This window comes from Gymnogyps californianus, chromosome 1 (genome assembly GCF_018139145.2).
Source record: "Gymnogyps californianus isolate 813 chromosome 1, ASM1813914v2, whole genome shotgun sequence".
In the NCBI taxonomy this organism is placed as follows: domain Eukaryota; kingdom Metazoa; phylum Chordata; class Aves; order Accipitriformes; family Cathartidae; genus Gymnogyps; species Gymnogyps californianus.
In genome coordinates this window covers 214,387,466-214,531,644 of record NC_059471.1, presented here as the reverse complement: position 1 = coordinate 214,531,644, position 144,179 = coordinate 214,387,466, and the positions used below count along the sequence as shown (strand labels likewise).

The following is a 144,179-nucleotide window of genomic DNA, read 5'->3' as shown; positions in this document are numbered from 1 at the left end:
GTATCCTCAGGCCTCTCAACTGACACGACATACCTATATGCAGGCAACAGACTTGAGACCTTAAGGGAAACCATGCAGGTCTTCCTGCAAACACCTGCATCATTCCCCAAAGTCAAATACCTCCATAATAATTTATCCTCTTCGCTTCTGCCATCCCCACCTCTTGTCTCCAGCTCCTCTTTCTGGACAAAGTGTTGCTTGGGCCCTGCAGTCATGTTTCACTCTGAAGACATAACTTGTCCTGACTAAAACCTTCAACAAGATCATGAGTTAGGAAGGAAAGGACTTCTTTTTAGGTCAGTTTGCTTGCATTCAACCCAGTAGAGTTGATCCATCGTTTCCATTTTGTGTAAGGGCGAACTGAGTAAAAAAGGTCAAGAAACACATGTTCTGTGGATTATCTCAGATTAAGAGACACTCTGATTAAGCTTGTGTAACTTTGATGATATTAGTGCAATTACCCTGATATACACAATCAAAATCAGATGAGCAGATAATTACTGGCAGAAAATTGAATTACATGGATGTATTTGAGCTGTGGTCATAATGAACATTACTATGTGATATGATTTAGGAAAAAAACATAACCTTGACAAGATGAATTGGGATGGGCTACAGATGCCTACAGACAAAATAGGTTGGAATGATCTTCTGCCCAGATCTCACCCTGCAGAGTACCTGCAGCTTCTTTGTGGAGCCCTCAAAGTCACTATAAATGTCATGAGCTCTTGAAGTTTCTTGGCAAGCAAAAGAACATCTTTGAGCGACATAAAAAACCATGTTGGGTTATACTGTATTTACCTAAGTCCTACCCAGCTCCCAACACTCTCCCCAAGCTGTAAAGAGCACACGAGTTACTGTCCCAGCAATCACATTTGCCCTGTGAGATGCAGGGGCAGGATGAAGACACCGTAATGCAGTTAATGTCATGTGAGCTGAGTATATAAATTCTCATTACACTCAGCGGAGTCAGTAGATGAGCAGCAGCAGCAAGGCTAACACTTTTGTTTGGTGAAATAGATAAGTAATTTTTAGGACTCCATGGACTGTAATGGTGGGGTCCTCTCTGGTTATGACAGGACCACAGATACTCAGCCCACATGTAGAGACTATCATCATTGCTACTTCAAGTTAGGAACTCAACCCAGTTGTCTAAGCAGAGGTAGCAAGTGCCACTTGAGCCCAATCAGAATGTCCTGCCAAGTCTCTGGTTGCTGCTTTAAAAGGGAACAGGTCCCTTCTAATCTCAGGTCCTGTCTGGCATGCCCGTGCTTACGTTCTACGGCATCTCAGCCAGTACCCAACAGCAATGCTTAAACAGATGAATCAAGCCTTATGTGTAGGAATTCAAAGCTGACCCCAACCCATTTCCTTCGAGGCATCCAACTTCTACACCTTGCTGCTAAAGCAACTGAACTGGACTGACCCTTTCTCTCTTTATTTTTACCAGAAGAACATGGGAGTTAAACCACAGATTTAGGTTTTTGTCTTATCTAATCACTTTTCCTTGAAAATGGTCAGTGTCAGGCATTCCTGAAATCCTGACTAGATTAATTTCCACTGAGAGAACAATAATGGAGGTATCTCCATCTGGACTAGTCACCTATCCTCTTTTCTGAGTCAGTGGAGGCAAACAGATGTTATGTACACCTCATTTCATCCTAAACTGACCATTCAAAATAGCTCGTACCTGAGAAGTATTTGTTTCCTTCCATTGACTACAATGGCAAGCTCAGAGGTAGGTGCCATTTCATCTGCATGTTCTTGTTCTATTTCAGCACATGGCAGGACTATAATATAATCCATTTCTAGCACCATCAGGTGAATTGAGCAGGGTTACCAGCTCCAAACAACTCTTCTCAAACCAGTTCCTCTGTTCTGCAAAGTCTTCATGCAACAGGGCCTCCAGCCAAGCCTTTCCTTCTTTTGCCTCATAACAAGTTGTTAAATAACTTGTTTAGGGAGTCTGTTTGTCAAAATTGTGCTTTGATCTGCCTGCGTTTTCCTCTGCGGTGTTTGTATGTAATCAATTTGTAAGAAGGTAATCATGCTGCTTTTGTTCTTTTCCTAAGCCTACAGTATATCAATGTACTAACACTTTGTGATAGCAATCTTGGAACTGCTTCTAATCCAGTATTAACTCTCCCACTGACCTCTTAGTAGTATTATTCATAGTTTTCAAAGGAGGATATTGAAGCCCAAATTACTATTACTTTCAGAAATGGCTGCCTAAATCCGGACAGACACATCACTGAGAAGACCATGAGATGGTCAGTGGAGTTGGTCACAGGATGAGAAGGAACAGTGGGATGAACACAATGAAAGATGACCCTCACACGCACAAAAACTAATCAACCAAAAAAACCCAACCCTGTACACATCCAATAGACGTGCATTTTTAGATGCTCTCAGAACAAGCGGTAGAAAGGAAAGGAGGCCTCCTGAACAGATGTCCAGCTCACAAAAATTGATAGAGCCATCCTGAAGCCAGCTTACATCATCTGAAAAGTTGTCCCTATGCATTCATTTGGATGTAAAGCCAGAAGAAAACTTTCTATTTACAAATAATAGCTTTTGTAAACACATTTTTCTAGTGATGGCTATTTTATTGTCTGACTGATGCACTGTAGGGAACACAATTCTAAGTTTTCCTGTAGGCTACATTTTTATTTTGCAGCCAGATGTCACAATAAAATTGTATAAGAAGAAACGATACAAATAAGATGCCAAAGTGAGAAAAAATAATCAGCTCAGGGAGGAGGAAAACACATTTTAGTCTCCAAAACATCGGCAGAAACTCTTATATTTCCATTATGAAAATAGATCACATTCTTAATGTAAAGGCCTCTCTGATATGCTCTGTAATATTATATTGTCCTGCATATAGTTATTTTGTGAGAAAGCTCTATTATAAACATTCTCTTGCTAAATCTTTCCTACTATAACCCTATAAATACCTGAAATCGTTTTGCAACTCAGTATATCTTTGGTTAGCACTTTGATGTATTTTGGGGAAAAGTACCATAACAGTTTTTCATTCTCCATCGTATTTGAGGGGTGACTTTTAAGTGTTCACCACGTATTTTGATAAAGGGGACCCCAGAGGCAGCCAAATTACTGAAATTCAACAGAACTACCAAAGTCACAGCATTAGGAAAGTGGAGTGCTTTTGGCTTACCATGTGATATTTAAACCACTTAAGTCCTAACAATGAGACTATAGCGCTATCAAATGATTAGTCTTACCTTTTTTACTTAGATTTCCAAGTATTCTGTGAAGACATTAACATTACAGCTCTTGAAAAGTGGGAAAAGTGTACATGCAAATATGAAATGATTTGCCCTAAACTGGACAGCGGTAGAAGGAGGTTAACAGGTCTCCTGAAGTCCAGTGTTCATTTCACCAGGAGAGAAGCACTACCCACAGGAGCCGCCAAGAGCTACAGGAGGAACACAGCGAGGTATGAGCTGCAAACTGAATACGGCTTGTGACAACAGAAATTGCTGAACCATTTCAGCTGAAATGTGCTTTCACCCTAGAGTCCTTTGCAAAGCCAACATGATGGCACCTATTTTCTTGCAATCCAGCAGTGAGGTGGTAGACCGGGATTCAATTTCCTTGACCTGCAGGGATTTGAAATCACGTTCATCCTCTCTTAACGGAAAGGCTGACAAGTAACACAGGGAAGGGTGTTGCTCTCTCCTCTTGGAGCCACACCATGCATGTGAACTGCTTCACTTTAAATTTGCTCAGGGGAAGCAAGTGTAAAAATTACACAGGTTGCTAAGTAGTTTTCTGGAGCCATGGACCTTGGGCTACCATGCAAAGCAAGTCTTGTGCTTCAGCAGTACTTGTATGCCCCTACCAGGCAAAGCCAGATGGTGGAAAAACCTGTGAGAGGGAGCTAGTGGGGAACGTACTGTCCCTTGGTGCTCAGGAGTCACTGCCCTCAAGGCCGTGTCTCCAGCCCCTCTCCAATGCATGTTTGAACATTTTATACAAAGCAGAGAGATTCAAGCAGGAGAGATTGAAAAAAGCAGATGCAGAATATTACCAAGCATTTACATCCTCCCAGGCAGAGAGAGGCAGTGAACAACACCTGAGCCTTTGTAGTCTCCAAGACCTGAGCACTTTTACACTGAGCTGCTCCCTTCCTCAGTGCATGAAGGACACCTCAGTCTAGCTTTCCTATTGTTACAAATTACCAAATTATAAATAAAACACTTTGAATAAAGCATTTCTGACAATTCATAGGAATGTTATGTTAGGTGCCCCCCAGCCCTCTTTTTGGTTTTTTTGGCTAAGAAAGAAATAAATCATTTCCATCTTGAGTCAAGCTGAACTGGATGTTTGCACTATCTTTAATTTTGAGGGCGGACAAGGGGTCAGCCCCCAAACAGTTACTCATTCTTCGCAGCCAACTGTAACAGGCACCTGGCATGAGTTTATAAACCAAAACAGTGGAGGTAGGTTAGAGTGAGCTCTGCATGAAAACCTGCTCTGAAAGAGAAAGCACACATTCCACTCAATAAAAGAATAATAAAGTGTCAGGTAGGAAATAAATATTGAAACTAATTTTCCACAAGGGAAATCTCTTTGCAGTAACTAATTTACATGGAGAATAAAACAAAAAGGCCCTATATCTCAACCTTTGCAATAACCTGTCACCGAGCACCACTCACCTCTTGTCTCTGCTCAGACCTGATGCCTGCATGGGAAGAAGAGGTGAAAACTGCCTTTCTGTGTCCCTTTATAAATCAAATCAAATAAACCATGCATGAAAGGAGTTTCTTGCAAAATAATAACGGTGCATTAGGGTCCCTTGGACATTCTTGAGCAGCAAGGACAAGAAGAAGTTAACACAAGGTTTTTCCTCTCAATGCTCTCAGTAGTTACATGAGATACTGCAGGTGAAGAGATTGCTTTGGTATTCCATCAACAAATTAAAATGCTCTCATGGTGAAGGCAGAGCCTTTCGGTTGCTGGTGGTGGTTTTCTTTTGTTTAAACTTCTCTGAAGATTAAAACCAGGGCTGGATGAACAAAACAGAAGGGATGGCAAAATGTTAACTTGTTGAGTGCCTGTGGCAGCATGGGCTGGAGACCACAACAAGACAAGTGAGGTTTGACTTCCCTGGAGGTAGAAGGAACAAAGTGGTGGCCAGGACCCACACAGGCTGTCCCTGCTGCAGTGAACGTGACACTTGTCCGTTCTGGTTTCACCTTGTGCTCCCTCGCAGAGGGAAGTTCACACTGTGTCACTGTCTCTTCCCTGCACAACCGCTCATGGTGACCTTGGGTATCCGACTAGCACAAGCTTCTGTTGGGATATACATACACTGAGGGTGCCTGTGAGAAGGTACATCCCCCACCTGTAGGCTGGTATTGCAACCTTTCCCTGGAAAACCAGATATTGCCCCTGTGTGAACTGCTTGCAGAGCCCTGTATGCAAGCACCATGGGAAGGTCACATCTCCCTTTTTTTGCTTCCATTCCCCTGGAAGCAAAAACGGGGAGAGCAGCACAGTGCCTTCTAGCAAACAAAAGGAAAACACTAAAAGAAAAAAGAAGTAGAAAAAAAAAAAAGCCGCCTAGGATCACTGTTCCTGCCTGCTGAAAGCCCATGTCTGAGTTGTCCCCACTGGAACATATTTGCCTCCATCCCTGACTACATGGAGTAAAGAATCAAGACCTTGTCACAGTCCTTCCCTGACATCGTCCATCAATGTGCAGCATCCAGCAGATTAGAGTAACTGTTTCCTAAAGGCTCAAAGAGCATTTCCTTTTAAACACCAATGTCTACTCTCCCAGGTGCTTCATAACCTCTGGCTAAGCTCTTCCTCTACCAACCCTCTCGGTTAACATCTCCCAACTCCTTACCTACCTTCAGTGCTTGTTTCTCTTTGCTGTGAGCCACAACTCAGTCTAGGCACAATGCTGTTGCTCACACATAGACCTCTAGTATTGTATGAGCCCTCCTAGGATACCTGAGATGACCCCCATGGTGCTGATGTGGCACAGGACAGATGGGAGAGGTTCGCTTTTGGAGCAACAGTCAGAGGCTAGGCAGGATACAGTGGGGCATCACTGACAGTGATTGGCACATGCTTACATGCTTGAATATTCTTCTTTCTATATTTTCCTTAAGATATTAATAAAAATATTCATATACCAATAAAATATTAACATATTCCTATCTTAATAAAAATATTAATATGCTTATAAAATAGCTTCTTGCAGATGATGCATGCCTGAGTTTCCACAGACAAAGAGCAAAGCATATCCATCCAATTTGAGATAACTTACATCTCTACAGCCTGAAAAACAATGACAGAAAGTCAGGGTGCTCTGGAAGGGAAGGAAAGTATGGAGGAAAGCATGGAGGAAAGCAATTCTATTACACAGGTTGCAGCAGCCCAGAAATGTCTACGACTGTAGGTGGAAACACCTACACTGGAGCTAGTCATCCAGGGTGCAACTCCACCACCTTAGTGTCCTGTGCACCAGTGGACAGTCCTTGAAATACCTGAGCAAGCCACACATGGTTGATAGATACGCCATCGGCTACTATGGGAAACAGGGAGTTGGAAATAGAGCATTATTAATGTCACTGATTTTAAACATCTGAACTAGAGCCGGATAAATCATTCTGTTGGAAAGGCTGCATCTCTCCAGTGGTGTTAAAGGAGTCCAAATATCCCTATCAAGAAAGAAATGTCCTGTCCACTCCCAACTTCTTGAAGTCTAAGAGGTAATGTATGGCAAAAACAGTTCCCACCACCCTCACCTACACCTGCAGTGTGAGATTGCTTCATCTCATGTTTGTCTTCCTCTAGCATCTCATCAATATCTTAACTTACAGGTCCCTGGGATAAGGAAATTCATCTTCCTGCTATGTCTGTAAAGCATCATGTAATTTTAGGTGAATGATGCATTAAAATAAATAACTGTATGTTTCTGTGTCTAAGGGTCTCAAGCCCAGAAAATAAATCGCCCATCTCACTTTACAGCTTTACCATTGGCACCTTGAAGAAGTAGCTCATTAGCGAGTGAAGGAGGATGCAGAAGAGGGGGGAAATCCAATTTCTAGCTTGCAGTACTTTGCTAAAAACGTTGATAACAATTTCTGCTATTAGTCTCTGTCAGAAATGCCAGAGTCATTACTGAAATGGTGTGGCCAGAGGGCACCCTGCATCACAGCTCACTGCGGAGTCTGAAACCCTTGAATCAACATTATAAAGCACAGCAAAACTGTTTGTAGTTGAAAGTTTTCAAGTAATTAAAGTAGTACTCAGCTCTGTTGGTAGCAGACAGTCAAGCTGAAAGGAAATCTCACCTTCTGCTTACCATCTCCTAGCTACATCAGTGTGTTGTGGTTGTTGTCCCAGCCTGCATCTATGCAGCCTTTGGTAGGGTTGGCTGAGCACGCATTTGAGTATCTGACCCAAGCATCAAATTGCATCCACATAGGGTTCCCTTGGAGCACACTGCTAGGATCCATACTTTGCATTGGGGTGGGAATTCAACAAGCATTTGCTCCCTTTCCGCAATTCCTTTCCTTACGTCAGCTGCACATCATGCGGGAGAGCTGAGCTCAGCTGTACACCACCGTGTCCATCATCAGGAGCTCAGGACTCAGATATGAAGACAGAAGAGTGCTTGGATGGCAAGAAGAGAGGCATCCACAGAGCTGTCAATCAAGATAAAAAATCTTGTTGCCCCAAAGCATAGTAACTGTAACTTGTCAGTGGCCGCCTGTGTGCCTCCATCAGGACCACGTTCCTGAGACGAAAAGGCTCATAACATCTTTGAATGTGTTCCCAATATTTACAAGCCAATGGCGATTTCTGCTTTTTGTGTGCTTTAAATCCTAGAGCTCACATTCCCCAGGGATTTCCACAGGAGTTGGGTACTGAAGGGACATTGTGAATCTGGGTTTACCACTGGCCTTCCTGAGCACAAAGGTACCCATCAGCTGCAACATCCAAGGAGCTTAGGACCTACTGTCTTTACTACTGACTCTCTTCTGTATAAGCGAAGTAATGATTCACTTTTGGGGCATACTGCAAAAATTAGTTAATGTTTGGGGAGCGTTTTAATGATATAAAGTGTGGTAAAAATGCTAAGTATTATTATTGTTCCACTTTGTCTTCCACTTAAATATAAAGGGGGATTGTACAGCTACTTCCCAAGTGTCTCCCAAGGGTGTTTCTAAAGCAATTATGTTGGCTGACACTGTCGAGCTTCAGAAAATGGAAACGATTCAGAGGCTGACCAATCAGCCCCTTTACCAGCAGATGAATCTAACGACTTCAAAGCTATTCATTAAGCAGTACCATGAATTGATTACATAAATTAGCATGCCGCTGACAAGGCAGGGAAGGGAGGAGAAGACGGGAGGGGAGGCCGACATAACACATCCCTCATTTGGCAAAGACAGTGGTTATTAGGAGCCCAGAGCTAATGAAAGAGACAGATCCATTAGGCACGTGCCGCTGTAAGGGATTGATTGCTCCCCCCGAAAAAGGGCTTCTTGTTGATCCAGCGGTAGTTCTGTCACATTTAACAAGAAAGTATATCTTGTAGAGAGAGGGAAGGAAGATGATAAATTTGCTTAAAAACCGTTATTGAAATCTGTTAAGCCCAAGCAGTGCAAGGCAGGTTGGTTTCGCTGTTAAAAGGGAAGATGTGTGAGGAGGATTTTCTATCATCTGAAGCACTTGTATTTGGGAGAATTACAGCCAGAACTATTGGAAACAGGAAGTTTTTCAATGGAAACTTTGAATGACAAAATCTGACAGGCGCGCTTGAACCCTGCCTCCAATGAAAACTACCTGTCCAGGACTAGCACGATTCTAAGTCTCATTGCAGGCTCCCTTGAGCTTAGCAAACCTGGACCAGAGCTAAGAGGATCAGATCCTCTCATGGAAAACCTCATCAGAGCTCAGCTAGCTGCAGTCAGATCCCATCTGTCCATGCTGTTGTTTGGAGCTTGCTTTCCCCTCTGCAATAACTGATATGTTGTCCTTACTTCGAGTCCCAGCACACTATAAAGTCCTTCACTCACGTTTGGAGCCACTTAATTTCAGGTGGGCCAGCCTTGAGTTGTCATCATCATCTCTCCAGGCAATGCAAGCATCATTTCATAGTGCAGCTTCCTTCCATGCTAACCAGAGAGGGATTGAATGAAATGGTCTGATTTCAACGTTGTCTGTATGCAGCATTACTTCTTCACTCAGGGCTCTCTGGACAGTCCTGCCAGTGCCTCCCTGTCTAGTTTAGCCCAGAATATGCCTGTGTAACTCTAAGTATAGCCAAATCCCTTGTCTTTTTGTTAGAAGTAGGTTTTCCACCCATTGGAGTTGCTTCTGGCCCTGCATTAGGGGAAGATGGGTTGAGTCATCTTCTGTTGCTGGTCTGTATCGCAGCATGATTTGAGTAATCTCTAATTAGAGGGGCATAACTGTGTTGTTCAGCCCTTCAGACCCTTAAGTATATGCTTAAATTAAGCACATACTGAAGTGCTCTTCTGAATCAGGAGCCCAAGCAAGCTCGGGCTGAGTTTTCTGCTGTATTTTGAAATTGCTGCAATCCATTATTCCAAGTGCAGCTCGGGCACTGAAACTAAACAAAACCTCTTGGAAAAAGAAGCTCTTAAGCAAAAGGCACACCTCATTTGGTCACATTTTACAGACAGCTGTCTGCTTGGTGAGTTTGATGCTGCTGTTTGTCTAGCAAAGCTTTGCACGCTGCGGAAACATAACACCGTTGTCGTTTTGTGACTGACGTTAGTTAACGAAATATTTTGCACTCTTTAAAGAAGGAATTGATCTTTTACTGTGCAGTTTTATTACTAACGAGGGAGGAATCCTGAATCTGATACCCGTTCAGATTTCTTCCAAATTCGCAAGAAAAATGTTTTGATTTAAAAAGGAAACCAGTCACAAGCTGGTGAGTGTGGTTCAGGGAACAGACCTCCCCACTGTTTCAGATGGCTTGCTGGTTTCTGCTGGAGAAAAAGCTGGGTTTGATGGATCACCAAGAAAATCCATTATGGCAAATGAATGCTGGTGGCAGCTGCACGAATTTAGACCAACTGACTTTTCATGTTGCAGTAAGAATTCAGCAAGATCAGAATCTACCAGAGCATCATTAAATTTGGATATTTGATGGAGCAGCTTTGTGCAACAATTGAACTTCAGAGAGGATTTTTCTGTCCTTCACCATTGAAGTAATTTGGTGGATTTGTTATTAACCAAGAAAAAAACGACCGGGATAGAGTATCTTGCTAATTCTAGCTACCTAGGGATTACACAGAGCTTGCTGTATTATGCAGTTTTTCCTTTGCACATTTCATTGACTCGGGGGAAACATTAAAATTTGTAATTTCCATATTGCCAGATTATCGTACACTCTCCAATGATTGTTCTCTCTATTTTTTATGATCTGTCAATTTCCACACTATTTAAAAAGATAATTTGACTGCCTTAATGCCAGAAAAATCTCACAGGGTATTTTCTTTTTTTTTTTTTTCTTTCCTCAGCATAGGAAAGGCTATTTTTATGACTAGAAACCTATCATTACCATTCATTGAGCACCTTCCCTTGCCATTGCAGATAAACACTGAGCTTAACAGTTTTTAGCCTTGAAAAAAAATAAATAAGATTTCAAATCTGCTCCCAGGAAGTCTTTGGTAAATATCATGTCACCGTGGAGTGCCACATTAATAGAGAGTGTGAAATACAAGTGTGAAGTCTATGATATATCTATACCCTGTGCTTTTATATGTCATAATATTTAGTTATCCACAACTAAGGAACTCACAAGATTTTTGAAGTGCAGTAAGCAGTACTTTGCATATTTTACAGACAGGGAGATGGAAAGATACACAAAATAGATGCAGTGGCTGGCAGAAGGTAAGGCAGCTCCTCAAGTACAGCTCTCGGTACTGATCCGCCATCTTCCTATCCCACATACAGCCCAGTGCCTCTAGATTTGATTAAAATAAGAAAGAACTAATAAGGCTGGATGAGGTAAAAGGCTTGATAAGAGGAGATGCAAAGCTTGTCAACAGAGAGACACATGTGAACATTTTTCCACAATAACTAACGGTGGGAATTAAAAGTAGATTTCTCAGTTCCTTTTTTAAACCTCACTGTTAATACTTGCTCCAGATGAAGTGCCCTTAGATTTATTTACACAAGGACCTGCTATTGCAGGGACAGAACAACAGCAATGGGTGTCCCTAAGCACCTGTTACGGTGGCTTCTGCCCATTGGCCATCACCCTCCAGTTCTCTACAAACCTGAGATTGATCTGAGCAAGCGTCCTCAGTGCGGGATAACAAAAGCAATCACTTTCCTTATCTACTGTGCAAGGTGCAGAGGCTTTCTGCAGATCAGATGATCCCCAGGTAACCTGACAAAGCCACTCTCCTGGGAGCAGGGGCTTTCTAGGAGGGCCGTAGCAGAAATGGGTCTTGAGACACATTTCCTGAGTCGTGCTCTAGTGCCAAAAGACTTTTCATCGAAGAAACCCACGAAGTATGCACTCCTAGAGGACAAGTATCCCTCTCGTGAGATAAGCAGTGTGGATAAGAGACAAAATAAGAGCAAAATACTCGTCATGTTATGGAAGCCGTTAAACTCTTCACAGTGATGTGCTCCTCTGGCATAGTTGAAATGACGTGGCAGGGCTAGAGGCTGTGAGCATCCTTCTAAACAAATGTCAGTGGAAAACTTACCCCTTTTCTGCTATAGAGGAAAAAAGTTGTAAAGCCAGAGAACAATATACCCATCCAAGCTCTTTTAAGTTTTCATTAGTTCCTAATGAAAGCTTTGCAGATGGAGGAGGCAGCAATTAACAATTAACAGCAATTAACAATTATTCCTTCTGCTTGCTTCCTGCTGGAAAAGGGAGACAATTAAAGTCTCTTATCCTGTCCCTGCTCTCCTCCCTCTTTACCTTGGGAATTACATTATCAGGGAATCATTTTATTTAGCAAAGTACCTGCTTTGGCTTGTAGTAAATAGTTACTGCCTTAGGGCTAGGTTTTTAGAGATGCCTGAAGATACAGCTGAGTACTTCCTTCTGTAAACTCACAAGGTGCTTTTCTGTGTATATAAATGTGTAAATAGTTGGTCTTGATGTATGAGATAAGAAAGAACAGAGAAACCAGGGCACAGTAGTGGATTAAGGCATGCCATAGGGAAAAGAAGATGGCAAGTGCCAAAGAAAGAGGAAAGGAATGGATTTAATTTGTGAACTATACCCAAAAAAACAGGTTTTACTGTCAAGCATAAGTCCATCCAGTCTTTTACAGTTGGAGCTCCCAGGTATGTGTCTGGGATGTGGCTCTGTTCTTCAAGTTATCAGGGTTAGAGCAGCGTGCTACCCTGGGAGATGAACCCCACCTTGCAGCAAGGCTTCTGAGGTTGGTTGAGCACTCCTCTGAAACAACTCTTCTCTGTTCAGCTCCTGCTGAAGATCTAGGACATATCTGCCTGTGAATCTTGATCATATAGACATAAGCTAAGAAAACAAATTGTAAAGTTTAACATAAGGAGTCTAAGGAACCGAATGGGTAAAAAAGAGCAACAGATCCCTGACGGGACAATAAAGGAAATCTGTTTCTGCTAGGCATAAATCTGTGATGCAGACAGAGAAGTTAACAGCTGTCCAAGAATGAATTGAATGGAGAAAAGAGAGTTACATGCTTAGGATATAAGGAGAAGAATTAAGATAATGTAGCATGACTGGCAGAGAACCAACTTGAACTGAAGTCCTTTTGGACTGGATGGTAGGACAAGTTCTCTAGAGATGGTGCTGAGACTTTCATGAATCACCATGTCTGGACGTGCATGTGGGCAGAAGCTCTTGTTAAAGGAAAAAATATCCCTGAGGATGGCATTAACATGGGAGACTTCAACATCCTCAGTGCAGACTGGGAGACGAAATGCTACTTTCAAGAGTTGGTCCCAAGTGTCTTTGACGTGATGGTCACCTGGGCAGAAAGTGGTGAGGCTGTCTATGAAGGAAGAGCACATTTTAGAAGAGCTTGTGGTAAAAACAAGTCTGCATTAAGTTGATTCAGTTTCTGTTAAGCAGAAGGGTACATCAGAACTGGTCTGCAATGAAGATTCTTGATTTCAAAGGGCCTGGGGTTTCTTTATGTCAGTTATGTAAAAACTACCTGGAATGGAAGTGGGGAAAAATATTAGGACTCCAAAGTCAACTAAATCAATTTTTATCCCCAAAGCAACTTTGTGGTGAGATTTCTCTGACTTCAGGTTTCCAAAATTTAGATACATTGACCAAGTTAGTTGTCCTCTGGAGACATCTGTCTCCCTTTGCTACAAAAGACAATTCATCCTGTCCTAGTTAATGGTCTTAAATAGATGAGATAAACTGCCCTCTGGAGGTGCTTGTCTCCTTCCTTGGCTACAGAAGGAATTTAGATGTGGTGCATATGCCTGAAAAGCTAAAATTAAGTGATGTTGATAGACCACGGTGGGAGGAAATGAGAAACCTACAAGGTGGGGGGGTGAGGAAGTAAAGCATTAATTAGCAGAGAAAACAACATCTCAAGGTTATGAAAATTTAGAACAGAGTAAGAATGGCTATATTTCAAGTGGTAATTTTGGAAACATTTGTAAAATACATATATCACCAGAAACAGCAGCCACTAATAAAACAACTTTTTAACACAATTGGTAATATCAGATACATCTGAAGGCATCTCCTACCACCCTGCAGAAAACACCTCAAAACTCCTTCCAAAACTTCAGAGTTCAGAACTATTTGGGTGCTTAAATTTAACTATGTGTTTATGTGATTGCATGGTTACAGAGTTGTGCTGGTGAACCTCCTCAGGTTTTTGGGGAGGGGGAAAGGGAAATGGCATTTAAAAATTATAATGAATTTTTTTAATGGAGCAAAAATATAGTAAGTCAAGCTTTCATCCAACTGAAAAGTGTGGATAACTGGTGACAAAACTAAAGTCAGGTCAGTAGAGAAAGACTGGTTAGCTTTTACGGAGGAAATATGGGCATGTCAGCAGAATGCCTCAGATTGGAGAGATCTAAATCAACCTGGTCAACCATAGAGTTACTTGTTTAGGTCTCAGAAACATCTTTGCCTGTCTCTGCACGCAAATTCATTAGCTCAACTTTTCAGTTCATCATCACCTCCATGTTGTTTCTTTGCATTACTTCTGTATGTCTTTGAGGCATGGCTTTCAAATATGCAGTGAAAGAGTTTATCTAGGATTGAGATCTTCTAGGTTTGGTCTGGTGGCACTTAGCTCGGCTTATGGATGCTTGAGTGCAAGGTGAGCTGTGTGAGACACAACAATTCTCCTGCTCTGCACGTGGTATGAAGAAGTGTCTGTCCTTGTTTCTAGGACTATGGCAACTCCTGTACCTGATTTCAGTCTAAATCCACATGCAACTGAAAAAGATGATCCTTTCCTCCTTTCCCTCCCAAGTGCTTGTTCCTACACATCCCAAAATACTGACGGAAGAGCTCATGCATCCAGGCAGATAGATAGATTGGGAAAGAGCCAGCTGAGAGATAAGATGGCTTTTTAATGTGGGTTAGTCTTTAGCCAGGTAAATTTCCCAACTACCAAAAAAATGATGCCAGCACAAGTGAGAAAGCAGAAATGACACAGGGAGGGGATGGGACCACTCACTGAGGCAGAAAGAGGGCTAACACTAAGGTGACAGTGTAACCTTGGTTTGTGAGTTGTGTGTTAAATTGCTCCATGTTTACTATGGACCACAAACCTATACGTAGGCAGTTATGACAAGTAGATAAAGCACAAAAGTTCATACTAACTCTTTCTTTCCTATAACTTCTTCACACCTCTATGCTCAGAAACTACCAACCTGTTTACATCCAGAACAGACTGGGTGACTCAGGAAGAGATATTGTTGAATAATACTGCGTGTCTCACTAACACTGATCTGTGAATGTAAGAGATATTCTGTAATTAATCTTTTAGAAACAGGCAATTAATACTCCAAAGACTATAATTTATGTAGCTTCTGTCAACTTTGTCATCCAGATCAGAGGATAAAACATAGGGGTTGCAAGGATCTGAGAAGGAAGCAGCCCACAAATCTTCACTGCAAGCTCAGCAGTGAGAAAGCTAGCATTAAACTGCTCATCAGTCTTAAAGGAACTGCCTGGACCAGCATTCTTATCACCCCATGCACTTCTCCAGAGACAGAAACAACAAAAGAGGTGTGGACCTTGGTTGTCCCACTAAGGCTAATGGAAGCCTACATGTGGGTTCTGCAAGCATGTCGGTGTCTATGATTGCATCTGGTACAGTCAGTGGAGCCGTATAAGCAGATATCCAGGTGGGACTTGAACGAGTTAACTCAACATAGTTGTCTACCACTACCTGAGAGACCCCAAAATGCCACTTCTAGCTGCTGCTGCAAGAGGGTGTGACTTTTCCTTGGATTTGCCATCCCATTCACATCTTGGATGCCCTGGGGTGATCACTAGCTCCAGCCTTGGCTGGAGTCAGGTGAGATGCTCTCTGCCCAGGCACCTGAAAATGAAATAACACTTATCCTAGTGCAGCCCTGCTCCGTCCTTAGTGGCTGCAAGCCTCAGCCCGCAGGTTGCCTGATTGACCCAGACTTCCCTGTTCTCAGCTTATATAAGACAAGCCTGATCTGACTCGTCTGGAGTCAGAAGGGATGGGTTTTCTCAAGAAAATGCATGATGCTGGATCCTTAAGCCTTTTTCTCTACAGACCCATCAGCCAGAGTTCCCTTCACCTGCTCTTTCCTGCTTCTAGTCACATCTTAAAACCAGGGTGGTCATCACGTAGTGCAATAACGAAGGGAGGTATAACCAATAACTAAGGGAGGTACTACCGAGCTGCAGGCTGAGATGTCCGCTTTGCAAACTAAGATTTCCATCACTATTGAGTCTGCAGTGTAAGATGGTGTCTAGGAAATGTTTTATGACCGTTTCTTTCCAGGTTTGTATTCTCTGAAATGTCACCAAATTTCATCATTAGTTCAAAATTTAAAGTGAATTAAATTTCCACTTCTAAAATTTCCTTCCCTTCTTTCCACTTCTACAAATTCAGCAAAGTATCCACTGGATTATCTGAACCAAACCTGTCTTCACACGCCTGTCAATAATACTAATATATGAAAAAATGCAGCAAACGCTTCTTTGCCTCACGTCTCTAATGCTCTATCAGTAAAAATTAAAGATAGATTTGTCTGAAATAAGATACAATTTAGAATGTCTTTTCCTATTCTACATTAAGGGACTCATCTTCAAAGCAATCTGCACAAATCCCATTAACAGCAATAACAGAATTTGTGTGAGTAACTCCCCAAACACCACTTTGAACATTAAGCCCTTTACTTAATTCAATATCAGATAAAAAACGATCTAAGGAAATGCAAAGACTTGATATTCTGGTTTGTGTTTCACAATGGACTGGAGACTCTCACACACAGAGACACACGCACGCACATAGATACTGCAGCTTAACAACTGTAAATGGAAACAGAAAAGCTGTTTCTTATTAAAAGAATTAAAAAGAAAAAAAAGAAAAAAAAAAGAGGAAAGAAAAAGCCCCCCAAAAGCACCTCCAAAATGCCTGTGCAATAGCAGCTCCATTCCAAGAAGAGAAATAAAACCTTGCAACGCATTTCTGAAAATGTTGTATTGGGTTTCAGAGGAATCATGGCAGAAAACAATATGCCCTAACATTGGGTGCATCATTCAGCAGTCTGCAGTTAAATTTCCAGCCTCTTCTCCACTTTCCATCATCTCCCCTTCCTTCCCTATTGCCTATCCCATCAGGCACTAGGCATCCTGGCTCCCAGCTCCTTTTAAGTCAAAGGAAAGACTGCCTTCACTAGATATGGACCAGACCCCTTCATCACATGCATCCCAAGCTTTGGTCAGCTGTACCTCTTGGTAAGGACCTTCTTTGAGATCTGTGAGCACAATCTTGTCCTCCACCCACCTCATTGTCAACAAATATATGGGCCTGGACTAGTTCGTTTCTGCCCTGCCCTCCCACAGCCAGAGTGTCCTCTTACAGAAATTCAGATTTCACCCAGAAATGCCATGACCAAGGTACAATCCCAACTGCCCTTAGGGACACACTGTTCCCAGCCACCTGAAGGAGAGGGAAGGTTTTACATTGGCTTTTGAGGTGCATTGGAGACCCTTGAGCAGGGAGAAGGGGGAAAAGGATTCCCAGTTTTTCACTGTGATGATGTGTGATGTGCAGGAACATCCTGGTCTGCCTCAGTGGTTAATGTGCTAAGAGAGGACAACAGGACTTTCCCACTGGAAAGAGGTGTATGAATTTATTCCAAGTTCTTGGTGGAAGATACTCTTATTACTTTATTTATTACTTGTAATAACATGGGCTAAAAACAAAGTCAAGCTCCAAGGCACCAGCAGTTGTAGGTACTGGACAAGCACAGAACAAAATAAGGGATTTTTCCCCCAGTGAGATGACACTTTAGGGCTTTAATTCAGCCTAACATAGGTCCTTTGAGGCAGAGCAGTCCTCAGATGGCATCCAGGTTCCCAGCTCTTCTCTCCTTTTGTGCTTGTCTCTATTATATTCATGACAGAGCATGAAAATGAGGTGCCAAAGGCATGGCGCTCAGAAGCAGGGCATTGAGCGATTGTAGTTGGGGACCTGCTGTGCTCAAGCCTTCCTTGGCTCAGTAAATTCCTGCTGTGGAGGCTGTAAAGTAGAAAGCTGCATTGGTAAAATGCAATTAAGGTCAACCATACATCCAGGAGCTCAGCAGAGCTTGCAGGTTTCCTGTGCGAACTCAAGCTTAAAGATTTACAGTTTGGAAGTTTGAGGGTCCTTCCAACTATGAACAAAAGCGAACTTCAGAGTAATGATTGCATTTTGATGTGGTGATCTCCCCCAGCACACTCTTCCCCAGAGGCATGTGTGATCTCACCTTAAACCAGTGGGAACAAGGTTCCTGACCGCTGCAAGGTCTCCAGGTCTCAGTGACAAGTCCATGAAAGTGATAAGAACACTTTCCTCCCCTGAAAAGGTCCTCGCCTTGCGCTAGGTCTCATCGCGAGAGACTGCAAATTGCTTTGGCAGGGAATATTTCCTGAGTGCTCTGCGTGTGTGTGCATGTGTGGGAGGGAGGTTTACGGAGACAGGCTGTTCCTTCTGTATGTCCAGCTGATACACATGGAAAGACAGAGTGGGCTTTCCGACCTGTGGGCATATTTCACATCTGAAATAGCAGCAGCAAACCCCAGACTAAGCACACACCAACTGTAGTTGCTCCATGTTTGACTTAGTTATGTCAATCAGCTGGAAAATGTCACAGAAATGGGTGGCTGCTCTGTGGGTAATGTCAGCAAGAGGACCAGAGTGATGCCCTTCCCTCTTGTCTGAGGGGAAGGAGAGTCACACATAACAGAGCCATCTGCATCTAAAGCAACAAGACTTTAACCTGTTATCTACAATAGCCCCAGTATGATAAAGCTGTTGGGTACAGAGCTTTTGCATGTGACTAAGAGGCACAGGCACACTCAGAAAGAGTGCAAAAATTAGGCTGATTCAGGGAAATTAGTTCAAATGGTGCCTACACATTCAATTATGAGAAAGCTTCACTTTCTCATATGAGTAAAGTTAAGAGAATTACATCCGTTCTTAAGTTTTGTGGTGAGTGGAGTCAAGGTCCCCGGTGTTGGGTTTGGACCTGCTTGCTTTCCTTCCTTTCTTCTTTTCTTCTACTACTCTCCCTTTTGCTATGTGCAGACTCAGCATTTACATTGATTCTCATGGAGATTTTTTAGGTTTACATGTGTTAACAAAAAGGGGGTCTTAAAAGCTCTGTTTGGATCAGAGAATAAAAGATTGCTGTTAATCCTGGGCTGAGTCAGGAAAGTGGTCGATGTCTTCTTCTCCTGGGAACAAAAGGCAGGTTCCAGAGAGCCATCACCTTGGAAATCCCACCTAGAGCAGGATTATCAAGAGCTAACAGCTCTTTCAGGAGCTAAGGGCTCTTCCTAGCTCGCTTGCTAGCTAGTGGGAGTTGTCCACTAAAGGAGACTGTATTCCCATCCCATGTCCATCATAGGTATTGCATTCCCTAAAATGGCATAGGAGAGTGTCCAATTGATTCAGAAGCACTTGAGACTGATTGCCGATCAAGCCCATCTGCTCCTCTTTATGGCTAACAGCTCTTCCCTGACCCACCAACTCACCGTTAGGCATGGCTGGGCAAACCCTACTCTTTAGCCCTTGCAGCTTTGGATCTGACCTTCTTCAGCCAGCATAGATGTGAGTCAGTGGGCCACTGAGTTGCCTGGGCACAAGCTGGGAACTCTGTGTTACAAAGCTTTATTTCCAGAGATGACTTATCCAGAGACACAAGCGCAATGATGGCAGCACTAGGGATTGCGGGGAAGTTGACTGTAGTACCATTGTCTGCTGTAACCTCCAGAGCATATGCTCTACCTCCCCAACTAAGGACTCATGTTGGAAATTATTATCACAGTTGCTTACTTGAAATCTAATCCATCTTAGCTGTGAATTTTCTGCTTTTATTAATTGCTACATTAATCACTAGTCATATTGAGCTTTTCAAAACGAAATGGCCATTCAATGGCAACATCAGCTCAGTGGTTTTGCCTGGGAATATTATGCTTCATCATCCAAATGCCATCACTTTTTTTTATATGCTGCAGAAGTGCTGGGGAATCGCTTGTTGCTGGAGGTCTTATTTTGACACCCATCCGAAGGTCAGGTTAAACAAATGCCAAATAGGAATAAGATTTGTCTAATTGGTAGAGGGGAAACAGTCAAGCTGACACCTCAAGGTGTCCTGCAGCACTATTTTTTCCTGGTTTTAAGATTTTATGACTTATTAGAGAAGACAGTGTAATTACAACTTCGGCTGAGATGCAGTTATAAAATCAACTTACAGTAATTGAGTACAGACACTATACCAAGAGGTGTATCATTCTTAAGTAAATATTGTAGCAGTAGAGAGACTTTGAGAATCATTAAATTTCACTGAAAGGCATGAATCTTGAAATTAAAAAAGCAATAACAATGCTAACAAAAGTAGCAGTAACAGCAACATTATGGTTATTAAAAACAATAATTATTTGCCTTGAAAGTCTGTCTAAAAACCCTAGGAATGAAATATCACTACCTACTTTTTTTGTTCATTCTGTATGCAGAAAAGAAAGATGGTGTTTCCTCAGAGACCTGAAAATCCAGCTTTGTTTTTGTAGGTGTTTTTTTACGGGGTAGTTGACTACATGTTGGTGTTCATACTGCTGCTTACATGAGTGCTTGATTGTGTCCACAAATCAGGTGAAGTATCTAGAAATCTCTCCCAAATTAATTGTGCATGAAAAACTGCAACATTAAAAATGGAGGCATCTTCAAAATCTTAGCCTGTGATGTCAGAAGCAAGGCTGGTAGATCTTTTGTCCCTGAGGAAATTATATATGGCAACTATATTTCATGTGTTGGTCATTAATTTCAAGGGGCTCAGTTGGAATATCTTGCCAGCTTTTTACTAAAATCACTTTGCATTACATTCTTCAAAAATTAGCTCTTCGCAGAGCTCTGAGCATGTCTTCCCTGAGCTGGGGCAGAAATTTAAAAACCAGTGTCTGACCTTTGCATCACTTTTAAATGACTATGTAATAAGCTGCAGGGAGATACATGGATTTATTTTCACCTCTGGATTCTGAAGAATATCATAAAACATTCAAGCTTTTGCTCTTTTAGTTTTATGTCACCATCAGACTTAGCTCAGGATTATTTCCTTGTATAAATCCTTCGCATTCTCTACATCACCTTTCAGTGAGGACTTCTGTGGTCTAGCGAGCCATATGTCAACGCACATCACTATCCATTGGTCTGATGCTTTATTGTTAAGGCTGTTTGGACAGGTCACTTCTCTGACTATCTGCACTTTTGTCCTTCCCGAAGCATGGGCTGTGGTTACAGTGTCACGATGAGTAACACAGAAGGATTTCAATCCCAAGACTTCGCTGACATTGTAAAAAAATCTTTCCAGTGGTTTGATCCTTTTGTAAATCACCCTAAACCCACTTGCTTGCCCATGGTTGTATTTTTGCCTGCTAAAGAATAGCCTGTCTTCATGAACTAAGAGAAACGGTGGACCATGGAAGGAGCAATTTTGTTTCTCCCCCTTTGCTGTATCCACAAGAGACATCTGAATGGGATTGATGAAGCAAAAACAAAACGAGGGTCATCTGAGTTCTTGTTAGCCAATTCTGTAGACTCTGTGCTCACTTTCTCCCATGCACACGTCAATGGATGCAATACTGCTGTCTTGGGGTGTGCACTATCCCACTTTTCACTGGGGCAGAGGGGATGGGTGATGAGACCAACGGCAAATGCCTGGTAGCCAAGCTAGCCGAACAAACAGAGACTTTCTGGGCAGGACTCAGGATGCCATTGAGAGGTCTGAAAGGCAAGATGACTCACTTGCAAAGCTGGAACTTATGCTCCTCAACACAGCCTGTAACTGCAGAGAAAATGTTCTATGAAACCTGTAAGAAATACAAGGTTTTCTTTTGCAAAGCATGTCACTACCTCTGCAGCCCACTTTTGGACTCCACAAATACCTCTTTTCCACCACTGCAGGATGGCTCCCACCATGTTCAGTGGCTGCTGTGCATCTTGGCAAGTTTTCTGTGTCTCCACTCCATGTGCTCTGGCCCTGCTGTAATTCTTCCCCTGCCACCATCAGCTCCTCTCTCACTACATCCTTCTTTGCCTGCTGCTCATTGCATTACCTTCATTCCTGTCTTTCACCCGGCTCCTTGTCACTCTCCTAAAAGGTCCTCAGATGCTCTTGTGTCTCCTCACCCACCCACCACCTTTCTTTGTTTCACGTTCTGTCATACTGCTTCTAGGAAGAATTTGCAGGCACATAAACCCAAACCCGGCAGCTTGGCATCTATGGAGGGTTGAGCCAGGGAGGCTGTGTTGCACCTCCCTGGAGGTTCGGGGACGCAGTGAGGGCAAGACTGTGGTCCAGGCAGCTTGGTCACAGTCATCAGGGCTGGGGTGTGGAGCACACAGAGCACGTAGATGTGGAGACACACCTCTGCTTGGACAGGAACCTGCACTGCCTGGAAGGCATACCGTTGTGTGTCCATTATGCTCTGAGGGATGCAACCACAGCTAATGTCTATCTATGCCCATCCATGTGAACTGGCTTCTGGCTCAGGTTCACCCTCTCTTAGTACTAACCTAAATGAAGAGTTCACCTTTTCTGGACATCCTCCAAAGGCACTGAAGAGAGGCAGTTCCCTAGGGCGATTTGATTTCGCCAACCTAAAGCTTACTGCAGGTGCTTCCCTCTAGGGACAAAAAGGGAGCCTCCAAAGATGCCTCTGTAAGTGTCTAACACCGCAAGGGACAAATCCAGAAGGCCTGTCCTAGAAGATGCATGAGGTCACTCAAGATGGAGAGAAGTTGGTATTAGCAGTGAAGCCAAGCAGATGGCTTTCTCACCTTACCTCCTCAGGGATGAACCAAATACATCAAAACACAACCCTCGCTGCCCAGCCAAACAACAAACTACCCTGGAGAGGGATATGATTTATTGTTACTTTATTAACAACGTGGCTTACAATTGTTTCAAGTAAAAAGGGGATTTATTTCATTTTGAATAAAAATTAAAATATAACTCTGAATATAGATTTTCACTTATTTACATGAAAACATATATACAGAATAGAATCTTACAGCAAACTAACAACATGCCCTTTGCCCTGTGAACTTTAAAAAGTAAAAACACCAGCATTGATTGATTTATATGTATATATATACACATACATATACACACACATATATATACATATATATACACACACATATATATTTGTAACACACCAAAGGGATTATATACACAAAGTTTGAATCAAATCTTCAGTACAAATTGGAATGCAAAACAATTCAAAGGTTTCCAACGTGCATCACCACGAATGGACCATAACTGCTGGTTGTGGAGCTAATTTCTGTTGTTCCATAAGAGACAGGAGGGTTTAAGTGCTTGCCTTGTCCTACCATGGCACATGAGAAGACTCAACTCCCTTCAAAGCCTGCACTTGAGACTTTCACCTCTGTTGGACCACACTGCAGCAAATGCCTGGCCGTACTTGACATCCCTGCTTGTGTACATGAAAGCGTCATGATACTGTTCCCCAGGTGAGTGTTTTCTAGCAAGCAGGTCCCTGAAGGTGAAGGCTGCTGGAATAACTGCATGTGTTGGCATATCCTGACCAGGTTTGGCGGAACAGAGATTGGGAAATTGAATGCATACATTTATAAGCAGATATAACAACCATAATCTCCGGTGAGACTGGAGCAGCAACAAGCAGGTGGAGGACTTGAGAATGATCATTTTCGTCCTGTCACATCGTAACACAGAGCAGAGTGTTTTGTAGACCCACAATCTGAACTCAGGGCAATGTCACCTTTTCTATGGGAGAGAGCTCAAGTTTTAGCCCCTGACATTTCCTATGGAGGTCTGAAAGGTGTAAGAGGAGGTTCTTCAGCTCCCAAACCCAGAAGACACACACGAGTTGGGTACAAGGAAGAAAGACTGATTTTCCCTACTATCCAGCCAAGGAGCCTAGAGCCACCTGAGCCAAATCTCTGTATCTCCACTGGGAAAACAAAATATGAACCTTTCAGCATTGTAGCTCTGAGTGTATTGCCAGCTTCTTTCCTTCCTCTCACCTGGCCCCTGTTGGGACTCAAAGCATCTTTGCTGTGAAAAAGACTCAGAGAAGCCTTCACAAATTATGCTCATCGACCACAGCTGTGCTTCCCTGTTGTGAGAGGTCCCTCGCCACAAAGATCTCTCAAGCCCAGAACTCCAACCTCTCTCCTTCCCTGAAACCCTCCCTCCCCTCTCCCACATCCTTGGCAGTCATCAAGACCAGGAATATCTGTGGGTAGGTAGCCATACGACAATTGACCTGCTGCATTAGGCTACTTGGGCTACGTGACCTATCCAGCAGTAGCATCACTGGAATCATCTGTCCCTTCACAGTGAGCTGTGGGAAACATCTGCCCTTCAGGCTGCGCAGATGACTCCTTCAACAAAGTGTTGAAGCAGGATCTCCTTGTCTCCCCCGACCTAACTGCTCGTCAACAAAACATCCCCGTGCTCATCCATAGTGTGATGATGGATAAAAATGTATTTTGCTGGTATACTGTGCCACGGGCCATTACAGAGGCTGGAGTTTTAAATCAGGAACATGAGACCTTTTTAAAGATAAGAATTAACATGAAAGACTAAAGCAAGAGCAAAGCTGTGAGTGTTTTAAAACTATGACCCATGTTGTTTTTGTGCAGTTCACATGTCTTCTTCTGCAAGAGAACTCCAGTGCATGGCACCAAACTGTTGCAAAACCACTCTTCTTCTGCAGGATGGCTGACATTCAAAGGACTACTGGGCTGTAAAACTCTCATCTTTGACGACTGCCTCATATTCTAACTGCAGCCATTAAGATACTTTGCACTTCTTGCTGGAATATTGTACCAAAGAATAAATGAGAATATTAAATGCTTCTGCTCCTTTATTGGGAGTTCATGAGCACCTAAGGACATGAGCCCTCTTTGTTAAGTCTGGCAGATTTCAGCTGGATTTCTGCCTGCTAGGAGAAGGAGGGGTTTAAATTTTATGTTAACTGCACGCTTTTTGACTTCTAAGTGAAAAAATTTGCTGATGACCTGGTCCCACAGCCCACACATCTGTGAAGACCCTTCCACTAACCTTGGTTACTTCTGGATCAAATCCTGAGTAACACATTCTCTTAGTTCTGGGTCAGCTGATGTGATGAAGAGTATTATTGAGGGGAAAATACACATGCACCTACATTTTGAAAGAGTTTTTACATAAATATACTGTATAAAACTTCTCCAAAACTCACATGATTGGGGCGGTGGTATTTGTTGAGTGTATGATGCGAGTTAAAAAATCTACAGCCACAAGGAAAAAAAAAAAAAATCCTAATGCTTAAGACGTTGCCGATTACAGAAAATATTTCCTGGAGTAGGGAATCAGCTTTGTAATCCCAAGCAATGGAAAATACAGCGTGACATATCTTAGCACCAAAATGGAGCCCTTGAGACTATATTTATCCACATGTAATAAAGCTGGTTTTAATGGTGTTCAGTTGCAGCATGTTCTCTTTTGGCACTTGAATTTGGAAATGGGAGGAACAGTCTGAGTTCATCATTTTCCAGACACACTGCACCAGAAAAGCAAAAAGTATTTGAAGTGCCCTGATGGTACCGAGCTTCTAAAACATTGAGATGGCACTGCAGCTCTGTGAAATTCAATTTTGTGCCCTGAAAAGACCAAGGCAGGCTTTTCAGGCAACCAAATGTTGATTATGGCAGCCCAACAGTGTCTGGTTTGCCTTCAAAGAGCTGAGATGGTGTTTGCTCCACACCACATGACTGGGGACTGCAAAAGGTTGAAGGTTAAAGCCAAGGAATAGTGACTTTTCAGTTTAAGGCAAATTAGCTGTTTCCCCAGAGTGAAATATTAATGCATTTTAGGTGTCTAACTGACTGAGAAACTTTGTAAATCCTAGCAGACATTCAAATACCTCTGACAATGTGGGTCAGGCCATCTCAGCTAGGACATGCATCTGCTAGATGCTTCACTAAGGACAGGGTGTGTAACCTTTGCCCTGATTTCAGTGATTACTGAGGGCACACAGCATTTCTACGAGGTCTTCTGCACCCTGCAGGACCACACTATCAAGGGCTATTGCATATGGATACCATGGTGGAGCTGGAGACCCTGAAATCCTTCTCGGAGCTGAGAGGCCATCACGCCTTAGAGAGGTATAAAAAGCCAAGGTTTGGTCATCCTGGCATTGAGAAAAAAATGGGACTGTGGATGGGAGCTGTGTTTTTGAGCTGGAAAGGGAAGAAGAGCTCTGAAACCAAAGAGAGCATTTTTCTTCAAGGTGGGAGAGGAGCATCCATGACAGCAGGAGGAAGGCAGGACAACCAGCCAGGGAATCATGGACATTCCCCTAAGTTAACGCTTTAATCCAATTTCAGAGACTGGTGCTTCGGGCCTGCAGACTGGGAATTGGCTGATTCTGTCAAGGTAAGCGCTGAGGGGGTTGGGAAGGGAGCAGGGACCTGCCCATGGATCTGTTCAACCTGACTGAGTGCGAGCTCAAAAGAAGCCAGTGCAGATGAAGATGGGCAGGTACCAAACACTCTTCAACCCCCTATTTCTGCTCCAGAAATGCCCATCCTTGGTCCTATGCCTGAAGAGAGGCCAATAACAGGCCAACACACACTCTTCTTGTAGGAGCAAAAAGTGGTCTGTGTGAATGTGCTGAAGTTCAGCATCCAACAGCCCAAAAGCAACAGCCTTGGTAATGGTCTTGGATAACCATGAGTTCAGCACTTCACAGTGGTGGCGTTTTGTAGCTGATAACACAATAAACTTCAGGCTTGGATACCAAATTCAGAACGGGGTGGGGAAGAAGATGTGGCTTCACCAATGTCATCAGTCTATCTGTGAAGTTGCACCAGCTCTGAATTTAACTCAGAACCAGGGCTGGACCAAAAAAAAATTCCAGTGGCTTATACTTCTACATTGCAAAGTAAAGTGATATTTTACCCTAGCAAGATTGGGTTTCCAACATCTCCTTTGAAGTACCTTACTCCAAAGCCTTGCTAATGTTCCAGAATTGAAATGAAGTCCAGGCAAAAGTAAATAGTTCCTTCTGATTTCTGCCTAAGTTATAAGTGACAATCCAAGCATACTGTCCAGTTAAACTACACATCATCCATTTTCCACTTGCTTAAGAAATTGTCTAAGAAGTTCAGCTCCAGCTTTTCTGGAAGGCAATCAGTGCAACAGACAACAGTAGCCCAACCCCCTATTTCTTCCCAACCTGCAGACTAAAAGAAATAATAAAGCATTTACCACTCAAGGTAATTTTAGGATAAAGATTTCAGGTTATCGTCTTCTCTGAAAGGACAGAGAGTGATAAATGAGACGACCCTGAAGAACAATACATTGAAAGACAAATGGTGAGGAGAGAGAAACCTGAGGAAACAAAAGAGCCGGCGCAAGATAAAATTAAAACTCTTTTTTGTTTAATAGGTGAGTTTTAAATACGATTTAACTTCCCTGAACAATCAGTAAAGACTCCCATGTGCTGGGCTCAATGCTTCACCCATCCCCTGCTTGGCCAACATCAGAGCTGGTTGCTCTCCGAGTCTGCAGCTGTCTGCTCCCCCACTGTGCTTCCATGAGTAGTTAGCTGCCATAGGAATATCTACAGTTACAAGTTGATGGAGAAAACAATGACATTTTTGCAACGTGTCCCAGGAAGCGTTAAACGTCTCTGACAAATCCCAGTGGCCAGAAACTCCAAGAACATCAGAGCAGCAAAGGATGCTCAGAAGAAGGTGGATGTGGTAAGTAAAGGATCAGTGCTGGGATGCTGTTTAGCAAACAGCCGTTCTGCTTCCCTTCCTTGAAATGTCCTCATACGCCAGTTCTCCTGACAGCAGTCTTTTGGGAGCTATCTCCTGCTGACAGATGTTATGCCAGCCACTGGAGGGACTGGGCTGAAGCAAGGAGGAGCTGGGAGAAGTGCCCTCCCTGTTTTTCTCAGCCGTGCTCTCATTTTGCTGGGCACAATCCTTTTGTCTTCAGAGACGAAACAAGGAACAACGTTTTTAGGGGACCCGAAGAGGGATCCAAAGTAGTTATCAAACCAGTTGCATGGACACAGTCCACTGCTACTGCCAGTAGAAAAACCAGTCTAAAACCCAGTTTTTGAATGTCTGCACCACTACAGAACCCTATTCCTGGATTTCTGAGAAACAAAAGAAAACCATTTGATGCAGAGGTGACTAATTTTCCCTTCAGTTGATTAAAACTTGAACAACAAGATCTTCAGTACAAGACAACAGCTGAGAACAGATCCAGTCCTGCCGATCTCTCATGTGAGAAAATTTTTGATGAAGTGTCAGGAGTTGGCAGGATCTGGCCCATCCTGCAGCAGCTGCACCCATCACATTCCTCAGTGGCAATTCAGGAAACTCACTGAAAGATAGACTAGAAATTCCTCAGTGATGCATGGCAAACGGAGTCAATACTTCTTGCCTAACACAAGGCAGGGCAGATTTGGATGCAGTCAAGAATATTTATTTCTGAGGCGTTCCCCCTTTAATCCAAAGAATTTAGGGAGGAAACTGATGAAGGAGAAAGCAGCAGCTTTCTAGCCTGGTGTTAGTCAGTAGGTTCTTCTGAGCACACAGTGGTCAGCAGGATTATCTGATCCAAGTTTGCTGTCACCATATGGTATGTGCTTGAGGTGAGGGTTATCTGGCCGTAAGCACTGGCTTCAGATTTAGGGCTAGAAATGACATGCCTTTCTGAAGAGGTCTTCACTGAGTGGGCTTTGGCATCACAGCATTGTAACAGAGCTGTGTACAATTTCCAAGCTGAGTTCCCTGAGGCCAGGGAACAGGGGTCAGTTTATGGTTTGAGAATGAAAGTCTGCCCAAGTCAGTGGTTTCCTATGAAATCAGGCTAAAACTCAGCACAAACCATCCAATTCACTTTTTGACGGAGGGATTCACTTACACCTTAAAGTTAGAGCAAAATTCGGACTTGGTCCCGGTTTGGCTCTTGCTTTTGGGAGAATATTACATCACTGTGATGCCGCCAACCTCTGCTGAGTTACAGCAAATTCAGGCTCAACATGTGGGACTAATGGGGTCATATATCCCTGCAAAGTAAATGGGAAATAATTCTCCTATAAACACAACTGAGGGAAACCCAATGTGTCCAGCCCATTTCTTCACCCTCTCTGGTGCTTACCCTGCTTGGCATGAAGCAAGCCCCCAGTTTCACTAGCCAGGGTGGCACTGGGACAATCTGGAGGCTTTATACAGACTGCGTTGGGCTGGATCCTCAGCTGGTCTAAAGCATCATGGTGTACGCAGTCTGAAAAGACTGATGCTTTTTTATTCCCACCTAGCAACCAGATTCATGAAGGTACAAATGAAACCAGCATTCACTCCACAGTCTCATCATTAAATCTGAACAGCCTTTTCTTTTTTTTCACCCTGTGGGGCCCAAAGTCAGGTCTTTAAAGTGACTAGGATTTAAGAGGATGGGCTTGACTATGAAAGCTTTCATGCATGTTCCTGTACAAGAATGCAGTACTGTACAGATCCCACCACAGAGACATTCATCTTATTGTGCACAGCCAGCGTGGCTCAGGACGCGTTACTGCGTACTAGGTCTTTTTGTACCCCTGTCAGTTCACTGCAGCTTTGTTTGATACCGTACAGAGACCGTGGGTTGAGTCCTCTTTCATAAATCACCCAGGAATAACAAACAGCGTACGACTGATACAACACTTTTTCCTTTTGTAAGACTGGAGAGGCGGGAGAAAAAAAGCCCATTGATCACTAAGATCAAATCTGCAGTAAACCCCAGGTAATGCTACAAATGATCACTTACATTTCAATATGAAAGAAGTGTGTCAGAGTTGGCTAAAAAGAAATGGTCATGTCCAGAAATTGGCCTAGACAAACCATCATCATCTGGAAATGTCCGACCCTTCTCCTTGGCAATGCGTCTGCCATCGGTAGCTTTAATGAATGACAAACCATCTGATCCATGCTGGCCTTGCACCATTGCGTAACGGGTTGGTGAGGCTCACGAGGAGAGATGCCAGCAGTCTTTCGATGTGCTTTACAAGTACAGAAAAATTAGTTCAATTTCTTGCTAGTTTTCTGGTGGTTTTTTTTTTTTTTTCTTCCCTACAGATTAATTCCCAGTGCTTCCAATTCCACGTGTTCTTGGAAAAGAAAAGGGATAGGGGAAAAAAAAACCCTTGAACAAGTTGAAATGTTAAAAAAGAGAGGGAACAAGAAGGAGAACAGAAAGAAGTGGAGAAGTGCAGTCAGTTGGCGTATTGTGCATAGAAAGCAACTTTTACTCGCTCGATCTGGTGACACAGTTTGATGGCTGGACCAAGCTTCAGCTCCATGCATTCCTGCACCGTGGGCAGCGTCAGCAACAGAAGGGCTTGGCCATCGATGTCCTGGGGAAGAAAAAGACAGGGAAAATGGTTTTGTCTGTGGACTCTGAAGGGCAGAAAGCATAACCAGGTCTGGAGAAGCAAGAAGGGAAGCTTGCCCCAAAAATTAAAGGCAGTTTTGTCCTCTGCCCTTTTCTCCACTTTGATGCTGCCCATCTCCTTTCTCTGGGATACCTCATACTTTTTCAGAAGTTGTCTAGTGTGTCTTCATAGGCTCTCACCTTGCCCCCAGTTTCGGAAAAGCCTCCCAGCTGCTGAAATGCAGGATCACTTTCTAAAGAAACTCTGCAGGGTTCACGGAGACCTGATTAGTCCCATTTTATGACTGAGGAACTCAAACAAGGGGGAGGCTGCAGAGAGCACACCAGGAGACACAGGAGGGAGCTGAATGGAGAAACTGATGCTGGTCCCACTGCCAAGTCAGACCCTTCCCCCAGCTCTTTTGGCCCATGATTTGCTCAGCACAGGTTTATGTCTGCCTTGCTCCATGCCGTGTCCCCTGGTCCACCCAGGACCTGCCTTGTTCCACTTCAGCTGCTGAACAACCAAGACAGAGGGGCTTGGACCACCTGGAGCCCTTGCAATCTCTAATGTCCCAGAATCACAAAATGGTGTGGGCTGGAAGGGACCTCTGGAGGTCACGTCCTTCCCTCAGGCATATCTATGCACCAAACTCCATGAACTAGCACCCCAGACAAAACCCATTTTATTAGGGATTTCTGTTGGCTTTATGATCTTCTTAATTAAGAGCTCAAGTCCCCTTTATTCTTTAATGGACTGAGAAGCAGACGAGCAGGCTACAAAAATGCTTTTTACCCCTTAGGGAGGATCAGAGTCTAAGTGCAGAAAAAGCCCTGTAACTCAGAGGCAACATAAACTCCCCAGGACAGTCCTGATTAGGCAGCATTAAACACAAAGAGGACTTGGACACCTTAAGCACTGCTTTGATCAGGACTGTCCATGGCTCAGGTTCTTCCTCCACTGAAGCTTGATGGCGTGGCCCACTGCAGCAGAGCTTCCTTGCAAATCACAAGGAAAAGCTCCAGTCATCTGTGTTCGATTAAAGTCCCCATAAAACTCTTTGGCAAAGGAGAGACAGGGTTGGCTTTCAAGCCCTGGCGTTATTCCAGGCTGATTAACAAACGGTCGGAGCATGCTGCGACGCAGTGACTACAGCATCTTGCTATGGAGTGTTTCAGCCTTGCTCTAGACTCGCACTTCAACTTCTCCCAGTCAAAGCAGCTGCACTCGGGTACAGAGTTACTCATGGTGAAGAATCAGAGATAGTTCAATGTGCAGTTGGCCGTACCACTGACTGCCACCGGCTATGGCCTAATTAACCACACTTGCTTCTTTCTAACTATGATTTCTTAGTGCTGCCCTTTACTTTCAGCGGCGGCTGCTACTCACTAGCCAAGGAATGGCTGTTTCTATATAAATTTTACACGTTCACACTGACTTGAGATGAAAAGCATTGGCTTCTGCTCCTGCAAACCTATCTGCTTAATAGGGAGATGCTTGGCATCTCCTAAAATTAGGTCATCCAAGGGCCTGAATGCCAGATCTTCAGAGGGATGTAGATGGGAAGTAGCTGTCTACATACTCAAAGCATCTAGGTGTTAGCGACAAAATTCAGGCAACCAGTTTTGGGTTCAAGCAGCAGTTTTCTACTTCCCAGTCCACTATTTTAAAACAGGGTGGAACCCATGTGGCCAGGAGAGACAGCTTGCTAGGTACCAATAACCACTATCTGTTGGTACACTAAGATGCCTGTGTGACACAAGGATGGCACTGTGGACTTTGGTATGAACAAGAAAGGTCTAAACCTCCTGCTTTTCACAAGCGCTCCAGCTGAGGTGTTTCTGGTCTCTCTGAGGATCTGGCAAGGCTCTGGTTCAAGTTTCCAAGGGTTTCCATGCCTCGCCAAAATTTCTGCTGTAGCTTGGCCTGAGGGGATCTAAAGCCTGATCATAAATCTCTTTGTCAAGGTCCCGGGCCCAGCTAGTAAGGTGGTACGTGCTGATCTTTTTTTTTGTGATGTGAATAAGCACCACAGACACAAAGAGTTGAGTTACATGAAGACCTCTACCTGCTCCTGAAATATTTTGGCAAGGGGTGCACAGTCGGTCAGTTTAATAAACCTCACGACATCAGTCACGGTCCACTCCAATGGATTACTGTCCAGGATGAGCTTCTCTTCTTCTTCTTGCTTAATTTCCTACAAAAAAACCAAAAGCTCTCATAAAGAAAACAACCTTGGGTGGAGAACCAGGGCAGGGATGCCCTCCTCAGATGAGGAAGGTTTGGCACTGAAGGCTAATTTAGGAAGAATATTGCTATTAATCGGGAGCGATAGCGGGACATACTCACTTCCTTGACTTGTGTGCACTTCTCCGCCTCGCCGTAGGAGTGGGGCTGCGGTCTCCGGCTCCGTCGGGCTCTCTCCGTGGGAGGAGGTCTGTCCGACTCGGTGCTGCTCCGCAAGGTGACTGCTCGCTGGGGCCTGGCAGAGGGGACCTCGGCAGAAGAGGTATCTGTCTGGTCATCCCGGAGCTCTGAGCTGGTTTCCTCGCTTCCCGTCTCGTCCTCCATCGCATCTGGCTCATCATCTTCGCTCTCCTGCACAGGAACCATCAGAGAAACAGCATCCAGGCTCAGAGATTAATACAGCAGCAAATCAAAAGGCACTGGGTCAAACCGCACACCCATGCCCACGCCGGTCCAGGGTAACATTTATTTTAACTGAATTATCTCATTTTCATTACAGTGCTAAGTAGATTAGCCCTCAATTTAGATTTGTTACAAAATGTAGAAGAAAAAAATACATGGTGGACAAATCTTTTTTCTGTTTCTAACAAAAGGTCAACAGCAATAACTCATCTGGCAAGAAATGTTCCTCTGTTGGGCTTGCACCTCAAACCTTGTGGCACGTGAGAAAGGGAAATGGAAAATACTAAAAGGATAAAACGAAACTCAGGTTGCTTGAGATGAAATAAAATCAGACACAGGCTTGAATTTAAACCTTCACCTTCCTTCAAATTGTCATGGGTGTCACCAGTATTGAAAGGAAGGAAATCTTGGTGCCTTTTAAAAATAGCTAGATGTACAAGTGCATACTTGTACTTGATTTCTTAGCCGGCATTTCTGTAAAACCCAGGACAGAGGATTTCACCCAGATTTCCCTGCTTTCAGCCCAACACCTAACTGCTGAAGATGAAGGACAAATTTCCATTTAAAGGATATTATACCAGATTCTTGTTATTTCTATCACACAGAGCTTGCAAGTACACACCAACTGATGGAAACTGTGTATTTTGAGCTTTATATGTACATAAGTGGCCCTAATGGCTTCGACAGCTTAGCTCTGATCAAAGCATGAGCATGCATCCAAGCCACAGGCTTAGGTCTTAAGTGAAAGAGCAATTTTAGACAAAGTTAGTTATATTGGCTGAAAGGCTGAAAAACTTGGCTAATGGTTGATTTAGGCTTAGCATGAGTTTAAATTCCTTTGAAGCAGGTATAATCTAAGGAAATGAAGCAGAACTACACCCAAATGAGGACCAAGTCATGAAGATGCAAGCAATCAACTGAGAGTTGACTAAAATATCTCCCTGCAGCTGAAGTAGAGGGAATTCAAGTAAATCAGTTTTATTTCACATTCCACAAAGCAGCAATCACTGGCACTCAGCTGAGGAAAGGAAATCACATATGAACTTTGTCATTACTATCATGGGAAAACCACCTGGGAACGGTCCACACAGAACTAAGTTTGCTCCAGGTTGTATTTGGACACGAATCATTGCTGAAGCTGGGATCCTGTCATATCACACAGCATACTGGAAAGACTGAGGCCTCAAATACGATATATTTGGGACACAAACCATTTGCTTGTATTCTAAAGATTCTAGAACTTCTATTGCTGGATGTTGGGAACCAAAAATACTACAAATGGTTAATGAAAAAATAAAAGCCCTTGAAACCACAATAGCCCATGAGTTACTATTATTTATTATAATACTTGGAGATCTTAGACATGGATCACAGACCTCCTTCACTCTGCTAGATGCTGTGCAAAGCATCTAGCAGGCTCATCTGCCTGCCTAAAGGCTTGTAAGGAAGCAAAAGAAAACAAAGATATAATATTAGACAGCGTGGTAGCTAGTAAACATTATGAAGGTGGGAGCAAAAACTCTATTTGTTAACTCTAGAATGGACAAGAGTAAAAGTCCCCAAAGTGTCCCAATAAAACCAGTCTGACCTTAGAAGAACAGAGTAACAAGGAGGGATTCAAAATGGAAAATGGAAGTGTTGAGGTTTGCTGAGAAGTCCCTCAAAAGGAAGATGCAGATGGGGGGACAAAGAAGCACCAAGGAGCTTTTGCTGATTTATCCCAGTGCAACACACACCTCTGCAGAGCCTGCAGCATTCAAATCGACAGCTGATGACCTCCTTTTCTTCTGCACAAAGATGGATTTCCGCCTCTTTCTGCGTCTGGCTGGCTTGACATGTCCACTTTTCATGTTGTTATTTTCCCCAATTGGTGGCTTAATGATTTTTTTCCTCTTCCCATAATAATAAGCTGGAGAAATGAAGCAAAACACCCATTAAAAACTTTAACCACCAAGAGAAGGAAACTTTGGCTTGATCCTTGCTACTGATTCAGTACTGCACTCTAGGTGCACTTTTACAACAAACTTTAAAATACACTGATTTGGAAAAAATGTCCAGTGTAAATATAAGATGTCATCTTGGACTAGCGCAGAGTGTTACAGCTCTTACGTATACACATTAATTGGTGATGAGTGAGGAGCCCAGAATTTAACCCTACAATATGTACTTAGGAAAAGCTTGGGCTAAGCCGAGCAGTGATTTGGCGGGAGAGAGGCTAGCATGTTTCAGATTTGATCCAATGTCCTTCTGCATGAGTTAACAGTCTTAGATACTCTTTCAGTTGCTTATGTTTTCAGCAGAGAGTGAAGAGGGCCAGCTATCCTGAATTATGTATGTTTGTTCAATGCACGAAGGAACGTGTTTTTATTACGTTCGACCATTTTGTAGCCCAAGTTGAAATTAAGGATGTGAGAGTCCTCTGACCTTACATTAGGGGCTCGTGTTAGATGCCTTTTGACATGCTCTACAGCATCCTCTGGGGCTGACAGATACTCTGCCCTTCACCAGGCAGGGTATCCCGGGACAACTAACATGTCACTTGGTACCTATGTCAAAGTTCGTAACTGAACTGAGCTTTCCATCAAATCAATGGAGTTTTGAGGAACGATTCATCCAGCCACATACAACCACCACCTTTGAGATGAGACAATCTCAGCTGGAGCTCCCCTAGCTGTACTCCTCCAGCTCTCCAAAGGGAGCTAGCAGTCTAGCTCGGGTGTACACTTGTACAGAAACTCATATTCAGTGATCTGAATCTCTCCCTGAGCCCATTTCTTCTTCTACTCTGGCACCAAACAGAAACTAATTAGTTTAAATCAGTCATATGGGTTTCTTGCAACCTTTGTGGAAGGACAGCACTCACTTCCACTTTCCTGACCTGTTTAAGAGCCAATAATATCAGTAACATTGACAACAAAAAGTGTTGAACACATGCCTAACTTCAGCCTTACTGAATAGGTAGGAACATGTTTAAATATTAAACACTCTGAGCAGAGAGACTGAGTGCTACCAAACTCCTTCCAGCACCTCGGCACTGTGATACTGGCCTGTGCAGGTGCGTATGCCAGAAAATCTTCACTGAGTAGGATAGGATTCATCTCACCTAACAAACCTGTCTCAGATGTAGCAGCTTAAATCTCAGCTGGCCACTGCAGGTTCCTTTTATGTGCTCCTTATATTAACTTTACATATGAAGAAAAGTCAAGACTTCCAAAAAGTAATGACTTTCAGACAGATACATTAGGATGGAGTGAGACGGACAGTTTTCTGGAGATGCCTATTTCTCTGTACAGAATACTACAGGAGCCTACGGTGGCCTGGTCACGATTAAATAACTGCTGTTAGACAAGATGAATCCTACTCAATATTAACATATTACACAACTCCTGTTCTTTATCACTAGCTCATGCAAAGTCTCCCACTGCTCTGATTCCCAGCTAGCAACAAGAAGCATTTTGGCCAATACTCACTGTACTTGGTTTTAGTGTGAATGGAGCAGTTCTCTGGGCAGACTTCGGCCACCAGAACAGGACTGAACAAGTTCGGGCAGCACTCCAACTTTGCACAGACTCTTCTGCAGAAATCCGCTACCTGATCTGATGTCCGCACAATCTTAACAGTCGCCCTGTATGTCTTCCCTCTGTATCTAAAAAAAGAGTACAACAAGACCCCATGTCATCAATCAAGCAATGTCCTTCGATGCTACAGACCAGACCCTCCTCTGTTAGGGAGATATCTTCCCTAATGACTTTTGGAAGAGTGTCTCTCTTGGGAAGGCAGGCAGAATAGGTCTACTTGTTTTAGTGGCTCCATTTCAGATGGACTTGAGGAAGGAAAGGCAGGGTGAAATGATCCTGGAATCAGAGGTGCGGACATGATTTGGGGAGGAATGCATGTGCAGACTGGATATATCTGTAGATAAGGCAAGAGACAGAAAAAAATCATAGTAGGCTTGGTGAGGGTATTACACAGGACAGCATGCCCATACAATGAACTGATGCAAAGTTTTGGGAAGAAGGATGTAGTCTCTCCTCATATATTGATCTGCGATGAGAAGCTTATGTGCCTTGCAGAGCTTTCTGGTCACCACCCTGTTGTGGGCTGCACTGGAGACTGTCTCTATAAGCCCCCAATACACCTTTGGTCTTCTCCATAGCCATCTTTCTTGAGGCAGCTCTCACATCATGTTCCAGCTCACAAGAAGCCCACAGTTTCGTTGTGCCAACTGTGGTTGTATCTGGGTGAAACTGGTCTGTCTGCCATACAGGGACCAGATGACTTCACCACTATAAGATATGGGCAGTACAAGACCCAAGGAACTGATCAGGAGTCTCCTGAGTCATTTAACAGGGCTGTGAGAACAGGCCCTAAAAACAGTGATTCCTACAGGGAATGCTTAGAGCAGATGCAATGAAAGGTTTGTCTTAAATTTGTTATCCATGTGCTACTAAAACATTTATTTCAGTGTTTTATATGAAGTGTTTCTGAGCGATAAATGGCTAAGAAAGATACAGTTACATCCCTGCTGTAATACATTGTAGATGCAAACTCTGAAAAACCAATTATCCCCATAATTTATTAAACAGCAGCACCAAGCTATTGTAAACGGTGAGATAAGGTTTTTAAAACATCTCTTGCACGTCCTGAGGAATGCAACACAAGAGACAATCACGCGAGCGCCTGGTGCTAAGGCATTATAAATGTGCTTAGAGGAGAGAAAAGTAACACACACAAAAGAAAAAGAGGGAGAGACAGTGAAAGAAAGATTACCGGATGGAAGGCAATAAAAGACAAAGATACAGTCGTCAGGAAAAATGAGACAAAGCATTTGTGAGTGCATTAAGGCCCACAGTTCCCTAGCAAGGAATCAGCTGCTGATAGTCAGATATGGAAGAGGAAGAGGAGCAGAAAGTGAAACAAAGGAGACGTGGCCGGAGAGTTAAAATACACAGCGTGCACCCAGACCCAATTCCCTCTCTCTGAAGGTTTCACTGAGTTGTGCAAAGCAACTGAGAAACCACCTTTTGCTGCTCCCCCTCCCAAAAGCTCTTTCTGCAAACACTGGGGTATGGGAAAAGGGTTTGAAACTGTGGTACACGAAGCGTTATAGAGGGGTACCCAAATGAAACTTGGGTCTGAGAACAGCCCACTCCAACCATCCTCATATCACAAAAGACTTGATCCAAAATATCACCTCAACACAAAACTCTTCCAGAACCTAAATGAGCGTTTCTGCAAGGCACCAGGCTCTCATACCCCATATGGTGCCCCACCAAGGACCCCAGGTCATGGTGACAATTCTGGATTCACTCACCCGAATGAATGAATGAATGAATGATTTAATGAGCCAACTCTTCATGCACCCTGACAGACCTGGACAGATGAAATGGAAAAAGTGTTCCTTCCAGATACAGAGCACCGTTATCCCAGCTTCCCTATGAAATAGCTGCACAGGCAGGCTGGCTAAAGAGGGTTTGGCAATACCTAATATCAAAAGAACAATTTCCACAGGCATTTAAATATATCTACTTATAAACGTTTTATATTTCTTTTCAGTGTGTTTGAAAAGACTCCTGCCCTTATTACTTCTCCAGGAGCCATTAAGTTTAACGACAGCCTAGATCATTAGGTCAGCAAGTCTGACTCCTGTGACAGGCTGCAGAATTTCATTACGTTACCTTCACCTGAACCCCAACAACTTTGGTTGGACTGAAGCACCACTTCCCGAAAAGCACCAGTCTCCCCTCGAGGGTCTCCATACTGGAAGAATCCTGGCAGCAGGAGCACCTGTACCTATGCCTCATGAGCCTACACCTCATTTTACGTCTGGACGTGTCTGGATTTAACTTACATTTATTTGTCCTTGTTCTGACTTTCACCGCTAGGATGAAAAGACTGCATCTGGTTTTGTATCCCTGCAAAAGCACTGTAATCAAATTGCCTCTTGATCTTCTTTCTTATAAGCTAAGAAAGCTGCCTGATGGGTATTATTCAAGGATGGCTGACTTTTTCTAACTGTGTGTTTCCTATTGTGTTTGGCTGCCCAGAAAGGACCCATTGTACTGAAGTGCCTGGTGAAAGAAAAAGATGAAACTAGGAAAACGAACAACTGACTGATTTCACAGTCTGGTTTGAATGCAACACACATAGTAATTAACAGAATGGATGGCAAAATGGAGATCACCATGACTGCAGCAATTAGTCTCAATAGCCCAAGGTGTTAGTACTGGCCACAGTAATATTTTTTACATGATTTTGGCCTTGGCAGCACCTCTTTCAACTATAAACCAGATTCTACTAATATTTTCCACATTCCTCACACACTAAAGGTTTTTAACACAAACACCACCAAATGTAATCTGAGCTGTTCTAGGACAGCCACGTGGAAAATGCTCCTTTGGATATAATCAGAAAACCCTCTTCCGTTAGCATCGCTCAAAAAATTACCAACTACTGATACTTCTATTGATGTTTTCATACTAGGACTCCTATCTTGCCAACCACTTGTAAGCAGTAAGTAACCTGCATGCACAGCATGGCAGCACTGGAGACTTGGAAAACAGCCATGTCAAGCATAACATTTTCAGTTTTCTTAGAAGTCACAGTTCTTTTAAAAAAGATTTTTCAGCTAAAGCCAAAGAAATCTTTCTTTCCTCTCCCTCCTTCTCTGCCCTCAGATCCCCAAAACTGGAGAAATCCTTATGGCTGAAACTATTTCTATGAAAAATATACTCGGGATCTTTGCTGATCCATGAGCAACAATATTGAGCTAATAGCACTTTGCTGGCAATATCATTCTTCTGTTGAAGCTTCCTTTGGTGATAAAATAGATCAGAGGTTCATCAGAACAAAAGGTCTTCTAGGAGCTCCAGTTAGGGACCATTGTGTGATGACAGGAAAACTCTTGTGCTGAAGACACTTCATAAAACAAGAACATTGAGACTATCCTCATTTTCAAGTGTCTCTGCATAAGAATACAGGCCACAGTTTGGAAAATCCTTGAGATTAGTTTGAACAACTCAGTGGCTAAAAGCCTCGATTTCCTTTTGGGGGACCAAAAACTCCTATCCTTTTGCAAGAAATTTCCAATTTGTCTTACTAGCTTAAAGTCTGCCAAACATAAGAAGGTATCTTCCTCCAAAGCTATTTAATCATCCAGTGACATTTTGTACTCTTGAAGACAGGATTCAGAAAGGGCCCCGGAATTGTTCTAGTTGTAAGGACATGTCTCGTTAAGTCTCCTCCTGATCATGGAAAGAAAGGATGTAAGTCATTCCACTGGTCCTAATGACTTCTATCTCCAATATTTGGCACAGAAGGCCACCTGGTCATACTAATTCACCCTTGCAGAGCCTCAAGAAGTATGTGGCAGAGCTGATGTGGAAGACGAACCAGATCATATGTGCTGTAGCTTTGTACTGACCTTTGGGGAGCACCGTTAATAACTGGCTGCCACTTGGACTTCACATCATTGATTGCAACTTTCCACTCATCATGCACACATTCAATCCACATCTCTACAGCCTGGCCACAAGGACACTATGGGAGACTGTGTCGGAAGCCTTGCTAAAATCAACATAAATAACTTCCACTGTTTTCCCCTCAACCACCAAACCAGTTATCCCATCACGAGGCACAACTCGCCCTTCGTAAATCCATGCTGGTTCTTGCCAGTCACCTATTGGTCCTGCATGTTCTTGGAAATGGCTTCCAGCAGGATTTGCCTAATAACCTTCCCAGGGATGTTAGGCTGACAGCCTGTAGTTACTTGGATTCTCCTTCTTGCCCTTCTTGAGGAGGGGTGTGACGTTTGACTTTTTCCAGACATCAGGAAACTTCCCTGATCATCATCAACTTCCAAACATGACAGCGAGTGGCCCTGCAATGACATTAACCAGCTCTCTCAAGCAGAGCTGGCTGCATCCCATCGGGTTCCATGCACTTGTGCACATCCAGTTCGCTAACAGTGTCTCTAGCTTCTTTTCCATTTACTGTGGGTAACACTTCACTCCCTGAAAGAGTAACAGGGACCTGAAAGGCCTGAGAGCAACCCTTGTTAGCAAAAGCTGAGGCAAGGAAGACCTTGAACACCTCAGTATCATCTATCACAAGTGAAAGGCAGTCTTCTAAAGCATCCACAGTGCAGTGAAAAGACTTTCTTTGAAATGCAGCCTCATAAATAAGCAATGGTGTCTGTGACGGGGGTAAATATTCCTAGAGTTCAGCTACTGGATTTGGGCAGCTCTCAAAATTTCATTTAATGAAGGAGTCCAGGAACATTCACCTTTCTTATTTTGATTGACTGGGCTTCATACAAGACCCAGGAGATAACGCTCTGCACACACTAGTACTGTTTATGTCCAAAGTCCTCCAAAAATGGGTAAGTCCAACAGCCCTACTTACAGCCCTTAGAAATGAAAACCTTTAAAAAGCATAAAGTCCCTCAAGCATTTTATGTAAAATTGGGAAGCCAAATCTAGACGTAGGCACTGCACTGAAAGCATCAAAACTATAAGGGTTGAATACCTACAGCTTCAGCTGGCGCTCATGGGAATTCAGAGGATCAGGCCTGACGTTTCTAACTCATCATCACCAATAAATCAGGTTTGACTATTTTCACAGAGAGCCAGCAGCGCTGATGGGAAGTGACTGCCATCACACATTGCAGACACATCTCTCTGGACAATCTAAATTGTTTATCTTCTTTGCAAGACTAGTGTAATTGATTCTGTGCTGGTCACTCATGACAGCAGAATAAACTAAATGCAGGTTGCCCTAGGACTGAGATAATGCATTCCTGGCAGCGCATGATTTGGCATTTGGGCCAGGGGGAAAAACAGCCTTCTCTTCACCGTCCTCCTCCCTCTCCTTTGCTCTATCCTACTGCAGCCGTTGCTGCAAACAAACAACAACATTGTCAAGATCCAAGGAGTTGTCAGTTTACATCAGAAGGAAGGCGGTGACACGACATGTCACATTACAGCACAGACGCTCCAGCTGGCTGTAGAGCTGTCATCATTAGCAGCAAGACACCATTGGGAGCCGGTGTAGCTGGAAGTCGGTGTAGACAGACGTTTGCTCATTATGGGTCTGTTTAAGATTCTGGAGCACAACTGACTGTCATACCTGATGTAACGCGTCATGTGCCGTTTGCGCATCCCAGGGTATCTGATTTCATGAGCATGTTTTCTTTTCTGCTTCTGCACAATCAAATGCAATTAAAACCCTGGTATGCTTCTTGATGAAGCAACTCAAGCAAACTCAGGAAGGAAAAAAGAAGGAAGTCCTAGGGTAGCCAGACAGTCTTAGGGCATGTCAGCCCTCTTAAAAGTACTCAAACTACCCACAGGCAAGCTGGTATGACCACCGAGCACCGCTCTGTGAACAGAGCTCCAGTCCCAGAAGCCAGATAGCTACAGCAACAAGGTGCTGTCCAGCCACGAGCTCTGTCACCTCAGGAGCCAAAGGACAATGCCACACTAGATGAGAATACATTGCTATGCTCAGAAGTCACTCCAAAACTTGCTGTCCCAGCTCTGAGCCTGTAACGATCCATTCTGTGGCTTGATAAAGCTGAAAGATGCTGCTTGACTCACTGAAGAGCTGAGGTTGCTGACTCCTGGGGTAGTCATCATACAGGAACACGTACACAGCCTGTGACTGGCTGGCCAACATAAAATACAAAACCTCCTTGCTGGAAAGCAGTGGTATACTTTTATCTGGCAGGTTATGTAGATATAAGGTATATCCCAGCAGGCTGGCTGCCCTGCTAAATAGATGGGAGGAGGAAACAGACACGGGAATGAACGGGTAGAAGCATCATGGGGGAAAGTAACGGAGATGGAGGTGCTCATTACAGTACGATTAGCACATCAGGTAACAGTGAGGGAGGATAAGTGGTTGATGCGATACGGATGAGTGACAAACTCCAGCGATCCATGTACTCATAACCGAGTTGGTCTTCCTGGTGTAAGCACACCTGGAGTCAGCAGGCTGCCTGGGGTCACAGTGGATTGGGCTGTAGACATAGCCGACTATCAAGGACAAGACATCCCTGCACATGATCACCAGTTAAATGTTTTCCAGGCTGCCTCCCATTAGAAATAAGGACTGCAGAAGCCTTAAGAACTAGATACTGCTGCTTTTGCACAAGGCGGATCCCCACACTCAAATGAAAAATCCTAGCAAAGCCTATTTTGGATACTGCTAATAGGAAAACTGCCCGTAAACTCAATTCTTTGCAGGATAGGATGTTAAGATGGGGCATTACAACTTGATTTCACAACTGCTAAGTACCTGTAGGAGTGTATTATCTGATGTTTGCTAGTACAAGGTGTGGGAACCTGGAATCAATGAAAACCAAGTCACGGACAATGACTTGTTTTTAATGAAAACCTGCATGCACAAAGATGACTTTTAGATTTCCATCTACAAAATTTCAACTGACAAACACAAAACCATGACTTCCCACATGGGTGAAAGAAGCAAATTAAAAATAGGATTTTCTAGTAACTTTTTATTTCTATTTGCAATCCTCCTTTAGAAAAGCAGTTTCCAAGTACGCAGAATAAAAGGTTCTCAATTCTCTCCCTCAACAAGAGCACACATGAACTTTCTGCAATATCTGCATGGCCAAAGATCAAATACAATAGCAATCAATAGTGCCATATTTGACAGCCAATCATTTCAAATAGCCAAGAGAAAATTGCTTTTATTTGAAAAGGAGTAACAGAGTTCAGTACAAAGGGTGAGATTCACTGCATTTAACTTCAGTACTCAAGAAGTCAAAGTGACCAAGTTAGTCAATGGAGAGAGCTGTCTTCAAAGAACTATTTGTTGACATCCATCTTGAAGTGGGAAGAATTGCTCTTTGGAGGGACTCTAGAGAGAGCTTAGGTGAGACTCCCCTCTTTGAGAGAGACAATGGTTGTTGAAATACATCCTAAGTGTAGTGCCCATTACATAAAGATGACATAAATGGGTAAATTTTAAAGTTGGAAGGGGAAATTGAGTATTTTCTAGATACACAGTTTTCTTAAATTTGTTTAGATAAGAATTGAAGCATACATTCCAGAAAGGCCTCAAATCTTGATCTGAATCTCAGATCTGTCAGTATTTTGTCCTAATCACTCTCCTGCTTAAAAATGTGTCCCTGCTATTTTCTTCGCACTTTTTTTTGTGCCATTCATTCTCACCAGGTTTTTCTGCATTAGAATGACAGGCTCTATATTAAAAGCAGTAATATTCCTACATTTAGAAAGCCAGGAATTGAGTTAACTCAGTAATAGCCAAGCTTATAGGAACGGCTTATCATAAAACTCAGGACTTCACTGAATAAACATGGCACTTTTCATCAAAATCTGGATGGCTGCTTGGAGAAAGACAACAGAAATGAACCGTTCAGGTGAATATTTCATTTCTTAAGTTGCTATAGAATGAGTCAAATAATTTAATGAAGCAAAACGATAATTAGAAAAGTACTTTTTTTTCCCTAGTCAGTTCCATTTTTGAAGCCTCCCAAAATAAAAGAGCACACACTGAAGACTTACTTTGCTTTAAGTGTTTCCTCTTGGAAATTCCACTGAGGGTCTTCCACTAGCTGCAGTTCTCGTAAAACACTTCCTGGCTTGTAAGCTGCATTGATCACCATGCTGAGAACCTATTGAGAGACATAACCGACAACACTGATGGGTTTAAAAGTAGTTCTTGACCACATTGAACACGATCCCAGGTGCTGCATAGGCAGGAGCAGCTTACAGGTGCCAATTTAGGTCCAAGGCTGCACAGGGCAAGCGCTAGATGCAACGAGAAGAGGTCCCAGATTGGATCAATGTGTCAAGCATATTGTAGATGACACATCAGTCTGATATGGTGACTGTATTAAATGCTGCTAGCTAACCAAGATTTCCTGTTAATCAGCAATTTTTCTTTGAGACAGACTCTCTCACCGAAAGCGGATTCCACTCGCTGCATCCATACTGGCTCAATTCAATAAAAAATGAAAATACTTCTGATGGCTCAACCAGGTACAAAGTCATGTGTACCATTACATACCGAACACTAAACGGGAAATTCACATACTTCAGGTCAGCAATGCTTAAGCGTCTGAGTGCTGCGTGCCTCGACTGTATTAACTGAATATTAATGAAGTCTACATAAAAAGAGTTTGCAGGAGGTGTGCCTGAAACCCAGTGTGTGTCCACTCTGTACAACAAAACACATGTGCCAATCCATTTAATCCAAAGTCTCTGAGAATAAAAATGATTCCTACTATTGGCTCAGGGAATCGAAGCTTTAATAGTCTACACTTCGCCTAAGGAGATAAATACAAGAAAAACAAATCTCTTAACAGCACCACACCATGTGTTTGAACACTCTGCATTGTATGCACATGAATGACCCCACAGTGAGTCTGGATTGGTTTTGATATAATTTAGGTCTTTACCTAATGCCTGTTCTTAATTCTTTGGGGGCCTGCAAATGATTTCAGTATGATGAGCATTAAGTTTCCCCAGCACCCATGAATTAGTTCATCAGAAATGAAAAACTTACTAGGTCATATTGCAAAGAGCAATGTGTTTATGTTTGCTTTTTTTTTCTGGGTTGTTTTGTTTTGTTTTTTTTTTTTAAATCCAGCAACCTGAGGATTTGCTAGCATTTTGAAAACCTTGTAGGATTAATCATTTTCAGGCAAGGGCTTCACTTAATGCTGCATAGTACCACGTAAAATGGCAGTGGTTTGAGTTGCTTGGCTAGGTTACTTACTAGAAACAAAATTTGATTTCTCATTGGGCCCTTGGAAACATTACTCGAACCACTCTTCAGAAAAGTGCAAGCAGAGACACCTAAAGCAATGCCTAATAATAGCACCAATGTCTTATGCAGCTCTGATCATCTGTACATCTCAGAGCACTCTATGAGGAAGGGTAGGAGCACACTCCCTATCTCACACAAGGGGAAACTACAACACGGATTTACCCACAGCTCTCCAGCTGGTTCCCATCTCATCACACAACCCGCTATGCTAGTTACCAAGCCATACTGATTCCCAAGAGAACAAAAGAAAGCTTCCGAGTGAGCCCATCCAGTTGCTCATCCACATCTTTTCTTGCCTGCCTCTCACCGTACAAACTGATGAGGCACTGGGCTCTGACAGAGAGACACTGAGACCTGATGTAGGGAAGCCAAAGGTGGGTTTTAAAAAAAAAATCAAGTGCCTGGGTAGCTCCCACGCTCATTCGCAACTCATCAGATGTGTTCCCCTCTTAATCAGCAAATCCGGGGAGTTATTTAACACCTATGCAGGAGCTCGCTGGGAAAGCTCTCCTCAAGCACACTTCTACACCCACCCTGCTTGCCAGTGGGAAAGCTGGGAGCAGAAAGCAAGCGTCTCTTGCTGACCAATTCCCACAAACGGTGCTGTGCTGCTCCTTTATCAGGGTGATGGTGTTTGTATGAGTTGTCAGAACAGTTAGGAAATGAGCAAGAAAAGAAAACCCAACCCTGCAAATAACAGTGTGGCCATGTCTGGGCATTATCCCAGACATCTAATCAACTCCAGACCTGCAAAGACACCCACAATACCAGGACTCTTCTCAAAGCTGGCTTGTCATCAGCAGGACTCTGTAAACTTCTAAACTCAGTTTAAAAAAAGAGTGTTTTGTAAGAACAATCATTTCCCTTTAAGGGAAGAAAAAATGTTTTTTAAAACCTCTGGCTTTTAGTCTTCTCGTATCTCAAATAAGTCACTGGGTTTGGCACTTTACCCTACAGCAGAAGTCCATCACCATGTTAACAGTGTTACCTTCCAACAACATTATCGCTTCATATTACACACTATTAAACACTAGGGAGAAACAAGAACACTGGTTCTTGTGGAAAAATTAACTGTGATTAAAGCAAAAACAGTGAAGAAACCTAGACCAGTTTCCAACTTTCCAACTTTCTCTGGAGATGGAAAGTTACTTCACCCGTATCAGACCGGTCAAATTTTGATCTGATTCACTAAATTCCCTTTGGCTGGAGTGTGACCAGTCTGAGATTTTCGCAGTTTATTTTTAGCCCTCTCCATCCGGAATGGTTTGGGTGCAGCCAGCAGTGCCTTGGAGCAGTGGGGTGGATTAGACAACACCAGCCTTTGCTGCTATGCATCTACGAGGTTTTATTTTGATATTGCTGAACTTTGGATTTTCAGTCAAGTAGGTTGGAGTCACATCAGTAAGCATGATCACACAGCACCATCACAAGCCTCTACCCAACCTCATAAGCACCTGACATCTTAGCTATAAAGTTTTCCATGTCATAGATTTTCAAGTGCACAGGGGCCCTTTTCTGAGCATGTCTAGACGTGCCTGATGCCACTGGGCAGTTCAGCACCTTTCTTCCCATCATAGGTTTTTGGTATTCACACATTTCCCATCTCTTCACCCCTCTTCATTAATGGTCCCAACCCTGGATGAAGCTTTCTCAGAAGGTATCACTGACGAGCTGCAGTTCAAAATACCATCACACCTCTTCTCTTGTTCAAGAGCCCAATGGTCAGCATCCTTATGAGGAGAAACTCAATTTCCCTGCTCTATCTGAGCCCACATCTCCGACCTAACAGGAGAGACCCTAACTCCCAGGCTAGCCTCAGGCAGGACAGTAAACAGTTATTTTATTTTACTTGGAATAATGACATGTCTGTGGGACAGAGAGAGAAGGGAAAAAAGAGTTCTTTGGGATTCTTTCATTAGATGATCAAGGATCTAAAAGTGAGCTTTTGCCATAGTCAAGGTTGTAGCACTTAAGTGTTGACATGCTTATGACAGTCCATGACATTTCAAAAACACAGATGTCCAGATCCTAAGTTGGAGGAACTCCTACAGATGAGCTGAAGTCCACAGAGCAGTCTTGAGGAGGATGTTAGTGAACCCTCTTGCAGAAATGCAGTTTATATCTTTCCAGACTATAGAGGTTTCTGCCATTCCAACACCATATCTGATCACTAATGATAATGCTATCAGTCCGGCTCAATCATACACCCAAGGCTGAGTACAAGCTACTTAATTTTCTGAGCACCATGATTTAATTATGCAAATTTCTCCTAAGAAGTCATGCTGTGCTCCAAAAAATTCAAGTGGCAGAGTGCAATAGCCTTCCTTCACAAATGCTGGCTGATTTCTCCTGTTTGCATCAGTTGGACAGTCACATTACCTTTAAGTCTATTTTCTTTTTAAATAGAGAAAGAGCAAAGTGTCTTAAAAATAGTAAGAGCAGTAAGCAATGAGGCTAATTAATCTTTACAGCATATTTCCCTAAGATATGGTGGGTTATAGATCATCTGAAGTCTTAAAAAGACACCTTATTTTATTTTACAATGTTGCCGCGGTAAGTTGTTGGCATAGATGGAAGAACTGTTCAGAAGTATTTTTTAGATATTCTGACCCAAGAACTAAATCTAAAGCTGACAATGCGTTTATTTTAATTTAACTTAAAGTTAGCAATTATTAGATATCTTAGCTACTATACAGTCACTATTTTTCAGCCCAGATGCAGCTGTTGGATGGCAATAGTTGATGTCTCCACTGTACTTGGCTCCAAGTTTCAACTTCTTTTCCAAACAAGTATCTCAGGAATGAGACAAGCTTTGCAGCTGATGTTAAACAACAGGCACTACTACCTCACTTGCCTCTTGGGCTGAAAGAAACCACAATAAACCACTGGTCCCAGCAGAAATTTGTGCTGGCACCAAGAATAATGAACAGCTAGACTTTAAAAATAAGTTTGGCACTAGATAGCACAAGAGTTACTTGTCACTCACCTAAGGCTTTGCATGGATGCAAGGATACATGCACACACACAGAATTCAAATCAGTATTTTTGATCATACTACCCAATTAAGTTGCAACTGCTCTCAAGATTTTGCTGGGAAATCTTGCTCAAGGGCTGCCATTCTGGAAGGCACTTTAGCAGTTTCCTCCCTGCAGAGCTCACAACCTCTGAATCCAACACTAGGACAAAGCAACTGGGCAGAAAGCAGGGGGATGCAGTAACAACGCAGAACTCAGCAGAAATGCCTTTCTGTTGGAAAAGAGGTGCTGCACAAAAGCAAACCTCCCTGTGTTGCTTCTCTCCCGACACCCCAGGTGAGAACAGCCCATACTACTCAAAGGGAAGGAGATGCTCCTACTCCACACTACAAGGGTATCTCCTAACCTTGTTTAATCCAGAAGCAACCAGTACTGTTGCATAGCTATCTCACTATTAGCGTGCAGGCGAGTAGCACCAGTTTGTTTGGAACTGGATCGAGGATGATGCTTCACTGCATCAGTGATGGAGGTAACGAAGGACAAGACCTTGGGGGGAAAAGAGAGCTGAGGAGCATCATGAACTACAGTTGTGCTGCATTTTTTGACACAACCCTCATGGTTGAGTGTGGAGGAATGCAGAGGATGGGGAGCCACTCCCTCAGCACCCAGCCAGGAGCAAGGTCTCCCATCACCTAGTGCTAGCGGGGAGAGGACATCTGCTCTCTTCTTGCTTTAGGTAATCCAGGCCAGGGAACGGGGCAGGAGCTGGTTGTTCAGCTGTTTTTAGTCTGGGGTTTCCATCAGTGCCAAACACAGCAGCACCTCCGTCACGGAGACTGCTGCCCACTGTGAACTGGCTGGCGACTGGCACAGATTTTTAACTAGAGCGTCTCTAAAGGCAGTGAGTTATGGCTGGAGACCAGGGTGATTTAAAAAGCTCTCACCAGACTGCTACTGACTCCGCTCTTCCTTTGTAGCTGTTGTTTTGAGTTGTCTTTCCCACCCTCCCCTGTGTGTTGCCAAAGTAAAGTCCATGTATAATTTATCTATTCCAGATAAATTATGCTGATGCATAATTTACAATGGCCTGCAATTTTCCTATATAGTGAGAGAGAGAGAATTATAATGCATTTGCATTCTTGGGGCCACATCATCAGCGGGTGTAAAGCGAGACAAAGGCATCAAGCTCAGCACCGAGACCGGGTTTGGAGGGATGGGGACCCTTGTGAGCTCTTCAGCTGTGACAAGCCTTGTGGCTGTGGTCTTGGGCTGGAGGAGGTACCTCCTGCACTGGTCTCACCACTCAGCTCTGCAGTCCTTTTGGGTGCTCTGGCAGCTGCTATAGATCTTCATCTCGATGCACAGATGTCGTCTTTGCCATTTCTTGCCTCCTCCACATGCTGGGTACCCCTATCCTCCCCCTTGTCCATGGTTCTCTGAGCTGCTAACACCTCTCTCATCTCGGCAGCAGCTGATAGGAACCAGGTGGATCTCCCCTACAGCAACACCCTGAATCTCTTCTCTTCACCCTTTCCAGAATTTGGACCTGGTCCCCGTGGCCAGAATGAGCTTGAATTTATCTGCAAAATAACAGTGATCAATGCTAGGCCATTGCCATTGTCCTGCTCCTTGGGAAGTCGTTCATGTCTCCAAAAGCAAGATGCCCATGTCTCATTGACACTGCTATTTGCTCCTTCAGCAAGCAATTCTGTAAGGAGGCAGAGCAAGAGAAAATAGGCTTCCTGTAAGAAACTCAGGTTGGTTTCCACAGTTGGTAATTGGTGCCATTCTTGAGGAATTTGGAGAACCTGGTGTTAGTCTATGCAGCAAAGCCCTAAGATACTAGGGGAGGACCTGGCAGAAGCTTTGCACTGCTTATGTTTTCAAAATCCAAATTCCAGGAGGAAAGGAGGAAGAAATATTAGCATAAGTATTGACTGTGCATGCCTCATGTTTCCCCCATGTTGCTTTTTCATTGCCTGTTTTTCAAGTAGCAGCAGATTGCTAACACTCCCCATCAGCAAGCCACTATGGACTTGCTTTCAAATTTGGCAGCTGTCAACTTCTGCTCTGCAACCACTTTATCTTGCTTTCTGCTGAGGGCTATTTTTGACTTGCTTCTTTGAGACCCAAGTGTCCCACCTGCACAGGCAGCTGGATTACTGGGCTCTCTTCATGGCCCAGCTTTCAACCATGTGAGACAACCAGCAGTGCTGTCGTGTATAAAGCAGCGCACGTAAGTGATGAGGAAGTGAATGGGGACACAGGAGTCACTCTACAGTACAGTACAGAGGTGTTTTCAGAAGTGGCGGGTGATTTGGGAAGAATTTCACCTTTCAGGTGTTTCTGTTAAGGGCTGGGATTCATCTCATTTCAGACAACTGCAAACATCCTGAGCTGGGCACTGAGGGTCGTGCAAACACATCAGATAAATGGACACCTAGAAGTTCCCATGCTTTTCCACCAAGGGCAGAGGGAGCTCAGATATAGCCCTGTATCCACATCAAGTGGGGTTCATATAGGTACAGACCTGAAAGCTGGAAGATTTGGATTTCTAGAAGACCCAAGTCAAACTGAAATGGTGTCCAAGGCACCAATGGCACCCTGCTTATGCAACAGTACCATCGTGCTGTCCTCTGCCACCTGCAGTCACCTTGCCTTTCATCTGTATATGGACTGTAATCTTTGTGGAAAGTATTTATGCATTTTTTCAAACAAGCTAGCTTTTCTCTGAGGTCAACAGCAAGCGCTCAACACTCTGGATTTGGCCCAAAGCAAGCACCGATTGCGTCAGGATGAAGTGAACAGACAGTGGTGCTCTGCCGTCCGTGCTGCGTGGGATTAACCCATCCACATTCAGCAAGAGCTGGGCACACCATAGTTTCCACTCAGCACATCGCACACACCCCTGCTGGGCTTTCCATCCTGTTCACTTTGGATCTCGATGGTTTGAGCCCCATCGGACCATGGTCACATATACAAAGGTGTCACCCACACCGAATCTGCTGGCCCAACAGCATCGTGGATGCTGAGAAACAGGTTGATGGCAACAACCACAGAGGTCCCCTTTGGGGACAGCTCCAGTCAGAACATGAATTCTCTTGCACACAGTTAGATGAAACTTACTCCCAACCAACAGAACTCTCCATGTTTCAAAAATGTCACCTCTCCCATCAAAACCCGCAATGCATATACCTACCCTCTCTTCCGAGCTTGCGGTTTTCACATATGGAAACCACTACAGAGCTCCAGGACAATTTTAAGTGCATTCTTTTCAAATTCTGGGCCTGGCAACCCATGACCCATGCTTTCCCCTGAAATCTCCCCAAAAGATAGCCGAGCCGTACCTCTTTGAGGACCAGCACGCACTTGCCAGGCCCGACAGACTGAGGTAGCTCTGCTATTCTGCCTTTGTTTAAATATGGACCTGAGAAGCAGCGGTGGTTGATGTAGAGCTGGGGGCAGCAGTATCTCCCATTGATGGTGCCTGCAAGGAGAAAGTAGCATTGATGTGCGTGTAGCATTTTTGTACAATAAATCAAGGGCCCTTCTTCTTCCTCCTAGGTGTGGGAAGGAGGGGAGAAGAGTAAAGGAGGCACAAAAAGTCCTCCCCGAGATAGAAGGTAGAGAAGCCTCTGCTACTCGAATCCGTCCGACACGGGAAAAACCAAGTGCTTTTAACAGCAACTGATTTGGCTGCACACCCTACCGAAAGGAGAATCGGGAAAGGATTTCATTCATAATGTGACCTGAGGCTCTTTCATAACTCACTTTGCAGACTGACGTGAGCGACTCGGTTGCAACTTGCCAGAAAGGGAATGCATTAGCTGCCTCTCACAAATATGGAATCAGCTCAGGGAGAAAATTCAGAGCTCTACAAACCCCTCTTCAGCTACTGTCCAACCCAGCAAGCACTGCAGTGCCATTCCCCTGACCCAACATGGGTCTACAGAGCAGTCTTCTTTGTCTGGGCTAATTACTCTGGGCTCCTTTATAGCCCATGGAGAGAAGTGGGTACTTCTAGATGTGGTTCACGTGCCATCCAAGTGGTTATCCACTTTTTGGTTATCATACCCAAAAAGAGCCTGTTTCTCCCCATGAGATTGTAATGGGGCCCTTGGATGTTGACTCAGATGCCAACGTGTGTCCTGCAGTCTGCTGAAATAAAGGGAGTTAAATCCTACCCCTCCTGCTGAGTCTACGCAATTAACTGCATGAATATCGCACTCTCCGAGCCTCCTGCCATTGCTAAAGGGGAGAAAAATTTGCCTTCAGCAGAAGCAGCAGCCAAGCCACACAGTCTTGATGCTAACACAGGGACCCATTAAGTCCTGGTGTAAGCAATTTCATTGATGCCAATTAAAAAGTCACATCCATCTCCACCAGGGTTTCATTAGCCTGGCCCTAACATCGTTAGCTGAAATGGGCAAGCTGCAGGGGAACTCCGACAACCCCAGCAAGACATGATGTTCACATGCAGAGGACCAGACCCTCACAAGCTGTACCTCAGAGACTCCTCGCATTGTTGGTGGGTCCACACCACCTCACAACCCCCTGAGGATGTGGTCCCGTCTCCCCACCCGTATGACACACTCGCTCCCTTTTTGGGGTCATCCCTCTCCATACAGGCAACAGGTCCTTGAAATAAGGATCCTGCTGGTGCCGAGCAGCCTTACCTGTTGTGTCTGGCTGAGGAACCGGGCAGAGGTCATGAGGTATTTTCTCAACAGGCACTGTGGATGGTAACCTGTTAAACAGCAATTCAGTGTTTGTAATAGTGTCAGACGGGGCAAAGGAGCAGAACCAGCCTTCAGGCTGGACCAAGAGATACACCAGCATCTGCCTGGACCGAGGAATGGAGATACTTCAAATGCAACCCCACTTCCACATGGTTTATCATAGCCCGGGGCCAGCATATTGCAGAAGAAGGAGCCAGATCCATCCCTCCTCCAAAAATATACTCTGGTCTGTGAGCTTTAGCCCTTCAGGCTGCAAATATTCACACTTAAATCCCTTAAATTCTAGTTTCTAAAAACTGCAAGGGCTAGATAGGGAAATGCCCTCCTGGTACATGTCTGTCTTCCATAAGCATCCCTTACTGGCCATCAGACACTGGCTACGCAGTCCCAACCAGTAAAAAATTTCTATTACAAAGACTTTCTAATATGCTCACAAATGTTTTAGATTTAAAAGAATCCCCTTGCCAGCTCTGCTGCAGTATCTGGGCAGTAGTTAGCAAAGTCACTCAGCTGCTGTGTATTATCTCCCCTGGAAGACCTGATGCATCCCTGTAAAAATATCACCTTAAATAACAAAAACTTACTGCTTTTCTGGTTGCACAACTGCAATTCTTCTCTTCCTTCGCACTGCAAAAATGAAGCAAGGAAGAAAAAAATAGTTTTGTACCCTTCTGTCCTATAAAGTATACCCATAATGCATAAAAAGCTGTATAAATGCACTGACTATAAAATGACTTCTAACACAATGAAATGGTACTTAATTACTATCGCCATCTTTTCTTGGTATTTTTTAAGTAAGTCACTACATCATTAAAACCTACTTTAAAGATGTAATAATACATTTAATCTTTCCTCTGGAATGCTAATATTGTGTTTTATGGGATCAGTATAAAAAAAAATAAAATAGAAACACAAATATTTTTCCATACAGAAACACATATGGGTAAGATTACATTTTACAAGCATGATTACCTCCAGCATAATTTATCCATAGCTATAAATTGTGATAAGGCTGCATAATGTTGCCATAGCAGTATTCTCCCAAATTAGGCCCCGGCTGCTTGATTTTTAACTTAAGCATATTTAACTCTTCAAAAGGGTTGACACATTTTAAAATTTGCCTTTCAGATGTTAATTAATATAAACAGCGAGGCTAATTTTTCGTCTGGTGGCTTGAGATCAGGGTTGGATAGTTTCTGTGAGGAACAGGAGAACACCACCAAGCCACTGAGCACTCATGAACTGCCTTCAAATGCAAATGGAAAGGAAAGAAATTGGTCTTAATACGCACTGGCGGCAGGACAAAACACTACGGGCTTAACTGTGCTGGGAGAGATTTAAATTAAACCCTAGGGAAATCTCTGAGCTGGAAAGGGCAGTGAAGTAATGGGATGGATACCCTGGGAAGGGGCAGAAACTCCATCACAGGAGGCCAGCAAACGTTTCTCAATTTAGATGGAGCAGATCCTGTTTTGGAGAGGGAGCACCTGGATGCCCTCTTTATGTCCACTCCATCCTATATTTTATGCGTTTTTTTCCAATTTGAGGTCCCGTGTCTCTAATTCACTCAGCTGCCCGAGTGAACTTGGCTCAGCACAACGAAACCTGGTTTCACTCTGACAACCCCATCGCAAACCCACAAGCCACACTGTGCAATCCCAAACCATGTAACAGCCTTTCCCAGCGCAAACAATCCCATTTTTAGAGGGACTGATCACACAGACGAGTACAAATTGCATAATACCAGTGCTGCGCAGTCTGACCACTAATTAGATTTATTACAGTACACTTACAGCCTGGTTACCAGTCTGCTAGTTAGGTGGGTAGTTTCAAAAATTGGATTATAGACATAAGACAAACTCCCTGATAAATCCGTTGATGTAATTTCTATGCTGCTTGAGGTTGCCATGTACTTACAAACAGCTTTGTGTGGTGGAGTTAGGTTATAAGCATTCGCTTCACACCAGCCAACGGGGAAAATGTCCATAGACTCTACATCAACTATGTACTCTGGAGAGGGCATCTGTAAACCTATAAACACAAATTTATAATGTAATTTAGACATGGGAATACCAAGTCAGAGCCATTCGAGCATTCATCATGAACCAAGGGAAGCAAACGATGGAACACGTAACAATCAATCTGCTTCCCTGCATCAAAATCAGGCACCATTTCATCTTCAATTTTGCACAGACAGCAACGATAAGGCTGTTGCATTTACAGTGCAATGTGACTCCAGAGAAAATCCCCATTAAGAGCACACTAAGGGTGCACAGTGAAGCAGCCAAAAGCCAGTAAGGTTAAACATGTATGACTTTCCCCAACAAGACGGCCTGATTGCCCCCTCGGTTTTTTTGTAGAGTTGCACGAGCAAGTTAGCAGAAGGCCAGTTGGGTGCTTGCTCTTACTGGTAAGAGAGTGCACATGGGCTGTAACAGGATGATAGCTAACGTGATAGACCTTTATGCCCCAATGCCCCCCTGAAGCTTTTTCATGTAGTTCTGCCCTTGAGTCACTGTTTTTAAGGGTGGGAGATGGCCACTTTTCTGTCTAGAGGTGCCATGAATTCTCCTAGGGCTCCTCACTACAACATGACCTGATCACCCAACAAGAGAGAGGCAGTATAAAAACGTCACATGGGACAGACGCACTAAGATCTCTGGCATAATATTGACTCCAAAACCCCACTGAAAATCTTTGCTTAAAGCAAATCTCTTCCAGTTTGGTTATGTCTCCTTTAGAAGACACTCTTCTGTCTTGGTTTATGTGGGTCGCCCTCAAAGCCCATTGCAGCAAATGGAAATATTCCCACTGGCTTTGAGTTCTTTTGAAAACAACTCTGGGTCCTAAGTCAAGACACCATTTAATTACTCCAATTCAAGTCCATCTGCGCTGGCACAGCCTGGCCAGCAACTTCACCCCCCTCTGCCATTTCCACCCTAGGACCTATAGCTCCAGCACCAGCATGAGATGATCTCCTAATAAAAGAGACCAAAGGATCAGCAGCTTCCCCTGCAGCATCCTCGCCTTTGCATCTGTTACAGCATCTTTGCCTCCTGCTTAATGCAGCAGTGTTTGACTGTGCACAGCTAGATGACTACGGTGAACTTCCAACTAATGAATGTTCATCAAGGGCTTGCAGTGTAATTGAAGCAGTAATTTAACTTTGCGATGGGAATGGCATCGAGGCTGAGATGCAGCATTTGGATCAATCTTGTCTCTAGTAATAAACCTGCTGCACTTTGAGAGTGTGTGGTTGTATGAAAACCCAAAGGAAGCAGGAAAATAGGTGCTGGTGCTCACACTGCTGGAGGAAATAATTAAAAAAATGAAATCATGATGTCTGCATAGGTTCATGGATGTCTTCATGGTATTCCTCTGAGCCCTGCATCGTGTTCATGGATCATACATTGAAGATACAGTCTCTTATTTCACCAAGATATGGGGAAGGGAAGAGGACGGGATGAAGACACAACAGAGGACACAACCTGCTCATATGAGCAGCTGAGCCTCAACGCAAGGTCTCAGCAGCTGGCATTCCCTGCAAAACCATTTCCCTCCATGAGGAAATACCAAGAGGTCACTGCTCAGTTTGAAGCCGATGAAAGCTGCACTCTCCAGTGGGCAAAACATTTTCGCCTAACGCCACAAATCCAGCCAAGGAGCTGATGTGAGGACTGCTGAAGTCAGTGGAAAGATGCGCAGGAAGTGAGCAAGCCATGGATCAAGCCCTAAACAGAGCAAGAGATCAACACAGTTCCCACTGAAATTTCACCAGATCTGGGAAAATCCACTATTTTCATTACTGTAACTGTTCTACGGTGTTATTCTGACCAAATAAATAGATTGAATGTACTTTCCTGCTTTCAAGCAACAATAGATGTGACATGAACACTTTGGGTTTGAAGTTCAGAGCTGCAGCCACCCCGACGAGCAAGGAAGCACCATAATGTCTGTTCTCCTGCAACACTGCTATTCCTCTTGTAAGACATATTCACAGCTACTCCGTCCTCCCGGGCACTGCTTCTTCCCTTTGGCGATCGATAACCCTGCCTTCCACTTCCGACATCTTACTGCTTCGTTTGGCCTCACTCATATAAGTGGAAAACAGCTTGTTTGAGACTCATTAGTTTCATTTGCTGCATTTTATGCTGCCATCTTCTCAGACTAAGAAAAGTCCATGAGACTTGAGAGGTTAAATGGAAAAGAAGAGAAGAGGGAGACTGGAAACAGGGTGAGGAAAACTTCCATCTCCTGCTATGAATCTTATAGGATGGGCAGAATAGAGCAGCAACTCTTGAAAACTCTCACAGGGAAAATTATGGAAAACCTCCCTGGAGAAGTGATTAACAAAAGGGTTTTCCTCAAATTCCTAGGCTGTGCAGAGAGTGTACATTATTACTTGTATAAATTCACACCAGAAAGCTTCAGCTTTAAAATCTAAAATGAACCAGTAAAAATTAACAACGCAGATGATGAGTAATAAAGTAGCAGAAAGTGATGGGATGCGCACAGCATCGGATCAGCCCTATGCTTCTTTTCCACCACGGGGGAACTATACTGCTGCTCATTAAATGCTCACCCTGAAGTTTACAGAGTTTTGCTACTGTACAAAGCGTGATTTATTAAGCAATGTTCCCTCATGTCTAACTTGACGCTGCTTAACTACTGCGTCCTGTTTTATGGCCGCAGTTTGGGCTGTCAAACAGGGAAACTGAGAGGGCAACAATGAAAGCTTCAGACGCCCCCATGATAAATGGTGGGACCCGAGGTCTTCAGCGATGGGCTCCCATGGTACTTGGGGAGTCTTGCTGCTACCAGAATATAAATAATCAGTTAGAAACAATAGTGTATTAATGGAGTCAAAAAACCATGCCACAGTTCAAGCCACATTTGTTTTACAACTCTGCAAGCAGGGTTTTGGGGCTTTTTTTAATGCCTAGTTTTAGCCTAACGCTGTGCATACTATATTCATGTATTTCAACAGCAGCAAATATTTCTTTTTATTTTTGCAGTCTTTTGCATCTTTTCCTTTTACTACAGATCATTCTATTCCTGGTAGTGAGATATAAAACAAGTGTAAAGCATCTATATATCAGAACTCAAAAGACAAGGAGATGCACACAGGTTTTTTTATGACAAGTTGTAAAAAACATCCTTTAAGAAATTAAAAGAGTAAAAGGCAGGGAGAAAGAGATGAGGGAGGGGAGCAAGGTGGGAGTGTGTGGCCCTCTCCTTGCCTTTATCCAGGGTCTTGGAGGACTAGTTGATTTAAAGACCCAAGAAACAGCTCTTCCTATTCACTATAATGGGCAAGAGTTTAGTGAACACCGAGTCTCTTTGAAAGTATTACAGCTTAGGAGACAAAAAACAAAAAAGGATTCCCAAACCCCATAAAATCTACATATAAAAGTGAAAGCACCTGGCCATTTAAGAAGGCAACATGCCAAAATGGGCCAGATTCCTTGACCAGATGTGTGTAAATTCGACAACAGCCTTAGTGAGAGCTGAATTTCAAACAAGCATTGATTCCAGCTCTTTAACAAAAATATTTGCTACATGTCCAGACCAGCCTGCAGAACAGCTTTAGCCACCTCGAGTCAGAAGGCAACCAGTTGTCTCCGATGAAAAAAAGAAAACCCGCCATTGCACACAGCTCTACGAAAAGCAAAGATGCAAAGTCGTATCCGCTCTGTACGCTGGAGATAATCACAAAGGAGACGAACTCTCTGGGGTGACAGCTGTATGTCAGGGACGGAGAAGGATGACAACCCAGCTCTCCTGCATCTCCCACCTCTGCTGCATTCAGGCACACACCTGCAGCTCTGCTCTCCCCAGTTCTTAGCCAGCCCAAACCACGAGGCTTAGCAGCAAAGACACGAGAAGCACAAATGATTTGGCCTGCCAAGCTTTAGGTCAGGAGGAATCTCTCTTTATGTAGCAACTGAGTTATAAATCTCCGAGAATGGGATTTATCACGGAGGCGTTGGGAAAGCCTTGTCTACCATATAATGCTACTTTTGTACAGCTAAACACCGCAGAACATCTGCCTTTCTTCTATTTTAGAGCAAGCTGCTAGCACAGATGAGGTAATCTGGGTTACCTGACAATGTTTTTACTAGCTTTAAGGGCTTTGATTAGAGACCTTTCCTCTCGTACAAACTGCACCACACATTGTCAGATGCTGAAATACCTCTTGGGTTATTATAATCAACGCAGCACGATGCTGAAGGTGATGCGCCAGGTGATGATGAAGCAATGCAGGTAGTATCAATCTGGCTTCCACTGTCTTCCAGACCCAAAACACTGAGAGCTGAGCACCTTGCAGAGGAGGGAAGGTGACTTTTTGTGCAGATCAGGCTTGAGACTTCATCTCACATGGGATATCTGCAAGAACCCCTTGTCACGACCCCTGTTCCTCTGTCCTTTCCAGAAACCATGTACTTGACTATGGTTTGTTCTCCCATTAACCCTTTCCTAGCTGTTTTACCCTGGAAGGGCCAAAATAAACTTGCTTTAATCTCTGAGAATGAGGGTTCACACTGCTTTTGCAGAAACAATCTTGACAGCAGCCTGGATTTAATGCACTTCAGGAGAATTACCCATGAGCCACCATACTGAGCCCACAGGCCATCAGAGAAGACATGGGTGACTCCTTTCCTCCCTCCCACCTCCTGCTACAGAGCTCCCACAGGGTAAACAGGCGTCACTGACTTTAGCAAAGGAAAGACTTGCTCTGTTTCCTTTTGATTATACTCTCTGCAGGACAACTCTGCAACCTGGAGCCCAGCACAAGCTTCGTTTCTTCCCATCCTTTCTTCCCATTAGGAGACTGGGATACCAACAACGTGCACTACTCCCTGAGGTGCAGATTATGACTGTGCCTTGCTTTCCTCCCAGCTCACTGAGGCAACATGCCATTGTATTTCCTGGGGTTGTACGTAGCAAGTGTTTAAGAGATGCTGCTCTTTCATCAGACCAATCTCCCAGGGATGCCTTGAAACATCTAGTGGCATCTACCAGAAATGCATAAGCAGAGCTGCACAGTATCTACCTATCAGCATGTGATTGCAGGCAAAGGGGTGGAGGTATTTTAACATCACGTCTCCCTGAACCATCATGGCAGCTTAACCAAATGCATCTTATTTTGCAAATGGGAGGGTTCCAGTAAGACGTTGATTTTTGACCGTGTCAGGGCTGGCAGCACAAGGGATGGCAGGTCTGCCTTATGCATTCATCAAGAGGCAGAAACACAGATCTTACAGAGGCTGGTGATGAGCAGGACTATGGGCCACCAGAAGTGCCTTTGATATTTTCATGGTTCTCCAGAAGAAAGCAAAGCAGCATATTACATTTGCAGTTGATGCTGACCCAATTATTACTGATTTCAGAGGGAAACTGAAGCTCTTATATTCATTATAGATGAAGCCAGTAGCTTCAAACAACAGTGTGTTACTTTGATGGGTAAAAATTAAACTATGTTGTGACAATGATGCATGCTACAACAACTTTATGGTTTATCACAGTGCCCATCAAAACACTTAAATGAGCATGGCCTTCTGCTCTCAGTGACTTTACAAATAACAGTTTTTAAAGCAATAATAAGAAGAATCCCTGTGTTGTTCTAAATTACACTTACTTAAGAAGTCCTTGCCCAGATGAACTGAGAAAGAAAGTCCCAAGAGCAAAACCACATTAAAAATGAGCTCATCTGTACTTCATTTCAAGAAAGGTAGAAAAGGAAGTTTTGATACAGTATTACAATCTGCTAGTTTTTCAGCACTCTCCTAATGCTGCTTGTACAGTGGTGGTATTCTCCATGGGATGATGGCTTTCTAAAACCTGTATTACAGAGTTACTGCCTGCAAGAGCTTTCTTAGATCAACGAAGGAAATTATACAGTCACAGAGAGGAGGGATGTGAGCATGCGATGGCCATAGTGAGGAGCAGCATATATTGCAGAAGTTTTATGGACCTAGGTGAAAAAAGAGAGTGAAAGGAAGAGGAAGGAAGGAAGGAACGAGGTTGCAGGGGGACAGGAGATCCCATGAGAGCCTGTTGGAAATCACAGTGGAAGTCTCAGCCACACAAGTGAGGCAAACATCCATTCCTAGGATGGAGGCCTATCATGATGGCAGTAAGGAGATTTCTGTCGTCAATGGAGACCATGCTGATAGAGTACACAAGGATGGGAGGGTGGAAGGTCTTGTGGTTCCCTCATGGAGAGAGCAGGGGAAGATAATTCTTAATAACATATTATTGGTCAATGTGTATAAAAAGGAAAGGCTGGAGAAAGCAGTATTGTGCAGAGGATGACGGACAAAATTAAGAGAGCGTTTGAGCAAACAATGCAAACACAAGCAGCCTTTACAGCACATACCTTCAAGGTGAAGCCACATTAACCGTCCTTTAACTGAGGTGATAGAAGCGACACATATCTCTGCAGGGTTCCTGGGGTTCACTGCCTCCAGCTTCATGTTCTTAGTAAAGCCACGGCTGAAGGATGTCTGAAAGAGTCAAGGACCAACACTGAAGCATGGCACTGCAGCACTGCATGACTTTAATTAGGCTGTCCACTGGGAAGCATAAATTTAGCATGGTTTGCTTTTCACTGGAAGTGCAGGATACACTGAAGAACGCAAAGGCATCCAGATTCAAAATGGAGCTGCCCTGGACACCCATATGAAAAAACAATGATGGCAACAAATCAGGAAGCAATGTATTTCATGGTTTACTCCAATCCCTAACTCCCAGAGACTGGGAGAAGGTTACTCCATACCAGCTCCAAGTATATTTGAATGCTTGCTAGTGATGCATTTGCTGGCCACTCTTGGTGACAAGATACTACACAGAGGGTTCCCAGATCTGCTGTGCTTGAGCATCTCTCACCTTGCTAGAAGAAACTTTCTAAAGCAAATAACCCATCTTGCCTGAGACCAGAGAAACTTCTCCACACATTTAGTTGTCCAGGCTGACTGAGGCTGGAGAAATTTGAGTAACCTATTCAAGTATGTTCTTCTTCATGGAGTATTTTAAGCTCAGTGTACAAGGTCCTTCTCTGCAGGCTTCAGGTACATAAGTTCATTGGTTGCAGGTGGGTGTAGATGAAGCCAGTTGTGTTTACTGCTACGGCATTACCTCTGTACACTTAAATACAGCACCAAAGAAACAGGTCTTTCACAGGTTATCTGAGGCCCCCACTGCCCTCCCACTCTTCTCCAGTGAAGGCAAAGCTAGGCCAGATATTACAGCAATGATCCCCAAATGAGTGGTCATCACCCTAAATAAGGAACACAGGACCAAAACATGGGGTCATGAGCTTGCGAGAATGCAGCATCCCCCATTGTACTAAGAGTTTGGGAGCCTGACGGAACCTGCAGTTCAAATCATTCAGGTACCACTGCTGTAGGCTAATGTAAGCCTTGGCAAACTGCTTCAGTTTGAGGTTGGCCTGGCCATGTGATAGCAGCAGGTTGCTGACCAGTCCCTCCTGCTCCTGCCAGAGCCAGGATGGCTCAGCCCTAACATAACAAACCACAGCTCCTGTTTGTAGTCACTGCAGGTGATCCCAAGTCCAGCGGGATCCCAAGACCCTACAACCCTCTCCAAAACCTTCCCCACAAGCCGAGCCTCAAGCTACTCTTCCCCTACTTTCATCCTTACCCTCTGTCCCTTCCAGTGTCCTCTCTCCCTTCACTTAAGGTCAGTCCCTTCCCAATATTCCCACCACCACTACCCCTGAGAACACACTAATGCAATACCTGTGGCCATGCCATGCCTTCCTTTCCGTGCATTTTCCTCTCCTCTGTCCCACCCGTTCTGCAACACATCAGCTCTGAGTGCTTGCATCTCTCTGTTTGCACACAACAGCACAAAAAGGTTCCCCCTCTTGGCTGAGATTTTTGCTAATAATAATTAGGATGGGTAATAATTGTCACTGACTCAAAATGACACCAATCTCTCATCCAGCAACTGGAAGCCAGACTCAAATTCAACCCTTCTGCTATTTGTACAGCACCTAGCACCATGGGCACTTCACCTTGAACAATCACTGGGAGCTCTTTGTGAGACTAAAAACTTCTGGATTTGGTCTTTTTTTCATCAAGAGGCCTTCCAAGAAAGTGCTGCTAGTCTCAAACATTGCTTGGACCACCACAAGCCTTGCTCAGCGCACAGACCAGCCTCACCCTGTAAAAGCTGCCAATGGCCAGGACTGCAGAAAAGCAGGGTGAATTTGTTTAAATGCCTTTTATGTTGCCTAACAAGGAAACGTCATTTATCATCACACCGGTTCCTTTCATTGCAATTCGGTGCTGGAGGCTAATTTATACAGAATCAATGGCAAAACAGTTAGCTGGGAGTTTATTTTACTAAGCATTTGGTCATGTCAATCCATTTCATAACTGCCTCTCCTTGTTAAATATCCCCCCTGGGGAAACCGTTACAGCATATCCACTTCCAGCACCACGTCTGGCTGCACTAGGTGGAAGATGTGCTTGCAATACAGCTTCTATCAAAGAGCCGCTCACAGCCACGAAACAAATGGACCGACCTGCCAGGGAGGTTGCGCAAGAGACAACAGCGAAATTACATCTCTCTGCAGAGAACTGCGTTAGCGAGAGTGAAAGAATAACAGACACATGTTCACCTGATGAACATTTCCTTAAAAAAAAAAAAAAAAAAGAAAGAAAAAACCATAAACCCAAAACTGCTTAGACCTGATTTAATCTTCGGAGGATATTACGCAGACTATTCTCAAGGTGCCAGTGTTGACAACATAGATATATTACTTGACAAAATGAAAAGAGATATAAAGAAAAGGGAGAGGTGCTTGCAGAAGGGAAGAAATGCGAGAATTGTCCCACCCTATTAGTGCAACGCAGCATTGTCCAGCTTCCCTCAGCGCTTTCAGAAACCTTCGCTTGAAGTCCCTTGAGGCAGAGGGTTTTGCATAGGATGACACAATAAATGGGGCAAAGAAATCCTAGCTCTGATTTGATTCCCAGGTCAAACTCTGTTGATGGTACAGGTCTTCTGAATCTAGCAACAAAAAGTGTTCAAATTCATCCATTCACCATCAAAGGTCTGTTCAAGCCAGGCTGCCCTCGGGCCACCACAAATGAGGAAGGCCACGCAAAAACACGGCTGGTGCCTTGTCAGACCGTCTCCATTCTGCTTTTCATAAACACCCTGTCCCCCAGTCTTGTGACTTCCGAGTACAGTGAAAGGTTATGTAGCTCCTAGAGGAACCTGCTTGTCCACCATTCACAACACCGCTTTATTTTGCAAACCCCTCTGCGCTCATTTTAGGTACCACCACATTTTCAGTTATGGATGGGATCTCAACTTCCATCAGTTGATGGGAGCATGAAGAAGAGCACCAGGTTATTGGAAAAGGCAGAAGGCTACATCTGCCCTTCACCAAGTGATGACTACCTGTTGGATCAAACCACGCCAGACTGTCATTGCCAGAAAACTGCCTGCAAAAGACTGCGTCCAAAGCTCTGAATCTTGATGGCCTCCAGCGTAATGATGTGCTGCTCACTCTCACATCACTCTTGCTGTATCAAGGAAGCACATGAACTGTCCCAAAGACCAGAGCATCCATGCGGGTTAATCACTCTTCTCACATTCTGAGCTCGACAGTTTCAACCTTAGCTTTTAAACGCATTTGGGTTGGTTAAATGTATCCCCCGGGAACCAGAGAAAACACCTAAAACGTGAAAAGTGCCAGATGAATCATGCAGGTTTTTTACCTATTTTATTTTTTTTAATAGCACTGGAATTACTTGTAATGGTCAGTTGAGATCCTTCTTGTGCTAGGTGCTGTACAAAATCAGAAAGGAGATGAGAGCAGGAAATCTAAATGAATCAAATAAAGACAAGAGTAAGATAACATTTTTTCTCTTTTAGGGATGACAACCTGAAACACTTCTCCAGCTTCCTTCCTAAGACAGACTCATGGTGGTCTGAGGGAACCTCCCAAAGCCTTGCCGCAGCTTTTCTGTGCAAGCTATTTTGTTTCACACGGATCGACAGGAGCGATGCAAAGGCAAAAAGAGAACTTACGTTTCTAAAGCACAGGTGAGGCGCTGCCTCCGCTCCACACTGCTTCTGGTAGTCTGCCCAGTCAAAGTCCTGGCCAGAGTAACCTGCAGGATGACAAAACAGAAAGTGCCATCAGCCACCGCTTCACACCAGAGAGAGAGCACGAAATGGGCCCCAAGCAGACGACCGTTTGTGTTTCAGCATCCCATCCCGCCTCAGTGAACTCTGCGGTATCAGCAGGCGAGTTCTCTGGATGCCTGTTTATATACCATGAGAGCCAACGCCAACGCTTCTCCAGCCCCCACTCACACACCTTCTGCATTTCACTTTGAAAACTCCAGGTCTTCATTAAAAAGTAATAAAACGTATTTATTTTCCTGCTTTTCCCTTTCCTGTCAGTATCTCCCAGGCTTCAATAAACCCGTAACTACCGAGAAGTGCTACTGTCCCCAATTTCCACGTGGGGCTAGTCATGGACTTCTTTCTCCTTCCTTTAGCTATCTAAAAGATGGGGTTATGGAGCTGGACATCAAGGGTCCCTCAGCAGTCGACAGGGAGAGGACCAGCACAATCAGAAGCTGATACATCCTCTCTTTCAAAGCATCAGATAAATTCTCCTCTCTCTTCCTTGATATGGATGTACCCTCCATGGCTGACTTTCCAGCAGCTCAGTGTACATGAGCTGAATCCCATCACAGTAAGCATGTTATCCAAGGTGGTATAGAAATCTGGAGCAGAGCAGGAAAATGAACGCAGATTTCCCAGCTCCCAGACTAAAGTCTCAGCAACTAGATGATCCCTTCAGCCTCTGCTTCTAGGAAAAAAAGGGAAGCAACACTGATTTATATAAGCATCTCTCAAACAGTCCCATCCCAGAGAGACAAAACAGACCTCTGCTCATCCATTCTTCTTACCTGGCTATTTAGGCAATAAACTCTTGGGACAGAGAGGGGGGGTTTATTTGCTTTTGGGGTTTGTCTGCCTCTTAGTCTATATTTTTACAGTGCTTGAAACCAATGAGTGCTAATCCTGTCCACGGCCCTGTGACGATACTGTCGATATTCTAATAACATTACTGCAGAACTACTCTCACTGGAAAGTTTCAGGAGTCACCTAAAGGCCAAATTCTTCCCTCAATCTCCCTGCCTGGCATCTCAGCCTGGCCTCATTTCACAGAGCATCTCTTAATGCCTTTTTAATTGATAGTCAAAAAGGGACACTCAAGATCAGACAGGAATGAATCATTCATGATAATGAAAACTGTGACATTTTTTGTAGGCAAGAAAGGACTGGAATACTGAATGGAGTTACCTATCAGTCACCCAGATCCAAAAAAGGAGGTAAAAATTTTGAAAATAAAGTCCCAAGCATCCTGCTAAGATGCAAGTATCTGGGATAAGAGGAACTTCTAATCCTAATGATTGCATACATGACAAATAAATTAATGAGATAAAGCCTTGAGCTAAGATGCCTGTCTCTGTGGGGCATGAAAGTGCATAGTAATTGGAAAGCTAGAAGTAAACATGCACAGGGAAGTAAAAAAGGGCAATTACTTATAGAGAATGTTCATTTTTCATACAAAAAAAAAAATCCTTGCACTGTTTTTTAACAACCAATTTCTGCAACAGTATTTTCTTCCTACTTCTTCTCCATCTCCTTTTTTCTCTCCAGTTATTTACTTGCCAGATACTTTTCAGCTTCATAAAATGAAATGGAAAACAGGAGGAGAAGTGCACATCACTTCGCGTCAGAAGGGAATTCATCTGATCGCATGCAGATGTTTGCGGTGGAGACGCCTTTAGCTGTGCCTGTCACCCTGGGTTCCCTAAAGAGTCAACGGAGAAATAGGCAGATCTAGAGGAGATCTGTCTGTCCTCCTGCAGAAGGAGCAGAACGCCCTGTGAAAGTCCCTCTTACTCTCCACTGACTCCAGAAGAAGCTAGGGTGATGGGCTCAGGTGGGGACAGCCACAGAGTTGGTGTCTACATTAAATCACCTGGGGTCCACCCCAGCTGCCAGAGCACGTTGCCCTCCGGGACTCAAAAACCTGCCCACACCCTGCACGTTCTCTCATCTCCGATTTAAACCCCTCATGGACAGGTTTTGAATCTTAACTGCAAGCTACGCAAAATCTTGGCAGAGTGGATGGAGAAGGCACATTGACAAGGTTTCAGTAAGGTGTAAAAACTTGACTGTGCTGTCACCGCACGACGACCCGTTGGCTTGGCCCTGCACCACTGAAATCGCTGGAAGACCTTCTGCTGTAGACTTCAGCAGGAACAAAACCTGGGAGGGCAGTTAAAGAGTTTGCCATCACTCACTTCAGCAGCCCAACGAGGACGACTCCAGGAGAAGCATACTCAGGAACCGGCTTCAAACGAGCCTGGACCTGTATACGGCCTTTTCATGGAGCATCACGATATAAGCTACCTCCCTTAGCATGAGGAGGTACCACGTACCCAGTACCTCCGTTAGCACATGGCATTCACATTCTGTTATCCTTTAAGGCTCAGCCCAAGTAATAACATTCAAAGCTTTGCTTGCGTGATTCAGCTGCTGCTCCTCAAACATGTAACACCTCATTGTGTTTGCTATCTCTACTCTCAGCATGGAAGAGCCCCGCAGTCTAATCAGAAGCAAATATAATGATACAAATGTACTGGAGGTTTTGGAAGTGGCATTTCCTTAGTAAGCCTTACAACTAGGAGCGCTACTGAAATGTTTCTCCCCCTCTTAATAGCTCATAAAAAGGAACAATGGTTGTTACTCTAAAGGGAAGTGGTCTATAAATCCAGCTCTAATAAATATAAACAGCGCTTGTTCAATGTTTATACACCAGCAGTAAATGGGTATTCATTTTTGGCACTGTATAGGAAAATACTGCTCTCTATTTCTAATAGCAAATGTTTGCGCCTCCTGTTCATGACTCATCTACTGTATGTTTGGCTTCAACAAAGGCCTGATAGGCAAAAAGGCAAGAGAATGGATATCAGACAAATAAAGGACGCTGAACCCAAATACCCCAACCTGGCACACTGTTCTGATGAAATAAACTCAGTTAATTTTAAAATCAGAAAACCTCCTTGTCAACAACAAATTAACCAAAAAAACCCAAGCAAAGAAATACAATACAGCAAAGAAACTCTTTTCATAAAAAGGACTTCTTCCATTATTATCTTTTGCTCCATGAGAACTTCTTGCCTTTCAACAGGGAGAGCCATTTGGGCAACACTAAATATTGCCAACATATTCTCTGTTAAGGGTGATGGTGGTTAGGAAAGCCTGAGTGCCGCAGAAGCAGGAGGCTGGTCAAATCTGTGTGCGAGAAGGGGCAATTCTGGACACTCCAGGGCAGGTAGAGCTGTCCAGTGATTTGGGTGGAAATGGTGGGATTTCCTCCTCCTGCAGATCTGCTCATTGGCAGCCAGCTCACACCACAACCTTCCTCACTTTCGCAGCACTGCAGCCCTCTCATATCAGTCCTGGCTATTTCTTTATCCAAAGCTGGTATTACTCTGCTCAGAGAAAACTGGGTCCCTCAATGGGGGTTTGGATGCTTTTCACTTTCCCTCTGCTTTGTTTTTTTGGTGGTTTGTGGGGTTTTTTATTGTTTTGGTTTGTTTTGTTTTTTTTTTAAAGAAATTATTCTAATGTCTGATTATATTTGTCCTGGTTTCGGCTAGGACAGAGTTAATTTTCTTCCTAGTAGCTGGTATAGCGCTGTGTTTTGGATTTAGTAGGAAAATAATGTTGATAACACACTGATAGTTTTAGTTGTTGCTAAGTAGTGTTTATTCTAAGTCAAGGATTTTTCAGCTTCTCGTGCCCAGCCAGCAAGAAGGAGGGGACACAGCCAGGACAGCTGACCCAAACTGGCCAAAGAGCTATTCCATACCATATGACATCATGCCCAGTATATAAACTGGGGGGAGTTGGCTGGGAGGGGCGGATCGCTGCTGGGGAACTAACTGGGCATCGGTCAACGAGTGGTGAGCAACTGCATTGTGCACCACTTGCTTTGTACAGTTTAATTCTTTTAGTATTACTATTGTCATATTATTATTATCATTATCGTTGTTTTTCATTCCTTTCTGTCCTATTAAACTGTCTTTATCTCAACTCACGAGGTTTTTTTCCTGATTCTCTCCCCCATCCCAGGGGTGGGGGGGCAGTGAGCGAGCGGCTGCGTGGTGCTTAGCTGCCAGCTGGGGTTAAACCACGACAATATTTTAGTGACTCAAAGAGCGTATCTGCCGATGGAAGAGGTTTTTGACACCAAAGGTGCTAAAAGGCAGTTTGGGCATGCAGCCCTCATACACAGTGTAAGAAATACAGCAACGTATAGCATGCATCTATCTGCCGCTTGCTTTATGTCTTTTTAATAGCTTCTCTCCATGATTTCTGATCTGACAGCAGAAAGAAAACTTTATTTTCATCAGCAGAACAAGGGGAGACTTTCTACACTTTCTCAGGAGCCCAGGTGGACCCCAATCACCAGGCATTACACCAGATAACTACTTGCCCCTTAGACTTTACTGGCCAAGTTGAGAAATATCCATATGATGGATGCTACAGCCACTTCTAAAAATGCTGGCATCTAGAAGAGAGTTTGCACGCACTTGACGCATAAAACACCTTCTCAGACAGGCTTTGTACGGACTGGAAATTATTAGGCCATGACCCTGTAAAGAGAAATGTCTGGCTTATGGTCTGCTTTAGTTAATTAGCTGGCCTGGGGGAAGCTGCATGTGAATTTGGGATGGAAAAAAACAAAAAATTCCATTTACTTTCATTTTTAGCAACTTTTCTGGCCAATATCAGTGAGCACTTACACAGGCATTATCACTACACCTGGATTTAAGCAGGATGGAGCTAAAGCATCCAGACAGCACATTTATTTCAGTAAAAGCAACAGTAATCGTGGATGCACCGTATCCAGCTGCACGCACAGGACTCCAGGACTTTGGTGGGAATTTCAAATTACATGTGCTGAAGAGACGCTCTGGATATACATAAGAGGACTCTGAATCTGGTAGGGAATAACTCTTCACTTCCCTGGGTTTGGCAGCAGCATGCTTTTTCCAAAATTAAGACAAATCTGCATGTGCAAAACTTAGTGGGGTTGGTTTTTTTTTTTTTTTTGAAGGCATTTCTTTTTCTCGTGAGCAACACCAATTTTTGGCAAAGGGTCAACATCCTGGCCAGCTTCAAAAATCTAAAATTCCAGAGAACCAACACATTTTGCAAGCGAAGAAATATTGCTAGGGCACCGCAGGTGGTTGTCTGAAATTGCAAGTAATTAACTGCACTCCTACAAAGTTGGGAAATAGCACGGTTGGAGGCTGTTTCTCCTGGCGCTGACCTGAACACTGCTCGCAATTTGCCCTCGCCTGGGATTTTTTTGAGACAGCTAAGGAAATGCCTACACGCTCCTGGGCAGGCAGCTGTGAGTTTAGTTTAGACATTTAGATTTAGGAGCTTTGCTTGGCCTCGGCGTTGTACCAAGGTGGATACTATAGGGAGATGCCTGGTTTGCCTCTAGTATGATATGACTTTTAATGCCCCTTTCGCTCTCTACACGTACAAAGCATCGCTAAGATGCATTTCACAGGAATTCACTAGGCTTTGCTGCAGCCTGCTTCAGACTACAAAGCACACGGACATCAATCCACCAGCGAGACATGTTTGCAGAGATGTTCACGGGCTGGTATGAGCCAGAACAGCCTCAGTGACTCAAGAGAGCTACTCTGGCTTGAGATACTTAGGGTGATGCTCTGCAGTGAACATCATCACAGGTTTAAAGGCAATAGTAACAAGCAAACTTCCTTCAGAGGAAACCTGCAAATCACCGAGAAGGAATACGAACCCTTGGGAGGTGTGAGATTGACTCCGTTTTTAAGGCACCACTGTATTGGCAAGATCCCTAAGGAATCCGCATGGCAAAGCATTGAGATTTTGCTGGGTTCAGGTCTCAAGTCATCAATGGTCACTTGTAAATAATGATTGTTAAAAACCTAAGGGGTGAAAAAGAAGAAAACAAAATCAGAAGTTAAATTTGCTGTAACTTTAGGTAACATGGAAAGCTGAAACAGCCAGGCCCTGGAATCAAACTACTCCTGAAAATAACCCGCTCTCACCTCTCACTTTTCATCAAAGTGTTTCTACCAAAGAGAACAAAGCCTGAGTTTTAGAGATGGGTAAACTGAGGCAACGGAAGTGCTGGGGTTCGGGGTCACTCAGTGTGCCCATAGCTGAGCAGGGACTGGAGGCGATCCTGGAGACCCCACAGCCTTCCTCTCTCTTGCCTTTGAGAGTGTGGATTAAATACCCAGCTACCACCTCCACCCAGCTGTTTTATTTCAAAAGGTTTCCCAGATGTGCAGGGAAAATATATATGCATGGAGGGGAGACAGAGATAAAAGAGAGATCTCTTTTTTTTGCATGGAATTGGTAGATGGACATGCTCATCCCCATTGGATCTAAGTGCATACAGCCAGCTGATGATGCTTGTGGGAAAGAAACAATTCATTAATTAGGAATATCCATGGATTTTAAACATATTTCTTAATGTGTTCTCCAGCCAATTAAGTACCACTCTTGAGTTTTCCTAAATGTGGTGGAAATCAGTAAGGGGTTCCTAATCAGGCTCTTTTCATCCCTCCTTTCTAGGAGCTCACCTTGGTCACTGATGCAGGACAGATATGAAACGGCTCCCTCATATTCACCGCCTCCAGCTTCATCCCCACAGTGAAGAAGTGGTTTCGCAAATCAGCATGGTCCTACGGGAAGAGATGGGGAAGAGGAACACGTGCTATGCCAGTGTCGTCCACCAAGGAGGGGCCAATACATTTGAAAATCTATTTGAAATGTGTCCGTGTGGATTTTGTCACTTAGCTGATACCAGATTGACCTCCACCTCCAACTGGGTGTTCCTGGTCCTATGTTCTTTTCATGCCAACACAACCACAGAAAGAGAGGGGACAGCCTCACTCCTAGAGGACGGGTCTGTAGGACCAAGCCCATCATATCTAAAGCATGTCCGTCCATTTCATCAGCAGCATCTAACTTGAACTTGGCCAACAAGGAGATTGTGCTCACCAAAATGAGGACCTGTCTGAGAAATGGCTACTTGAAAATCTCCCCTGGGCAGAGCCTCTTCACCTCTGACAGCCAGTACCATCTGAGAACAACTAAAGGTCCAGAGGTGTCAGGACTCAACCTGACATCCCCCAGGACAATGCACAACATGGATGCAAATAGCTCAGGATGGCTCTGATTTATCCTGATGGATGTCCAGCTCCTGCAGGCACCAAAATAAGGACCTGAGCTGGTCTCCATGTGCTGCAAGATGGAGAGGTCTTTTCTCCAGCCAGGAGACAAAAGGTGGACTAAGGCCCAGACAATGAACTCAGACTCAAAATGTGGGCAACAAGAGAACATGCTGGTGGGAAAACATGCAACTGTGTTCAAGTACATGCCCATCGCAACACTTTCACCCGGGATCAAACCTGGCTGCACCCAGAGGGCTCCACACAGCAGCTTTGGGGATGGCAGCGGGATGCAGTCCTGAAACTCAGAAGCAACCCAGGTTCAACTCCCTGATTCACCACCAGTTTAGTGTTTAACTTCTATCAAATTACTCCATCCCTCGTGACCCCGGTCTAATAGGCATACAAGTTGGCATCCTAATTCCAGAGTAATGATCATATTCTGTGTTCATTCAATAAAAATGTCCTACAGTATTTCTAAACCATCTGTGCATTAGCCAATACAAGCATAAAAAGAGATGATGTTATATTTAACGCACACATACAGACGACTCCAAAATACATGCAGAAAGCTCGCTATCTAATAAGTGGTTAGCAATGTCATTCCTATCTACATTCATTGCTACATGTTGTATTCTTGTTCTAAAACGATTTTCCATTGATCTGAAGTTGTATGTCATTGTGCTTTCTTTTCCCAAGAACTGTCTTCACTTGTAGACTTAACAACTTCTATTCTGGGATCTTACATTCCTGGTGCCATTAGAGATGAGGATTTTCACAAGCTCCAACCACAGCTAAATGAATCGTTGTTTTCATCTTACCATCCTGCAATCTTACGGAACCTTTTCTGTGAGAACCAAAAAGCAGTCAAAAAAAAAAAAATCATAATGCATTTAGTCTCACAGCAGAAGTATACACTGATGGGGAAACTGAGGAAGATTTAGCAATAATGGCCCAAAGCCTAATGAACTAAAGGCTGAAGGAGAAGCAGACATTCAGGAGTTGCGGCGTCCTGCAGTGTAGCATAACCATCAGCCATACTTGTACTTGCTGGCAGTTGCTTCCATACCACTAAAGCCCCAGAGAGACAGGAGACCCATTTCTAGCAGCTTTACACAGAGAATGTTTCATTGAATAAAAGTCTGAACCAGGGAAGAGAATCTGGCTCCTTGTACACAGAGGTGGCATAGTACGAGGGATGCATCGACAGACAGGTTATCAAAATCGCCTTCTTTAATACTGAAAAGGCTTCAGCTAGGAAAAGATGACGGCTACAAAAATCAGACCCCCACCAGCACTAAACTTCAAATCTCCAAAGGCAAAAAGCATCTGGACTGGAGGGCTGCCTCCTCCTGCATGAGGATCCACACCCCGCATCTCTTAATCCTTAGGGTGAGGTTGTAAACAAAAGGCGACTTTGCAAAATGTACATCTGGAAGTAAGCTTACACTGCAGCATCTTCCCATCAAGAGTTCCAGGATTCAATTCACGCTCATATCCAGCTTCAATACATAATAAGCCAAGATCCACCAAAGTACTTAATCATGTTTATCTTTAAACACGCAAGTAGTTTCATCAACTTTAAGTGATTTGTTGATTGAGACCAAAATATATCGAGACCAAACCGTATTGCTTCTCATTTTTATTTGAATCTGTTTCTTTAGTTCTTCTCCTTCTATTTGTTTTGGCCTTTTTCGAAGGGAAAAAATAATCAGGTAGGAAAGAAAAAAAAGCTGATAACATTTAAAGCTATTTTACTTCAAAAGCATACTCCCTTTTCTCCACACGCTATGTATCTTAGGATCAAATCTCCCTTCTCATTCAGTGTAGCATGTAAATATCTTCCCCGTTAAATTAATAGCAAGAGTGAACTCGCAAGGGGAACTCATGGGATCTCAGGTACGTCTCCCTTTTGAGGGTCAAAATCCTCTTTGAAGCAGGAACGTACATTTGTTTGGAGAAGGGCTGCGGAAGTAAAAAGCTTGTCTGTGTTAAATGTCATTTTTGAGATGGAAAAGCTTTCATGGAGAAAAAGCCTTTGTATCGTACCTCTCTGGCAAATGGTCAGGGTCTGGATATTTGATCTCTCTCGTATATTTGCTAAAGAGAAGCATCAAAATTTACCGAAGCAGCCTTAGATTTTTGCAGCCACAAAAAGAAAAAAGATCCTGATGCCGTTCTCCGGTTCCAGTGCTGGAGTTGCCTCAGCCAGCAGGGAATTACTTAGGATTTGGCATATGCTCCTCTTCAAAACTCCAATTAATTTACATAATTTCTAAGAATAGGTTCCACAGAAGTGAAGGCAAAGCTTTTAATTAGTATTAGACTCAAAGTGATACACTGGATAATGAACTGCTCTCTCCTCCCTTTATTCACATTGACAGGAAAGATGCTTGTTTAATAAAAGCAGTTACAAGAAGAGCACTGGAGGGGTGAGACTTTCCTCTGGTCCCTGCCAGGCTCCACAGCCGAGCAAAAGAAATGCCTGAAATGATTATGGGTGGCAGAATCCGACCCTTTACCGCTATTTCACAGCATTCAAAGCCACCTATGAGGATGTCACCAGCCATTATTTTCTAGCAACTTCTCCACGTGCGTTTCAATTTTCTTTGAAATGGAGATGAATAGGCAGAATATTTTTGACCAGTTGGAGCATTTTATAGCCTCGTGTACGGTGAACCTTTACTCCTACTGGCAGTCAACGCTTCTCAGGAGCAGCTACACTGACCACAGGGATTTACACCAGTAGATTGCCTGTCCCAGGGTTCACAAGCCCTGAGTGGGCGATGGAAATACCCTCTGACTGCTGGAGAGCAGTCAAGTAAGCTGGCTCAACAATCGACAAGGATGCAGAAGAGTCCCTTACAGCAACGTGAAAAATCATGCCACAGAAAGTACAATGAATTAACGTGGTACGAGCACCACAGTCACTCATTCAAGGGGTCACAGTCTCTAACACAATGGATTACAGCCTGCGACGGCACTCACGGGTAATGAATGGAAAATTGCATAACCCTCCACTGAACGTCTGTCGCTTACAGCCCAAACCCACTGGCAAAAGCCAGGGCTGTCACAGCTCTCACTACAAACCCCAAAAGGCAATTAAACTCAGCCCCATACTCATAGTTTTAGAGCAGTACGTGTTTGCAAATTTGCCAGCGTGCACAGGCTGTGACCCTCTGGGCCACCTGAAAGACAGCCCCGCTTTGATATGCATCCGCATCACTGTCTCTTATCTTTGTACGGCATGTGTTTCTGCAACCCTTCTGCAAAAATACTGATGGGCTTTGCAACAGCTCGCTGCCACCAGCATCACCTGCAGGGCTGAAAGCTGGAACATCTGAAGGTCAAATAACAAGTCAGCAACGGTGCTGGGAGGAGAACCAGGCTCCTAATTCCCAACCCTCTTCTTTAGGCACTGAGATAGGTGCATAATTTCCTCCTTCATAGCTAACGAGCCACTAGCAGTGCAGGTTTCAAAAATGTCAGGTGACTTGGGAGCCTAAATGTCATTCCAGAAGAGATCCACAAACAGATTTACAAAAGTATTCAGACTCTTAAGGATGCAGACAGGCTTTAGGGAAGTACCTGTGTGGGTGACATGCTTAAGTCCTAATAATAAAGTTACTAAGCATTGGCTTTAGGTCTTGAACTCAAAAAAAAAAACTTCAAAATCATCATAGTCACTTGCCCTTTCTGGTACCTAAATACCTTGCTAAATCTGGCTTCTGAGTATTTGTACTCAACAAAGGTCATTTAAGTGTAAATAAACTCAAATTTGTCCATGTCACAAGAGTGGACCTGTGGTGGGGTGACCCTGGCTGGACACCAGGTGCCCACCAAAGCCGCTCTATCACTCCCCTCCTCAGCCAGACAGGCGAGAGAAAATATAACGAAAGGCTCATGGGTCGAGATAAGGACAGGGAGATCACTCAGCAATTACCATCACGGGCAAAACAGACTCGACTTGGGGAAAAAAAAATTAATTTAATTTATTACCAGTCAAATCAGAGTAGGATAATGAGAAATCTCAGGTAATTTTACAGTGCACTGGGTAATGCAGATAGAGGAGGGGGACTTGGCTAAGCTGCTTTTGCCCATAACATTCAGGGAAGCTGTACTATGGGCTGGTTGCTCTAGCTGTGTCCACAAACCCAAGGAAGGGCATTGCCTTCAGATTGTGAAACGCTCATTTTTAGCCCATTCGGCTCAAGATAGAACACTGGAGTCATCTTGCTTTAAACCCAGCAGCTTACACAGTGTATAGATAAGAGGAAAAGGCTCTAATTTGAATTCCAATTTTCAAATACTCTAAAAGTCAGGGCTCCTTCGGTCCAGGATAGTCAGATTCACACCAATTATAAGACTGCAGCTTTGTGCAAAATTCACAACTAAGTCTGAATGCCAAAAAGTTGCAAAGTTGAGAGGCTGATTAGAAACACTGCGCACTTAATAACTGATTGACCTGAGCCTCCTTTAATCCTCACCAACTGTAACAGTGTGAAATGCTATTGCCTTCAGTCACATCTCTCCTGGTTTACCCTACTAAAAGACACAAAAGAAGTGGGCCCCATCTGGTATGATTGGAAACATATTATTTGATTCAGTTTTTGTTTTCAAAGAAATCGCTTCCCCCAGTGTTTTCTCTAATTCTCCAAGAAACTGGCTGCTTCTAATAGCCTAATTTTAATCACAAAGCTCATGTGTGGTAACCAGTCACAAACACAGTAATAGCAGTGGTTAAACTGCCTCTGCAGGAATCTGGCATTTGTTTTTTAATTGAGAAAAAAAATAAAGAAAGAAACCCTCCCAAATGCAAACCTTTGCATTATTTGCAGATGAATCAGTCTTGTTTGCGATTCATCAACTTCCTTTGCTAAACACGGAGTAATTTTCCCTAAAGACACACTCTCTGCAGGGAGACAGAAATCCCTCAGTAAGACACAACACGAGCAAATTGTCCCTCAGTTTGACAAGTGCAGTCACAGAAAGACCAAAATGTAGAGATGTGGGGTGGGATGAAGAGGAAAGGGTGCCGGGAAGGAGGCTTTAGAGATACCATGACCCTGAAGTAATGAGCACGAGAGCCAGCTACGGACTGCACCTACTGAAGAGCCCCTTAAAAACTGCAGATGCTTCTGCCTAGGATCAAATTTAGCCCTACAGATTTTAAGCTCCTCCTGTTGAATAAAAAATAGTTACCATAGAAACAGCAACATTGCAGAGTAGCCAGTCTAAATCCAAATACACCTTCTCCGTATGGCTCGGCCCGCCGCAGATGGCATTAGGGCAAAGATCCCCTCCTACGCAGCGCCTGCTTTGATTCGCCTGGGCGGTGGAAGCACGGGTGGCAGAGGTAAAAGAGACAGATATGCATCCACTTGGGTTTTTTTTTTTCCGTGTTTGGTTTGGGTTTTTTAATGTCTTACAGCATTCAGGACTGCCATACCACTCCACAAGCGTTCACTAACGAAACCTGGTTGTGTCACACGCACAGGTCCCTCTTCACAGGTGGGAAAGTCAAGTGGAAAGGAAAACACAGGTGGGAACACCTACTTGAGTGCTCAGAGTGAAACCATCGGTGTCTCTTTTCACACCCCTAAATAAGCACCTCAGCCGTGAAAAGTGACTGAGTCCTCATAGCCACTTGTTTGGACTGAGTCTGCCCTCAGTAACATCATGGCAGTAATCATTCTTGAGAAATCAGTGGGAATTTGTTAGAGGAGAGGATCAGAACAAATTCAGTGCACACCGTGGGCTGCAACCACCCTGCAAAACAGCTACGGACCAGAGCTGACTTTTGCTTTCTTTAAGAAAAATGACCCATCTTTAGATGGATGACTTTTAGGAATCACCCACCCCCTACACGGGAGCAGACTCTGGTTGTTAGGTGCACATTAGCCCTTCTCAGTAGAAAACACTGCCATGCCCAAGGATACAGGAGGCAAGAGCTCAGGTTGTCACGCACAAATTCCCCCACGCCAAGCCTGGATGCAGTAAGTAAACTGGATCAGGCCCTTTTGCTAACCTCTCACCATTCTGAGAGACCCCAGCACGTAATGGAGAAAGAAAACCACATGTGCTAAACATACAGCCAGAGGGACGAGGAAGGCTGAGGGACCCGGTTCCCACTCGGCCCGTCTGCTTTGCTTGAACTGTCTCCAGCATTTCTCTTCTAACCCTGACTTTCATACGGTGCTGCCAAACAGACCCTCAGGGCATCTCAGATCGGGCTTGGCTTCATTCATCTCCTTGGATTGCTCTCCCCACCCGTTTCCTTGCAAAGACCACGGTCAGGAGGGAGCTGCAGAGAGGTTAGAACTTTTCCCTGGTCCACAGAGCTACCACCAGACTCCATCTCACCTGAGGGGCACCTTTGGTATCAGAGACATCCTTGCTCCCAAGAGCCATGAAGGCAGCTACGTTTGTAAGGACCTTTGCGGTATACTCCTAACGACTGTTATTAGGTCTTACAAAGATAAATGGCTTTAACGAACTGACATAGGAGCGGGTCAAAAGGCAGCCGAAAAACAGAGGGATCGGGACGCCATGCATGTCTTCACGCCAGGCAAATAGCAGTCAGGGAGAAGGGCTGGCGAGTGCTACGGACGGGGAAGAACAGATGGAGTATAAATAATCTGGCAGCCTACAAACAACATGGCGACTCGCAGGTTATTAAAGCACAGCGTGCGCAGCGAGGGCCAGCCAAGCCGTCAGTGCATGAAGGGGCTGGGGATTGCTTATGCTGGGATTTGGCTTCCAAGTGAAACCAAAAGCACGTTCCTTTTAAGCTACCGCATCAGCACGTGCCCATCTATTAGTGGGGCTGAAGACAGAAAAACCCGGTTGGACTTCAAGTTTATTCATATAGCCACATCAGGATTGTCTCCGAGCAGAAAGTAACACTTCGGTTTCTCTATTCTACACTTAAACTCCTCCAAAATATCAAATAATGGAAGAAAACACCCTAAAACACCCAAAGGGTTTATTAACTTTTGAGAGATGTTGTCCTCCTTTTTAAAAAAAAAATCAAAGTCTTGGAGAAATAGTCCATCTTACTCTTGTAATTAAAATGCACAATTCATCTGATGGAAAAATTATATTTTAGAGGAGGGGAAGGAGACCTGTTTAATATTTATCTTCTTACTTTTGAGTGTAGAACTAGAACTACCACTCTGTCCTGAATTTTAGGGGGCAGCTCTTGCCTGGGTGATGGCAGCTCTTGCCATCAGTCTCTTTAGGAGAGATTTGTCCCAACTGATCCCTTCCATGTCATTAGTCTTACCATTAATTAATACTATTACTGATTACAGGAAACATCCAAAAGCTCCAGTTAGAAATAGGGGCACAGTGGGCTGGGCATAGTGTAGAGAGAGCTTTTTTTGCCAGAGAGAGAACAATTTCAAGCTGGAAAAAAACAACAACTTTAGGAAAGGAGGACCAGAGGGTGGAGACAAAAGGAATGGGACCAAAGGCTATAAATCAGGAATTGCCACCTGTCTTAGACAACACCTCTCCCTCCTAAGCGTCTGTGCTCTTCAAGCAGTTTAACAGAGTTTGGGTTAGGGATGTGGCTGGTGACAGCTCCACCCGAGCGAGTCATCAGGACCCACTTTACAGCAATCGGAGGGAATTGGGAATAGGATCCCCATACGCAACATCTATGGAAAGATGATCAGCACCCCAAATCCTGGGTAGGATTTAGTTGCCCAAACAGAGGTGTCTGGGGTGAGCTGAAAGACACCTGAGGATCCACAACATCCGCGTGGGACCCACAGATATGGCACAGGAGACCAGGGGAAGCGTAATGGGATGTCAGAGAAGATCCCCAGGACACTATCTGCCTCTCTCTAGGAAACTAAATCCCATGATCCGTGTCCAACATTCATCTTACCCAAGCTACAGGGCTTTATCTCTAAAAAATGCAGTGATTCATAAATATTAGGGCTAGAAGGTGCTGTGTTCGGAGTCTGGCTTCCCGATGCAAGGCTCTCTCTTAAAGAGCACCAGCAATGCCATCACTGAAGCAAATGGCTGGAATTGTCACGCTTAACTTGAAATCAGGCCCCGGTAACAGTTTGACCACCCTTATTCATACCCAAAGCCCTGGCCGTTTTCTCAGGTGTCCTCTGAAGCCTAAGCCATCATTTATGACCAGTACCTAGCCAAGCACGGGGGATCCCTACAGCACCCTGAAATCAGAGCAGAAACAGCAAAGGACACATCTCCTTGGGTTGTGGCCTTTCGGAAGGATTTGTGCTCCTAAATCATTCAAACACCCTTGAAAATCCTGTCTGTATTTAGTTTTCTTTAAGGATCAACATGTTTTCTGAAAGGAACAGAACGGCAAAATAGCGGGTGTGTTGCAAAAAGCTTTTGTGAAGAAAAAAATTATTCCAGGATGTGCAGTTTGCAAAACACTATCTTTAGTAGCTATATAATAGCAGCATTTTCTGGCAGTTGAACATCACGTTCTTTCTCAAAGGATCCTAAAGCATTTTATAAACACTTTCAACATATGGCCAAGTGTAAAACAGCACCAGAAAACAAGAAGATCCTGTTTGCAGCCTTCCCCCTGATTTTTGCAACCAGCTCGTGTGGTCTGGTGGCTGGTGCCCTCTCCTTGGACACCAAGAGGGGATCAGGGCTGCGCTTTTGCAAAGGACTTTTTGATCTGCTGCTGAACCACCACACGCAAGTTCAGCTCTGCCACACTTCCGAGCGTTGATAATTCAGGCTCAAATCCGTGGTTTATGAGGTCTCGGGCAGAACCCAACCCTATTACACCAAAACCAAAGAGCATCACCACCAACAGCAACAATGGGCTGGTAGACCCATAAGAGGAGCCACTTCTCGCACTACAAACGCGGATCTGCTTTCCCGGCACCACCACCCGGGACCAGTTTGATGCCGCATTAGTGACACTGCCCACAGTCGTGCACAGCTCAAAGGACAACAGTAATTTAAATCGTAATCCAGCCAAATGAGCACGTGCTCACCCTAGGGACCGCTCATGTCTGTAGAGCAAGCACACACTTACGCTCTCCTCAGTGAGGGATTTCTGTAGGGAAATGTGGAAAATGCGGAACATAATTGCTCGGTGTGCAGTTTACCATGTCCGCCAAAGTAAACATTTCCAGCTTTCCAGAAGATCTTTAACAGTTGCCAGCTGTCAAACCCTGTGTTTTACATCTCATCTAACACAGACAGTTACAGTAGCACGGAGCCCCAGGCACCATCTAGAGACATTACTTCTGTGCTGGGTTTGCAAAAAAATCTTTAAAAAGTTTAAAAAAAAAATTTTTAAAAAGACACCTTTGGATTTGACACTTTTTGCTGGGATCTGGGATTCTCCTTGAAGGTCTCACACATAAATATTGGCTTATCTTGTAAGATCAAACAAGTGTACTCTCATATAGTCTCCTAAAGCCTTTCCTTAACTCATACTTAAGTCATTACTAGAGGAAGACATGCTCACAGGCACGGACAAGCTCTCATATTTTTCTCCTTAATTAAGAGGCACAAGATGGGGTTGATTCACCTTAAATGGGCAGAATAGAGTGATGCCCACACACAAACAATTTATTCAGCCTCCTGCCTTCCCAGCACCAGCACCAGGGGCTTAGATAACATCAGACACTGAATTCAGCTCACCTTCTGCTCAGTTTTCAAATTACAAATAAAGAAGCCCCATTGACCTAATCCTGCCTTTTTGTCACGTTTGACCCCAAAGTAACTCTCCTCTTGGGCCATTCAAGCGTTCCAATGGTTTGCATTGTCTTCTAAGAGGAATACCTTTGCAAGCTCCAACTGCATGGCACAGCAACTGGGATTTGCTGAATTTAAATTTATGACCCTCATGCAATAATTAAAATAAGTGGGTATAAGTCTGGCATGCTGAGAAGAGGCAGCAAAACAGCTGTTAGTTATAAACTTTAAAAAAAAAAAGGATGTTTTATGACCCTCATCAGAACATTCTTCACTCTTTCATATAGGCAGGAATAAAATTTACACATTAGGCACTCCCTATAGTGATTTAATCCCTGCCCCACACAATGCATTTTTGATCTTGAAACTGCAAATGCAAACTTTAATAGAGTTGGCGGATTGAAGCGTTGTGTGAAATAAATGGCAGAGCATCAAAACTCTCCGCACGCCACTCCCATCACAACACAGGGCTTCTCAAACCCACGTTCGTGCCGAAAGCCAATGCACAAATCATCCCACTTCTCCCAGCCTAGCAGAGCTTTCACATTGCAAGCAAATGAGCCACTGCCTGGGCCGTTAGCAAAGCGTTCCCAAATTAATGTTGCTAATTCGAGTGCATCTCAGCTGCGCGAGGAGCCTGGATTCCTCACGGGAAGCTGCTGGCACATCCCTGCGGGAAGGATGAAGGTGGCACCGGGGTTTCGTGGCATGCCAGCCAGGATGGGACACAATGAGTGCCTTCTTCCAATTACACAATCATTGAATCATAGAATCATTTAGGTTGGAATAGACCTTTAAGATCATCGAGTCGAACTGTAAACCTAACACTGCCAAATCCACCGCTAACCCACGTCCCTAAGCGCCACATCTACACATGAATTGCACCAATTGCACGGGTGTTTTGGGGTGTCCCACTGCAATGTCGCTTAAGGGCAGGGAAGGAACCCAGAGGGTCCCCAGGCTGGATGAGCCAGGAACGGTGGTGGGGAGGGCACCGTGGTCCACCAGGTCCCCAAGCAGGAGGTGACACCAGAGACAGTGGGGCACCGCTGTGCTTCAACACACCTCCCTGAGCATCCTCTCGCACCTACAGCCACGCTGCCCATCCCACTGCAGCCAGGATGTAACTGTTAGAAACCAGACGGGCACAGCTAGAAATCAGGATTATCTGGAGCCGTCATGATTAATAGCAGTGCAGATTTGGACGGGAAATTAAAGCCGGTGCCTCAGGGCTGAAGCACATCTCTAACTATTAAAAACCAGAGTGAGAAGTTAAAAAAAAAAAAAAAAAAAAAAAAAAAAAAAGTGGGAGCAAAATTATCTCCCACTTCCACTATATGTCCCTGAAGGAGGTTTCTCTGCCTTGTGGCTTGTGATCAGATGAAAGTTTTGGTGCAAGGCTCACAGAAATCTGTCCAGCTTATGTCAACTTTCATATTCGCAGCCTTACAACTTCATGGTTGTATACGATGTCTTTGCACAGGTCTAACAGAATAAGACACATTATAAATAATGTTGGAGAAGTCAGTGCTGATCACCCCCAGCCCCTAGAAAACACTGACTGCAAGAAATTGGTTCTCAGAATGGAAAGTCCACACATAAAACCGCATTTTACAGAAACATCTCACTTCTGACCTTTCATGGTGATGTATTAGAGCAACAGCCTTTCCTGCAAAAGTTTAACATAAGCCGCTAAACACTGCATGATATTTATTCATCGTGGGTTCTGTAAGTGAAGGAAAAATGTGTATCTTTTACCTTGAACACTTCCATTGGAAGAGGAAAATTTGCTGCATCATTAAGGGATTTTTCCAGAGCGCATTTCCACTCAGATATAGTCTTCAGACAATAGATATCTAAAGCGATGACAACAAAAAAACCAACAAAACCAAGAGGTGACTGTTTGGGGATCAAACATTTTTGAAAGACTTAAGTTCCTATGTCATAAAAATGGATAGTACAAATGAAATGAATAGTGTGTATATCCCAAGCTGTACAGCGTGGATAAATTCAACACAAAAGCAACTAGCAGGGGCACGTTTGAGGAAGATTGTGTTTTATATCCTGGAGTAAAACCCAGAAAAATGCACGTCCTTCATTTTCTGCTGAAGAAACGAGAACCGTACTATCTCATTACTTGAAAATAACAAAAAGTCTCCTTTGATTTTCAATTCTCGAAATACCTGATGTTTTCTAGTTTGAGGAGCCTCAGGTTTTCAGCCAAAATTAGTAATGTTTGAACAAAACCAGAAAGTTCTTTACCAAGGCTTCTGTGCATTGGAAAGTCTTTCTTTTTTATTGTGGGGTTGGGGTTTTTTTGCAGTGGGTGGGGGTAGGTGTGGGAAGGAACATTTCAGCTAGATCTCTGCCCAGACCCATTTGTTGGTACCACACTCAAACCAGAGTATCACACCAATTCAAAGACTTACACTTATGAATTTTCATCGTTATACTTTCAGGCAATATCTTCGTGCAGATTCACATTGCTTTCAGTGAGTTTCTTTAAATAGGTTTAATATTATTAAATCATTATATTAACAAGCCCTTTATGGTTCAGTGCAGTGAAATGCCTACGAATCAAAGGAAACAATGTAGGAAACAATACTATGATGAAGAACATTATATTGGATTTACTTCTGCCCTAGAAAACACATTGTTATCCTGCACATAACAAGTTATTGCAAAACACTCATATCAAGGTCCTAAAGAGACAAGATAGGTAGACAGATTGCAACAATTATTAAAATGGAAATGAACATTTACTCAATAATAAACTTGAATCTTGATACGGAGTGAACAGTGTGAAGCTCTTCTTTTGTCAGTTTGGCTTGACGCACTTACATCACAGTTCAGTTTGGCCCAATTTGCATTTAAATTCTGTACATCTAATAACCATATATATTTACTAGCTAGCAAAGATTTACTGCTGTATCTTACAACTCCAAAGGAGGAAATAAAAAATATGTATAAAAAAAAAGAATTGGCAAGCACTGTTTTCACCTAGCACTGACAGTACAAGAGAATTTTATGCTCCGATCTCAACAGATTTAAGACCTTATCAAAATAGGATTTGCAGAATCACTCACTGGAAGTGGATGTATTTATACTTCCACTATATCAAACCTCGCTACTTCAGAACAGACATCAAGGATATGCATACGAATTTAAACACACTTAAAGGGAAATGTTAACCTTTCAGGGCGGTATTTTTAGTTCCTCAACTGTCTGGTTATTAATGGGAATATACATTTCAAGTCTTTGTTTACAGCATGTGCAGTGGTCACAAGTGTTAATAAGTGCACTCTTTATCTAACTGTTCATTATTTTACAGCCTCGTTGCTCCAGATATCCCTCACTTGCAGGAGCTCTGATCAGCTTGAAGCGCAGGGAGGGAAACGACTCACCTTGTTTCTTCCTTTTTGGTTTAAATGATGCCAAACAGGGAAATACTCAATACAATATGACTTTGCCCCAAGCTGCAGCCAGCCTGTTGTTTCAACTAACAAAAAGTCTGAGTTTTGGAAAACCCTGCTGGATGCTCCCCTGCTCCCCAGAGAGAGCACGCTGAAAACAGACCCTTGTTTTCTACCGTGATGGCAGTGAAGCATAGGAAAGAAGAAGAAAGTGGCATTTTGGGCGACTTTGCCCAAAATCAGTGAAATCAAGCAGCAACTTCTTTGGACAGTGTCAACAAACTTCGAGAGATAAAGACAACTCCAATGGTCTCAATAACCAGCAAGTAATATCATATACGCATTTAATTAGTGGCAGCTCACTTATGCTGGCAAGTATACAGACACTAAATCGCACGGTTAAAAGAGCGTAAAGCATTTTGTTTAAGTGATAGGGTTGCAGGTAATTGAACAAAGTGTATTGTGTCAATTTGTATTTAGGTTAACAAGGAGTAAGCAATTAAAATGACTGCCAATTTGTCTTTAAACAGAAAGTAAAATAAAACGAGACAATCTCTTCCTGCATAAACAGTCGAGGCAAGACCATCAGTGGCTCTGTGTCAAGCAGCCTGTGCCAATTTGCACTAGCAAGGAGGCTTATTTTGGATTTAGATATACATCTGACGGAAAAAATAAGCTATGACCCCTTTGAGCTCAGTTAAAAGGGCTCACGAGACATACAAAGTCCCTGAAAGTTGCCATTTGGAGAAGACAGCCAGGATGCTATTTCCTAAGGACCCTCCTGCACATTCTTGTACATTAAGTGGGTGCTAGGGTGTGGATGGCTTCAGAAAAGGGACTTCTCCATCCAAAATATCGTAGATATTTGGATCCATGGGATCTCCTTTATATGAGATGCTCTGCATCTTGAAAGACCGATCTCAAACTGCTGTGCAAGGTGAAACCCAACCTGGCAGGTCCCAGAGGTGGATCAACACAGAAAAATCAGAGCCCAGACACAAAGGGAAATAAAGCTGAAGGTTGCATATGCAGCGTCCAAGTCAAGGGTAGGCAAAGCACTGTCACAACCTGCAGAACTGATGTATAACTGAACATCCTCATTTGACAGCAATTGAACACGCAGCCTGATTTGGGAGGAGCTGTGTGTCCTCAGCATCTCTTCAGAGGAGATTCATAACAGCTTTGATATACAGTCTAAGGCTGTTCCTGTTATCAGTCAAGGAGTCACGTTAACTGGCTTCAGATGTTCAAAAGTTAGACAACCAGGTCTGTGTTCGTTGCTTTCAACCCCTCTGAGTGGAAAAAATAGGCTTATGAGGACGTCATTACATCTCACCTACGTTAGACTTGTCTTAGGCATCCCCTTTTCTCCACCAATCATAAAGAGAAAGCAATAGCTCATGTTGAACTGTCTTTTCGATGCCTGCTCTACAGCAGGTGAATCTAATCCCTGATGTGTAAAAAACCAACGTACTGCCCACAGACTCTCTCTCTCTTTCCTAAGAAGGTCCATACTTGGTCTTTCACACAACAAAGGTCTTTCTAGTCCAAATCCTATTGTATTGGGTTTGCGTGGCAAGGTTTTAGTAGCAGGGGGGCTACAGGGGGGCTTCTGTGAGAAGCTGCCAGAAGCTTCCCCTATGTCCGATAAAGTCAATGCCAGCGGTTCCAAGACAGACCCGCTGCTGGCCAAGGCCGAGCCCATCAGCGACAGTGGTAGCACCTCTGGGATAACAGATTGAAGAAAGGGGAAAAGAAGTTACAGGGGAGTAGCAGTTGTAGCCAGAGAGAGAGGATTGAGAAGATGTGAAAGGAACAACTCCGCAGACACCAAGGTCAGTGAAGAAGGAGGGGGAGAAGGTGCTCCAGGTGCCGGAGCAGAGATTCCCCTGCAGCCCATGGGGAAGACCATGGTGAGGCAGGCTGTCCCCCTGCAGCCCATGGAGGTCCACAGTGGAGCAGATCTCCACCTGCAGCCCGTGCAGGACCCCATGCCAGAGCAGGGGGATGCCCAAGGAGGCTGTGACCCTGTGGGAAGCCCACGCTGGAGCTGGCTCCTGGCAGGACCTGTGGACCCGTGGACCCACGGAGAGAGGAGCCCAGGCTGGAGCAGGTTTGCTGGCAGGACTTGTGACCCCATGGGGGACCCACGCTGGAGCAGTCTGTTCCTGAAGGACTGCACCCTGTGGAAGGGACACACGCTGGAGCAGTTCATGAAGAACTGCAGCCTGTGGGAAGGACTCACGTTGGAGAAGTTCATGGAGGACTGTCTCCCGTGGGAGGGACCCCAGCTGGAGCAGGGCAAGAGTGTGAGGAGCCCTCCCCCTGAGGAGGAAGGAGCGGCAGAAACAACGTGTGATGAACTGATCGCAACCCCCATTCCCCGTCCCCCTGTGCCACTGGGGAGGAGGTAAGAGAATTCAGGAGTAAAGTTAAGCTCGGGAAGAAGGGAAGGGTGGGGGGAAGGTGTTTTAAGATTTGGTTTTACTTCTCATTATCCTGCTCTGATTTGACTAGTAATAAATTAAACTAATTTTTCCCCAAGTCGAGTCTGTTTTGCCCGTGACGGTAACTGGGGAGTGATCTTCCTGTCCTCATCTCAACCCACGAGCCTTTCATTATATTTTCTCTCCCCTATCCACCTGAGGAGCGGGAGTGATGGAGCGGCTTTGGTGGGCACCTGGCATCCAGCCAGGGTCAACCCACCACACCTATTTACTACAGAAGTCACTAGGAAGGATGTATGCAGGCAAGGACACGTCCCTGGCACAACTCTCCTGGCCTTAGGAAACTGCATCCTTTGACAGTTTGTGGTTTAGTAGCTTCATCCCTGAGTTTCTTTAGAGCTCTCTGTGCCAGCATCTCATCTTGACAACTCACTACTGCTTGCCTGCCTGCTTGCTCCAAGATTTCTTTTGCAGACTCTTTAATTTGAAAGAGATCCCCTAAGACCAGCCACTTGGCTTTTTCCCTCTTCCTCTGGGTTAGTGTCTCATACGCTTTATTCATCCACTGTGCTTTTATGAACATGTTGATGTTAGGTGGACATCAAATGGCCAATATAGTCCACTATGTCAGAAGTGGAACAACCAGCTTTCCTGCCTCCAGAAACTCATCAGATTCCCATTTCTGACTGGCTACTGGATTGCAGAGCCTGACAACTGGGTAGACCAGAAGCGGGGGATCAAAGAAAAATCCCTGGGGCACTGTTCAGGAAAGGACTTGTGAGAAAACGGAAGGGTTCAGACCCAAAGGGTCTCTTCTCAGCAAACTCCTATGACACCCATCTTTAGAAGATGTAAAGTAATGACCACCTATTTAAGTCAATGGAAGTCAGGAAGAAGATCTGGACATTGAATTCAATAATAACAATGTTCACTAAAAAGTGAATGACCAGAGAAATGCCAAGGAGAGGAAACAGATATCAGATGAAGACAGATGAGAACAAGAGAAAGAAATTTTAAAGGCAGTTAAATCAAGGAGAGGGGAGAAGAAACAAACACCTTCAGCAAATAAAGAGTCCAATAACAAGTTTAGAGACAAGACAACTGAAAAAAAGCAAAAAGAAAAAGAAAGGTGGGGGGGGGAATCCACAGAGAAGGAAGCACAACTGGATAGAAGGAGGAAAGAGTAGAAAGAGAATGGAATAAATGAAGAGGAAGTACAAATCTCGTTTGGGCCATTTCTGTATTGATTCACCAAACCTATACAGGCCAAGAGGGTTCAAAGACGGTCAATGAAAAAGTGTTTCTCTGTAACACAAATACTCTGTAAAATAACACAGTGACTGATATTTATGCTCTCCAGCATTCGCATCTAATTTAGAAGTGATGGGAACATTGATTCCTACCTATCAGTGAAGAAAAACACACGCTTCCAAAAAGCATTCCAGACCCCAAGTTAGACCCAAGACCCAGACGGACTTGTGAACACGACAACTGCATGTATTGGCGTAACCTCTTTGAATCAGGTGCGAGAGACAGAAGCCATATCAGAAATACCTACCCAAAGGAGGGCTACCTTTCTGCTATCATTTGACACTCATGGAAAAGCTTTACCCACAGCACAAGAAAAATGAGGCACGGACCTGGACAAGTTGTTCACCTACACAGGAAAAGGTGGAATACGTCAGCTGGGCCAAAACCTGTGCATTAACCAAGAGAGCACCTCATCTCTCAAGGGAAACGGTAGTCCTGGAGCATCCAGCTTGGAGGTGCAAACAGCTGGCAAACGGGGGCCATGCTCCACAGGACTTGGCAAACACCTTTGTGGCTCCAAGTATAAGCCATGGCTTTATGAAAAATACAGATGCTGCACACTTTCTGCCCCAAAGAAGACCATGCATGCAACAGTCTAAGCAGTCATGTTTAACCAGAGAGAGGAAGTCAAGTCAACCAACTTGACTCAACCAACTCAGCCAACTCAAGTCCGACCAACGCAGAGCCAAATGCAGAGCCCTGAGTAGAGAGAAACCCAATGGCCCAGAAACTTTCACAAAGTTTTGACCAGTATGACTGAGTGGTGGAGAAAATTCACCCTCCCAGTCATTCCCCACTGTAATGGGGTATAGCCTGGATGGAAGCATATCTCCAAAGCCAGACCCAGAACCTGCCAGTGAATGCCTCTGCAAACGTTTCTCCAGGAGGCTTCAAGCACACAGCTGTGTGCTGTGGTCCCTAACCCATATCCTGCTTGCTAAACCTTAGTAATGCTTAGTCTTCCCCTAGACTCAGCCTTGTGGTCATTCTTTCCCTGTCATTTTGATCCTGCTCCTTTTGCCAAACCCAGTCCCACTGGCCGGAGTCTGATTCCAGCTGACCCCTAAACTCTGCTCTTGCCCAGCCTCCTGGCCCACCCTGCTTGTGCCTGACTCTTCTACCTGGCTCCGGTCCCTTGAACTTCTCCTGCCCCTGGATTTGTGACTTCCAATTTCTGACCCCAGACTGGCTTAACTGCAGTCCCTGTCTCTCTCCATCCAAGCTGGTCTGAACACTCAGCTCAACTCTAGAGAGCTTCTTCTCCAAGTCACAATCTCCTGATGTTGCATCTGGTCTGATGTACTTGCAAAGACTTCACTCCCTTGGAGAGAACGCAGGACAAAATCTGTGGTCTTGTAAACCTGAAAGACCCCACCTACCCTTACTCAAAGGAGTACTTTCTTAGCTTCTAGCAACAGACAACCCATAACCCCTCGATGGGCAGGTTGCCATGGCCAGGCAGACAAACCCAGCACCCTCACTGCACTTTCTGACTGGTTACACACAAGGCAGGTCTCACTTAGCAGATGTACAGCAATGTTACAGCAGAATATGAAAGACCTGTGTTAGAGGGATCATGAGGGTCCCAAAACACTTTCTCCAGCCCCAGGAAATTTCATGGAAGTCTACTGCTACCCAAGAGAAATGTGTGTGGCCATGGAACGACAAATGGGCAAGAGGTCTTTGGTTGAGGGGAAAGCAAATGGAGCCTAGTATATGCTGAGAGGTGTCACCTAGGACTTGATTTGGACAGCAGAAGACTGGTCCCAGTGAAGCCTCCACCAGGATGCCTACAGTATGGCCAGAAAGACCTGGCCCCTAAAACGCCACTGAAAAGGGCTGTGCAAGCAGGCACATCCTTGGACTATCCCCATCAGCTCTGCTTCTTGGTGGAAAACTGCACGAAACTGCTTTTATTGGACACTGCTTCCTTCCAGGAGTGAGCTAAGCTAAACCGAATTTATTAAATAAATTTAATACAGTTTACCTGACCCACTTGGAACCCAAATTAGATGGCTCTCACGTGCCATCTGTGTTATAGCTAGAAACTCCTGTCAAAGCAATGTGAATGCTGGAGAAGAAGAAATGGGTTGCACAAGTATCTCAAACCATCAGTAAATGCCACAAAGGGAGACAGTATTTTTAGGAGGCTCTTTACCTGCAGGTGGGTCCATTCTGTATTTATTCTCTTGACACCAACCGACTGGTCGAAGTCTGCAATCCAAGTAAAACAACCACTGGTCATAGGATTCAGTCTCCTCCAATCCCACATAGCGAAGGCGTAATCTTCCTCCAACATTTTCAACCACACTAACTATCCAGTACTGAAAGGGATTCTGGGAATCCTGCAGCTCTATTAAGGAATCAACTGTAATGAGGTCTACAGGGTTTTTTCCTCGCAGAGGCTGTTTGAATAGAAGCAAAACTCCTTATTTTAAACTTTATTTGAAGACTTCTCAAGGAAACAGATGACAGCAGAAGATTATTTTTGTTTTTCACACCATCATCCAAGCGATCAGCAAACAGTCTGTTCTTCTTCTATTTTACCCAATGTCTTCCAAGTGCAAATTCAGAAGTAAAACAGAAAACAACAGTTGTGCTAATTTCTCAACCGACATCATCAACAACAACAAAAAAGAATAATAAAAGGTGGAACAGCTCATAAGGCACATCCACTTAGGATGCTCCTGAACAACTCAAAGCCCAGTTATATTGGAGGATTTCAAACCAAATTCTCATTGATTGCAGCTGATAAGAACCAATCACAAGACTGGACACTGGCATTCACCTAAAAGGCGACTACTTCAGGCGTGACCCTGAAATTGCTCTCAGTGCACTGATCTTTCCCACCAAAGGCTTTATCTCATTCCGCTGGCATGTAGAGCAAATTATTCCCCACAGGCATGGATGCAAGGGTCTATGGTGGTTACTCCAAAGCCAAAGCCAATGGCAGGTTCCCACCAGCTTAAGTGGTCTTGGGATCAAAGCCCAAGACACACAGGATTTGTTGGGTCAAGCCACCATGCCTAAGAAGTCCAGTGACTGAGGTTATTTGCTTACACATAGTATTTTCTGTGATCCCAGTTTTGCAACCGTTTACACATGTGCTTAACTTTACACCTGCAAAGCTGCCAACCACAGGCATTAAAAAAACACGAGACGCTTTGCAGAACGATACCTTTGGGGCTCAGCGTTTTTGTTTTGTGATTGTGAGCATCTCTGTGTTGTCAAGCTTTTCTCCACTAACATAACGGTTAGATTTCTTCTTTTTTACTAAATGCAAGTTCCAATCCTTATGCAATTTCTCGATTCCAGGGCTTTAAGAGCAGCACTAAAAAACACTCCAAGAGTTGGGAGCATTGGTCCCCAAAGGAGATGCTAAGTACAGACAAAACATATTAAAAACAAAGACTTTTTTTTTTTCCTATGTGCTTGTCCCACTTCTACTTAATTAAACAATATAAACCTTTCACAGTATTTTTTAAAATATTAATTCTGTAAATCAGAGTCAGCCCAGGATGGTTCTTTCTAGGGGTGGCTAGAAAGAAGAGAGGAGAAAGCCTTATTTTTCCAAAAAGTTCCCTTTCCTATTGAATTTTGAAAATATTCAAAATTTTGAAATACAATCGATTTTCACTACCTCTCTCTTAATCCAAAAATGCAGGCAGCAGAATGAGAATTTGGTAAAAAATGTCATTAAAATTAACTAAAACCTTATCACATGTACAGTTTTAACCAGCTCTATGATTAATAGGTATTTCTCAGAACAATATATTTGCCATTATAAGCCACTCCGCTACAGTGTAAGCTACAAGCAGCTGTATAATCTCTTCAAATATTATTTCATGGCAAAATGCAGTGTCAGAATTTAATAATATAATAGAAATCTACTTTAATGGTTTTTTCCTCTCATACAACCGGTTCATTGCAACAAAACATTCTTTAATATGAAACAATGGTGTAATGATTTAACTTATTATAATAAATCCCTGGCTGTATAAAAGCGAATATTGCTTCTCTGATCTGTGTGCTAAATCTTAAGCCAATGGGTTGTCACTTACCCCTGAGAACTGAATGGCTAAGATTAATAATTGGCTTGCATGAAATATTAACATTCACCATAACGCAAGAACTCTTTATATGCATAGCTAGCATGTAAAAAAAAAAAAAATTATCACTACATATTGATTTAACAGTATAACAACAATCTGCAGCACTCATGAACAGCAAATCTGTCGACAGGGGGTTACATACATTGCACGACACAGACAGCACTAAGCACATATATTGCATAAAACACCAGAAAAGGGTCAGAAACTGTTTCAAGCCAATGCACTGTTTTCTCTCTCTGCATTTCTGCCTGGGGCTGCCTCTTTTCTCTGCCTGCGGAAAGGGAATGGAGAGGTTCGCGACGGCTTTGGCATACACCAGAGATGGGTGTTGGACACCACCAGCTTTTTGTATATGCCACTTGGGAGTGGTCCAGGAACAGGGATGCAGCAGACCTGAGGACGTGCGTTATTTGGGGCGTGCAAGGGCTGTTCGGCTAACAGATTGGGGGAGGAAAAAAATCCCTGATGGTACGCTATCAATTCTCCCTGCCAGGCAGCTCGTACTGCACAGGCATGTGGGAAAAGGATGCAGCTCTGGCTGGTGGGAGTGACCAGGGACAAAATGATTAAAAAATGGTGCCTGGATGCACACTCGCTTCCAAAAAGCAAACATAAGTGCTTACACAAAAGTAAACTGCCTGTATGCTTTTACTCCCAGCCTAAATACAGAGGGGCAGAGAGAATTATCTCCCACAGACGGGCTGTCTCCTCTCCAAATGCCCACACAGCATCCACACAAGAGCAGGGCAGGTCCCGATGGAGAAGGTGCCCTGCTCCCACATTTTCAAGGTGAATCTGTGGGATTTTTGTCCAAGATCTCAAGGCAAGCTGAGGCTGCCCCAGGTGTAAGTCGCCCTGTGAATATGCTGCACAGATTGGGCGTTGGCCATATGGGTGCATTTAAAAAAACAGCTCCTTCTTCTCTCCTGACTACCGACGACGGATGCCACCTCACCCAACTTCCCTGCTAAATCTGACTGCTGTGTTTAAGCGGAGGGAATGTCCTTGGGGGAGCTATTTCCATATACACATAAACCTGACAGTGCTCCCCATCAACTTACTAAACCCCCTCTCCAACCTGTGTCCTGACTTGAAAGCTCAGGACACCAGTTTGGCGCATCTAATGGGGCCCTGAAGAGCTGTGTCCTCCTTCCTACGGACGCCCTCCATGCTCTCCTTCACCACCCAGCCTTTTCTGAGTACCCAACTTTCTAAGCACCACCCTCCAGCTTAAAGGCAAAACAAACTACCCATCACTGGGTTGGAAGCAGGGCCAGCAGAGTCAAGGCAACGTTGCCACCGACTTTTGGCCGCCGCTGGATCAGACTCCGCTGCCGGCACACAGACGCTGCAAGCACACAGCCCTACATGTCAGGAGCGCAAACACTGCTGCAGCATGCACACCGCGACACCGTATCAGATAGAAACTGCAATCTAATACATACGCCTTCCAGTAAATTTGCAGGTGCAGTCCGGGCGCCGGTCAAATCATGTATGAGAAACTCCGTCCAGTCCATGTATTTCTCTTTGATTGCTAGGGAGGGTGAGGAAAGAAAAGAAATGCTTAGCACAGCAGGTTGCAATGGACTTGCCACGTGTAAGGTGCATCCTCGGGGTTTACCAGCTCTAAAGTTTCAGATACAATTGCAAGCCAGACCAGGAGAAAAGCTGGTTTGGTGTCCAGTTCCTTGGGCAACCCGTGCACACGGTTACATCCCAAAATAAGGGAAGCTGTTGCTCCACTGTAGACACTGACAGTAATTTACAACAGCGTGGCTTATCATCTCCATCTCTCCCACGCAAAACTGGCCACTGCTTGTGTAATCACTTGTTTCCTGCTTATCACATAGGCTCAGATATGGTTTATAAAGTCTCTTTGTATGTTCACTAATGACCTCTGAGAAAAAAAAAGCTGTGCAAACCTTCAGTTCCTCGACAGGACAACAGAAACTCCAGGTGCTTTCCCCCACAAAGCAGAAAAATCAGCCCTGAAAACATCACATGTCAGCTGCCGAGTCAATACACTTGCAAGAAGAAAGACTTGAAGAATTTATCAGGAACTTCTATTTCATTTAAAAAGAAATTTGAATAATTTCTGAGCTAAACACTGTAAGCCTGTGTTACTTTAGCATCTGTATCCACACAGTTTCGTAAGATTTGAACTGAAATACAGAAATGTTGCCTCTGGGATTCAAATTCTGGTTCAGTTCTTGTTGAAATCAGTAAAAGTTGGGCACCAAAAGACAATTCAGCAAATCTCAGCTTCAGAGATACAGATGCCTCTTCGAATGCATTGTGCATTTGCAATTGGAAACCAGACTTTAATTCCATCTGCCTATAAATGGGAATTAAATTACATCAGAAACATCTTTCTCTCCCAAAAAATCTTACTTATGAGTAAGATAACCAACAGTGATATAGTTACATTGCTAACATAGCAACACCTATAGAAGGGAAAAATCACAAGCATTTGAAAATTAAAACATTTCCTCTGAACAAACAACTGGATACATGGTTTAAAGACCATTACCCCACAGGGGAGCCCAGGAAGGGCTGTAATTAACCAGCGTAGGTCCAGAGTAATTAAATGATAGCAGCCCTCATGGTTTGCTCAAAGGAAGCGGAGTCCTTTGCGCCACGCTTTAGGGAAATACCACATTAGTCAACCAAGAGCAATCCAGTCTGAAGCACTTTGCGCCTTCACACACATCAGGGTGGGATTTCTACGTGTTTTAAAAGCTCAGTGACTGCGACTTCTCAGTCCTTCCCAGAGATGGGCGTCAGCTACTGCACTGCCCCGACAATGCAGAACCTGAGGTTTTGGACCTCTGAGAAGGTGCAATCTCAGTGGTTAGAGCAGGAGGACTTCAGACTGCAAATGCAAACAGCATGTGGGCACAAATATTGCCAACGTTACCTCCAGACAAGGAGACCAAACCTGAGCCTTCTCAAAATGCACCTTCAAGCCATCTGCTGCCAAACGTTGAATTAAAGAAATGCAAAGAGGGAGCATTGGGTTTGCCCAAGGACAGTTATGAGACATTGCCACAAAACCTGGCACAACATGCTCATGGTTGGGCTTCCATCCAGCATGGGTGCTTGGCACACTTGGACTCTGGCCCATACTCAGTTTATATCCTAAATACCTTATACAATCCATACAGTCGGCCACGGACAAAGACAGAAGCCATGCCCAGCAGACCTTACATCAGACCTCATTTCTGAGATGTGCTCCTTCCCCAAAGGCCAGTTCTCCCAACGTCACTTGAACTATACATTCAGTTTATAGATCTAAATGACTTTAAAAGTGTATTTAAATGTATTTAAAATTAGCAAACCTTAAAGTGCTGGACTTGAGCCTCTATAAAATAATACTTGAACTTGCCTGGAACCATTCTAAGTCTTTTGTAGCACTGATTTTGCATGATTTCCAGGACATTTATAACCTTTACATTATTTAAGATGAAGGCATAGCCTGAGAAGAAATGGTTTATACATGGCACTTTCTCTCTCAACATTCCTGTTGCGTACACCTCATCAGTTCCTGTCCACCTACATTAGGATAAAGAAAACAAGCTTAATTTTGGCATCAGTGAGAAGATAGTAATTGCCATAATGAATGAGACTGGAGTTCCTCTAGTTCAGACTTCTGCCTCTCGCTGTGAACAGCACTGGGTGCCTCAGAGAAAGGTGCAAGTTGAACTTCATTTTGGCTCACACCCACAAAGTTGACAGCCAAATTTTGAATGCCAGAGCTTCATTACTAAGGAATGACAAATGTGATAAAAAGAACATGGTTCAAACTTCCAAAGCTGGCAGAAGTGTGGGGGGGGGGGGGAGGCGGGAAATAGGATTTTCAAAGTTCACAACAGATTTCAGGGGCCTCCATTTCCAGATGCCCGATTCGAGACGTCTTAACGGTGCCCGATTCACAGATCTTACTGTCTGTCAGTCAGTCCCCCTTCTAAAGCCTCTCAAAAAAAATCCCTTGTCATTTTTAAAAGGCTTGCACCTCACGGCTTTTCGACACCTAAATAAGATGGTGCCCCTCTCCACATTCAAATTTGGATTACAGGCTTCCAAAGTCCAAAAGTGCCAACGTGACCTTTGTTTTCAGACTAAACAGACTCAGCTGAAAAAACAAGCTACTCCCAGTTTCTGAGTGGTTTCAGAGCCATCCTCCCCAAACAAATCTAAGATCTGGTGTTTTGCTTTATTTTATTCTTCTTTTGCAGTGTAGATAAAGGGACTCTGAAAACCTCTGAGAGAGAATAGATTGCACTGCAAGTTTTAGGAACAGGGATTTGCACTTTCTTCGGTGCCTATAGAGCGCAATCAGCCTTCTCAGTACTACAGTTCAAGTCATTACAATGCAAATATTAATTTTCAGTAGTAATGAAGTGAATCTGAATCATCACGATATCTGCAAAAGCCTTCGAGGACCAAGCAAAATGTTAAACAAGAATATTCAAACAAAGGAAAATCTGCTGGGTAAATGAGAATAGCTGGCAGTGTATGTAATGCATGGGCACCCAACCTGAGCATCCATCTCAAGAAATGCTGGTGCTTCTCTGGTGTATCAGACTCAGCACCTGTGAACTGAAGCACTGATTTTCAACTGCTAATTCACTTTTTCGCTTGTTAGCTACAGAAGACCCAACTGAACCTCTCCTACTGCAGACAGGCTGGCAGAACTCTGCTTTTAGAGCCCATCTGCAGCTGGTTGGCCAACCGGTGGGATGGGAAGGTGGACAGGACAAAGGATCCTGTTCCACGGGGACCTAAGCTCCACTAGTATTGCTACTTTCAGAACAATTTTTCCTTCCTTAAATAACTTCAGTGAGTCAGGAGTGGTCCACGGGGCTCAGATATCCATGTTTTCTCTAGCTTTCAATGGACCCATCTTCCCAGAAGACCTCTGTGAACTTCCCGCACCCAGAACCTGTCAAGCTGAATGCACCTCCAGGATCTCAGCTAATGTCTGTGGTGCCGTGGGAGGCAGGGGAAACACACAAGAAATAAAGCAAAAGAAACCTCCTCATCAAATCCTTTCAAAGAGAACCATTTCATGCAGGGAGGTAGGTCCTCCTACAAAGGCGAAAAGCCACAGAAGACAAAATGTGCCCTTCAAACCTTCAAATGGAAATACTCTGACGAGCCCCCTCCAACCACAAAGTGTGATGGGCACAAGCAGTAATTTACAAGTCCATTATTAATGTCACCCTAATTTATGCCACTCTATCTCTTACTGAGCTGCATAGACTCAAAAGGTGATAAGAAATCTTCATAGTAAGAAAGTCCCTGGGTCTTCTGCCTGGGTGGCATAGGAGGAAACATCCCTCGTTCTTCGCAATCCACGGAGCTGACAAAACTGGGAGGAAGACTTTTACCAATGCATAAAATCCTCTCCAAGCAGGAGTAAGTACTGAAAGCTACCTGTCCTTTTGCACACCCACCCTTCCCTCACCAGGCACAGCTCACCTGTGAAGATGACACCTTGGAAAGGGACTGTCACCCACACCACAATGGGGTTCCAAATAGGCCCAATGACAAGAAAGCATTTGAGATATTCTAGTTACATTGAGGCTACTTTGGAAATTATACCCTAAGCAATGATGGCTTGCTTGACCAAGACAACAGTAACATAATCACACTGATTGGTCTTCTAGAGTATGAGGCTTTGATGCTCTACGAGGACAGAGCTTGACCAAGAGTCCCAATATTGCTATGAGCAACGTACCCATCTTAGTGCCAGTCCCGCACAGGGTCTGCCGTGCACAGAAGTGACCGATACAAGATTGCACAATGGTCTGAGACCCTGGGGGCCAACTGCCATCAAATTTATCACAGTGAGAGGAAATGATTCAAGAGAAGCAGAGACATGGTAGCAGAGAAAAACACTCAGTTTAGTGATCCCACTGATGCAAAGGCCACAGTGTGAGCTGAACTGAACGATTAAACACTAGATAATCCAGAGGGGAGACAGGTATTAGCAACGCTCTCACCATGGAAAAAGCATCGGTCAGAGCTTGCACCAGATTAGACACAGTACAGCCCAAACACAAGGCACGCATCGCACAAAGTGATGCTCCTGAAATGCCAATGCTCTCGTAACTGCTCCTCTTTCCAGGTTTAGGAGGCAACACCACGGCCCTGTCTGGAGCTGCAGCTTGCGTACACAGATGTGCCCGTTTCCTTCGGATTGGGTTCAGTTCGTCTTGGAGCTGGCATGGGTGGTTGTTTTCACACCGCTGCAGCTCCAAGGCCAAAGGCTTCAAAGCATCTTCCTGCCATAAAAATGCCACAGAACCACCTGCCTTAGAGCAAAGCAGCCCAAAACAGAAGCCAGATCTCCACGTTGCTGGGCCAAGGTGTATCCATAGCAGAGTCAATAGCTCCGCTCCAGATTCCACTCATGCAGGACTAACTGCAGAGAGAGGAAAATCCATCTGGATCTAGATCACTACAGAAAGACCTGAGAAAGATCTCACATTTCTCTCCCCAATTGCTGAGGAGCAGTCGTAGTGGTGCACCAATTCCCAGACTCAGTGCCGGGCTGGGCTAGGTGAGGCTGCGCCCAGGCTTTGCCTCCTCCTAACAGACCTTGGTGAACTTATCCACACCTGCAAAAGTACAAACCTGCTCCGCTGCAGTCTTTGCAGCACACTACCTTTGCGTCTCCCGCAGGATAATGCAAAGCCCTCCTGCCTCCTTCAATGAAAAATATTCATTTCAGAAAGCAGCTTCTAGTTTGGCAGATATTACAGCAGATTCTTAAATTAGAAAGAAAAAGGACCCTTCCACATTAAGACTCTATTTATTTCCGCAGAAGTGACGGTACAGGTTATAAAACTGAGCTCCCCTTCCACAGGGCTGAACTCCATCAAAAAACGGATCGCACCCAATATCCCTCAAATAATAATAATAATTCTTCCCACTTCTTTCTCTACTCAATTCACCATGCCCCCATGCTCTCTGACTCCCATTCCTCTCTCCCCTTTCGACTCCCTGCCATTTTCTCACTTTTACTCATTCATCTCATTCTCCCAAGCAACCGACTCCGGGCCGTGGCTGGACCTGACTGCTCCAAACCTGGGCATCGTGGCAGCAGCTGAGGACCAGGGGCTGCTGCAACCTGGTCAGTGGTTGATGTGCAAAGTACCACTAGCATCGCTCACTGTGCACCAGGTTTTCACCATCAGCTGCTCAAAACAGCCCTTTCCCCTTGCACTGTGCGTGCTGACCATGAAACCATGCAAATAGCGGTCGAAAACGGCCAGAGCGCTGCAACCCTGCATCACCGCATCCCCCGTAATCCCGCTAACCACACGCTGGAGAGCCACGACAGCAGCTTCATTCCCGGTGTACAACCGGCTGCCCCTGCAATCCTGTAAATCTCTGTGCCCTGCCTCAGCCACAGCGTATAATGGGTTCAGATTTATCTGCCTCTCTAGAGAAATAAGAGATTAAAAGAACATTTACAGTCCCATGAAAGCACTGAGTCACAGGCGCTCCATTCAATGAATATGAGATACTATTATCACATTACCAACTCTTGGGATTCTATCTAGTCTCCTAGTAGTTGCTGTTTTTCTTAAAGCCACTTCTCCCACGGTCATGGGTTTACATGAAAATCCTCCTTTTCTTTTTTTTTGCAAGAACAGTACACTGCAAAGCACAGGAAAAACCTTGAAATCTGAAAGACTGAGAAGACAATGGAAAGAACATGCTTTTTTTTTTTTTTTTTTTGCCTTTTTATGATTCCTCCCCCCCCGACAAACTACTCCCTCGACTGACAAGAGCAAGACTTGGAAATCTGAACTGCTGCATTCAGTAAATGAAACGAATAGTAGCACAAACTCGTTATGGGGTTACAGCACTTAAATAAGCTACTCCTCAGAAACACCTTTGCATACCCCGTGGATACCCTTGCCCTTCCTAGCCACAAGGGAACGCATAAGAAGCACAGAGGTAGAGTGGGCCAGGACCATGCTTCCAGCTACCAGAGCTCATCGAGCAAGTAGTGTGCCATTACTTCAAACTAATGCATGATAACAAAAAAATACACAACACATGATTGAGTATGCCCATCTATCTACGTACCATTCAGGCATGTTGAATACAAGCTTGCAGGCTTGAGGACAACCTAACACTAGCTCATCTGAGAGGACCTGAGCTGCTGCCACCAGTAACGGGGCCCAGGACAAGCAATAGCATCGAATTACGTTCATTTTTGTCCTTACTCAAAGAAAAAAAATAAAGCATTAGAAAGAATGTTTTTCACGTTTGTTTTTTTTTTTAATAACCCAGGATCACCAGCAACCTGTCAACACCTGTACTGGAGAACGCCCACTGGACCCCATCAACCTCTAAACAACAGCGTTTCAATTTTCTCATATGTGAAGCGAGGAACAGCATTTTAAACAGCTTTAGAAAATGGTTCAAAATCTTCGGGATAGATCTGCTAAGTGACAATACTCTCATTGTGGCAACTATTCTTATTATTAAAAATTTAATTCCTTCCTAGGATTGGAATGACAAAAACGGTTAACAAAGAGGAATTATAGCTGGACAGGACCTGGGCAATTCTTGTAACTCCATTATGAAATAAACTAAAATATCAGGATCTCCTAAAAAAATAAATTTTCAAAACAAGTAATTCAGGACGTTCAAAAGTTGATATATGGATATTATATATATATTTAAGATAGGCAGTTTTTGAGAAGGTAAATAGCATATTGCACAAATACAGAAACTTTATAATATTGATATTTGCTTTTGAAGTTGTCACACATTTGATGGAATATTTATATGTTATAAAAGTCTTAACATATAAATGTTATAAATACATTATAAAGGTCTAAATGATAGAGTCAAAATGAGATGTCTTTATATCAAAATAACATAGAATGCTAAAACAATTTGTTTAGACTTCACCCATCAAAACAATTTGTCAAAACTGACATGTTCTCACAAAATATTTCCATTTTGATAAAACAGCATTTTGACAGAAAACAGTTGAATGCAAACATTTTCATTCAGCTTGCTGAACTATATACCTCCTTGTGAACCAGACTGGATGTGAAAATAGGATGGGGGTGTGAGTGCTGTCCCTCCTCCCGTGCCCCTAAGCAAAGGGCTCAAGCTGTGTCTACACTGCTTTTGAATCCTCCCCAAGTCCTTCAGGGCAGGGAACATCCTCTGCTGCATACCCTACAAAGCCAGATCCCCCATTAGGCATTTCCAAAATAAAATAAATAAATAAATAAATTTTAAAAAAGCTACTTAGTGATTTAATGGCGTTTTCTATAAAAATGACTGTTTGTTTTGGATTCTTTTGTAGGCTCCCTGGAAAAAGCCGAACAGGGCTGGAGACATCTTCAAACAACTTTCTTACTCAAAACTTCAAACAATCTTCTGTTCTCACACCAGCAGAGTTCTGCGGTTTGAATCAGATCACAAAATAATGAAAATGCAGTCCAAAAAAGAAAAAAAAAAAAGTGCATCAAAAGCTGTTGACCTGATTTCCTAATGATGCAGCCATAAATATCAAGAGATCCCAACTTCAGAGCTCAGGCATCACCTGAATATAGAAATACACCTGTCTTAAATATGGAAAGCCTTCAAAGAAAATATTATATATAGGGCATTTTCATAGAAACGAGAAGTTATAAGCAACTGTCCGTCAAAGAATACATGTGCTCAAAATACATTCTTGGAGTCAGCAGTACATTGTGGTCCCATTCATATGAATTTACAACAGGCTAATAAGCAGATGTTAGAAGGAAGTGTGATATCTCTAGGAGAATGAGTAGCTCTTGTACACTCGCTTTAGGTTCTCACCTGAAGAATTCCCGTATAGTTTTTTCTATGCAACTACACTGAATTTCAGTATAATGCTACTGTTATCCTTCCTGCCGCCATTCAAGGTTTCCAGAAATGATCCACTTATACTCCCTCGGTCAAAACAAGCAAGTTCACGTGCAAAAAATTGTCTCATTGTCCACAGGAGACTTTACTTCCTAACATCCTTTGAGTCCTTCACAGACATGCACACTATTCCTCTCAGGTTTCTCTAGTCCTTAATTAACTGTTATCTTTTTAACAATAAAAAAGCAGCGGGTGGTTTGGGAGTTGCTTTTCATTTCTTGAAGCTTGCTCTGGCCTGTGCTATGTCTCCAACTCAGCTGTGGGAACTACAGGTGGAAGAAGGAAAGGACGTGGAAGTTAGTTTTTTGAATGATGCAAGATCTTGCAGCAATCCTCTCCATTAACTCACTGCAGCTCAGGAAGCCTAGCAAGACACTTTGCCTAGCAAGAAATAACTGGCAGGAGGGTCACCACCAGCAACTGCTGAGGCACTTCCATGAAGTAGGTTCAGCTGTCTTCACCTCAAACACAACACTATGGAAACAGACACTCTCTTCCTGAGAGCCCGCTGCTATGGCTTTCTGCTTACAAGTTAAACTGCCCAAGATCAGAAGGGAAATTTGCCTAATAAATCCCAACAGCACGGTGACCCGTGTGCCATTAACCCGTATCAGCCTGCCTTGATTGACTGAGTGCAATGGCCTCAGGTAGCCATCCTGCATGCAAACTGCAGTAAATGATCTACTCATAAGTACTGTGATTAATTACTTCCCTTCAGTTAAAGTCAATACTCTACTTGCCCTGGATTATTTAAAATAAAAAAAAAAAGGGATAAAAGGGAGAGGTGTGTTGATAATGGGAAGCAGCTCTGCTCTATCTTGGTGGCATTATCTATCAATTGCAATCAGATTATGTAGATAAAGAACAGCAGCAAATTTATCAGCTCTATTTGTACTTGTCACGTCCCTTTGCTGTAAGAAGACTTCATGCAGGCGCAAGCGGCACCTCACAGCCAGGGACCACCAAGACACAGCACTGCTCTCCCTTGGGAGTACGGGAACAGGGGAGGAGGGAGAGCGAGATGCAGGTGGGAGATGGCAAGAGGTGAGAGGAACTCGTCTCTTCCCATCCTCAGCCTTGCAGGGATGCAACCAATTCATCCACCTGGTCCCTCAGCATAACAAAAAGTCACCCGCGGCCATCCAGCCTCAACAGGGTGGTATTCAAGGATGAAGCATTCAACTTTTTACAGCACTTACCATGCATAACCCTATCTATTTATTTTTTAAAGTGTTTTTACATTTATTTCACCTGGAACACAATTCTGAAACCTCATCATCCAGATTAGGTACCAAACAATAGAAACACCCCCATTACACCACCATGAATCGGGAAGAGCAGACACCTGGCAACTTACTCAGGAACACAAAAGATCCTCCAGACACAAACATTTTTACTTGGGTCCGTTATCTGTTCTCTTGTATCTGCAGGCATGAATGAAGGCTGATTATTCTGATTTTGCTATAGCATCCAACGTGGTAAAAAAGGGCCAATTTTATTCTTGGTTACCTATGCGATAAATTAGGAGGAAACCTGATGCGTAACTACAAAGGTCATGGTGTTTCACTCAGAGCAAGTGGTTTCCATTTCTCCAAAATTTCTTACCTTCACTCTTACCTAAACAGAGATTGTACCCTCTTTACACGCAGCAGTAACATTGCTCTCTGCCCAATTCAGTTCTAGGTTCAAGGTAACTAAATTTCATTATCAACAACAGTATTAGAAATTAAGCAGGACCGGCTGACTTAAATGGTCTCAGACGTGTACGCACACAGACAGAGTTCCTGGAAGGTATTTCTGAAAGCCAGGCAATGCCCAGCGTTTGAAAGCTCTGAACAAACCATATAGCCATAGGGGTTCCTCCATCATTAGTATCAATGTCCATTAGGGCGACGGCTCACTGTGAAAATGAGCATCCAAACTCCACGGCTCTCGCCACTTAACCCCAAGCCTCCACGTACGTTCCTTGATTATTTTTTCCTCCAGTTGCATTAAGCGCCATGCTCAGCGCGCAGAAGAGATGTATCACGCGCGATGAGAGCTCCAAGTCCCAATCTTCAGACCCAGGGGTCTTAATGAACGCCTTGTCAAATCAGCAGTTTGGGACCATTCAGGGAGGGGGGGAACCTGGTATTTTGATTGTAATTTCTAAATCCATTTTTATCCCATAGAGATAAAAAATAAAATTGTAAGAGCTCTGTTTTCCAGGCAAAATCAGCACCTTAACCAAAGCGCTCAGAAGCAGCCCAGGTCACAGACCTCAGAGTGTGACTGCAGAAGATGGGTTATGTGTGTGCCTGTATGAGACGCAGGTACCTGCACCAGATTCCCTGCACAAAACTGCGCTTCGCAGGCCGTTGCTCAGCTATTTGCTTCCAAGCTGTAGCCCCTCTGGGTGAAAACCAAGAAGGCATTTAGTCATCTTTGCAGGCACAGAGATTTGCTGTTGCAGATAGACAGAGGTGCACAGACACTTTGTAAAATTCTGATTTAAAAGTTGTGAAAGCCATCGGGGAGGATGTATGCATGCTGCTTGTCCATCATCACTGTGGTAAAGCCTACATACAGCACTTCATATGCTCCCTGTGTCCTAGTTCCAGAAGAGAAGTGTAGAAGGAGGAAAAAGGTATGTCTACAAAGCAAAATGCAGTAATTCCTGGATAAATCCCCATCCAAGTCAGCATTCATAAACATAGCCAGAACTATTGCAATATAGCCATCAGCTTGGTTCATACCCTGAATTAGTATCTCTGACCACTGTTGGGCACACACTGGACCATGCCAATAGTTGTTACGGATTAGTACAGGGGTCTTTCACATAACACTGTATTGCACCGGATCTCTCTGATGCCAGAAAGTGGAGCTAGTGGAGGAAAGGGAGGCCTGGAGGTTACCCGATCCTGATCCAAATGCCGAACGCTCTCCTCTTGGCTCGCCTTTGCAAATGGACACGAGGCACACTTTTATGCCCTGTCTCTTTGGGATCTCACAGGCCAGCCCCAAATGGATTCTGTGGCATAACAACAGCTAAAAGTTATGGGCCATTCTGTAAGGGGATGTCGTTGCAGTATAAATATTGTGCCCAAGGCTCTGACCTCACGCCCCCAAACTCTATCCAATTATCTCACATACTAAGTGCCTTTTCTCACTTCTAAATCCCACAGTCGCTCTCTGAAGGCTATTCAGACAGCTCTGCAAAATGCAACAAATTTACAGCAGCACAATGTTCTTACATAAAGCATAAACCAGTTCACTGCACAATTACCTTTTTTCCCTGGCAATGCCAACAGTCTAAAGCAAATAACCACTATGAACAAAAGCACCAAGACATAGAAGACGTATAGAGGGACCTGATGTCCAAGAAATCCATTCTGGGTTTGTTGGTTTGTTTTTCTTTTTCCACCTTCTACAGAAAGATGAGAATTAGTGGGGATGATGATTGCAGGTTATTATATGCATTGTATTGTTTAATACGCTACAGAAGAATAATTAAGACAACTCTTTCTTAGCTCTAGTGGGAAACATCAATTAAAAATAAAAAAAAGGACGGAAGTTTTAGTTAATGCTTAAAGGTTTTTTTTCCTATTATCAAATTCACCAGCTATGCATGAGACCCAGAGAAGAGCCAAAAGCACATTTTTTACTTTTTCTGCCTTTAGACAGACACTACAAGTCTAGAATCACCTCACTCTACACAACCTATCTAAAATTTAAGCATCTAGTCTCACATTATCTGAGATTATTAGGTGTTATGGCTACAGACAGGTGAAACGTGTCCCTGGCTGTATGGCCACAGACTGGCAGTCTCAAACCGTGCCTTCTTTTGAAGACACAAGCAGTGATTTGAAAGAAAAAGCAAGCCATTACTAGTTTTGGCCTGGACCCCCAACACAAGGGCAAAGACGCATCTCAGAGATGAGAGGCAGAGGGACACCTTGTGGGAAAACCCTGCCAGGACTCAGGCAGGAGGCTGGTGCCACGGTGTTTGAGTTGGTGAGGAACAGTGCCGCGAGGTACAAACAGCAAAGCAGGATGCATTAGGTCTAATTTAAGGATTTGCCCATGGTTGTCCCCAAATCTCACTGCTCATGCCCAGAGCATGGGACAATACTGGAAATCTAACCATCCCCATGACCCAAGAGTGAGCCAGCACACTCCCAAATTATCACGGAAACAGCCAACAAGCCTCATTCACCACGACTTCACCCTCTGACACCACCCCACGAAGCAGAAACACATGTTTAAAAAAAAAAAACCAAAACCAAACTCATTTCACACTTTGCAGTGCATGCTGTAATTAATCAGAATTGTATTGCCAGCTTCTAATGATCGAATCCCATTTAATCACTTTGGAGCCTCTCAGCTGTGTGATGTAAGCACCACAAATCAGAACCTAGAGGGCCTTATGAACATTCATCATGCATCCTTCCCAAAATTAATGGTAGAGTCTAAGCACAGCCAGGCCCCATGAGGTGCTTAACATCCTATGCGCAAGATGTAAATTCCTAATCATCATCGCAACACCATCAAAGAAATACTCCATCAAGGCTCATTTTGCGCTTGCTAAACATGTGTTTTCTTCACTTGGAACTAGAAAAGGGCTTGAACTATAAATCCCAGGATCAAAAACATCCCCCAAACTTTGAAGACTTTAGATCTGAATTGGAGATCAACATGGAACATTATGCAAAGCATAATCTGAAATGAGAATAACAACGTGTTACAGGACTTGAAATGCCAGCAGCTTTTCCACAGTGCTCCAGACCTCCTTTGAATTCTAAAACATTAGCTTCTCCATCACTCTGGGACATGTTGACTGGACATGATGATGCTCTGATGAACCCAAATGCCTTCACTGCTAAATCGAAGGCTCCCAAATCCTAGTGCAGAGCCACGGTTCATTCAGCTGGTTTGTGAGCTCTTAATCTCATCTTCATCACACAACGCTTCCTCCAAGTTTTTTTGGCTTCTTTGTTTCTAAATAAATTTTGTAGATGTTCTACAGGAAAGAGGCCTTCCAAATGGAGCCACCTGCTGACGTCCAGGCTGACAAGTTCAAGGACAACAGCAGAATGGCTCAAAGCAAAGCCAGACCCTATGGAAGAGGTAGCTTCAGTAGTCAAATGCTCAGGGTGTAGATGCCTCACATAGCCAGGGACTCCTCGGTGACCTTCCCAGGGTTGCTTAGGATGGGAGAATTACAGGATTTCCCCCTCTTCAGGCTCCATACTCATCACGGCAGAGCCTCTTCAGTAAAACTTGTACAATACATAGCAGGATGGCTTCCTGAGTGTGGCAAAGTTTTCCCTGGATACATCTTCTAGATTAACTCCAGCACTTTAGGAAGTACCTGCATTTTCACACCACGACCTGAAAATGCTGACTTTCCCCTCGTTTCTTCATCCATTCCCAACAGTGACAGTGTGGGAAAAAGCTTTTTTTGCTACAAACACAGGAGGTGGATGCTCTGCCTCTCAACACAAAATAAACCATCAATCAGGAAGGGTTTCAGCATGTCCTTAAGCTTATTTGCTTGTTGTTTTTTTTTTCTTTTGTGACCAAAATCAAATAGAAATGAGAGCACACACACAGATATAGAAACGAGTCATTTGGAAATTCCGAGCAAAAGCTTTCCAATGTCATGCCAAAAAGCCAGAATTCACCCAGAACTTGGAATCCGGGTTAGAGGAATTGATTTTTAATTGTCATCAGGAAAATGCTTTATAGGAGCATCACTTAAATCTCTGCACTGCGTAACAGCTACCTCCACGGGCTCCAGGAGCATATGGTCTGGAGGGAAGCAAGCCCCTTCCATGGTGACTGGGAGCCCACATTATCATGCGTAATGAGGGAAAAATCAAGTGCAAGTCACAGCTGGCTTGGGATCATGCTGGCGCTTGCATCTGCCACTAGCAGCTTCCCGAGTTCGCTATATGCATGCTCCTCACGAGCAAGATCTGAGGCGCCCCTAGGTGCACCTGAAGGAACGCTCTGCTGAAGACATGACACTAGACACGTTGGCTTGTCCTTGGCTAAAAGAGCACAGAAAATCCTCTGTCAGCTCAGCTCGAATAGATACAATTTAATCTTCAACGTGATCAAAAAAGGTCCACTGAAGAAACGTGTACATCAACTTCGGCATGCTCTGGATCAAGTCCCTTGTGCTATTTACTCTTCCCAGCTCCTACAGCAATGCACAGAAAGTCACCTCCTTCTCTGATATAAAGACCCAAAACTGTGCCTGACTTAGAATATGAATGGTAGAGGTTTTTTAAGTCGCAACAGATGTCTCCAATGGCAATTATTTATGTCTGTCGATGTTTTACATATTATATCACCACATTAACTACCTAGGCCTAGTCTTACAGTTGAGTTGGCATTTCCATTCCAAAACTCCTCTGGGGGAAATTACGGGAGACTGGGGAAGGGAAATTATATGCAATTACCAAGAATGGCTATTTAAAATCTCTCAAAATAATAATTTTTAAAGAACATTTTATAAAAAATGCATTCAGCTGGACATTAGTTAAGTTGACCATGTCAAAAAAGAGTGGTTTGCATCCACTGTTATGCTTTCAGGGTCAATCCTCCCATTTTTCTATCATTTCTGGGCTTTCTAGCTCCACAGCTTCAGAGCACATGTCCCAGGAGCTGGCGTGAGTGTGGAAGAACAACTCTGGATATTCACTGCTGGATATTCAAGGTGTGGAGATCTCCAGCGTCACGAGTGAGGCGCACACTTCAGGGGTATCTGCTTGAATAATGACATTGCAGTCTCCTCAGTGACAACTCACCAAGTCTAAAAATGGGGCCGCAAGTCTTCTGCTCGACAGTGAACCGATCCTCAACTGTTCTACATTTTGTTCTGTGTTCATATGCTTTGCACCAAACAGTTGGATGATGTCAAATGGTGGCTCAACACAGAGCAACAGGGACAGTACTTCTAAAACTTACTGTCTCCTCAACCACATTTTTTATTAGGAGCCTCATCGTGACTTTAACTGTAAAATAATTTACATCTTTCCATCCCTTAGCACTTAAATATCTTGGGAGGAGGATTTTGTTGTTTTGTGCAATGGATGGAAGGGGCTTTTTGCAACAATCGTCAAAGGGAGATTTTACCCGAAATGGTCTCAAAGGTACCTTCCGAAAATCCACCCCGTTTCACCTGCTGCTAAAGAACAAGGAAATCTCAGGAAATCTCTACTCACAGAAAAGCCTGATGTCTTCTCGCAGCCTTTTCCTGCAGTATTTCCTTGGAAATACAGCTTCTCATTCACAGTCTCTGCCTCACGCTGCAATTACTCTTTTCCTCCCGTATCTTTGTTCCTCCAGCACAACTTGTACTAAATGTCAGGTCCAAAACCAATGGTTTAGTCACAGCAGTGGCTGCAGTGTTATCCTGCAGACTGTGACCAGAATTGCGAGCAGCAGAAGGCAAAGCCGTGGGGTCTCAACTGCTCATCTTAAGCCCTCCGAGCATCCTGAACAGAGCTTGAGTCCCACTGAAATGTACTTTCCTTGCAGGAGGTCAGGAGCCACAGCAGAAACTGGTTCTGCTAACACTTTGGGCTAGATCAGTCAACTATTGCAGCTCAGCACGACTGCAAGGAGTTTTGCTCCACCAATCTTTGCCAAAGTTGAACCCTTTTGCTGTGCAAAGGGCTTGGGCTTTGATCTATACAGACACAATCTCACACATTGCCTAATAACACTAAAAAAATAGATTAAATATAGCTCTACATGTGTTTGGACAAGCAAAGCTTCCTCGGTTTCTAACACAACCCCTCTTTTTTGTCACTGCCCATAGCGTGGCACAAACCTCATGGAGACATACTCCATCTAGCCAAGAGGGATAAATTTCAATTCCCAAAGCTGCCCACTACAAAAATAAGTGGCTCCAGACCAGGGGCGGGGAAGGAAAAAAAAGCACTTTTACTCCTTTTCATGGCAAAAGAAGCTGAGAAATGTCCCATTCCATGCACCTGTGTCCAACCCCACCACCCCATGCAAAGGTGCATCAGTGGCCAAATTTGAGCAGATCCTCAGCTCATTGAGCAGCCCTGCCCGCAGATGCCTTCCCAGAGTTAGCTCTACCCCTCTGATCACCCTTGCTTTTACCTCCCTACTGTGTCTTACCTGTTCTTCACCTGCATGGTCCAGCTGTGAAAGAATGGATTGGCTACAGTCCTGCTGTTCCCAAGGAAAAATCAGGTCTCTCAGGATTTTTTTTAAAGTATTGCAAAGACATGGAGCACAGAGCTAATACATATCCTGATCTCCTCCTGGTCATTTGTTGTGACAGTCAACCATAAAGCAACAGCACTAGCACACCCGAGCCGCAGCTTTGCCAACAGACTGAGCTTGAGGAGCATTTCGATCTCCCTGCATAAATCTCTGGAACCCAGTGCAGAAGTGTGCAAGCCTCGCTGCCCACGTGGGGCCAGACTCCAGAGCGTTTTTGGCTAGTTCTGGTCCTTCAAGCAGCAGCAAACTGGGTGCTGAAGGCTTCCAAAAAACTCCAAAGGTGCCTGCTTGTTTACATTCAGAATTGACCAACATGCTCGAGTGATCTCCCTGCTGGATAATGAAAACCTCAGCTGGGGTCCCATAACACCTACAGCTGTGATGGCAGAGGATGGCTGACTCCTCAAGCTGTAGGATAAGGAGAAAGTCAGACTGTGCTCTCTGCCTTGAAAACCCAGATGCACACCATAGGGGCAGGATGAAATGAATCATTCTTTGATATTCAAGCATCTTCCAAACAGGAGAACAGGTATCAGGAGAAAACAAACAGATCTGAGTACAGTGCTGTGTACAGAAATGAACTAATATCAAGCTTGACTGAAAAAGTTGATTAAATTAGTTTAATTTAAAAGCCCAAACAAACCCTGAAGGAGGTTCTTTGTTTATTGCTTTTTACCGACAGCATGCGTTACTGAAGAAGCACCATGTGGGCATGAAATATTTATTCATTAAATCTTTCATAAAGCTCCACACTATTGGTTTCACTCAGGATATATTTATAACTTGTCGAAGTCCACAAAAATCACTGCTTGTCCTTCCCCCACCTCCATCCCCCCTCCAGACTGTTTATAAAAGGATTAGGCTTTCAGTTTTCATTGCAATAAGCCTGATCCTCAGCTCCACTGTTGCTTGTACACAAGGTGCTGCTTCTTTAATCATAACAGGATAGTTGTAGTTAAAATAGTTCAGCCTTCCGTGTACGACCCAAAATGGACTCTTACAGTGCTGCAAACCATACTGCTGCTTTACAGCGTTCCTGCTATGGGAATGGCAACATCATTCATTTATGGAGGAAGGCACCATGCACTGGTAGCAACACATGGAAATAAAAGTCAGGACAGACAGTCCACCCAAGCAAGGGAAAAGCAGTCAGAAAGTGCATTCATTTCAGTATCGGTATGCTTGAGTCATTTGTTACCAAACCGCACTCCATCGGTGAAACCTCTTCTTGAACCCTTTCTCGGCTGTCAGCCAACCTACAGATTAAATCCATGCTCCAAGTTGGGTTAATAACACACTAGCGTAAACAGTGCTATATTATCCTCAGTGTTAGCTGTAAAACTATGTAATACTGTTTTACTAGTTTTACTGACAATATAGCTCAGTTCAGTACAGGAATAAGGATAGGTTACACTTAGAAACATAAATGAAAATACTTTCCACCCGTAAGTGTGCAAAAATCCAGGATTTGCATTAGGACTGTGCGGGGACAATCGCATCAGTGAAACTGTCACCTCTCTAAGAAGTTGCACTGATACCTAATCTGGGTACGGGCCAAATCTAATTTCCCCAAATAATCCTGAGCAATAAAAAAAGCACCCCAAAACAGATGCTGAGCAGGCACTTTAGGTGCACTGCAGGGCCCCGCGCAGTTTTGGTGGCCGCAGTCATTGCGTGCATCCCTGCCTCACTGGACCACAGGCTGTCTGGTCAGGCCTGCTCCTGTTTCCCTTACTCCATTTGTTTGTGAAAATAAATATATATAAATACAGCATAAGCAGATGTTGTTGTCCCTGGAAACTAGGCTTGCTGGGTATGTTTCTGCTGAAACGGCTTCTTACTGGAAAATTAGGTTTTGATTAAAGTGTGTTCTTTTCTTGCGTTTAATAAACAGAGCCTACTTCATGTGCAAGCTTTGGGCTTTTTTTTTTTTTTTACTGGAAACCTAAACCATCTTGCATGGTTTTGGTTTTTCAAATGCCTGATCCTCAGCAAGGGCTGGGTTCCCCAGGCACAAGAGCACCTCGTGGAGCATCGAGGAGAAGACATCTCAGGATGACTCCCCAAGGAGAGACCAGACCCTCGTGAGAGAAAGTCTAACCCAGGCAAAAGTGCAAGGAGGGACCAGCACCCACGTATGAATCCCATAAGGTACTGCTGCAACTCAAGACAACATTTTGGGCATTTAATCCCAGAAACAACTGTTCTGACATTTTTGAGGGGAAAAACAATGACTTTTTTCCAAAGGAAAATATTGACGAGAATAAAGCAAAGGCTTTGCATTTATGTTTTTTGTGAAGGGGAAAAACACCTTTTCTAAATCAGTTCCACCAAAATCTCAACAGAGAACCACAGAGTGACCCCAGCCAATGGGGCTTCACCCCAGGGGAAATCTTCCCCTTAGCAGAGCCCAACAGTTTACCTAAACCACGCCATTTACCTAAACCACGGGGTCACTGCAGAGCCAAGGCTGGGAGCCTCACAGTACGTATGTTCCCTAAGGACCACCTCCACCGCACTCCCGAAAAACCTGAAACAAAAGGACCTATGTTTAACCAAGCATTGATTTTTCCCCTCGGTAGCCTCCACCACTCATGGCAGCCCCAGCTAAACCCAGAGCAGCGCACGCCTCACATTGCCCATTCACACAGTTCTTCTTTGAGTTTCACAACAGAAACACCAGGATAAATCATTTACTCCTGAGTCCACTGTACAAACCTGCCAGCATCTCATCCCTACAAGGTTCTCTGCAACTATGCCTCCAGACCTGAAAAATTATATTAAAATCAAAACGGAAGAAGTTGACCTCAAGCCCAGCAGACCTGGAGATGCTCAGAAACTCTGCATTTGATGAAGTCTACAACTCAAACTTTTTGCAAAGCCTGTCCCACTGGCCAGGCTGTGCCACATTTGCACAGTAGCTCAACAATTTACATTCCCAAAAGACACGTGGGGGCCTGTTACACTCAGGTTACCCTAAAAGGGCCTCACTTGGCAATATTAAGTCTTTCAAAAGTAACTGAAGCCAACACTACATGCAAAAGATTTGCAGTTTCACACAGTAGTGAAAAGACCATTTTCCTTATCAAGACAACGCTATCCTGATGACGCACGAGCAACGGGCTAACTCTTGAATTTTCACATCCCAGGCTGAGCGATCTAAGTCATGTCAAGGAAGGGAAGGAAAAACTACTGTGGATGCTGTAATGAAAATATGTTCTTCTCGGCAGCAAGTCTGCAAGGGGCTACGTGGGGCCGGCGGGGAGATGCCGAGCCACGATACGCTCCAGCGACTTCCAGCTGCTGCAAGCTCCCAAGAGACATCAGAGTCAACCGACATGGCTCCTACTAGGGCAAATTTCAGCCCAAACACCCCCGGCTCTTCAGCCAAAGCTGGCATTATTTCTACCTCCCCTCTTCTCCTCCCCTCTGCCATCATTAGGAGAGCAAAGAAAAAAAATGCTATTTTTTATATACTCGTTAAGTATAATCTGCTAAATGTTCTATGCCAATGCATAAAGCTGCCTACTATGCTAACAGAATATTTAATTGACATTTATTTGCTGACTAGTTATTTATGCTAATGTCACCCCTGCATAATTAATAGTCTGCTAAAGTCAACTTGAAAAGCACACATAAAACACTGCACTAGGAGTCATTTGCAGTATTTAAAATAAAGAAATCCTGCAATCTATTTACATTAGGTCAGTCTAAACTTGGTTTTGATGGACTAAGAGGATAAGGATTGGGCAAAGAAGATTAAAAAAAAACCCTATATACTATTTTAGAAGTATCCACAGTCTTTGACAGTACAACCTGCCAAAGAAGATTTCCGAGTTTCATTTTACTTGGCTCGAGGGCCCAGTTCTTAGCTGATGTAAACCAGCATAAGCTCAGTGAATGCCTACTGATCTTCTCCAGCCTCAAGCTCTTAGGAAGTAATACTTCAGGTGAGCCTTCAGTGAAAGAGCTAAACCAGGGCCAGATCTGCTCTCAATTATACCAGTAGAAAAGCAAACTCATCTCAGATAAGTTGGTGGAGGCAAGCCAACTCCTCACAATGATAAAAGGAGAAGTCCACCCTGCCCATCTGATCCCTCTACCTGCACTGTAATCACGGACCTGCAGGCATAGTTTAAATTTTATTTCCTCTGGGATGAGATTACCAGGGAAAAGTTGGCTTTGGTTAAAAAAAAAAAAACCCATCCATCATCACGTTTTCTGAGAGAGAAGCTCTGGAGGCCTTCATCTATTTTCAGAAACATTATCTTTGTGTCACTCTCTGAAGAACCTGTGGACAAGCTTTGTGGACACAAGTGACCTCCAAGAACGATGCTGAAAGGCAAGTGTATGGGCCACATCTCCACTACCACCCTGAGCTGTGCCCCTCAAAAAAGCCTCCTGTGCACCTAGGGAGTCTTGAATGACACCAAATCCACACCTCGAGCAGAAAGTGACTGCTCAAGGCTTGCTCTTCTTTTTGCTCCTGTCTCACCATCTCCCCTCACTGTTCCTGTTCCCACCCCCTGCACCCCATTTTCTCTCAATCCCACTACCTTCTGCTGTAGTCCAGCCCCAGCATCTGTTCTAACCGCTACATCCATCGATGATTTCATCTGAGCACTAACAAAATGGAAAAATTGGCTCAAGGTTAACTTATTTCTTCCATCTATCTATTCATCCATCTGACATCTTGCACACAAATCAGCTGTGCAACACAGCCAACCACCTTTTGACTACGCAGAATCCAGTGAGTCCTCATGCCATAGGTTTTGACATAGCCAACCAGATCCACTTCTCCCCTCCCTTACACCAGTGATCTCAAACAGCAGGATTTGGCTCTGTGATAGATTCAGATAATGGTAAAAAAAAAAAAAAAAAAAAGTTGTCATTTGAAGGCAACCCGGCTTGCTGTGGCACAAGTTTTATCTTCTTTTTCATCCATACCCTGCCCAGAATCAGATCCAGTACTTTGAATCTGAGTGCAATTCCTCTCCTTTGGCCTGGATCTAGGATAAAAGTTAAGCTGACCTGAGTGAAACACAAAAACCTATTCGAAATAGTGACCAAATGATGATGTTCACCTTCACAGAAAGTCTGGGCAGGCAAAATGCTTTATGTCCACCACTCTTAATGGCATATTTCACTTGATGAAGCTCAGCACCATTCAAGAGGGACTCACTTCATCCCACGATCAGGCTTTTCAGCTTTAATCCTCCTTATATTGGTGTAACAGAGAAGTAAAGGCTGCTCTCCTACACCTAGTCGCAGTACAATTGATCATCTTGATCACCAAATCCAGGTATAGATCGTGTTTGGAGATTTTCCCATCTGTACCAGTTCATTATAAAATCAAAATATAGACCTGGTTCTCTCCCCGCTGTATTTCTTTACATCTCCAGTCTCCCCCATCTTCTGGTTTACACGGCAAGCAGACTCAAGCTCACTGCGCAGATCTGCACACAGAAATGCCCTATTTGAATTTCCATCTGTCAATAACATTAAAGCAGAACCACCGTGGCAATTACAAGTGTACACAATAATCTTGTCGTCCAGTGTCTTTAGCGCATCCCAGAATGCATTAAGATAGTGCCAGCAGAGATTCGGCTCTGTTGGCTCAGCTGTAAATCTGCAATCTGTACAAAAACACCCAAGTGTCAATCAAAAGACGTTCCTGCTCTTCGCGTGGTTCACAATGCATAATTTAGCTACTACGCTTGTCAGGTTCTCCACACTGCTCTTCTACCCGATGGTAAATGTGTTCATGAACCCAACTGTCATCAACAAAGGAAAACAGCACATGGAAATAATAGGCTAAAGGAGGCAAGAGACCTCTTTTCCTTTCACAGTTAAAGGAATTGTTAGTAAGGGAAAGTTTAGAGTTTAATTTCTAATGTTCAACGGGTAAAACATCCCAAGGGACGGAGGATGTTGAAAAACAACCGCATTGGCTCTGTGCTGAGGAGGAGGACAGCGCTTGGGTAAGACATAGGAGGGGATAAAGGCTGTCCCTGTTTCCACGCAGGCTAATATAATGGGGAAATTTTCACTAACTGATGGAAAGTCTCTGTTCCACCCCATCCCTATAGTGCAGAAAACAAATCCTACTATACCACCACAGCCTTGCCACTGTCAAGGAACTTTGAAGCAGGTTGTCCTGCCTCATATGAATTACAATGGCTGAGGGGCCTTGTCAGAAAGGATGAAAATTTCACACTCAGCTACATCAGGCAGTAGCTACCCACTGGTCTACACCACAGTTAATATGCAATAAAATAGAAATCTCTGTCCCAAGACGTGACTTTAGAGCTGATCAGTGCCAAAGCTACAGACCATAAGGACAGCTTCACACTTGCCTCAGCTAGTTCATGAATAAACATCCAATTCATTCAAATGAGTTCTATATTAACTAATTTAAATAATTTTCATTTTGCTTTGAATGGTAAACAGATCTATTCTGCCAGGATAGTTGAGTTTGCAATTCAAATTACACACCGATTTGTAATGAGAAAAATATAATTAATGGCAAAGCTTGAAGTAACTACAATTTTACTCCTTTGATTTCCTGCAGGGAAGGAGGGGGCGGAGGGTGAAGCTCGCAGGCACACACGCACTCCCACCATCCTTTCATAAGCCAATACATTTTATTGCAAACTCAAGTATTTGGCTCGAGCAGTCCTATTCTAGTGCATTGCACCATAATGTCATGGGAGGACATAACATGACTTGACATTACACTCACAGGCACCATGATGCAATACTAACGTCACCCAATAAATAATCATGTAACAGTCTGTAAATTAAATTACTTCCTTCTGTTGGGATCATAAACAATAATTATTTGGCAGCTGCCCCTTAAAAGCTCCGATTGTGCTGAACATTAAATCAAGCTCTATTGATTTGCTAAGCTGAACCGGCCCATTTTTTTCACATCTCTCTCCCATCTAATGAAATTCTTCGTCCTATCACTCTGCACCATTCTTGTCTGGCATCACATTTATAAGATGAGTGCCGATCAGTCCGATCTGATTCGTAAGCAGAACCAGAGTATTGTCCCAGTGCTGGTATTTTGCCTGTTAAACAAGTTATTCTTAGCAGATCTGCTTTTTAACCAAAGCCTTCACCTCCTGATTAAAATCAAACCCTAATGACAGATAACTGGCCCTGGCCATGCTGTCTGCATGGTCTTGCCAAGAGATATCCTCCTTGCAATCAAGATGTGCAGAATCAGGCCCTTAGAAAACGGGTCCATGCAATTTGAAGCTGGCTTTCATTTCTTCCAAAGGTTTGGTAACAAAATAGCGTGCAATGCTAAAAAGGCAAAAAAAAAACTCCACAGAGTTCATAGAGGACATCACGTTCTCTATAACAATGCAAAGTCTGATCCTGCAGGCTTCACCAGCTAAAACTCTCAGCACTGCAGTGAAGTTTGGCTTGTTAAGATACATTCACTGATCAGCAAAGCAGTTAAGCACAGGACAAACTCCAGACATCTGTGTACAGTAAGTCTAGTACTCACAAGCTACTTTTAAAAGCTGGTCAGAGCTCAGTTCTCCCTACAGAAGACAAGGGGCACTCTTGAAAATTCAGTTTCTACCCTGTGGTGTCCCAATGGGAGCTACTATCTTTTGAAAACCCACCTTTGACCACAGGCTGAACCCTGCAGGCAAACACCCAGAGGAGCTCTGCTATTTACGAGCACATTTAGGACCTCTCTCTTTTCCAAGTGAGGGAAGTCCTGAAGGCTCAAATCCTCCTGGGCATTTTAGATGCCTCATTCCAAAACATGACTCAAGCTCTTAAATGCTTAAATCTCTTTTGAAATTACAACCTATGCATTTAATTTATTCTTTCTGAAAACTATACTAAGACATATTCAATAGAGTTTATTCACTGAGAACGAGAGTGGGGGGAAAAAAAACCAAAACAGGGCAGTTGCCCAAATTTAAGACCCTGGTATACAGTTACATCACCCAGCCAGAGGAGAAAGGAGGTATGACGCACTGCACATTTGCAGTCATTCAAGCAAGACAATTCACATGAAGTAGCCACAACCCAAAGAGCAGATTCCAACATTTCTATGAAAAGCAGTTGCCTCCGGTTATAAGACAATCGTTATTTTCTATTACAACAGTCAATAAGATCTCTTACCCCTTGACCCTCGCATTTTGAGATTTAGTTTACAGCACTGTACGCCTTTCTGGTAACATTGATTATAATCCACATAATAAAAGGTAGTTTAAGAGACCAATAAAATAAAATACCTAACCCCTCTCACATCAGCTTGATTTACTAGTGCTAAGCCAACAGATTTCTCAGCCATATTTGTCTTCAAGACTTCTTTTTTTTTAAGCAATCAATCCTCTGTTTATTCAAAATACACAGACCAGAACAAAAAGGTAAGTTTAGCTCAGAGTTCGGCAGACGCAAGGCAAGAATGTCAGCTCTGATTCAAAGACCGTGTCTACAGCTCACTTCAGTGGGAAGTCAGGCAACTCCTACACCAGGAGAAATCACACATGGCACACCACTGGCACATATACTTTTTTCAATGGTCACATGTAACAGAAAGTAAAAGAATAACTTCAGCAGCAGAATCCTTAAATGAGACTTTTCTTACACGCATGCACAAGCTGGAGGCTAAATTCATCTCTTCTTCCCTTGATCCAGAATAAATGGGATATATGGTGGGAATAGGCCTGAGTAACAGTGACAGGTATGCCTCTGCTTGGAGCTACGTAGTGGTAAGGATACACAGCTGTTCTGTTGATGTACGTAGTCAAAAAAACCCATTTTTCTTAAACACCGGGGACCAAATTGTATTATTAACAAACTGTTCCACATGGCCATTCAGTAATCTCCAGCTCTTGCATTCAGCTTTTGTGCACCTAAGAGCTGATAATCAGGACATGCCCTAACCTATGATGACCAAATTTTGCTATCTTTAATCGTGTATCTACCATTGGAATTAAAAGCTGCAAGAATCTGGCAATGGAAGGTTTTAAACTTTCAGGGCAAAACACTTGAGTGCACAGCCAACTTTTGATTTTGGTTACACCCAAACTGATCTTGCTTATTTTAGTTTGTTCTCACTCTGAATTTCATCCTTCCTTCCTACAAGAACAGGGCAATTTTCTCCCTTAACTGAAAATCACAGCTTTACGATTTAGCAGTAAGTTTCCTTGTTAAGACAGCTTCCTATAGAAGCGCCTTCTGTTGTTACCAACTAGGGCAAACACGCCTTTGCTAGAGGCTGACTGGCAAACTGAATCACCCATTGACCCGTGGGGACCTGACCCTGACTGCATCACCCAACACCAGTTAAGGATCTGCAGTACCCATTCCAGATCGATTGGAAGTCTGGAGATTAGCCACCAGCCCAATACTAGAGCATGACCCTAACAAAACACACAGAACTCACCATCTGGAGGCATCAGGACCTTGTTATTCTGTGTACACCAGCCAACCGGGTGAAGATCTGCTGTCATCACGTCACACCAGAAATCCGCCCTGCGGTCATCTCCATAGCCACAGTAACGAAGCAGTAAGAGCTGTCCACATGTTGTAATGATCGTAGCCACCCAATATGTGTCTGGATTGCTCTTGTTGGCCACTTCTAATTTCATCCCTGGTTGGAAACTGCTTTGAAGGCTGATTTCAACCTTACAAAATGAGAAAGGCATGGTGTTACCTTTTCTTCTTTGCAGGGAGACCCCCCTCCCCAGCTAAGCAAGATCATGCTGCCCTTAAAGAGCAGCTCTGGGATAGGACATGAGTTGATTGTGCTCCTTAATCCAACCACGTCCTTCACAATCTGTCTGGGCAGGACCGTTCCTACTTCACTAGCACATACCCCATCACGCAAGGTCCTGCATGCTCTAAAGAGGCCCTCCAGCAGCAGTAACCTCAGCTGCACTACACCTGAGAGAGGACTGGTACCCATCTTAGCATCAGAAATCTCATTAACGCCTGGGAAAAGGTAGGACAACTCAAGTGAAGTTGCATTTCCCACTGCACAGCTCCATCTGGCAAACCACAGGACACATGCAAGGTAGAAAGGCAGGTACTAAGCACCTCTAGGAGTTAAGCCCAACTACAATAATTAGTCATACAACAACACTGAAGCACCTCTTGAGAGGCTTGACAAGCATCAAAGGCTGAATGCTGTACCAGGCAGACCAAGGACAGCATCTCCACTAAATCCATACCGAGCAGCTCAAGCCTCAACCGATCCACTCTCCCAACACCCCGGTAAATAAGGCATGATAATCCATCACTGAAAGAAGCAAATGGTTTGAGTCACTGTCTTGCCATCTGATGGAGATGTCACTTCCATTTATCTCACCAGTGACAGGTCACATGTAAATTGCCTTAGGACACTGGAGATGCCAGTGCATCTCTTCTAGGACACTGCAAGGACTGCTGTGAAACACTAGGGCCTGCTGTAGGCACATTGTATGGTATCTTCCAAGGGGCAGTGGGATGTCTCTAGCTGCTGTTGATAAAGAAGAGGTGGATGCCGGTCCACTGGTTCAGGTGCCAGACTTGCCTGCAGAAGACCATCCAAAACGTAGCCTGTTACTCTCTATGAGATGCTTAACGACAGGTTCTTACAGGTTTCTTAGCACCTTATCTCCTACTGAATCAGAATCTCTCTGATTAACTTCTCACTTAAATGACAGGTTAAAAAGCCTTTTACTCACAAAGATAAATATAATATGGTCTGCTTGGCCACTTGAGGACTTCACACACTTGGGGGTGCCAAGTTGCAGAGAAAACACTCCTCTGGCATGTCAGCAGTACTCCCTCCCTCATCCCACTCCAGTTTACGACAGGAGTGCTGCCCAGCCAAAGCCATTTATTATTTGCAGGTAACAACACTCCATGTGCCTTTACTTGTGTGGGCACTTCCATCAGCATCAATGCCTGGAGTCAGAATAGTTGAGGTTGGAAGGGACCTTTGGAGATCGTCTAAGACTGAAGAAGGTCTGTGACATTTACTACTTTACTTAGTCGTGAAATAGGATCTTAGCTCTTGTGATGCTAAGGGTCCTCATAAATAATCCAAGATACATGTTCCTTTGTAGTTTTCCTCCTTGTGCTCACCATAAGTAAAGACCAAAATGGTATTCTGGAGGCAAGGGACTTGTGACTGGAAATCACATGAAGAGTGGAATCAAACAGACAGATAATATAATCTTCTCTGATGGTTTTCAGGTTCCTGGCCAAGCCAGGGTTTTTTGAGGATCAAGTTTCAGATTGTGAAGCGTAGTCACTAAGGACTGTTCCCAGCACTAACTTGTCTCACATTGACAGTCGCAGGATTGAGGTACTGTGAGACACCACAATCAGCAGGATCAGCAGGATGAGGTGGGCATCTCCATGCACCTAAAGACATCCTTAAGGGCTTCATGAAGCACAAAACTTTCACCTGGATCTGGTATTTGGGTTCGGGCCTGGAGCAGAAACCTGGGACAAGATGCTCTCTCCAGACAGCTACCAGATCAAGGATAAACTCTACAATAAGCATTGCCCTGTAATTCTCCAGTGTAGAGAATTACGGTCCTTCATCCTGCAACACTCCACTGTTGTTAAAATGGAAGCAAAATAGGGAATGGAAGATTGTATTATTTTTCAGATGTAGATGGAAGAGAGGTTCTTCATCACTGCAGCTCCTTACCTCTTCAAAACAAGCCAAGAAACCACCTGGAGACAAAGGTGGCTTAATGGCATGACAGCAGTCATCCAAACAGACTTCTCTTAAAGTAGCAACAGGTGCTTCAGGAAGCTTTCTCATTGTGGCACAACCACACTGTTCCCAAAGGACATCTCTGCCAGCAAACAGACTCAGTGTAAGACAACCCAGAGCATCACAGCTAAAACCCCTCTCTTCCTGCTGAAGATGTCCACATCCTCCAGAGCATGCAGACCAGCCAAGTGAAGCTGGGAGAAGAGCCAGCGCAACTGATGAGCAGCTGTAGCAGAACAGGCTGCTACCTACATCTAATGGGTCAGGTAGGAGGATGAGCAGCACTATCCTCATGGGACTTGCAGCTGAGGACAGAGAACCACCATGATTTGTCGTGGCTTGACACAGATGAAGGCATCACAACACCTTCCCACTAGGCCCCAACATCTCAGACTGCACAGTCTTGTGGTTGAATGACAAAAGATGTCCTGGAAAAATCTACCAATGTGGCCACACGTGCACGCCCTTGACTGTGATGAAGAACTCATACATCAGCTTCATTTCTGTCCCATGTCCTCATGTGACATCACACACATGGAGCTGAAGAGAAGAGGTTAAACAACTGGTGACAGATGGAGAAGCTGGTCCCAAACAACAATACCCTTGACTGTGACGGGCTCTCCTTGGAGACAGCGTCCTTTCTTCAAAGCATGCTCTGATCTTCATCAGTCAAGACTTCAGACACTTTGAATGCTACTTGCACTAACATGGACCAGAGCCATAGACCATGCTGTCACTACCATGGCTGTCTACATGAGCCACATTCACCCAGGAAGAGTATCACCTACCCAAGTACTTGGTTCTCATGCTCCTGAGACAGCATCTCCAGGCAGGAGGCTGAGAGATGGTTTCCTATGGGCCATGCTGAGCTCTAGTGCTGAGTGACCCTGCTAGTCAGTAGATCATGCATTAAGAGGACAACTTTGGAGAAATAATGTACTCTTGTGAGATGAATCGCTACAGGTTGGGATGGACAGCAATGAATAGAGAAGAAAAAATAGATGAAGAGAAAAAAAATGAGTGCATTATAAGCAAAAGGAGAGCAATAGAAGCCCTCAAAAATGGAAAATTTGAACCCAAGGCAGAGGATGAGGCAGTGGCATAGGCAGTGCTCTGAGGTGTGACTGCAGATGATGCAAACACAGAGTTCACCTAACACCAGATGGGGGGCCATTCCTACACAGGTTGCTGCACGCACAGAGGGACAATTTCTCCCCAAAATGGTCAGACCCCACTTCAGTTCTCCAGGGACCCCCTGAAAACCAGAAGAGGGAACGCGTGCAATGCCCGCGAGGCCCAGACGAAGCACGTACGTGTTTGAAGGAGGTGTGGGGAGCAGCACTGGCTCCTGTTTCCTCCAGGAACTCGTCCCAGTTGAAGTCTGCGTCCTCAATGCTGGAGCCCTCATCTGTTCAAAAGCAAAAAAAAAAAGAAGAAAGAAAAGCAGCCTAAAACAAAGCCAAAGAAGGCAAAAGTTGTGTCAAAGAGTTCAGGGTGAGAATAGCAACCAGTATAAACATCAACACAAGGGAAAACAGAAAGCTTGTTTTAAAGATTTGTGCTTATCTGTTTTGACCAGCTCTTACTACGCTTTCAGCAGACTTTGGGACTTTAGCAGCCAACACTTTGAGACCAGAAACGACTCTGCTTTCATGGCAGTGGGGGAACAAACCCGTCATGCTGCAACAGGCACTTGTACTCTTTTATTTTGTATTGGATGACTCTCTTGCTGCAAGGGAGGCGGCTGCCTGTCCACTATCACAAGGGTGCAATGGCCTTGCTCGTGCCCCAAAAGTGGGTCACCCAGCACTGTTAATTACAGCAGTGTCGTAGTGATATTAGAAGTTGCTTCTGTTGGCTGAGCAGTGTGTAGAGCAAACACCCCAACCCTTGGGGCTGGGGAGCCCCATTTTCAGTCCTGCCACCCTTTCTCTCCTTCCTCAGCATCCCTCCACCCAGAAATTTCAGCTGAGGCCCCCATGCCTCTCTCTTCCCCTAAGACTACAGCCGCTTTCCCCCAAATCCCCCCGCACCCCTCACCAGACCACTATTGCCTTCTTGCTCCCTGCACTCGTCCTCGCCCCATTTCAGATTCGGGGCTCTGCATCATGCCTCCCCCATCACACCACTGCCCCACACGATCCTTCCCCACGGTGAAAGACTTGACATTATTACTCTTTCTTTTACTTATTTTTTTTTATAACTGCGCTGAGTAGAGCAGAGCTGAGGCCTCAAACCATTGCTGAAACACACACAGCAATAATTAAAAATAAATCTTCTTTCACTTACAGAAAATCAGCCAAATCTGATTGTTTTCATTTTGTTCCCAAGCAATCCTGCAAACCCAGTTTCATCCCCAGAGCAAAAATATTTACAGTCTAGCAATGAGCTCTTTGCAATAAGCATTTATCAGGCAAACTCTGCGAGACCCTTACCTGCCCGAACATTCATCAGCGTGGTCATGATGTAATTAAAGTGACTCATGACAAACTGAATTAAGAAACCTCCCCAGACAGTTTTATGAAGAAAACGGCAGGGTTAATTTATTGCAATTATTGCTACAGGTCTCCAGTTTTCAGGACCAGAAAATTATGTTGTGCAATGGGAATGTCTCATTATTAAAAGGGGAAGACATAGGTTTTATTTGCTGCCTATGGAGCCAGACATACATAGGCGAGGTGAAAAAAGTGGATCAGAAGAGGGTTTTGAGACAGAGCTGGTGGAGGGTAAAGATCTGTCTGGGGGTTCAAAGAGGAGCGCTGAGCTGTCAACGCTGTTAAACGCTTTGCACACTGCTGCATCAAGTCTAAGGTCTGATTCCTTGCCTTAAACTCAACTAGCCTGCTTAAATATGAAGATGTAAATCAACAGTTAAAGAGGCTACCAGATGACTTTTCAACTCAGCAAGACAAGAAATAACCCAACCCTGTGATTACAACCTGAAAATAGACAAATTCAATGAAGAATAAGGGATGGGCTTTGTTTCGTTTCTTGCAATCACTGCAAAAACCTCCAGGCATAGAAGCTGTCTCTACTGGAGATATTTGACCCAAAATGAGGGGTTTGTTCATTCTTGACTGAAAGATGAGCCACAGCTTAACCACAAGGTAGGAGCTTGGTGCAAAAATCACTGTTTCCCTCATCTAGATCGTGCAGGCAGGCAAATTAGATGATCAGGGAAATTTTTCAGCCTTAATGTCTGCAACCCTGTGGAGTTAATGTTTTAGAGAAGAGCCAGGTCCAGAGATTTCAAAGGCTGAGCCTCTAAAATAAAGTATGTTAGTCCGTGAGTAGGTCGGCAGATATGGTTATCCATCCCAGGCTTAAAATTACTCCAATGCTTAAGCAACTTTTTACCCTGAGCACAATCAATCCTCATCCCACTAAAAGTCAGAAGCATCTGACATGAAAAGCCTAAAGTGCATCCCCTTTGCCTGGTTGCTCCCTGCTTCTGCATCCCTCTGCACTTGTGGTGTTGGATGGGCTGCTCAACAACCCCAAGGACATCTGACATGGACAGGACATTTCCAGGTCAGCCCTGGGCTCTCTTCTCTTCTGCTCAGATACTTCCATTTCAGAGCATGAGGCATTTCCCTCAGCCCATGATGCTCTCTGTATATTCTGGTTTTATTCCTGCTTTTTGCTCTAACCTGCTGGGTGAGTCCAGGCAAGTATCTCCTCTTCTCCAGCCTTCCTCAGTAGTCTTATGGGAAGGAGTCATTCCACAGAGCAGTGGAAGCAGAGATTTTTAGGCAGTTCAGTGTATAACCTCCAGCCCTTGGAGGGAGCAATGTCTCCAGGGTGGCAAAATCTTCTCCAGCATTTGGCAACAGCACGTTAATTACGTTAGCATTACAGATGCTAGTTATGGATGCAACAAGTCCTCCTGTACTTCATAATCTTATTACCCGTGACCTACTCTGCCACGTGCCAACACAGAGAGACTCACTGGCCTCACTGTTCCCACAGCCCCACTGCCAGGTTCATTCACATGCAGTCCAGCAAAACTCACAGCACCTGTTTAAAAAAAAAAAAAAAATCACCCAGATCTCTCCTTTCTAAACCCAAATAGAGAGGCTTCAAGACCCTGGGGGGGAGGCAGCAGGAGAGCTGCAGCCTTCCCTCCCTGTCAGTTCATTTCTGTCTGACACATCACAAGTCTGACTCCTCTACCGTGTTTTATCTGCAGACTTTATCAGGAAATTACTTTTACAAGGTCTGTAAAAATAATGTCAGAGTACTCATTTATCACAGCATCAGTGTTTTATTTTGCTTCGTTTTATCACAAAGGATTTTGAAGGGACTGTAAGTTTCCGAAATGTTTTTTTAATGGACTTTGTTTCCTTCTAGAAATCTTGCAGGGGGGCATCCAGAGCAGAGACAGCGTGGCCCAGGGATGAGACAAGCCCAAGGGACCCAACCCCATCCATGCACGTACCAGTACTGTGCACAAATTTCCTCATCCATCAGAAAAGCTCTACTGCTGAGGAGCAGAGGACACCTCTTCCCAACCTCTCTCAATTGCCTGGAGATCCCCCAATTAAAAGGCAGACAGAGAAATGCAAAGTCTCTTAATATACGACAACAAAGATTGTGCCCGCTTGAGAAGCGGTTATCACAAAGCCGATCTGTTCATCGCTCCTCAAGTCATGTGCTCCAAGAACAAAGTCCTGGCTCTGCTGGAGAGCTGCAAAACCCCAGGTGCCAACATTTCACAGAGTGCCCTGTGAGAGGATAAACTTGGCATTAGGCCTGTATCAGCTCCCTTTCCAATTATTGGTACTTAGGCCCAGTGCTCTTTCTTCCTGAAAGAGTCAAGGCTGGCTAGCCTACGATACGGTGATGTATAAACAAGCCCAGGATGGCAAATAAAATCAACAAGTCATTATCTGTGAGCCTCTCAACAGCTTTAAAGTGCTCGTGCATTGGCACTATAAAAATGCAACTGTTCCAGCTGTTAACAGCCTCCCGGGATGTTTGGCTATGGAAATAAAGGGGATAAAAGACCCAAAACCTGTGGCTCCAGAAACACAGATTTTTCCCAGGCTTCACTGAAGGAGAACATATTTGTGGCAAATTGTTTAGCCATCTTATTATAGCACATAGATACATTCATGACTTTTAGAGTGAATCGAGAACTGAAATGCTTTAGCAGTTAACACACCAAGTGAGGCGGGGAGTGGGGGGAACCTGATCAACCATAAACCTCTGGCATGGCCTTGGGAGAGTCACCAAGATCCGTATCCCCAAAGAAATTTAGGCATCGCAGGCCAGCTCTTCTCATTCCAAAACCAGCGTCTACGGTTGGCCAACTGAATCTCATCCTAGAGGCTCCTACCTCTCTCCCATGGATATAAATGGATCCAATGGTGACTAGATCAGGCTGCAGGTGTCCACTCTGGAAATGTCTGAATTAGAGGACATGAATCCCACCTCGAGAGGGGGGCTCTGCATCATGTGAACAACAAGGATTGAGATGTTTCCCTCTGCTCCAGCCAGGGTTAGCATTCTTCATCCTCAGTGGGGAGAAACAGGCAGCTCCAGATGGCAACTCAACCCAAAGGCAACCCGGCACCTGTGTTAAAATGGAATGACTTGCTTTCTGGAGCTGTATCTTTCTCTTCACTGGTGATGCAGGCAGCATCAGATGACTAGGTTTTGTAAGGTGTTTTAAGACACCTCAGCTCCAGATTCAGATGTTTAACTCTAGATGACCCTCAGTAGTCATCTCTATGAGTCACACTATAGAAGGGAGGCTCTTTCTCTTTCATGTCTATGGGAGAATCCAGGGTAATATTTATGTTCTTCCCTAAGGTAACATAAGAGTGTCCTGCTTTCTTTAGGTGGGCTGAATCGAGGTTTCTTACCACAACCTCTCCATACCTACACAATCTCCCCTTCACACAGACAGTGTACTTTTCCTTTATGCTTTGCCTCCTCCTGGATGCCTAGAGACATCCATTAGATGAGGGCAACCATCTATGATCCCCCACCAGGTAAGTTCCTATCATCCAACTATTTCTGGTTCAGGGGTTTCCTTGAGACAAACCTGGTTCCTAAGCAGTTAGTACGCTGCATCTTTCTTCCAGAAGCATGTCCAATTTCCCCTTGAAGCCATGTGAAACAAGCAGAACCACTGCATATACCATGGAAAAAAACCAAAACTTTGGCTGGGCTAACAACCCTACAGCACAGGAAGATTTCCACCTCTCTGTGTCCCACCTAACATGCAGAGCTTAAGAGCCCAGTTGAATCTACAAGCATCATGGCAAGACCAATTGGACTACCCCACATTTCAAGCACGTTTTCAGTGCAACACAGCCAGTTTGCATTTTTTTATAGGACATCCCTCTCATTTTTCCCTACCGCTGCTGACCTCTTGAAAGCCCCGTGCATTTCCATCTCAATTGCAAAAGCATAATGCAGCTGCTCGCTAAGAGCTGCCCAGGTGGTCACTGGCAACCTGCAGGCCAAATGTCCCACCCTTGTTCATTATTTTCATGGTAAAAGTTGCAGAAGCTGGTGCATTGCACACGGGACTGTGCAAGGCAGCCCATCCTCACCCTAAAGAGCTTAAAGTCACCTCAAGGACCACAGCTCATAGTTTAACTGGCACGGTCTCACATTGCTATGAGTCTTCCCCCTCCAACTCATTAGTGAACATGGAAAAGATGCAAAGACTGGTCACAGCTTTCCAATGGGTGGTGTCCAGGGAAACAGGAAAATCACTGAGTCACTACGAGAAGCAACTAAAGGCTGGGCGGCCAAATTTCTGAGGTGCTGAGGGAGAAACAGTGAAAAGCTGACCAAAAGACACAGCTTTGCAAAGGACTTCAGCAAAGCACTGACCAATAAAGCACAAACAGCACCACTGGAGAGAAAAGATGCAACAGATACTGAAGGCAAAGCATGCAGAGTTTTAAAGCAGTCACCCCAACACTGCTACCGTTGCATTTGAGGAGTGTTGAATCAGTGATTCACCACTGGGGAGGGCACCTACTTCTATGGAAGTCAATTTTAGGCAGCCCTTTAGGAGGCCCACCAGCAAGCACAGACTTTCATCTGCCATTTACATCGTAGGATCCTTTTGTCAAGAATAGCTCTTACAGAAATCCAAGCGAGTTCTGGAAAAGCGTTCAAGCATATGAGCACCAACACAAGTACCACAATGCAAAAACAAACCCTTCTGTACAGATTAATTGACTGATAGCTCAGTGGTGTTCTCCACAAGTTCATCAGTTGAGCTCTCCCATGCAAACACAGAGCAAGGATGAAGTTAGAAGTTACAGCTGAGCCAAATGAACAATTCAGTGCCACTGGGAGAGGTCCTGTTCCCACCAGCATGTGCTCTGGCCCTCCCTCTCCCTCCAGCCAGTTCAACTCACAAAGCTGGCAGAAAATTATTGACTTTTTTTTTCCTGGATTACCTTTCTGCTGGGTTAGTGAGTTGATTGACTCAGCCCACGGTGTGATGGGCAGCAGAAGTGGTACAAGAGAAGAGATGGTAGAAAGGGTCTGCCATTTTGGCATCAGAAAGAAAATAGACTGGGTCTAGCCATAATGTGCAACTTCACCATAAGACACAGTCTCCTCCTGTTAAGGCTAGATATGGGAAGTTAAAGCACCTAATTCCAGAAGAAATCACCAGAAGCTAGCACTTACTTTTCTGTATCTACCATGATGATGCCCAAATTTAGCGCAGTGAATCCTCGCCTTTAGATGCCCATCCCAGAGCATTACAGAGCATCCAGTCATACCCATGAGCACAAGGACAACATGGGACCAGCTCTCTGCTGGCTGGTCTAATGTTTACGAAGCCCTCTCACCTGAAGCACTCAAAAAAATTCTGGAGGAAGTGAGGGTGAAGGGTCAAAACACGGGAGAAATGCTGTAATTTCTGAATGTTCATTTCCTCTCTTTAACCACAAAACTCCCACAAAATAAAAAAGGGTGGGGAAACAGAAAGAACACAATATGATGTCCTGGGAAAAGTTTTCCATTGCTTTTTGTTTAAATTTTGAATAGCTGCTACATACTGTAGAAGAGATTCAGAAGAAGAAAAGCTCAAATTTCCCAACCCATCAACCATGGGACACAGTCTAATCCATAAGACCCAAAAAAGGCCTTCGAGCTGTACAACCATTCCCAATGCTCCCCTGGCAACATGGCTGTCCACACCCCTACCAGTGATCAGCTGGAGGGCTGTACCAGTGAAGACAACCCATGGGGGTGAAGGAGAGCTCACCTGAATCAAACTGCTCCATGTTGCCATTGGCCGGGCTCTGACCCTTCTCTGGGGAGAGATGCTGGGTCTCTTGCATGGTGGCAATGAAAGATGCCCTTGTCTCCATGGTTCAGAGGAAGAGGCCTTGCCTTCCTAATTCATCCTGCAGCAGGGAGCATCTAGAAGACAAGCTAAAAGAAAAAGAAAAAAACAATGAGTGATTTGTTCTACCTACACCAACCCATTCCCTCTGCCTTTCCTAATGGTTTTCAAGTTATCCCATGTTGATTGCAACCCTTCGATCCTGCTCTCTCCTCCAAGGTGAAGTTAGATTTGGATGAGGAACCACAATAAAGGACATCTCCCCTTAGTGGCAATAATATCAAAGCAGCAATAACAACAATAGTAACAACATACAGGATAATGAGGTAATAAACTACATCCACAGTATTCAACACAAAGGATTCACATCTCAAAGTTCAGTCCAGCTCCCTGTATCACCAACAGAGAGGGAAGGACCAGCCCATAAGGTGGCACAACCCATGCCAAAAAAAGGCACCCAAGAAAGCCCAAGTCAACCATCCTCCAGTAAGTCCAGCTCTTGGCATCCAACTTTTTGATGGCTAACACTGTGTGCGCTATATCTCACTCCATAAATATTCAAACTTCCAAAGGGGGATACTTGTGCCAACAAAACAGAGGAAACACGGAAGGGAGAATACTTGGGAGAGACTGGAATAACTCTAGAAAATAAAGTTCAGCATGCAAAATGCAGATACCCTAATGAAATAGTGCTGGCTGCAACTATTTTTCGAATGAAGACTGACCTAAGGTAACTGCACCAGTCAGTACCATGCAGGGCAGCAAATATTAACTCAGGTGTAGATTGGGTTATGTTGGCAGAGGAGATTCTTCTAGAAGGAATGACCACAGTAAATACAAAGTGGAATAAAAACACGCAGAGATGAAAAATGATATGAGAAAGCAAATACAGACTGACTAGATCTTGAATCAGATACCAGGCTAAATGAGAACTATATTTCTAGCTACAGTAAGCCACCAGACAAGCAATACCCAGAGATACACCCTTAGGAGTAGATTAAAATGAACTCCAAAGTGAGTTTTTCAGTAAAACTCTCTGAGATGGTGATGAATTATGAGGTGTCAAAGGAGGACTGAAAAAGAGAAACCAAGAGCTTGGGTTATGGGCACAGAGGGAACCAGCCATTCACACAAGATATGCTAAAGCAAAGACAGATAGCAGGGAAGGTGTGTGTCCAGAATATATGACGTGGAGGACTGGTCCCGTTTATTAGGGGATGAATCCAAGACTTGCATGACAGAGAGGACTACGTTGACAGCACCGACGTCAAATGCCCTGCAAGAAGCATGACTAAAAGTAGGAAAAAAGTTTACTGTCAGAGGCCAGGCAAAGCAGGAGGTAACAAGACTGTAAAAATATTATGGGATTTTTTCAACTTTTACTACTCAGGAAGCACATTCAAGAAGACCAGATATAGTGGTTATAAAATAGAAAGAGGGAAAGTGCTCTGTCATAGATTTTTCATTCCCAGTTTTTAAGGCTGCTCCAATGAAAATTGCAAGGAAGAAATGGACCTGTGTGAGCAGTTATAGGAGGAACTGAAAAAGATGAGGAGCATGTCAAGTGTCAGCATGCTATCCACCAACTGAACCATGGTGGGACTGTCTGCTGGAGTGATCACAACAGCATCGTGGCGACTGCAAATAAACCATGCTAAAACCATGGGTGTTTCACAAAGCATCACTGGTAGAAGCAAATTACCAAGGCAGGTGATACAACCCCCAACTGAAGGCTGTCTGGGAAAAGTTAGACCTCCATCAGCAATTTGTGTTCCCCACCCCAAAGGAACCTGCTAATGAAAGGAAAAAAATATTTTCAAAAAAGGACACCGTAAACCAATACAGGGCAATATGCTTGCTGGTCTCATTGCAAAGTGCTCAGTATACTTCCAGCACTCCATAAATAATAATGATCACTTCCCCAGTGTGATGGCCACTACAGCACTTCATCTTTATTCTTTGTTGACATGAGACTTGCTAATGAATTAAGTGTATTATATACTACGAGTATTTTGAGTGCAGCTAACCTCAGAACATATGTATCATTCATCCCCAGTGTATATTAAGTTTCAATTAAGTATGAAACTAGAAGCAATCAGTCTACTGAAAGTCAAAAAACACTTCTCCTTTGGTAGAGAATACTTCCGTAAATATAATTAATAATAAATTGGTTAAGTATCAGGATTTTACGTCAAGCTTGTTAAATGTGAGAGGAGGGGAGGTGGCAGCTGAAGCTAAACCTTGGATGGATTCAGCTGTTTTCATTTTTGCCTAGGACCAGACAATGATGGAAGGTAATCTGGGTCTATTAAAAAAAATTTCAAAGGACAGAGAGAAACAGAGAGATCAATTTAAACACAACAAATCAATCATCTTAAACAGAACTCAGGGGTAACAATACAAATACCAAGAAGAAAGATAAGCCTCTTGGTAGTGTAGTTAAATCTTGTGATGCTCCTATGATGCTGATAAGACAGAGTTATGACCTGATAAAAAGCTGAAGTTGTCCAATCAGACAACGACATTATTTGCTGTTTCTTATGCAGTCAAGCCTCAAATCTGCCACGAGACCCATGAGAAAGGCCAATCCCCCTGGGTCAGGGAATTTCCTGTCAGAAATGGAAAATGGATGGGAAAACCAGCAGGAACCCGCACGAGGTGCCTGCAACATGGCCAGGATCCGTCCTTGGTGGCCACGTCTGGGGCTGGGCTTGAGCCCACTTCGATTAAAAAGGGGCAATGCAGAATCTCTTAGCCAGATTCAGCAATGTCATCAACATTTTTGTTTGCTTAACTCCATTTTAATGTATTTTTTGCTTAAGCTATGGACAGCTGACTGTTTTTGAAATGTCACATTGAGAGCATTCACATCCCAAGAAAACTGGATCTGTCAGAGGCTATAGCTTATCTTCTCATTTTGGGAATAACGAGTTTACCATTTATGGTAGGAGAGCATTTAAGTATTTTCCCAATACTATGTGACAACAAGACCAAACTCTTATGCAAACATAAGCTTCAAGATAGCTCTGAGCCTTGGTGTTGATATAACTAACTAGCAAAGAAAGCTGACATAGGGTATTAATTTTTCACTTCTTATTAATTGCTGCTAATTAACACTTCAAACAGAGTCCCCAGCCATACTGTTAACAGTAGCATGCTGACTGGCCTGCAATCATCAACATTAAATAAGCAGCACACACCGCTGTACTCCGATTTCTCTGTCAGTCCGAAGAAACGTGCGTCCACTGGAAACCAAATTAAGGACCACAAGCCACGTTGCCAGCCTGTAAACCAGGGGACGGGAAACAACAGCAAAAGAGGCTCAAGGTGACACTACACTAGGCAGGAACACAAAGGAAAATATTATGAAATGCATCTGAAAGAGCAAGAAGGGGGGAAATTCCCTTGTTCATTGTTTCTGCACAGTGGTGGTTCAAACCGATCCGATCCTTCCCCCATGCAGCTCCCGTTCCCCTGGTAGTTAATTCAGATCCAGACTCTTAATTCACAGGCAGAAAAAGCTAGCCAATATAAAAAAGAATCTCTTTTATTTCCTTCTTCCCACGGCTGTCAGTCTCAGCCACACCATTAAACACGCTGCCGTGTCATCTGCATCAATATTGGCTCTTTGTAGAAGTGCCGGTGTTGGCTTCCTCGCACCATTTTACATTTCTCATCTCCTGTCGACTCTACCCTGGTTTTACTTCCTTTGGACTAAGCCCCTGTAGGGAGAGGTCCCCCACCCACACACACAAATCCAGCACCCTAGGGCTCTCTCTTAGAGTTATTCCTGAAAAACTTACTTTCTCCCTCCAATGCATGTTTGGTTAACGGGGATTGACATAAAAAAGGCAGGCTACTGGAACAGAGGATGCAAAAAAGATCCTACATCCTTGAAACCTCCCGCCTGGATAGTGCATCAGTTGTGCCAATGTACTGCTGAGTCCTGGATGGTGGAGAAGTAGAAATCCCACTGCTTGCCCAATGATCTGGCCCCTGCCTCCAAAATTCAGTAACATTCATTGACTTGAGATGGTCCCACCTCTCAGTAAGGAGCCACTTGATGAGTACAGCAGGGCCGCAGTAAGGGCTGCCAGCATGACCCTACGTCCTTGGTGAAGAGCCCCTACCAGGGATGTGGACGGTGGGAGCGTGGGTCCATGGGCAGCTCCAGGGCTCACTGCATTTCCAGAGCTTGACCCTAGGTATGTTGGGATATAAGGAATCCGCATTTCTTTTTCCAGCCAAGTTGGAAGCTGAACACGGGGTGGCCCCAGCAGACTTTCCTGGTGAATGCATCTGCTGATTTCACCCAGGCCCCTCAAAGCCAGGCGCTACCACGTGCAATTTCATGTAGCCTTTACCATCGTCAAGCCTTTTGCAGGACCATGAGTGAAAAAGCCACTGCAAAGCGATCAAGGAAACCATTTTGAAAAAATGAGACCAGATCCACCTGCCTGAACAATTAGGAAACTGCAGCAATTGGTGCTGAGGCTCTCAGGAAGGAGGACAGGACTGTGCTGAGACCTGCCCTGCCTCAACCCAACCCCGGAGCTGAGACAGTCACTCCGTTTGTCTCCTCTTCCGTCCTACTTCCAGAACACATCATTTTTTTATGCCCCCGCTAATGTCCCCCACCTGGCCAAATAGCTTTACATCAAGTAAAATGGGGGCACCTAGGCCTGAGCAGATGGAGCAAAAGCCTAGGTAGGACACAGGTGATACCAGACCAGGTCCTGACTCCATTGCTGACTTCACCTTGGGGTTTTCCAGCACAGCAAATCCCCATGAAACAGCACTACATGATGCCCACCAATGCTACCCACCTCAGGTGGGATTTGCCTCACCTAGTCAATCATTTGCAGCTAACTGAGAGAAAGCATCTCCAAAGGATGACTTGTGTGGTCCAAGTCGGACACCCAAAATTCGGATGAGATGAACAACCCTCAGGGGGTGCCTGTGCTTGCACAGCACCTGCTAAGATTTTAGACATCCAAATTTGCCAGCAAACAAACTGAAGAAGTGAGACGCCCAGATACCATACGGTACTAGCCCTGTACGTGGAGCAGGGTGAAGGGGGACTCAGCCCAGTGGGACTAGATCTATGATGCATGCAAGTTGGCTGCCACAAGACTGATCCTGATTCACGCTCTCCCTCCTCAGGTGACCCACCAAGGCATCTTCTCACCCACGGGACACAATACGGGACCAGGCATCACCCAAGAGTCAGGCCAAAAAACACCAAGTTGATATCCTGCCCACCCTCAAGCACTCTTCTCCACGGCATCTCCTTTCCCCTTTGGGACTCTGACCCAACACTGCACTCCTGCAGCCCTTCTGGTTGCCTCCATTGCCTGCTAGCCTAGAGATACGCATGTCCCAGTGGATCCCAGCCCCAGTAAACAAGGAGATCACTCTTCCCAGTAGCCACACTGCAAATCACAACACACACAACCTCTGATTTTTACAGCTCAAGTCAAGTCAACAGTGTTCCCTTCTGGGTCTAAAAGTCTGGATCTCCATTCCTTGCTTTAAGCAATGCAGGTGACCTTTTTCAATGCTCAGAGACCTCCTCCAAGAGCATGGAGGCAAGGTAAGGCAATAAATGCAGTCTCCAGCTCCCCGAAAAGCTAGTTCATAGGCAGCGCTGCAAATCACCTCATTGCATTTAACATGAGGATGCACAGGACTAACACTGCGGCTGAGAAGGAAGTCTGCTCCTCTAGGCAGAGGTCCCTAAGTAAAACCATACTTCATGCAGGATTGCTAGTGGCAGCCTGCCACAATATTTACACCCCCTGAGCATCTGCACAATGCAAATGGAGGCTCATTTGGAAGGACTATTGAACACATCAAGGAACAGCTTTCACCTCCTAGAAAAAGAGCCTGTCTCTCTTCTCAGACAAAGCACCAGTTGGAAACCTTTTAAGGATCACTTCTTCCAAATTCCTGTCCTTTTTTTTTTTTTATTATTTATTTGAGAGCTTCCCTCACCAAATGTTTTCACTTATATCAAGTGACAATTTCTCTTTCATATTGAACACCCCACAGGATTTTATTAGGGGCAAATTACTGCTTTGAACAGCGCCGTGTTGGTTCAGATGTACTCTGGGGTGGAAGAAACAAATCTCATCTAATCCGGAGAACTAGGAATGTTCACAATATTCAAATATATGAAAAACAGCTGAATGGGGAAAGGGTATAATCTGTTTTCCATGTTCTTGGTGGATGGAAGAGGAAGGCTTAGGTTTAAACTGCAGGAGGGGACATTTGATTTGGGCATGAGAAGAAATTGCTAATAATGAATCTGGTGAAGAAGTGGGAGAGACTGTGGGAAGGGCACAGAGCCTTGCTTTTTGGAGGGGTTAGGATGCTGATCTGTCCAGAAACAGATCTGGGTACGGCTAATCCTGCCCTGGGTTAAGAGATGGTCTGTACAAGCCATGGAGGTCCCTTCCAGCCCTCCTGCTCCAGCCACTCAATCGGGCTCATCTTTCTGCTCTTGAAGTCAAGCATCAGCATCATTTGTGCAGCAGCGCAGAAAATAAATGACTAAGCCTGGAGGGAAAACATGCAAAAATGGGAGACTAGAGGAACCATCAGAGCAGGGACGGTCTGGATTGTCCATCCTGAAGGGGAAGAAGGACAGGAACCAAACTTCTCTGAAGGCACACGGTGGAGAAGGGATCATACGAGGTGGTGACAGCCCTCCATAACTCAGCAGGTCCTTGCTCCCCTCTCTTCTTGCACTGGTGCCGAATGCCTCATACTTTTTATGCCAACAGAGACGAACCTGTTTCACAAAGCAATTTTCTCATCCTCCCTACCTGGCACACCCTGGAGTCCAGGATACACACAGAGATAAACAGCAGTAAGATAAGATAACAGAAAGTAAAATAAACCTAATTAGAGAAACTAACTTCTTTACAGCAAAAAGCCCTGCCATATTAGGAGAAAAAAAAAATTAAAAAAAAAGATAGATGACAGGCAGGCACACAGACAGGTACGCATCCCACTCTTAGCTGCCCTATGTGTAAATATAACCTAAGGACCTAGCAAAAACCTGCCACAAACTTCACTGAGGACTAGATCAAACCTCTAAAATTAAAAGCACTTTTTCATCAAATTTCCCTTCTCCTGAGTGAGCTGGATGTTTTATAACCAAGGGCTCTAAGGCATTGCTGCCACCCCTGTACCCCTGCCATCGCCCCTGCTAACCCTGGATGTCCCTGCCTTCAGCATCCCACGAAGCACACGCGCGTGGCACAATACTGACCTCAGCACCCACGTCAGCTGGCTGGGGGAGCCTCCCAGATTCAGATGCCAACAGCAGGATTCGGCCCCAAACCACCCCGCAGCACTGCCGCAAACGCTCTTTCCATAGATACAAACGTCAGTGTAAGGTGCCAGGCCAGGGAGAGGGAGGTCACCATGTACTAATCCTTCTCATTTCCAGCTGTTCTGTCACCTACTAGGTGGCTGTCACCTTCTCCATGATTCAACAGGCCATTTCCATGATGTAGCCCCGCTTCGGTAAAGCACTTCGACTCACGCTAAGGACCCAACATATACCAGCTACTTTGGGAATATGGCATATTTAAGATTAGGCATCTTCTAAAGGTCTCAGCTGAATCAGGGCCATGAAGAAGACCAAATCAATATCCCCAATGCCCTTTACAACAGGCAAAAGAACTGCAGGGAAGAAGCACATCAACAACATCAACCACCTGCAATGCCCTGTCTTCTCCCGCCTCCCTGTTTGAAATGGAGCTGAAACAAGGAAGCCTTTTAGATGGGTACCTTGAACACACAGAGCTCCTTATCATCCTGAAACATCTCATCTGATGCTTATTATCACAAAACACCAGCCGTGTGGATCAAAAAAAGAATCAGTCAGACCCCCTGAACGGGACCGATCAGCCAAGCGATAGAAGTCACCCAGCGGGAAACACAAAATACTGTTTTCATGGACTTAATTTAGGGCCCAAGTCAGAAGTCCCTCATCAGCCAAAACTCCCATCGCCCAGGGCAATCAGTTCTGCCTTCTATGTTGTGGCACTTTGCAGCAGAGCGAGCCGTTTTCCAAAAAAATACAAGATGCAAACCAGGCTCCAGGAAACATCTGCCATCTGATTCCAACACTTTTTAGGAAAAATGACATTTTAGGTCTTGGCACTGTTCGGTTCATTTAAACAGCACAGCTGATCAGCATTTGGGCTTAGTCCTACACGCGCTTACATCTCTTTCAGTGCTTTACATCCAGAAGCGGCTTCACTGACTGGCAGGATCTGCCAAAAGAAAAGATCCAGCCCTCGCAGCCATCTCCTGCCACCCCTTGGTACAACAGCAGGAAGAGCAGGACCCTTTCCTTCACCAAGGGCATGCGAGGGCAGCCAGCAGACCCCTGCCAAGGTCTATCCAGAACCAAATTCCACAAGACAATTTAACTCAGAGTCCTGCAAGTCATATTTACGGTGTTAATTCCACCCCATTTCTCTACGAAAAGACAAATTGGATTCCCTTTCATTCCACAAGTGGCCTCTAAGAGATGCCATGGTGAACATGTGAGCTGCTCCAGGACATCCAGGTTTGATGCCCCACCGTCACCCATGCAACGGTGCATCACGGAGTCTGATTTTACACCTGCACTGAGCTCCCACCCTGGACCTTCCTCAAAACACCTTCCAAGAAACAGTTAAATATTTTTTTTTTTTATGTCCTTTCTTTAAAGGGATATTTTTAATGCATCCAGGAAAGCTATTGCCTTCCACCCAAAAGTCTCTGCAAGGGACTGACAGCTCCTTAGTCTTTAAAGATCCTCAGCCCATGGTCATCTTGTCTGATCTCCTACACTGCAGGGGCAAGGATAACGTCACCTCCTGGACTTTAGCGGAGGGAATTCATCTTCCTTGCCAAGCAAATAAATGCAAAACTTTCCAATAACTTATATCCAGACTGGGTCTCAGGACTTTACCCAAGAAAACAGGACTCCCTTGCACAAGCCACTCAGTGATGTTAAGAGTATTAATCATGAAAGCAAGAATCATGAGTGAGAGTAAAAATAGCAAGGATTCTGCACATACCTTTTTTTAAGCCTCACACCTACTCAGAAATGATCTCTCGGTCAGCTGTCAAGAACTGCTTGTTTGGGTTTTTTTTCTTTCTTTTTATTACTATTTAATTTTAGAGCAAACGCTTCTGATTCATAAGAATGGAGTAACTGTGAACACATTTTCCAAACCAGCCCTCTCAAGAATGCTTTGTTTAGGTCTTGCAAAAGGCCAATCTCAAAATAAACTTTTTCAGGAGTTTCTTAAATGTCAGTGACAGTCTTTGCTCATATTTCTACATTCCCCTGTTTTGCAACCCAAACATTTTTAATCACTGTAGCAGTCATACCTGAGACACAGAAAATAAAGAGAAATCTTCTGGCGAAAAACCTGTAGGATGGATCTGACTGGTTTCATCAGAGGTGACTGTCACGCAAAGATCAACAGTTTCAAATGATGAGTTTTAAATATTGACAAGGTACCGTCGGCTACTCTAATCCTAAAAAAAAACATGCTCCCAGGGACCAGCATATTACAATGACAGAACAAACTCAGTATTTGCAAATAGCATCGCTATTAACAGCGACAGCATTTCATTTTCAGCACTGAGGACCCTGCTGCATCAGCTGATATACTCTGTATGTGTCAATATTCACAGTAATAAAATACCTCTGACGCCTCCATCGCCTTCAGGTCATCTAAAACGCGGGCCCTGTGGTCACCACGTTAATTTTCTCTGTGCACCTTCAGAAACACACCTCTGGCTCCTCTGCTTCAAGTTTTGGCTACTTGTCCCAGGTTTTGGAGCTTTCCACAACTCCTTTGCTTTGTCACTTGGACGCAGCCAGGGACCAGCCACCTCCTTCAACCACCACTACCACCTTTGAAACCCCCTCGGCCACCCTCCATACCTCCCTTTATCGCACACCAACATGACTTTAGCCAGCAAGAAGTCCTTGAAGAAACAAGACGGCACCTTCTCTACCATGTCCCATCCTTCAGGAAGGTAATGTCACATCCCCTCACTGATGCTCTCATATCAGGCCAGCATCCCCATGGCTGTGAAAGGCCAGAAACAGCGACTCAAAATACATATATGTATTTCATGGGCCAGCAGCACACTCAGCACAGCACAAGCCAAGGGTGGGGGAAAAGCATCCCCAGTCTAAAGAGTTGATGGTTGTGGTGTTTATTCTATTTCCAGTAACACTACCATAAAGTTGTAATAAACACTTCATTAAAACATCAACTGTCTGTCCAGCCAGTCAATTATCACTCATAATCACAGCTATGTAACTATATACTGTCTTCTACAGATGTTCTTACATCTGTGCGAAACGCTCTCCACCTCTGCAACATCCTTATAACATCTGTTGAATATTTGTAAACGTTTTCTCGATATATAAATGAAATGATACTCTCTTGCTTATAATGCATCTACCGTCCCACTACCCCGTGTGCCCTCTTAAATCATTAAAAAGGTATTTCCTTGTTGTTTACAATGTACTGGTCTCTTGATAGCTCTTTGCCGTATCTATTTAAATGGCTTTTAGATTTTCACTTAGTGGCAGATTACACCGAGCCTCCATCTTATCGCAGGAGTTATTAGGACCTAATCCTTTATAAGCACTAAAGTTATTAGACTTGTGAGACTATTTTCTTCCCTTCCATAAATAATCTGTTGGGAGAGAAAAAAAAGGAGGAAAAAAAAAAAAGCCACTTGCATCCCTGCTCACCCAGGCAACAGTCCCAACCCCGGAGAGAAAACCTGCCTCGCCTGCTCCTCCTTCGCCCCCAGCAAAGGAAATCAAATTCATTTGTACCTAAAGGCTTCTTGAGAGGAAAAGCAAGTTGCACTAAATCCTGGCCAGCACCCTCCAGCCACTGCAGGAAAAACTCCGGGGAGTTTTTCCAACCCTAAAAACTAACCCTAACGCGACCTCGCCGGCGCTGCAGGAGGGGTGTGCATGGGCTTTGGGCAACAACAGGACTCCCTCCCTTTGAGGGAAACAGGAGCAAAGATGGGGGGAGCAAAGCGGTCCCATAAACACAGCCCCTTTGGCTGATGCGGGTGTCCCCTGGCTGGCGAAGAGCCAAGGGCGGGGGGTGTGGGGGGGGTCACCTCATCTTGGGTGGGGTGTCGGTTGCAGAGCCTGAAACAGGCAATGCTGATGCAAAGCAAGGCGTTCCCATCAGAAAGCGCAGTTTGCAAGGAAAGAGCCATTTTAGGCTGCTTTTTCCATTTTTAAGCAGATTCCTCCAAGGCAAAGGAAAAAAAAAAAAAGTGAAGCAAGGGAAGAGGGGCGAGGCCCCAGGTACAGGGGGGTCTGCGCCTCTGCACCCCCTCCATCCCCGCGTCCACAGCACGCAACCAGGCGAAGCTGCTTCTCTGCTCAGACACCAGGTCTCTCTGCTACAACATTTTCTTCCCCAAGAGCACCAGGGGCGCAAACTGATTTTAAAAGCTGTCCTGCCCAAGGGGCAGCAAACTCGGGGACGGAGAGATGCACAGGGGAGATTGCTACTATTTTGCAACAGCTCCATCCCTTCCCACCCCACAGAAAACCCCACAGGCTGACAATACTCCACTGCAGCTCTTGGATTTTGCCACCCAAGTCCCGCCACTGTTTGACAGCTGCCTTGCAAGCTGCTCTGCTTATAATTACCGCTGTTTTCTGCTATTTTGATAAGAGATCACAATCCTCCCTGCCTCGGTCTTCTCCTCTGCCCCTCGCCCCACCACCATATCCCGCGACGCGAGTTTGCTGGCTCCCTGAGCAGCAAAGCTTGGTCCTCTCAGGGGCTGGGAGAAAGGCGGGGGGAAATGGGGTGGGAAGATGGAGCAGAGCCCTTCTGGAAGGGGAAACCTCAACCTGTGTGACAAGGTGTGTAAACAGCATCTCCAACAGCTCCTGCTAAATAAAAGCATGGTGGGTTTCTGGAGAGCATCTCCAAGAGGCGCAGGGAAATGGGCAGGCAGATCAGCTCTCTTCGCCCCCCAGGATCCTCCCTGGCTCCTCCATCCCCACCCAGGCACTGACAGCCTGCGATGCTGGAGCATCCCATCACCTCCCGCTGCTATGAAACACAGATGCTCCAAAGTTACCATCGTGCAACCACGGTGAAACAATCCCAGAACAGCAGCAATGAAGTGCTCTCTGCCCGGGGAACAAGGAAGTTTCTCCTGCCTCTGAGGCAGCCTCACTCCTCCACTCCCCTGGAAAA

General features: G+C 44.2%; 1 protein-coding gene across 1 annotated transcript; it reads right to left on the bottom strand.

Annotated features, from left to right (window-relative positions):
* Positions 1–29,931: 29,931 nt before the first annotated feature.
* SFMBT2 (Scm like with four mbt domains 2) lies at positions 29,932–131,978 on the bottom strand. Its single transcript, XM_050906264.1, has 20 exons — positions 131,824–131,978; positions 124,892–124,986; positions 121,251–121,491; positions 95,098–95,186; positions 91,699–91,945; positions 84,128–84,225; positions 72,071–72,172; positions 71,260–71,407; positions 65,415–65,497; positions 61,726–61,852; positions 55,263–55,376; positions 53,930–53,972; positions 53,283–53,353; positions 51,954–52,093; positions 44,365–44,474; positions 36,286–36,461; positions 34,552–34,724; positions 32,516–32,764; positions 32,235–32,363; positions 29,932–30,148 (listed from the first exon to the last, which is right to left on the bottom strand). The coding sequence occupies exons 1-20, from the start codon at positions 131,927–131,929 to the stop codon at positions 30,008–30,010; spliced, it is 2,682 nt and encodes an 893-aa protein (XP_050762221.1). The 5' UTR covers positions 131,930–131,978; the 3' UTR covers positions 29,932–30,007.
* Positions 131,979–144,179: the final 12,201 nt, after the last annotated feature.

What these genes read in the sequence shown, in the direction of transcription:
- SFMBT2 (XM_050906264.1), bottom strand. Translation starts at nt 131,929, where the DNA reads ATGGAGACAAGGGCATCTTTCATTGCCACCATGCAAGAGACCCAGCAT. An exon ending in TCCACCACACAAAGCTGTTT is followed by an intron (nt 53,973 to 55,262) that starts GTAAGTACATGG and finishes TCATTTTTGCAG; the next exon opens with TGCGAAGGAAGAGAAGAATT. An exon ending in GCGTGCTGGTCCTCAAAGAG is followed by an intron (nt 44,475 to 51,953) that starts GTACGGCTCGGC and finishes GTCTCTCAATAG; the next exon opens with GTTCTCAGCATGGTGATCAA.